This window comes from Lynx canadensis, chromosome C1, assembly GCF_007474595.2.
Source record: "Lynx canadensis isolate LIC74 chromosome C1, mLynCan4.pri.v2, whole genome shotgun sequence".
Taxonomy (NCBI): Eukaryota; Metazoa; Chordata; class Mammalia; order Carnivora; family Felidae; genus Lynx; species Lynx canadensis.
Genome location: NC_044310.1, coordinates 135,882,908 through 136,027,086, shown reverse-complemented (window position 1 = coordinate 136,027,086; position 144,179 = coordinate 135,882,908).

The following is a 144,179-nucleotide window of genomic DNA, read 5'->3' as shown; positions in this document are numbered from 1 at the left end:
TCTGTAACTGTTGGACTGACCTGGAAACAACCCCAGATAAAATGTTACTGCTGCTGCTCAGTAATGTTTGAGAGCTTGTGTTCCCAGTAAACGAGGGCCGAGAAGTTATTAGCCTGAGTGGGAAGCCAGCCCTGAAGTCGAGTAGGAGTAAAAGTTGTCTTTAGTATCATGAGGAAACACCAGAGAAGACAAAGTACAGAAGTGGAATGATCATTCAATGCAAGAGGAGTGGCAGAAAGGCCCTGCTCTAGTGGCATTTTTTCTAGGTATTTAAAATGGGCCTTCATTTTGAGAGAATAGGTTTGGCCCAAACAATCTCTCAGATTTCATCCACATTCACTATTTTGAATGGCTGTATCCTTACGTTAGAAGAGTAGTTCCTTCACCGAAGTATTTAAAAAGTCCATTCATTCATTCATTCATTCATTCAATCATCGATTCATTCACTAAATTCTTATTGAAAACCTGCTGTATGGGAAGTGCCAGTAAACAAAGGAGAATGAAATATAATCCTTGTAAAGCTTGTAACATTCTTAAGTATGGTAAGTAGTGGGTTATGGACAAATCTTGATAGTAGCACAGGGAAAGGATGTTTAAATTTGCTCTGTGAAAGTCAAAGAAAAATTTATGTAGGAAATGAAATGCAATGGTTTCTAGTAGTTGCACACCAGAAATGTGAGCTGTCCACTACTCCACCCTCTTCTTCTTCCTCTTGTCTATTTTGTCCTTAATTATGTGGTAATTCTGCCTATTTTTCTCTATTTCTACTACCCCTAGCAACTTCAACCTACTGTCCTCTCTCATTGGACTAGGGAAATGGCCTCATAACAAGTTTACCTGCTTCTATTCTGAGCCTTCTCCAGTTTTCTGTCTGCCAGCAATGTGATAAAATACAAACCCAATCACATCGCCTTTTGACCTTCCACAGATGATGGCTTTCCATAGGTATTCAGATAAGGCAAAAATGTCCTCGTCAGACTCCACAAGGCCACAGGTGGTCCAGTGGCTGGGTACTTGTACTCTTCATTTAAATCTTGCATTCTTTCCTACTAGTTATCTCTGCACAAAAAAAAAAAAAAAAAAAAAAAAAAAAAAAAAAAAAAAAAAAAAAAAAAAAAAAAAAAAAAAAAAGAAAGAAAAAAACTCTTTCTGTTTTTGTTTGTCTCAAATATGTCAATTTCTCCTCAACTCCAAACTTCTTGCACATGTATTTTCTCTGCTTTGTATGTTTTTCCTTCCCCTTCCCATTTTAACCAGGTACTCTCCTTATCTTCACATCTCAGCTTAAGCATCGCTTCCCTTACGCTTAAGTGACCCCCTCCTCACTGCTACCCCCAGTCAAAGGTGCTTGCCTTCTTCTGGAACTGTATTTGTTTCTTATAACAAAATTTATCTTTATTTGTCATTACACATGTGAGGTTGTTTGATAAACATCTATCTCGTCACTACACTAAGTCTCATGCTGGCAAAGCCTGTCTGTTTCTGCTCACCATTGAATCTCCACCTCCTAGCAGATTACCCGATTCCAAATCATTACATTGGATAAATAAACTGATAGGAAATTAGATGGATGAATAGATGGGTGGTTGGGTGGATGGATGGATGGATAGATGAAATTTGCCAAATGGAAAAGGAAGAGACATTCAGGCACCTTATGAACAAAGGCAGAGGAAAATAACAGCCCATGGTCTTTGGATGGGCATAGACTTCATGGGATGCAAAACTGGAAAAGATGAGGCTCAAGGAGTGGGTTGGAGCCAGACTGCAAATTTGTTATCTGACATGCTAAGAAGCTTATATTTTTTTCATCCAGTGGGCATTTGACAGTCAGAGGAGGCTATTAGGAGGACAAACAGTATAATTATATTTGTTTTTTTTAAATTACGATAACCCAAGCAGTAGTGGGGGAAACAGTACCAAATATGTAGAGACTATTCACAGGAAAACTATTTAAGGCAGCTCTGATCATGTGGAATTGGCATTCAAGCTGGAGAAATCGAGGGGAGCAAAAGCACAGAATGCACATCCTGTGAGCTCAATACTGGAGGTAGCCCAGGCTGCCTGACACATCAAGTGAGTGAAGATCTTAAGGGATGGGTGTGGATTCGAGGGCTGGGATGTGGTTGTGAACGGTTGTGCCTGGCAGGTTAACTCATTCTGTGATTGTTCTTCATCCCTGCCTAATTTGATTTTGTTAATCAGTAGCATTGGAGATGCCAGTGACGAAATTAAGGATATGGAAATATTTTTTTTTAATTTTTTTTTCAACGTTTATTTATTTTTGGGACAGAGAGAGACAGAGCATGAACGGGGGAGGGGCAGAGAGAGAGGGAGACACAGAATCGGAAACAGGCTCCAGGCTCTGAGCCATCAGCCCAGAGCCCGACGCGGGGCTCGAACTCACGGACCGCGAGATCGTGACCTGGCTGAAGTCGGACGCTTAACCGACTGCGCCACCCAGGCGCCCCAGGATATGGAAATATTTTAAAGGATGATCAATGAAAAGGAATTTGCAAGTTATTAGTTTGTCAAAAAGATAAAGAAATGACAAAAATTTTCCTTGCATGCTTTAAAATAGGTAAATTAAGTGTAAATAATGATTCTCGGGTTATAGTTCACAATTATTTTTGCTTTTTAAACATTTTAAATATATTTTTTTTAATCTAAGATTTTAGGAGCATTTCAAGTGAAACCCTAAAGAAAATATGTCATTATGCACTCTTCATTTACATGAAGGAGTAAAAAGTACCCTGTAAAACTGGGAAGAATGCATATAAAAATCATTTTGTTTTTTTATGTCGCTTGTCAGATGTTTTATGGACTTTGCCTTTTCTTTGCAAAGTGGCTTATTCCTAGAAACAGTACACGGCAGGCAAAGACAGAGCTGCCATCTGAATGTTGGAATATTCTGGCTGTCCAGATAGCCAACTGGTCATTGTGTGTGCATGTTTGTTGCCCTGCCATCTGCCCCATCCATTATTCTCTGCACCTCTGCCCTGCTTTGAGATCTAAAATGCTGACCCCTAAAGACTGTACCCCACCAGGCTCCCTGATTGGCTGGTTTCCAGTAAAGTGCAGCCAGTGGGGAATAAAGGCAAAAGATCAGGGTGTGCAAAAATAGACAGGTCTTGGTGCCATCCTTCAGTCTCTCGTGTAGATATTCTGGATGTCTCTGGTCCTAGCTCCAGCTTTTACTCTGTTGTAGTCTTTACTCCTCTTGCCCAGTTACCCCCAGGGATGTTAGCAGCTTGCATTCTTGCTAATCTCTGGGTACCTCTCCCATCTTTGTGGTTGCTTTAAACTTGGCCACATGTACGTAGGTTGCCCCTTTACTAAAATGTCTTTCTGAGATAAATTCTGTTTCCTTATGGGATCGAGCATGGTCCAAAGTTAGATGGACTTGATTCTAACAGTTGCTTTATTCTTCTGATTTGTGGAGCTGGAACAAGTTATGGATTTCAGTGTCTTGGCCTATAAAATGTACATCACAGCAAGATTTGTTTTATAGAGGTACTCTGGAGACCAGATGAACAAATGTATCTAAGAGTGCCTTGCACAGATCTTAGCACTTTTTAATCATTGAAGTAAATGTTAGGAAAAAATCAAAATCAAAATAATGTGTATTTTCATGAATTCCACCAAGGAAAATTCTTACATTCTTGGGGGTAGAGATCTATTCAGACCCTCATACTATTCTCTGCCTCTAAGTTAACATATTTCTTAATTGGAGAAAGGAATGTTAAGGAAGGTAGTTTGAGTCTCTAGAATTCTGGCCAGGGTGTAACCACCTCCTCCCATCACAGAGGGCATTCAGAACTAATTATTTCCACCAGAAATTTTATAAATCAGATTTTACTATTACATTATTTAATACTTATATTGGGTTATTCACAGATTTTTAAAGTACTATCTTAAATAATAGATTAATTTCCTTATTTTTACTTTCATACTTGCATTTTATATTTGAGAAAAATACTATACATTCTTTCTTCTAAAATCATGAGAAGCCTCGTTGGGAATATCACTGACCATCAGTGCCTAGCTTTTCCACAGCAAGTTGTAAAAGGGACCAAAATTAACTAACTCCTAAGTTAATAGACAATTCATCTGAAATGAAATGGAGCAATACAGCACAAGAAGAAAGCCTACAGTGAAAAAAAATGGTATAAAAATGGAGTTTATTCCAGAGGCCAGAATCAAAGTTTGTAGATGACAGCAAACTCCGAGAAAGACTACATTATGTAGTGGCCAGGAAAGGCAAGGGAAAGAGAAAGTGCTGTAAGGAATGTATCAGTTCCTCTTGAGCCGTCCATCTACTTCGGATCAATAGCTCTTCCAACCATGGGACATTCAAGCTTTCAGCCTGAGAAATTGAAGTTCTCAAAATAAGTCAGGGTTGCAACACAAGTCCATCATGGTGTGTCACAGAAATGAAATGAGTTGTCTCCTGCTCGATTGATGACTGACATCAAACCAGGAGGAAAAAAGAAGAAAATAAACGAGACACGGGTTTTGAAAAGTTGTTTCACAGACTTCTGTGGAAAAGTTTACACCAGGGGGCTTGTTCTGGGCTGCAAGCACGTGCAAAACCACAGCCGCCATCACAGCAGTGAGGGCTCCACAGCACGGCCTGAGGAGCAGTGAGGGGAGATGCCCCAGAGAATCGTTTACCGCTGTGATGTTTTTATACAAATCCGAAATAAGAAACTCAGAACTTCTCAGACTTGGGTGGGGAACAACCATGGAATGCCCAGGAATTGCCAGGAGATGAGAGAGGTGAGGATGGGAACAGGTGATTTTTAAATACAAAGTGACGATATGCATCTTACATAATGACCTGAGCAACTCGTGCTGGCAAGAGCCCATCCTGGAAAACAAACTTGTAAGAAAAAAATCAAAGGCCGTTCAGCATATGTCTGTGTTGCACAGCTAAAAAGACCCCTGTAGTGCCTACAAACAGGCCAGTGAAATCAATGCTTGGTGCAATTGCTAACTGAGCTTCCTGTTGATAAAAAGGAAAAGAAAAAACACCCCCACCACCACAACTTTGTTATCCATGCTACAATCCTCTTGCTCCTCTATTATCCAGGCTTTCAAAGTGATTGAACTGAAAACACTTTCTATCAGTGTACACAGATGCCCCAGATACGTTAGAGACCCGTGAACTACAATGGCTTACATGCATCGGCCTCTTCTTTCCTTAGCCTTTGCCTGGAGCAAAGAAAATGGAGTGGGAAGCAATGAGCATCCCAGCACCAAAGGTGAAGGATGTTATGCTCAGAGGTGAGATGGCTGTACTGTCTCATGCAATCTCAGTCAATGCCTTCCAGTTAGCAGCCAGGAGACTCTATACCTTTGACACCATCTGAGAGGCCTGAGTTGAAGCTGGTTAAATCAATAGGCCGTGATCTATCTTTTCTTCATCTTTATGCTCGTGATTTGTTGTGATCTCGATAAGTGATTTCTATTTATCATTATCTCAATCAATTCGTCTCTAAAATGGACCTCTCTCTTCCCACACATGATGAGATCGGATCCTGGAGCTTCTCCAATCCACATGTGAATTGATTGACAGGGAATTCAAGGATTTGACTGGAAAATATTAATGTATACAAATTCCCTTCCTTCGTGTGCCTGCTGGGCAGAAATCATGTGGCACCACTGTGAACACACTGCAGCTATGCAATGTTTACTGAATCAGCAGTTGCTCTGTTATCAAATATATAATTTCGTACAGAATTCCTGAAATATATACAGTATTTATTTCGGTGTAGCAGGAGCAAGCTTGAAGTACAGCTGTAAATTAGTGTTCAGAAAATTGCAGTTGGAATATAATGGAACACACTTGGAAACATATACCAGTAACTCTATCCGCCTAATGTGTTCACGGATGTGATTACATACATAGAAATATAATTTTATATTTTTTTAAAGCACATAGCAAACTCTTTTGGCGTTTTGCTTAGTAATGGAAAGTAGAACCAGGTATTTTGCGATTGACATAAAATGAATGAGTTGCGATCTCTTCATTACCCATGGTATTGTCCTCTCTCTCTCTCTCTGTTTCTCTCTCTCCCTTCCCCTCCCTCTCTTTTTTTCCCAAGACTAGCAAATTTTATAATCCTCACATTTATCCACGAAGCAGTACAATGTTAATGTTATAGAGAATTGGAAGTATAATTTCAGATACTATGTTTGAATAACTTAGAGATATAAGCTTACAAATTTGAAGATTCTACTTTTTAAAAAAGTGATCTCTGGGGCACCTGGGTCACTCGGTTGATTAAGCCTCCGACTTTCGCTCAGGTGATGATCTCATGGCTCATGAGTTCAAGCCCTTCGTTGGGCTCTGTGCTGACAGGTCGGAGCCTGGAGACTGCTTTGGATTCTGTGTCTCCCTCTCTCTCTCTCTGCCCCTCCCTTTTCTCTCTCCCTCTCTCTTAAAAAGAAATAAATATTTTTTTTTTTATTTAAAAAAAATTTTTTTTTCAACGTTTATTTATTTTTGGGACAGAGAGAGACAGAGCATGAACGGGGGAGGGGCAGAGAGAGAGGGAGACACAGAATCGGAAACAGGCTCCAGGCTCTGAGCCATCAGCCCAGAGCCTGACGCGGGGCTCGAACTCACGGACCGCGAGATCGTGACCTGGCTGAAGTCGGACGCTTAACCGACTGCGCCACCCAGGCGCCCCGAAATAAATATTTTTAAAAAAGTGTTCTGTGTTGATATTTCATCCCCTTATATCTACACATTTTATTGATGTATTTATTTTCACCTTTTATTTATTTGTGTATTTGCATACTTCTGTGCAATTGAAAATATGAACTTAGGATATATAAAAATTTTAAATTGATTAATTGCTAGATTGGTTAAATTATTAAGCATGCTCTTTTCCCCAAGGAAACAATTCCAAATTTGTCTTTAGGCTCTGGCTAATTGCAAAATGCATGTTCTGTCTTTCAGATCAGGAAGGAAATATAGGACTGTGTGCTAACCTCAGAGGTTCTCTTTGTTTTTTCCCCATTTCAGTGTTACTGAGCAGTGCCTAGGACAGAGTTCCACAAGAATACATTTGGCTGTATCTCAATTGCTAAGTTGTGGGGGTGGGGGGAGTGGCCATTTTCGGAACAGAGCTTACCCTCCACGAGTGGTTTATTGGACTTGTGCCCTGTTGGTCCAGAAACAAGGAAAATTAGCCTAAGCTGAGAGAGCAATCAGTTTAAGGTGAATGAGAAAATTCTTGCCATTTTGGTCTGTTTAACCAAAGTGGTTACTCTCTTCTAAGTGTGGGCTATAGAAGTTTAAAAGTTTGTCATCACAACCAGCAAGTAACACAGCGTTAGCTGAATCTGTACTCTTTAAAAAAGAAATTCTGGGGGCGCCTGGGTGGCTCAGTCGGTTAAGCAGCGGACTTCAGCTCAGGTCATGATCTCGCGGTCCGTGAGTTTGAGCCCCGCGTCGGGCTCTGTGCTGACAGCTCAGAGCCTGGAGCCTGTTTCAGATTCTGTGTCTCCCTCTCTCTGACCCTCCCCTGTTCATGCTCTGTCTCTCTCCGTCTCAAAAATAAATAAACGTTAAAAAAAAAAAAAAAAAGAAATTCTGCACCTTCCTGGATTCTCTTTGGATCTCTTCAGTATTTGGGTGTGCAAAACTTAGAGGGTTCTTTGATCTATTCTTCCAATTTGCTTGGCAGATCCGATTACACACAGGGACCCTCAGTACCCAGTGATAATAGGTACCTTAAAAATGTCACTTAGGATGTATTAACCTACAATGAGAACATTTCTTAGCAAAATCCATAATTATATTTTAGAACAGTCTGAAAAATTATTTCTCAATTCAGTCTATTTAAACTTCACTGATCTGACTTTTTTTTGTTCTTTGAAATGCAACAGAAGTTTTCTATTTCTAGTAGTTTCAGAAGAAACTACCTGAAAGTTGTCTAGCTCAAGCTGATTTCTTCTTTTAATCATCTCAATTACTACAATTCGATGCTACATCTTAATCTTACTTAGGACAGGGAATCATCTCATTAACTTGTTATTAATAATTTTATATAACTTCCAGCTTCCAATAAGGATTTCAGCTTGTTATACTATTCTTTTACATGCTCCCTCAAACCACCCCCAGTAACTGGTGTTTATGTTAGGGTGTGTGAAGCCATACCACATTTTTTCTAGGTCCCTGAATGAGCACTGTCCATCCATCATATGGGCTACAGCTTGCTCTGAATACTCCCCCCAGCTTACTCCATCCTCAGCCGTCTCTTTTTCTTCATAACTCTTCCAGGTCCTTTGCATTTTATAATCTCTTCCACAAAAAAAAAATGTCTCTGATCTTTTCCTGATTACCATTTGGGGTAACTCGGCAACTCACTTCCATTTTGACATCCTTTTTGTATCACCTACCATACTCTATTTGTGTTTTCTCATCATTTATCTTTCCCAAAGACACTGTGAGTTCCATGAGGAGAGGAACTATGTGTTTGAGGCTGATATGCCATCATCTGCCATTGAGCCTTGCTTGGAGTATTTGTTCAATAAATGTTTGCTAACTAAATACATGAAGGCATTACCCACCCACCCCTACTCCTTCCCCATTGAAATTTACTCAGTTTTAATAAAGTGAACTAATCAGCTTGAAAGAGATCTTTTGAAGACAGCAATTTTCTAAATAAACATATAAGAGCAGGCAGGCGCACAGCAGAGGCTCAAAAATATTTGCTGAATTAATTCAAAATGGTGCTTGTGCATTAGGCTGATTTTCTATCTATGTATATGTTTTCCAGATGTGATAATCCCAACAATTACTTAACAGTGCTTGCTATGCTCTTCATTCTAGAAATGATAATTAATGTGGTGATTGTATAGAATCATGAGTTAAATGAGGAGAAATTAATTTGTCTTTCAAAATTGCTCCTGCTGAAGTTGGAGTTGTAGTTTTGCATAGGTGTTTACTTGTTCGATAGATTCTTCTAGACTGAAGTGATGTGAAGTGGGAACTTACAGGGAGATAGGATGGTTATAGCATTAAGGGTTAAAAAAATTGGTCAGTGTGAATTACTTACTTTTTTTTTGCACTTGTCTCTTTTTTTGAAAGATCCTTGTCCAGAGGATCAATTTGTCATCAAGAAGGTAATCTATATTTACTTTGCGGCAGGTACTGTAGCTCTTAACTCTGCATTGAGCTGATTCAGCTCCTACCCAGACCACTTTGACCTCAGAAATATTCCCTGCTAACTGTCCTCCTGTTCACTCCAATTTGTACTGCCTAAATGCTTACTGCTGAGTGTCCCTCTGGCCATTTTGAAAGGTGTTTCATCACACTACAATAAATGTGAAATACTGATGCACTCAAAATTGCACATACATACACACACACACACACACAAAAGGCAGCTGGATATCGACATGGGACTGGACAGGGGCATTTATTACACTTTACTCTTATACCATTGTCTACCTTTGGCAAAAGAAGATTGTTAGTGTCCCTGGTGGTCTATGTTGATCAATACTACACGAGAGTTAAATTAGACCTCAAGTCAAGCACACATCTACATTGGCTGAGATACCTTCAACCTAAAATCCCTGGAAAATTTACATTTTTCCACTAAGTTAACCAGTAATAGAGTGAAATGAGTGAGAAAAAAGCAGCTGTCTAGTTTGTATCTTGCATTCCCTCAAACAAACCTGGTCCAATTTTTAGCCCTTGTAGGTGTATTACATTAATAAGCCTAGAAGTATTTCAACTTGTCAGCTTAGAAACATTGTTGATTTAATGACAAACCTTCAATAAGGAAGATAAAATATTACAACATAAAATCCTGAGAATTAGAGAAATTATTTGATGTATTAACAATCATCCTTATATGCCCTACTTCAAAAATATCTTGTAAATCTTGAAATTGAACTGGAAAACAGATGCACTTTAAGTTAAAAAAAATTTTTTTTTAATTTTTGAGGGAAAGAGCATGAGCAGGGAGGGGCAGTGAGAGAGGGAGACACAGAATCCGAAGCAGGCTCCAGGCTCTGAGCTGTCAGCACAGAGCCCCACGTGGGGCTCAAACCCATGAACTGCAAGGTCATGGCCTGAGCAGAAGTCAGACGCTTAACTGACTGAGCCACCCACGTGTCCCTAAGATGTACTTTTTCGACAACATAAAAGCTTTCATATGAATTAGTTAATTCTGAATTGTTGAATCAAAGGTGAAGTAGTCAATTCAGCTCCTCAAATTAGTTTTGTAATTATTTTGGTTATTCGTAGGTTTCACATGTAATCTGGAAAGTATTGAGTCCTATCTGTAAACTACAATATTTATCTTAAGGTTTGTCCCACTTTTATACTTCGTGGGCTTTGATACGAATATTTTTATCCTCCAATATATCACTTTTATCTCCATTTAGTATTACATTATTTTCCAAAGAGAACAGAAGAATTCCTAACTATAGATCAAGCATCCATTTAAAATGGATATCACAAAAAGTGTTTTGCTGTAACTTTAGAGAATCAGAGGCAGTTTCTGCTTCTGGTCGTGCTGACTAGGAATAAAACAGACCACTAAGTGGGGCAAATTACCTTGAATGGGAAAAAGTATTGTACCAGAACAACTCTGGCAACTGATCCAATAGAACTATTAATGAGGGATTCTTGAGAAAGCTGTCACAATTTTTAGGAAGAAAACAATAAATTGAACCCGTTGAAAATTGGCTCAGTAGGTTATTTTCGGTGGTGTGCTGTTAAATGTTGGGGAAGACAGATTGATAGTGTTTTTCAGTTTCTATAGTTTGTGTACACCCACTCATGGCTGATTTCAATCTACCAAAGTGATGTCCACTAATGGAGAATGGGGAAGAGGTGCCCGCAAATGGTTCTCATGAGCTGGTACACGTCGGTTGCAGCACACATTAGTTATCATGCTAACTTAACTTCTCAAGCCCAGTTTTGTGACTTAGAAGTAGGAAAACTATGCTATGAAATGCATGGGAAGTTATTAATTAAAGTGCTATGAAATTCTGGCTTGCTTTATCTTTTAACCCATGCTATTAGCTCAACAACAGCAACACCATCCTGTTTTATTGTAAACTTCCCACTGTTTTTACATTTATCTTTATTGTCCTTCTTTATATGAAGGATGGCAAACTTGGTTTTCTCACTGAATCATGATCTAAAAGTATTTGGAGAAACCACGTATAAGCATGTAATAATGCATACAAGTTGAGGAGGGCTACCATATTATGACGTACTGCATTACACTGTGGTATTCTCCAGAAATCCATATGGCTATCTCCTTCCCCTCATTGAAGTCTCTATTCAAATATCATTTTCTGAAATAGGCTGGGCCGAAATGCTCCATTTAAAATTGCCACTAACTCTTCTGGTACTTTAAGCCCTATCAGACTGCTTTTATTGTTTTCCACAGCATTTTTATCTACTAATATTACTGAGCATTTTACTTACTTATTTTGTTAATTGTATATTGTCTATCTTTATAAGTTCAGTATGTTCTTCTTTGTTCACTTATGCCTCTCCAGTTCATAGAACAGTGTTTGGTATATAGATATTCAACAACTATTTACAGAATGAATGAGATGACCCACAATACCTGATCAGAATAATTCTTAGGAAGAATTTTCTGGCAGTTTTGGTTACTTAATTGATTGACAAGAGATTATGGGATCTCACTCAGGAACAGGTTTCAAAAGAGCTTAGGTTCTCATTTTTCTGAAATCATTTAGATATGATCTCACATAAACACTGAACATTGCCTAGGCCAGTGGTTTTTAGGGTTTCTTAGTAGCTTCTCAAAGACCTCACACTGGGGTGAAAAGAAGGGGCCAAACAGATGTGACTCAGTCTACATCCTGGCTTCATGCAGAAGATCCTAACAGTCTGAGTGTGTAGAGAGGGGAGCAGGCAGGTGTAGGGGGTGAAGGCAGTGTCATAACACTTTGTTTTTAAGTTTATCTATTTATTTTGAGAGAAACAGAAGCAGCACTAGTGGGGAGGAGCACACAGAGAGGGAGCGAGAGAATCCCAAGCAGGCTGCACACTGATAGCGTGGAGGCAATGACGGGCTCAAACCCACGAACTGTGAGGTCATGACCTGAGCTGAAATCAAGAGTCGGATGCTTAACTGACTGAGCCACCCAGGGTCCCCATAAAAATTTTTTAATACAAGATTTTTACTGCTTAAGCTTGGAAAACACTATTATAGATTACTCTCAGCTTAAAATCTTGTGGGTTTTTTTCTGTATTTCTAATTGTTTAAGTTCTTATAATTAATTAATAAACAGAAAAATCCATCTTCTCTTGTAAGTAAGCAACAGAATTTCTTACTTTTATAAAATATCACCTAGCAGGCAAGGGCCATGATCTTTAAGTAAGCTCTTCTCCATTTTCCTAAAAATATATTTATGATATACTTGTCCATGGCACTTACTAAATGTTTTCGAAGAAAATAATATACCACATTTGAGAGCATATATTTTAAAAAGCAGCTTTAAAAACAGTCTATACAATCTACTACCAAACTAGCATTGAAGAAAATTATTTTGAAATATGAATCAGGTAAGCCAGATGCCTTTCCCTTGTAAGCAATTTGAATTCCATTTGTGGCAGAAAGTGCAGGCTCTCTTGGATCAATAGAATGCGTTCAGCACAGCTGACACACTACACCTGATCCAGAGCCAACCTGGCTGGGGACCTATTAGTCATACCTGAGGGACTTTCCCTAGCTTTTATCTCGAGCTACATCTCCTAGGATTACAGGTACTTGAGGCTCATTAGGTCTGCTCTATTACCTGCCATGCAAAGGCTCTGTTTCTACAACAGCCCATTTACCTTCCAATTTCAATGAGATAATCAGGGTGCTACAGTGCACTAAAGGTAAAATGATAGGCTTGCACACACCCCTGACTGCCTTTATCTGTTAATACCATGAGCCGGTGCACGTGTGCGCGCGCGCGCGCGCGCGCGCGCGCACACACACACACACACACACACACACAACGAGGGCAAAAGAGATAATAGCTGGACTGACCTGTTACAGTTTTACCTTGTTTGCTTTGTTGCTTTTCCTCAGAAGTCAGTCCCCCTTCCAATGTAATTATGTAATTAGAGCTAAAGACTATAAACAAATAGAGATTTGTCCCCTCCTCCAGAGCTCTGAAGTCAAGCATCAAGCCTTTTTAATGCCGAGACTTTGGAAGCCTACACCTGCCTGACGCAGGGAGGCAGACCTGAGACGTGGAAAGCCCGTCACATTTCCTGACTTACCTGCTCTTTTTCCTGGACTCAGTGAGCGAACGGAGAATAGCACATGTAGAGAGTAGGATCCAAGTTTTCATGTTGCATTTGTTCAACTTTTAGAAAACAATTCAAGTGTGTTTTTTTCCCCTTCAATTAGCATTTTATCTAATTGTACAGCATATTCATAATGTCATGACAAATTAAGACCACGGGTCAAAATGGACCCTTTGACAACATTTCGCACTCCTCTATAACCATCCTTCATTGTTTGGACAAACACTTTGCTTATTATATTTGCTAATTGTAGAGCATTATATTTTAGTAGGTGGGGGATGCCTAAGGAGTATGTTCTGTTATGATGTAGTTGTGTACAGCACAACCAGATTTTTCCTTGCAAGTGATTCCCCTAGCTCACATGCGAGACAAGAGACAACAGAAAATGTGAGGGCTCACTGTACTCTTTGGACAGAAAGGCACTGGCAAAGGAACAACAATAATTGGCAATATCATTGTGTGCTCTGGCTTTGCTAATCTTTTTGTCATTAGAGGACATCAAAGACATTTCTCTCTGGAAAAATTTCAAGGTCCTTCTTTTTAGTGCTCAATTTTGACCACTGTTTTGTGCCTTCTTTGATTCTATTCTGTTTCCAGCTTCAAACCCACAGCATTCCCTTTGAAGAAATCCATTCCAGGATGCAGGAGTAGCAGTTTAAGTCAGGAGCTACACCCTCAAAATCCTACATGGACCAGGCAAGTAACATCATTGTTAAAGGGGGAATATTATGGGCTAATTGTGTAACCCTCTATTACACAATTTAGGAATGTTTAGACTGTTTCTTTTTCCAACTTTTTCTAATTAAAATTTTTGTGATATATGCTGATTTGGGAGCATAAATATGACATAATCCAGAGAGATCTTAGGTATGCTTGACTCAGTTTTCCCCAACAACAACCAGCAAAGTTATAGTATAATATCACAACCAGAAAACTGACACTGAAGCACTATCATTCTTTTTTTTCACTTTGTTTTTTGTGTTTTTTTTTTTTTTGAGAGAGAGGGAAGGAGAGGAGCAGAGAGAGAGTAAGAGAGAGAGAGAATCCCAAGCAGGCTCCATGCCATCAGCACAGAGCCTGATGTGGGGCTTGATCTCATAGACCATGAGATCATGACCTGAATTGAAATCAAGAGTCAGACGCTTAACTGACTGAGCCATCCAGGTGCCCCAACAATCCATCATTCTTATGCACATTTTCACAATTTACATATATGTGTGTATCTTTAGTTCTATGCAATTTTATCACGTGTATGGATTTGTGTATTACCACCACATCAGAAACCAAAACTGTTCTGTCACCATTGGATCCTTCATGTTGCCTTTTAAATTGCTACATTCACATGCATCCTGCACTCCACCTTCCCTTTTTTGTCTCTAACTCTGACCAGCCATTAACCAACCTGTTTCCCATTTCTGTCATTTTGTGAACTCAAGAATGATACACAAATGGAATCATGCAGTATGTAATCTTATGGTCACATCCACTGACTTTTTTCATTTTGTATAAATCCTTTGAAATTCATACAAGTTGTCATGTGTATCAAAATCTCATTCCTGTTTATTGCTGAGTAATATTCCACGGTGTGGATGTACCACAGCTTGTTTCACCACTCATTCTTTTAGGGACATCTTGGCTATTTCTAGTTTGGGCTATTACAAATTAAGGTGCCATGAACATTTTTGTGCATAAGTTTCCATGTGTGAATTTATTTATTTGTTTTGTTTCCTCACTCCCGATACAGACATAGACTCAGGGAAAAATTTTCCTACTGTAATAAAAAATGATCACACAAATGCCACACAAATTGGCAAGTAGCACTCAGCCTCAGTGTGATGGTAGTCATATGCTAACTGAAAAGCATGTGTCTCTATTCATAATTACTAATTAGCTTCATACATTTTTATATATATCTGATTTATTTAAAAAATCTAGATTTCTGACTTTTGTTAAAAACTGGAAAGGCAGATATAAATGAGCTTACATTCCACCATGGGCAAGTCAGTTGGAGTTGAAGATCAGCTGCCTCATTAGGCAGGACAAGTACTTTCCTGTGAATCATAGTTCCCTTAGCCAGCCTCACTCATTTATATGATCTACCTGGCCTCTGTGAATATGAAGTGGTTATCTCTGTTCTAGTGAGAGACGATCATTAAGCAAACAATACATGTACTAAATCCTTCCTTCTCCTAAAAGCCACTTACTCCTTCTAGGACAATTACTATTGAATGTGAGTTACTGCAACCATCATGGAGGGATGCAAAGAGACCAAGGCTGTTAACTATATTTTGTTTTGATGGTTTGGATGATTGGATCATTGCATTTGCCAATTCTAATATTTAACTCCTAATTCCACAGTAAAACAGCAGTCTTAGCTTATGATTAACAATGAGCAAAATCTGAGCATACAGAAAACCAACAGAAATGTATATATTTTTTTTAATTTCTAAACCATTTATCTTATAAAATCAGTGAAGAGTCCCAGATTGTGCTGGATTAGAACTGAGAGGACTCTTAGGCAAAGGTCTTAAATCAAAGTTCTATATTCCAGACATCAAAATGATCAAGAGAACATTCAATATCTATCTCTTTAGATTTACCCATCGCTATAGGTTAGTATTTGGAGCAAGGGGACAAACTAATATGCCAAAGTGGCCATGACTATGGGAAAAAAACACATAACTTCTTCCAAAGGTAGGAAATATTGGCTCTGTAAAGTGATGCTTTTAGAAGAGATGTCATAATGCCAATATTAGCACACACTTTTATTTTTGAAATGGTGCACTGCCTTCTCAGACCATCATGAAAGAGTAGCTAATGATCAAGTCCCAGGACATCATCAATGAACTTTGCTCCAGATTCTATGCCTGAATTTCCCATGTTTCATAACATTCTGAAGTTTAAAAACCTCAAGAGAGTATATTAAGGGCCTTGATTTATTTTTTTTAATGTAAGATACCTAGAAACAAAAAAGGGTTTTTATTTTTTTCCAACAAAAAGGCTACTTGAAATACACTGCTTGATTCACACATGAACTAATCTTATAAGGAATATTTGTTCTTTTTGTTCATAACCTGGCCTTATGACAAGGGTGAGGAAGAAGAAAAAGTTGCCCAAGGCACTCACAAGCCCTACAAAGACTTTATTAAAAAGAAAAATACCCACAAATTTATTACCGATCCATCTAGATCTTTTACCATGTTATGTCATCTCTCATGAGGGAACTATAACTTCAGAGATTTAAAAGCAAAAAAAAGGCACAAAAGCAAATTTTACAATGTAAAAAGTAAACCATTTAAAGATACGATTTTTTCTCCTACATACTTGAGAGAAAAATCAGAAGCTGCAGAAGGATCAAATCTCCCTTCCTCAAGGTCAATGAATGCTCACTGCAGTCGGTACACTAAATATTTACTAAAATCACAACTTGTATAATATATATTTTATTATTATGAAGTGTATTTATGACATTAGTGAGGCTTCCAAACAAAGGAAATAAATGTGAAGAAATTTAAATTATAAAGGAAAAATCATGGCACAATTGCATGTTTCAGTAATAGTTTATGACTTTAAATATTTTAAGGGTTTTTATGTCCTTGTTATATCTAAATTGTTGTCTCAAAAGCAGAAGGTGAATGAGAACTGTCATTTACCACGTGCATTTTGTAATAAATCCTCTCAGCTCTCAATCCAGTTAAATGCAATAATAATCTCAATCATACCAAAAGAGTAGGGATTCTCCTGGTTAAATTTTAACTCAGGCTTGTAAATAACTATTTTATAGTGAAATTTGTTTAAAATGCTGAAAGTACTAAACGGCTGAAGTGAGTGGTAATAAGTAATAGTCTTACTGAAGGCGGTTGGAGAACTAGTAGGGCTCTGATTTTATAGAAAGGAGAAATTAAATCATGGCTGGGAAAATTCAAGCATGTCAGACAGGAAGAGAACAGATAGTTCAAGTCCTGGTATTATTCGTAAGTTACTCTGTCATATCAGATACAATTTTTGCCACTGTTTTCTAATCTCTGAAATGGAAATGATGTTTCCTACATACCTGAATGAATTCTTCTAAGAGGAAAACATGATAATAAAGATACCTTGGAAAATATCATGTAACCTAAGTAGTTTTATATAGGTAGTGAATCTCACACAGAGATACCATATATGAAAGTGCAACTGAAATTTGAAGAATCTAAACACAGGTGAAGTTTCTCCTTAGGATTATAACGACCTTGAAAGAGCAACCCATGCGACCTTACAACAACAAAATGAGCAAATTCATGTTTTTGTTTTTTTCCTAAACCTAGTGAAATGCTGAAGTTTAAGGATAACCAAGTAACCTGCAGTCTGAGAGATAAGAGATAGAAGACGTGAACACTGGTTTACCAGGGCAAGATCAAGGCAGACCCCAGCAGGAACTGTTCTGTGAGAGTGATTGGTGGGGACTGAGAATGCACGGGGAAGAGCTTGAAGTCCCTGGAGCCTCACATTAGTACCTTCTTGCAAGTATTTTCTCCATGAACCCCACGGGATGCTCAAAGAAAATACTGGGAGAGATCTGAAAATGTCCCCTCTCATGGTGCAGAATTGGGGGAAGAAGTAGCAGTCAGTCTGAAAGGGGCATCAAACTCTATTAGGACCCTCCTCCCCATGTCCCCAAATGGAACAAATGCCTTACTATACAGGAGAAAGGGCAATCACACTGTCACCTTTTGGGCCCTTTTGAAAATTCACTGAAACTACGCAATGGGAATGGGAACAAAAGCTATATCCTGGGCGAGGGGCAGGAATACAGTCTGGGCTCAGAACTACAGCTTTAGGGAAGAGAAGAAACACTGAAAAAACAACATCCATGAGACACAATGCAATGCCCACCATAGGCGCTTCATCAGAATAACAAAGAACACTCCCTCACACTCCACTGCCAAGCTGACATGTCATATCACAAGTAACTGACAAGAGTCAGACCTTCTTTGATATTCAGTGTAAAGAGATAACAAAAAGCTGATGGTAGACAGTGAAAGGAAAAAAGGAAAACACCTTGACACACCAGCCTTCACCATAAACACAACATATTGCTAGCTGGCTTGAAGACTTTGGTGTCCTGAGGGTAACCATACCAATTACAAAACTCAAATCCAGCTCCACTTCTAATTAGATTAACTCAACTCCCTCACCCAAGGCCTAGAAGAGAAAAGCTAGGTCCATTTTGAAGCATACAACCTACTACTTCAATTTCTACTGTCTTACATAAAATGTTTGGCTTCAAACAAAGTTTAAAATATATGAAAGTACCAGGAAAGAAAAACAAACAAAAAAGTCCCAAACTCTTCCATAACAAAAAACCAAAGAACCTAATGAAAAAATAGGCTAAGGACTTGAATAGATATTTCTCCAAAAAATACATACAAATAGCCAAAAGGTATATGAAAATATGGTCAACATCATGAATCATCAGAGAAATGGAAATCCAAACAACAATGAACTGTCACCTCACATCTGTTAGGATGGCCAGAAAGAAAGAAAGAAAGAAAGAAAGAAAGAAAGAAAGAAAGAAAGAAAGAAAGCAGAAGGAAGGAAAGAGAAAGGAAGGAAGAAAGAAAGGGAGAGAAAGATACAAGTATTGGGAAGGATGTAGAGAAACTGGAACCCCGTACATTATTAGTGAGAATGTAAAATGGTGTAGCCACTGTGGAAAATAGTAGAATGGTTCCTCAGGTAATTAACAGTAGGATTACCACGTGATCCAGCAATCGTATTTCTAGGTATATATCCAAAAAAAAAAGAAAAAATGAAATCAGGATCTTAAAGAGATATATGCACTCCCACATTCATTGCAGCATTATTCACAGTAGCCAAAAAATGACCTAAATTTCCATAAATGGATGAATGTATAAATAAAATATAGTGTACACACACACACACACACACACACACACAGGGATATTAGGATATTATGCAGCCTTAAAAAATAAGAAAATCCTACCATGGGAGACAATGTGGATGAACCTGGAGAACATGATGCTAAGTGAAATGAGCCAGTCATAAAAGCTAGTCATTGCATGTTGCCATTTATCTGAAATATCTAAAATAGGTAAACTCATAGAAATAGTAGATTGATGGTTGCCAAGGTCTGGAGGAGAGGGAAATGGGAGTTGTTCAACTGGTATAAAGCTTTAGTAATGCAAGGTGAATGAGTGCTAAAGATCTGCTGTACCAAAGTGTCTTAGTTAACAATACTGTATTATGTACTTAAAATTTTATTAAAAGAGTAGATCTCATAGTAAGTGTTTTATCACAATAATAATAATTTAAACAAACACTTCCAAGAGACCTTCTTGCAAGCATCAGAAGTAGACTTGGAAATGATGCAGAAATGATGCATCTATCAGAGAATTTAAAATAATTCTGATTTTAACATTGTAATGGGAAAATATGACAACATGCAATAAAAAAATTTATCATTTCAGCTAGGACATGGAAACCATAAGAAGAAATCAAACAAAAATGCAAGAAATGACAAAACAGTGATAGAGATGAAGAATGCGTTGATTAAAAAAAAAAAAAAAGGAAATAGAACACAGCCTCCAAGAACTGTGAAATCATATCACATTGAGTAACTACACATCCAAGAAGCACAGAAATACCAAAAAGGACACCCAATCCCCAAAACCTAGCCATATCAAACAAACAACTAAAGAGAGGGAGAGAGAACTTGAAGGTATCTAGAGAAAAAACACATTACATACAGAATATCAAACATAAGAATTTTGCAGATCACTTCTTAGAAATCATGACAGGTAGAGGACAATGAAATGAAATAGTTTAAAGTGCTGTAAGAAGAGTAAAAAAACCCAAAATATTCACAAAAGCAAAAGTTTGGCTTCTAGTTAAAAAACTCAGATTGGCTGCCCATGTTTAACACCTCTCCCTCCTGAGGATTAAGTAAAATGATGTAAAGGGATAATAAGAACATGAATCCACTACAAGAGAAAGTTTAAGAGGATGTTCATTTTATAAAAATCTTCAAGATGTAAGTGAAAACCAAAGATAAACATGCAAAAATTAAAAATAAAAAAAAAAACTTCTGAAGAAAGAGAAATCTAGGAAAGAGAAGAAAAGTTTAGCAAAAGGTTTATTATTGTACTCAGAGAAATTTTAGAAGATTCTGCATCATAAAACAAAAATAGGGTGTTATAAAAGGGAATAATCAGAGAATAAGAAAATGACATGTACAGTTTTTAATATAAATAATACCACAGAAATCTGGAAGATAAATTTGAGGAAATCTTCCAAAGGGCAAAATGACAAAAAAAGAAAAAAGAAATGGGAAAAAATATGTGAGAAGATCCATTCCATCAAAGATACACACAACTATGGGGCGCCTGGGTGGCTCAGTCGGTTAGGCGTCCGACTTCGGCTCAGGTCATGATCTCGCAGTCTGTGAGTTCGAGCCCTGTGTTGGGCTCTGTGCTGACAGCTCAGAGCCTGGAGCCTGTTTCAGATTCTGTGACTCCCTCTCTCTCTGACCCTCCCCCGTCCATACTCTGTCAATCCCGTCTCAAAAATAAATAAACGTTAAAAAAAAAAAAAGATACACACAACTAGGAGGTGGAGTTATGAAACGAGAAATAAGACAACAGGAAAATTAAAATGCTCAAAACGGTAAGAGAAAAGACTTTCCTAGAATAGGGAAAACATGCATATTCAGGTCAAGAATACCCAGTAAATGCCAATTAAAATAAATGAAAATATAAACACAATAAAACAATTAGTATAAAAATTTCGCATCAAAATAATATCAATTATTGTTTTAGACCACAGTTTTGTAAGCTGAGCTGAAACAAGGACTGAATGATATACTGAGCTTCAGAATGCTGCTTAGGTAATTGAAAATTAAGCAGGAAAGTGAGAATTCTTTAGGTCTCCTTCCCTGCCCCCCACACTCTTTCCAGGTGTCCTCTGGGTGCTTTTAGTTTGAGGTGGGACAGAGGATTCCCTAGAGTTTTAATATAAACTTTGATGTGATTTCTTTAACCCCATATTCTAAAATTTCCAACTCAGAGATTGCCTTTGTTTTTTGTGCCCAAGGGTTGGGCTCAGGAGACAGCAATTTTTCTGCAAAGAGCTAGACAGTAAATATTTTAGGCTTTAAGGGTCACACATTACACCTTCTTCCCTCTCCTCTTCCTTTTCCTCCTCTTCCACTTCCTTTGCTTCTTTCCCACACTTCTTTGTCTTCTCCTTTTGTTTCCCTTTCCTTTTTTATTTTTCACAACGCTTTACCAATGGAACAAACATTGTTATCCAGACACTTACACAAAGTAGACTTTGGGCCCCAATTTTCTAACCCTGCGCTAAGTCGCTATCAGTGACTTTAGAAAGTCACAGTTAGGGGTGCCTGGGTGGCTCAGTCGGTGAAGCATCTGACTTTGGCTTAGGTCATTATCTCATGGCTTTTGAGTTCAAGCCCTCCGTTGATCTCTGTGTTGACAGCTCAGAGCCTGGAGCCTGCTTTGAATTCTCTGCCTCCCTCTCTCTTAGCTCCTCCCCTGCTGATGCTCCCTGTCTCTAAAAAATAAATAAACATAGAAAAAAAAAGATTATTAAGCCGACTGGGTGGTGGATCTCCTTAGTCCCTTATGTAAACTGCTACCTTGAGTACATATAACTCATCAAAATGACTTAAGGACCTGATGCATCTATTGTCCCTGTTTTGTTTTGTTTTTTCTTTCTTTACTTTTCTTTCTTTCTTGTTTTCTTTCTTGCTTGCTTTCTTTCCTTTTTCTTCCTTCCTTTCCTTCCTCTCTTCCTTTCTCCTTCCTTTTCTTTCTTTCTTTCTTTCTTTCTTTCTTTCTTTCTTTCTTTCTTTCTTTCCCTTCAGTTCTAAAATTATTTCAACATTGACTTTTGCAATTAGATTGATTTAATAACTGTGTTCTAAACAAACCATGTAAAATCACCTCATGACACTGTGCTTCCATGACTGGGGTAGGTAGAAATTGTAAAACAGTTCCTTACATTTTTACCTCTGTGTACACAAGCTGTGGCATCTCATCCCATGGAATGGGGCAGGATTTGTGAATATGATTGGATTTCACTCTTGATACTAATCAGGCTGACTAATCTGCTGCATCTGAGTTCATTAATAGGGAGATTAACCTAGATGGGTCTGATTTAGTTCAGTGAACCTTTATAAGAGAGACCAGGCTGTCTCTGAAGAAGAAGGCTTCAAGCAGCAGACATTCTTCTTCTGGCCTTGAAGAAGGAAGACAGCATCTGTGAGACAGCCTATGGAGGGGCCACATGGCAAGGACTGAGAGGGGCTTGTAGGAGGGGAGAGTGTCCCCTAGATAACAAGGGCAAGAAAACGGGGACCTCAATGACATAGATGCAAGAAAACAAATTCTGCCAACAACCCCATGAGTTTGGAAGAGGACCCTGACCTACAAATATTAATGCCACCAGGATGACACTTTGTTTGCAACATGGGTGACATGGAATGGAGATCCCAGTCAAGCCATGTAGGACACCTGGCCAACATAACTGGGAGATAATAAGTAGATATTCTAAGTAGCCAGGTTTTTGATAATTTGTCATGTGATGGAAATAATAAAAGCATAGAAAACTAAAACAATTACCATGCTCAAATGCCCTTTAAAAAAAATAATGTTTATTTATTATTGAGGGACGGAGAGAGACAGAGCATGAGCATGGGAGGGGCAGAGAGAGGGGGAGACACAGAATCCGAAGCAGGCTCCAGACTCTGGGCTCTCAGCACAGATCTCAACATGGGGCTCAAACTCACAAACTACAAGATCATGACCTGAGCCAAAGCCGGAGTTGGACGCTTAACTCCCTGAGCCACCCAGGCACCCCTACTCTCCTTCTTTTTACTTCTACAATTCCTATCCATGTTTCCAGTCCTACCTTCTTCCTGAAGTTCTAACTGAATCAATATTTTTACATAGTAACCTCCCATGTCTTATTAGCTTTGGCACGTATTGTCTGTGCCAGGGATGGAATATGTGATATAAACATTTTTTTTTTTAAAAATCCTTGTATCATATCTTATTTCCCCTATTAAGAAGAAAGCTACTTCAGTACAGGGACCATCTCCTATACTTCTTTTTTTTATGTTTATTTAATTTGACAGAGATAGAGCACAAGTGGGGGGAGGGGCAGAGAGAGAGGGAGAGAGGGAGAGAGGGAATCCCAAGAAGGCTTTGTGCTATCAGTGCAGAGCCCAATGCAGGGCTTGATCTCATGAACCATGAGATCATGACCTGAGCTAAAACCAAGAGTCAGATGCTTAACTGACTGAGCCACTCAGGATCCCCTTTTATAATTCTTTCTATCGCTCACAGACTCTATCACTAGCTGTCAGATACCCAATAAGCATTTGACAAATTGCTTATAGCTTCACTTTCACAATATACCATTGCCATGATCCCTCTATTCAACCCATTCCTCCTGGATTCTAAATTAAATGGCCAGGAAAAACATGAAAAATCTAGAGCCACAGAGTCAATTGGCAGGGTGGCATTTTAGATTTCAAAATACTGTATTTGGGGCACCTGGGTGGCTCAGTCAATTAAGCTTCTGACTGTTTGTATTGGTTCAGGTCATGATCTCACAGTTCGTGAGTTTGAGCCCTGCGTCGGGCTCTGTGCTAACAGCGGGAAGCCTACTTGGGATTCTCTCTCTCCCTCTCTCTCTGCATGTCCCCTCTTTCTCCCTCTCAAAATAAATAAATTAATTTAAAAAATACTGTATTAGCAAACCCTGATCTATATCAATTCAACATAAGATTCAGCAGGAAAAACAGAGCAAAACTTTTGGACCATCTTTTCTGGCCATCGTATTTGCAAAATGGAGAGGAAGATTTGTAGATTATGACTTGGTGTGTGCACATTTAGAAGACGTTGCAGAGAGGCTCGGGCAGAGCACATACGTGCTGTTGATAGCCAGGCACATGCAACGCCATCCGCTGCCCAGGTGTCCTTGTCTCCTCTAACGCTGTGATGGTGTCAAGTAACCTGTTTAAAACTCCCACAGTCTCCTAACCACAGCCACCTGGCTTATAATTATAGACTTTATTATAAATAGATACAAGGTTTGAGTGATTAGTTATTGTGTACAAAGTATTCAACCGTGGACCACCTGATTTTCACATACTGCCTTACCTTCTCCTTCCTTTGATACATCCTGGCTATTAATAGAAAAACACCTGTTTCCTGATAGTCTTCCAAGCTATAGAGAACATACATTTATGTAGAAACAGCTGGGAGAAAGATCCTTGTGAAGGACGACCAAATACAATTCTTACCATCACGAAGCTTTCTCCTGCCACTGCTGATGGAAGCAGGTAAGCCTGCCTTGCATCACTTCGAGCTACAACAAAGTGAAGCTAGGGATAGTCTTTTTTTTTTTTTTCAACGTTTATTTATTTTTGGGACAGAGAGAGACAGAGCATGAACGGGGGAGGGGCAGAGAGAGAGGGAGACACAGAATCGGAAGCAGGCTCCGGGCTCCGAGCCATCAGCCCAGAGTCCGACGCGGGGCTCGAACTCACGGACCGCGAGATCGTGACCTGGCTGAAGTCGGACGCTTAACCGACTGCGCCACCCAGGCGCCCCTAGGGATAGTCTTTAACTACTTTGGGAGGATTAAGAAAATCCAGCAGCAATAAGGCTAGGATTTCCATCCCATCCTAGAAACAAACAAACAAACAAACAAACAAAAATGTTTCTAAAACCACAGGTGAATGACATAAACTGAAAGCCAGGAGCTAGATTGCAAGCATTCACCGCTTCCCCGTCATGTCTTTTGCCTGCACCTGCACACACCTACACACTTTCCTTCCTGATACACAGACACATGGGACATCCAGCTTCAATGATAAACTGGGAGCAGCTAAAGAAAATGAATGATGACAGGAAATGAAAGTGGCAGTGACAGTTTGTGGTTGTTTGATTACTGAAATGCAATGAATGGTGGCCGCGGAGTTTCCTGTCAACAAGTGTCTGTATAGAAAAATAAGAAAGCAATCAAAACAGTAACTGACATTTCAGGGCATTTCAGAGAAGCCCAGGGTTTCATGCTCAGCAAAACCATCTGTTTGGTATTCTTGATAGGCACTACCACTCACCCTGAAAGGAGTCAGGATAAAGCTGAGGTGGGCACATGCCATGCTAGCTCAGGATTTTAACCTCCAAGGGAAGGTGGGCCAGAAGATGGAAGACCAGCGTAAATGACCTCTTTATCACATCCAAAACAACAATTCCAGAAATGCTGCAAGATGTCAAATTGGGACATTGGTCCTAATGCAAATCTCATTAATAGTGTACTTATGTGATCTTAAATCACTTAATTTACTGTGTCTTAATTCCTCCTCATATAAAAAATGCTATGTTCCTTTCTTGCCATTAAGCCAGGACTCTGCTAGACCTCTGAGGTATAGCAAGAAATTCCACAGTATTAGAAGTATTGGGCATCAGTACACCATCATGCGCAAGTATGAATCTGGAAAGAAAGGAGAGACGGCATGCAAATCTCAGTGCTGTGCACAATATTGAGCACATTTTCTTGGCTGAGTGAACAGATTCTCATCCCACCATACTTTCAGCTTTCCTCTGCGCCTTCCCCACTCTCAAGCCAGAGTTCTTGCCATTTTCTCCTTTGACTCTGGGTCTAGTCCTGCCTCTTAACTTGTCCCAATTAGATTTCTACTTTCACCCACTCCAGCTAAACACCCCACTCCCTCCTGTCCAGGAGACAGCCCTACCAATTGCCTTCCTGCCAGTAAGCTCCTCCCACTCAGAAAAGTGTGAACCTATACAGCATGGCTGAGCCTTTCTCACTGAAATGCTTCTGTTCCTTTTTTTTTTTTTTCTCCTTAAAAAAAGAAAATGCTTTAGAGAAATATGACTGTAATTAACAACTGACAAAAATATCTGGGCTTGAGCTGAAGTGGGAAATCACAGAGGTTAGTTACTTATTTTCTCATGCATTTACCATTTGTTCTCTTTTCTCAGGGAAGTTGAAAGACCTGAGGTTCAAACTTAATAAGGCCTCATACTGTTTCTAAGAGTATTTACAACATACAAAGTATAATCCAGTGCATTGCTTATATTTAAATTTGTTTTCACTCATCTGAGTTATTACACAGTATGCCATCCCTAAACCTTTTATAATAAGGAACACACGTTTCTCAGCCACGAAAGGGAATGAAATGTTCAGTAATTTGAGCTCTCTGGTACTGAGAAGGTGACAAAACATTTATATGCATCCCATCTATTCTACTGGTTTGGTTCCAGCATTAGGAGGGATTGCCTGGGGCAGAGTCCTTTCACTGTGTACATGTTCCTGGGAATTAGCAGGTGAACCAAATGGTCCATAGTGATGATAGTAACATTTTTCAAAAGACTCAACTTTACTAAGTGGATTCCCCAAATGCATTTTCCCTTTCTGAAAAACAACAATTTTTTTAAAAAAATTTAATTGATAGTACAAATATTTTTTGCCCTTTTAAAAAGAAAATTCTAAGAACGCAAAGACTAAGCTATAAACAAATTGTTTTCACTTATGTAAGAATGTCTATGCAATCCACTTTCTACTAGGCATCTTTATATTTTTTTGCTGATTTTTTTAAAATCCACAGTCCATGGCAAATTACTCTAGAAGAATAATATCATGTTGTGATAATGATGACCTGGAACTTAACATTTACATCACTAGTCCTTAAAGATACAAAATAAGTAGAAACTTTTTCACTTTCTGGATCATTTTTACTCTTTGAATGGGGAGTAAAGAGATCTTTGCATTTGGGTCTCAATCTTGTAAATAAATATTTATGATATCTTGAGTAAGTCACTTAATTTTTCTGGGCTTAATTTTTCTTATTTCTATAATAGGAAATTTTAGATAATTCTTAAGCTGTCTTCACAAATTTTATGATTCCATTATTTGAGAATTTTAGTGCATTGAAGAATATATTTCCAAAGTTTAAAAGGTTTTACTTTTAAATTATGCTCGTAATACTACTTGTAGTTCTTGTATATTTGTAATACTATACTCACCATTACTCATATCTTATTTAATATTAATAAAAATAGAAATAATACTTCACACTCAAAATATTTTGATTTTTTTTAAATACTTTGAATGTTTATTTATTTTGAGAGAGAGAGAGAGAGAGAGCACCCCTGTGAATGGGGGAGATGCAGAGAGAGGGAGGGAGAGAATCCCCAGCAGGCCCTGCACTTACAGTGCATGTGAGATCCCACAAACCATGAGATCATGACCTGAGCTGAAATCAAGACTTAGATGCTTAGCCAACTGAGCTACCCAAGCACCTCAATTTTTAGAAAATATTTTGTATGTATTATTGCACAGAATAGCCTTATATGGTCAATGGGACAGAGATAATTATTACCATTTTAGGGTCATGTCTGTTCATGATCATACAAGATGTTAACAGCAAAACCTAGAACCAGGAATTTTAAACATTGAGAGCCACATTCTCATTATAATTTGTATGGCGCTGTGTCATTCAAATAGCAGCTCTAGAAAAGGAAATTTAAGAAACCATCCTCTTGAGCAGTCCATTTACTTTCTGCCATTATATAGAGCTGGCCAAGAGGTGTCTTTGTGGCATTTTCTGCCCACATTATTTCTCATGAGTCATGAGTATGTTTTTCCAAGTTTCCAAGGTGAAGATATGTGTATATAGCCATTAGAAATTCTCTAGGGGATAGTCAGATTTATCTTAACTCAGATATGTTTTTTACTTCATATACATTCAGAAAATGAAAAATAAGTGAATTTTTTTAAATTTTATTTTTATTATTTATTTTTTGAGAGACAGAGACAGAGCGTTGAGTGTGGCAGGGGCAGAGGGTGAGAGAGACACAGAATCCGAAGCAGGCTCCAGGCTCTGAGCTGTCAGTACAGAGCCCAACGTGGGGCTAGAACCCATGAACCACAAGATCATGACCTGAGCGGAAGTCAGACGCTTAACCAACTGAGCCACACAGGCACACCAGTTTTTAAAGTAATGAGACAATATTGATAAATGTCTTCCATATTACCAATAGCCACCACCCTCTCTTTCTCATTGCCACCCACAGTTCAGTGTTGTGATCTCCTGAACTAAGCAGCTGGATCAAGAACTACACCTCAATGGCTCAACTGATTGGCGCAGACCCACTCAGGTCATTATCTCCTGGTTCTTGAGTTTGAGCCTCATATCAGGCTCGCTGTTGTCAGCACAGAGCCTACTTCCAATCCTCTGTCCCCTTCTCTCTCTCTGCCCTTCCCCTGCTCATGTGCTCTCTCTCTTAAAAATGAAAATTAAAAAAAAAAACTATATTAGGATCAAGATGTTTTCCTTTTTGTTTATATTAGACTCCATAAGAAAGTAGTTGGCACTGTTCTGTGGTCCTTGGGTAGACATTCACATCCCTAGATGAGAGGTTTTATTATAGGTAATTCAGTAGATATGATATTATACTAGTATGTGTACAATATCTCCCTCTTTGAACATCTCTAGAAGCTTGCAGGCGGCATGACATTATTCATCTTTGGTTTGAGTGACCCAATAAAATTGAGACAGATATGGAATTGGCCAGAATGTTTGGTTTACTCTATGATGTGTTGAGAATCAGATTCACTCATTCTTTTAGTCCTTCTGTAAATGTCTGTTGAGTTCTTCGAATCATCAAGGTATGCTATTTTAGGTGCTGGTGATACACTGCAAACAAGACAGACATACACCTATTCCTGTGAAGTTGACATTATGTTTGAGTGCAATGAAAAATCCCCAAGAAAGCATGAATAAACAAGGCAATTTCAGAATGGAATGATGCTATACAATGTGATATGATAAAGACTTTGCTTGGTTGGGGAAAGTGCTACATTACTTTGGAGGGTAAGAAAGTCCACTGTATGGACACTTGCCCATTCTGAGAAAATGAAAAAAGTAAAAATCCAAGATGTATAGGTAACCCAGTCAGCAAATAGAGAAATAGTGCTAGAGCAGTCTCAGGAATCTTCCCTGCTTCCACATTCATCAATCCCCAGAGTCTAGCAAATACCTGAAAATCCACTATTGAAAGGTTCTTTTTTTTTTTTTCCTGCTTGTTAAACTATTAACATTCAAATACTCTTGAGAGGAGAACCTTATTAAGTCTATCCTCTTAATTTTAGTCTAAATTGGCTTAATAGATTTTTTCTACCAACAGCCTTTTTTTTTTATTTTTGGCAATCATTTCTTTTAATTCATCAAAGTATAATTTTCATGTATAAAATATTACACATCTTTGGTGTATAATTGTCTGAGTTCTCACAAATGCATACCCATGTTCCTATTACCCAAACCAAGATATAGAACATTTACATGACTTGAACATTCCTCCATGTTCCTTTCCAGTTACTCTTCCTGTATTTTCAGGGACAATCACTCTTTTGATTCAAATCATCTTGGGTTACTTTTGCCTGTTGTTGAACTATAAGTATAAATTGAATCATACATTAGTGCGTGTATTTTAATATCTGTCTTTTGCAGCCAGCATAATATTTTTTAGGTTTGCTAATATTGTTGCATGTATAGGTAATTTGTTTTTGTTCTCTTTTAAACAGTCAGACAGCATTTGATGTGGGAAGGCCAAACCCAGAGACTGTAAAGGAGAAATGTGAAAACTAGTAGGCACAATGGTCCTCAAAGTGTGCTCTATGGACCAGTGGAATGAACATCAGCAACAATGGGAATTTGTTAGAAATATATATTCTTTGGTCCCACCCCAAATCTATTGAATTAAAAATGCCGGGGATTGGGGCGCCTGGGTGGCGCAGTCGGTTAAGCGTCCGACTTCAACCAGGTCACGATCTCGCGGTCCGTGAGTTCGAGCCCCGCATCAGGCTCGGGGCTGATGGCTCGGAGTCTGGAGCCTGTTTCCGATTCTGTGTCTCCCTCTCTCTCTGCCCCTCCCCCGTTCATGCTCTGTCTCTCTCTGTCCCAAAAATAAAAACAAAAACATTGAAAAAAAAAATTTTTTTAAATGCCGGGGATTAGTTTCAACAATATGTTGTTGTTGTTGATGGTGTTTATTTATTTTTTAGAGAGAGAGAGAGAGATCACAAGCAGGGGAGGGGCAGAGAGAGAGGGGGACAGAGGATCCGAAGCGGGTTGACAGGAGAAAGCCTGATGCGGGGCTCAAACTCATGAACCTTGAGATCTAGGCCTGAGCTGAAGTTGGAGGCTTAACCAACTGAGCCACCAGGCACCCCCAACAGTGTTTATTAACAAGCCCTCCAGGTGATTCTGAAGCACACTGAAGCTTGAGAAGCAATGAGTAAAACAAAGCATAGATAGGGAATAAAATCTATTTAAAAGGATCTGAGAATCTTGAAAAATAAAATGTGTTTGTTTTGCTTTGCTGTTTTACCTAGAACCCCTGAGGTTCCAAGAAGAGAGGAGCAGGGTTCACAGAAATAACCTTTGCAAATCCTCTTCAGTATTAATCCATATCTATGCTTCACGCAGTTCAGTGGCCAGTCCTGATTTAACCTCTGAGTTACCCTTCCATAATTCAGAAAAGTCATCCAAGATAGGTGGGTGACTTGTGGTAATTAACAATAGCATCCAATATCGAGTGCTAATCTAGTTCTCACACACAAAAGGAAGACTCCAAACTGTGAAAATGAATAAACCAACTCATCTGGACTTCGAAAATATTTTATATTTCTTACAAATTAACACAAATAAAAAGGCACCCTGTAATGCAAGCCTTTTAAAAATTATTTAATAATACAGGAATGTCTTTGCAGGAAATTCATTTTACAAATCTGTGTCCAAAAAAAAAAAAAAAAGACAAAGAAAAAGAAAAAGAGGAAGAATTAACTATAGGGGAAAGCTTTATAAGAATACTAACCATTGTCTTGAAATTAGAGGAAAAGATCAGCAATCTTCATGAGGGTTTGAAAGAAAATCTCACTCAATTCAATTCAGAATCAAAACCAAGTGCAAGGAAGTTCCAGCAGGACTTAGGTTCCTGTGACAAAGCCTTCTCTATTCTAGGAAGACCTTGACTAAAGTTATCTGACATGTTAGTTGTTATTTAACTTAATTTAATTATACTAGGGTTAGTTTTATCTCCAGATAGTCCCATGAATAAAGACATTAGAGCAGCGACAGCATAGTGCTTTAATCAGAAAAGACAAAAAGAAAAAAATACATATAAACGTACACATACATACGTGGATAGGTACAAAACCCACTTCTATGTAAGGGGCACGGCTGTCTAAAACACAACTGTTACACCCTTGAGGCCACCCGAAGCAAAAGGACTAGACAATAAAGCAGAACTGAAAGGGGACATGGGTGATAAATGAACTTTCAAAACACACATTTGATTCTCATCATCAACCTTGAGCTACCAATTCTCCACTGGTCATAAAAGTCATTTTTCCTTTAAATGGAAACATACAATAAACTAATCTATTGACTAGTTTTACACTGTATGTCACTCAAGAACATGTCACATCAACCTTTTTCCAGAAGACGTTTTCTGAGTCCCTTAAAAATCCGTTCATCAAGCTGAACTGAGTACATGAAAAGCAGATGATCAATTTGATACTGCTTGAGGTCAACACTGGGAGTTCGAGTAGGAATGCTTTAGTTACAGACAGTCATAGACATCTCCAACATCTGGAAATAGTGATGGTCACCAAACCAAAGGATAGTTCCAAGTTCATGTGGACTAAAAGCAATCTCCTTTCTATAACTTTTGTAAATATCAATTGCAAGATAGGTAGATAGATAGATAGATAGATAGATAACAAAGAGAACCGAGACAATGGATTTGCTTTTATGTAAACCCCTACATCTTCAAAGGGCCCATATTCCCAAAAGACAAAGATACACATGTAAAATGTTCTCCCTACTAAGTGTTCTGAATGGATTATAATTTTACTACTCAGTGTTGCATGAATAATCAGTATCGTCTGGAGGCTTGCTTGAAATCCAGAATTTTAGGCCCTAGCCTACAACTAATGAATCAAAATATACATTTTAACAAGATATCCATCAATTTGTGTATACTTGAAAGTCTAAGATATACTATGCTGCAGGATTTTAGGTTGTTAGTTTCTCTCTGGGATATTGTTTTCTCATGTTTACCTGATTATGATATTTACCTGAGACTCATGTTAAAACTGAGAACATGTTAAAACTCTATCAAGCTACCCATAGTGACTGAATTATAATCTTCATATGCTTAAATAGTGTCCTAGTTTCTTATAACCCAAGTAAGTTTGGAAAATGATTGCTTTAGGCAATCATGGAAAGTCTTATTCCACATCTTTGTGTCTAAAACAGAGTCAGTTCACATACAATTTAGTCGTATTTTTGTTTTCATTTGTGTAAATTTTGAGTATGTTTGGTTGTGGCAAAATAAATAAATGGAAAATATAAGGGACTAGAAAGAAATAAGGAAATGACAAGCTTGTTAAGATGGACAGTGAGAAGCTTCAGAGAGATTATGCGTACATGTCCTTGGGTGCATGCTCTCCCTGTATAAAAAACACCTGGCCAAATCAGTGAATGGTGTTTTAGACAAAGAAGGTTAAGATGGATTTCCCATTCTCAATCAATTGTATTTCCCTTATAAACACACAGCCTTTTTTTTTTTTTTTTTTTTTTTTGTCTAAATATCTATCTTAGGTTCTCTAGGAAACAGATTCTGAGTCTAAGATTTGTATGCAAATGTTCATTGGGGATACTCTTAGGATCAGTTCTGTGGACAGATGGGTGTAAAAGACATAGGACGGGGTACAGGGAAGATATGAATTTGATGTAGTAACAACAAAAGATTCCAGAAGAGAGACTCAGCTAAGAGCTGTCAGCTACCAACACTTTGCAGCTGGGGGAATAAATGCCTAGTCCTGAAGGGAATCTGGACAGCACTTCACAGCATTCATTACAACACCATCCACTACAATGGTAAATAAATTTTCCATTTTTAAATCTCTTAAAAGCTGGAAGAAAGGCCTCATGTCTGTCTTCTATCTTGGAATCCTACTTAAAGAATAGTCAGTGCAATTTTGTTTGTATTCTCTAGTTTCTTCTGCTGGTTGACAGCTTTTAAATAAACCCTTCCACATTTTGATTGTTTGGGGAACTACAAAGTACAGAAACTCTTTTTTTTTCTTCTTTTTTTAAAATCTGCTTTAGTAACAGATGAAGATTTTGTTTTATGTAGTCTGAAAAAGAAATCCTCAAAGGTGTCAAAAATTAACTAGGCCATTAACTAAAGTCCACATCATTTTCCTTAACTTAATTTTTTGTAAGATTACATGATTCATGTCATAATTTTCTGAAGGTGCTCACATTCCTGATTGGATTATTAATTTGTGTTTATTATAGAGACTATGGTATAATGTTTTATCTTAATTAGTATTTTTATGTGTATGATTTTAAATATGTATATAGCCAGTTTTTATGTTGTTTTCCTTTCTAACATAACTAAGGTTAAGTGTTTTCTTTCAACAAAGGGAATTTATATTCAAATTAAAAGTAATTACAGATGCTTTATCAAAAATAAAGCAAATGGCAGTTCTGTGAATAGACATCTTCTCCACAGTAATAAAATGCAAACTGGGCAACCTCGGAGTTTATGGTTTTGATGATGTTTCTTCTAGAGAAAAAAAAAAGCAAATAATAAGTTTTATGTATAGAATATATTTGCCAACAGGGAACTGTCTTCAATTCTTAGTGGGAGAGAAAGGTGACTTTTTTTCGGGAGAGAAAGGTGACTGGCCTTCATATTCAAAGTATATCTAGAAAGTAGATTTAAATTATATAAAGACTGTAAAATAATGGATGTATTTTTTTTTACTCTTTTTACAACAGATTGAGCAATTTTCAAAATATGTACACACCTAACATGTACTAACTACCCTTCTTTTTGTTAGCTACTGTGACAAATGCCGGAGCTACAAAAATAAATAAAACAGAGTTCTGGTCCATCAGGGGTTCAAATTCTAGTGGACAAATTGTGTTGAGGTTCAATGATTAAGAAAATCAACAGAATTGAACAAATGTTCCATTTTCTATTTGTTTTCGTTGTCAAAAAGCAGCTACTGCAGTAAATATAACCTCAGAGATATTTGTTTCCAAGAACAGATGAACAGTTCATTTGGACATTTAAATATTCACCAAATATAAAATTTTAATCCACATTTTAATTTTTTGAATAACAAAGGAAACAACTTATTTAATGACGTTAAAAAATGTAAATGTGACCATTCTTTATCCTCTGGCCCTGACTCTGTATTCAAAGTTTTAGCAATCTGAGAAAAAGACTAAGGAACAGAGCCCTGATCTCACACTGACATCAAAATTTAATAATGCCTGTACTCCAAAGTTCTTAAGTGCAAAACTCTACGTTCATAGCAGCTCGAGTCAAATGAAGCTTCAAACCACTGGCAGAGGAAGGACATGTAAAAGTTGATGTAACGTGGTGTCCTTCAACATGCTCTCAGAACCTTAATTTTCTCATCAGAAAAAAAAATGAGAGGGCTATTTATTTATTTATTCAAAAATATTTCTTGTTAATGTGCCAGTGAGGAGATTACATATTGAAGATACAATTCTAAACAAAAGTAACGCATTGCCTGTTCTTACAAAGCTTGGAGACTTGTGGGATCTACCAAAAAGAAGATGGGAAATTGCAATGTGGTATATAATTACTACTCTGACTGATAATCAGTATGTTAGAAGGTCACATGTGATGGCTATGCAAACTAGATTTTACAGTTTAGGGAACATTTCCTGAAAGAAGTGAAGTTTAACTGGAGGTCAGAGAGGTGACCAAAAGTGCTATGGTTTACGGCTAGGTGGGTACGGGAACAGGATTGTTAATGTTATACATAGGAGGGAAATTACGTGTAAAGGTTCAGTGACCGTGGCTGGGACCAACAAAGCTGGTGGTGGGGTGTGGGTAATAGGGGTGCAGAGGATGAAGCTAGAGAGGTGAGCAGGACTTTGAAGGGGAAACTCTTTAGTGGAAGTTTTCCTAATTGAGGGAATTACATGATCACAGTTAAATTTTTGGAATATAATTTAGCAATGTAGGGAAATGGCTTGTAGTTCCTATGTAAGAAAAAGATCCTTCCTTTCTAAAATGGAGATGGAAAGAAGTTCATATATTTAAAAGAAGTTCAAATGTACAGCTAATAGGCCTAGTCAATGTTTAGATATGGAGAATGAGGGAAAGAATAGGGTCAAAATGATACCTGAGTTTCTGACTTTAGCAATTGGAAGAGTAGTCTTGCTATTTACTTAAGAAAATAGAACAAGGACATTTAGCATCCAAGATAATGCACATTCCCTTGGACAAATTTTTTTGAAAAATTTCAAAATCATAAGCTCACAAGGGGGTCACCCAGGAGAGTATGTAATGTGATATAGGTACTCCTCTATCTTTAGCAGAGGTTGGAATGAAAGCAAGTTGCAGGAGCAAGGAGAGGAAGAAGACAACAAAACTGAAGTTGGAAGAAGCAGTTGGAGATGTAGAAGAAAACTTGGAGGACAAGTCATAGTAGCCAAAGGAACAGAACATTTCAGAAAAAAAGTAGTGGTCAACAAAATCAAGGATTGCAGAGAAATCAAGTTAAATAAGAGATAAAGGATTCCCGAAGGATACAGTAAGAGGAGAATATCCAGCTGCCCCAGGACAGTCAATTTCACTGGGGGCGAGGCTGGTGGGAGGAAGCGAATGTGAGGAAAAGAGAGTGGAAGCAGTGCACCTTAGAACGTTCTCAGGAAGCCTGGATATTCAGGAAAGCTCAGAATCAAGGCTGCAGGATAACATGAAATCAAAATGTCTTCACTTGTCCAATGCGGAAAACGTTGAACGGTAGCAAAATACTACATGGAGGAACACAGTAAAGGATAGGCTGAAGATGAAATGCAGAAGGGAAGGAAACTTACAGAGTAACTGAAGGGAGTTTCCATCTGGGGGCTCCTATATTTGCTGTGGCCTTAGGAGGTGAGTTTATCTGCTGAGAGGGAAATTAGTTTTCTTGGTCAAAGGATTGAAGAAAAGGGAGTAGGCTGAAAACATTTGTGGACAAATAAGAGAGTGTAGGTATGGAAGTACTGGATTTCTGAGCAGGATTCAAACCAGCTGAGGTTGCAAATCATGGGATTATAGCTGTGATCAGAAATATAAGCAGACAAATGAGTTGGCCCATGGTAAACATTTTATCTGGAAAGTCAAAAAAAGTTCGACAAGTCTTGAAGATGGGCATAATAGCAAGGATGGAATTAATGGCAAATGCCCCTTTAAGCTAGGTGTATAAGTAGGTGTTCTGATTTTATTAACTGCCATGTAACAACGCCCCCCACCCCAATTAGTGGCATTAAAACAACAATCATTCATTTTGTTGGAAAATCAGCAGTTTGGATGATTTCATCACTTTTTCATGGGTCATTATCTGGTGGGCTTGACTGGAGACAAAGAATCCACTTGCAAGATGTTTTACCTACAAGGTATTGCTGGGGAGTTAATGCTGGCTGATATATGGGAGCTTAGCTGGGCTGACAGCTAGTGGCCTCATCTCCCTCTGAGTGGGTCTCTTCAAGGGACAAAATGTTAGCTGGGTTCTAAGAGGAACTATTCCAAGAGACAAGAAGTGGAAGCTGATGGTCTCTTGAGGAATAGGCCTAGAAACTGGCATAATGTCGAGTTTCCTTCATTTTCTTGGTCACTTTTCAAGAGTCTATCAGGGCTTGTAGGAAGTCAGTTGAGTCTCGCTGGACTGTCTAGATTTCTAGAGTGTGTCTGTTGATATTCAATGCTGATATTCAGTGACACCCATTTGTGCATCTGTGTGTATTGTGTGTGTGTGTGTACATACACATGCTTAGACTCCTGTGCAGGGGCTAAAGGGTGAGAAGCCCGGGGTGTGGTGGAGGCTTCTGCTCTCTGAGTGTTGGCAACACCCTGTCCAAGGTGGGTTCTGCTGAGTACAGTCATCACTAATCACAAGCCCCGCCTTGCCAGCTACTCTGGGCAGAGATATCTGGAAAATGTGTAGCACAGGGATGTACACTTTAAGAGCAAAGATACAAATCATAATTCTAGCAATTATTGCAGCTCAAAAGGACAATGAATGAGTTAATCTTTTATTGAAAACTGAACTTGGGTAATCTTAGATTCCCATTATTTTTTAAATTGAAGTATAGTTGAAATACAAGGTTATATTACTTTCTGATATATAACATAGTGATTCAACAATTCTGCCTCTCTCTCTCTCTCTCTCTCTCTCTATATATATATATATATATATATATATATATAATATACTATATAATATATATATAAATTATGTACATAGGATAATATATATATTATACTATGCTCACCACAATAAGTATAGTTACCATTTATCACCACACAGAGTTATTACAATATTATTGACTATATTCCCTATGCTAAACTTTTCATCTCCATGACTTATCTATAACAGGAAGGTTGTACCTCTTAATCCCCTTCTCCTATTTTACCCAACCCCCCACCTTCCTCCTCTCTAGCAACCACCAGTTTGTTCTCCCTATTTATGAGTATATTTGTTTGTGTGTGTGTGTGTGTTCATTTGTTTTGTTTTTGTGGTATACACACACATGCACACACATACACACAATGGAATATTACTCAGCTATAAAAAAGAATGGGATCTTGGGGTTCCTGGGTGGCTCAGTTGGTTAAGCGTCCAAATCTTGATATTGGCTCAGGTTGTGATCTCACTGTTTATGGGTTTGAGCCTTGGGATTCTCTCTCTCCCTCTCTCTCTCTCTGCCCCTCCCCCACTCACACACTCTCTGTCTCTCAAAAAATAAACTTAAAAAAAATGATATCTTGCCATTTGCAACAATATGGATGGACCTAAAAGGTATTATGCTAAGTGAAATAAGTCAGACAATGAAAGACAAAGACAAATATCATATGATTTCACTTATATGTGGAATCTAGACTCCTGTCTTTAACTCATAGAAAAACGCTTGTTAATTCTACACTCTAGGTAAGTTCTCTACCCTCTTCAGGGTTCTGAAGTATCCCAAACAAGAAGCTCATATTCCCTTTACTTCTTCTTTCTTTGTCCCCTGTTCTCTCACTTGCTCTCACCAACAGATGCCTTAGATTATTTCTATTATTAAAGATTGATAATTTCTAGGAAGATAGTTCTTCCTTAACCCAGCAGTTCAAGAAGAGGCAAGGGTACCCTACAGGTTATGAAAAGATTTTTGAGTGGTACACAGGCATGGATATTTTGGGGGAATCAATTTCTAGTAATCCAAATTCCATATAAAGTTTCTTCCAGAAAATTAATTTACCTAAGAATGACCCTACCTTCAAAATAGTCCTTTTAACCATTTTACAGAAGAAATACACATCTCCAACCCATGCTAAATTTTAAGATAATGCATTGTCCTGATGTATAAAAATCTAATGCTAGTCGAAGAGAAAATCAGGACATGGGGTTTGAGACAGCTTCTTTTACAGATTAATCAAAGCTTTCATTCCTTGTCTTACACATATTTCTATAAAAATGAAGAGTGGCATTAAAAACAGATTGTTTGGCCAGTATTGGAATGTCTCACATTCAAACTGCCCAAATAATATGTTATTGACACTGATTATTTTAAATGTAACTGGAATGTTTTCCAAAACAATTAAATTTTTCCAGATAACATTGAATAAAGCCAAAGATATAAAATTTTATGTGAGTTCTTTCAGATTTAGTGTACTTTATTTAATAAGGTATTTAAAACCTATCTTATCAATATATAGAATTTTCATTCCAATTATAGTCAAACCTCATCATATTTCATTTTCTCAAAGTGTACAATATTTTAATTTTCTATTATCAAAAGTCAATCTTATATAAACCTGTAACAAAAATCTTTCTATGTCATCTTATGAATATGCAAAGAGAAGCACATAAATTTCAAATTTATTTTATAAGCGACCTAAGTACAAAAGTTTGAAGTTAGCAGTTTTTATTTGGCATAAATATATTTCTTGGAGGCTTAGACCCAGGAGCTCCTGGGGAGTCCCAAAACTTCCTCATTTTTCATCTGAATGAGTGTGTTCTGTTGAATACAGGCACATGAAGATGGTGACTTCTGTTCTGGGCTCATTCTTGGTATGTTTCTCTTAGCAGGGGAAATTGATTCTACTATTTTTGGTGCAGAGTTGTCTAGAAGGTGTAGTCTTGCAAGGTCCTATGCTAAGTAATTTAAGTTTACTAGAGGGAGAACTTCTGCATGGAAGCATTACGGGTCACCCTCAGGCCCTTCTGTTTCTATTGTCAATGGGTGCAGGCTGGGTGCAGGCCGGCAGACTGCATGCTGGCTCAATCCGACCATTCAGAACTCCCCTACATGCTCAGAGGCTGAGGTAGAGAGGCAATTAACCATTGGAGGTGTACCCTTAATTCTGCCAATATTTCTACATCCAAGAAGACAGAGTTCATGATATCATACAGTCTTTCAGAGAAGAATTGACTCACTAATTCTTTGTCACAAATAGGAAACATTCATTTGCACTAGCTTCCGATTCAGATCATCTAGAAAGAATTTCTAAATACTACTTTTTTGTACCAAAACCCATTAAATTAGAGTATGCATTAATGCGAAATTGATTATAAATAGACATGGACTAGACGGAAGCTTAACTTTTTAGAAAACTGTGTAAGAGCAAATGCAGTATATAACATTGCATTAGAATCCTTTTGAGAACATTTTCCCATGTGGATTTTTATGCGCATACAGTGGTAATAAGAAATGCTTTGTTTCTATTTGTTTTTTAAAGACCCTGGAGAACCTCCTTTTGTAAGCATTTAGATTTTATCATATGTACTGAATGTAATTGTCTGAGATGCGGCCTTGTGGCCCTAATTCCTAATAAGAACAAAATTAAATGAATGAAATATTTTTAAATATTCCAAAATTAAGAATTTTTATAACTTCCTCCTACTTAAATATAAAATAAAATTGAAATATTAATGAGTGAGGACACATGCAACTAATAATATTTAATAGCTTGCCTATTGCTTTTATGAGAGGCAGAATCATGTAATGATTAAAAGCATGGGCTTTAGAAACATTACTTCTTAGGTGCAAATTCCAGTCCTACTGCTTATCAGCTGAAAAACACATTAAAATAGCAATGCATTTTAAAAAAAATATATTGACATGTATTACAAAATATACCTACTTTTTCTTTATACTCAGATGGCCTTTCTCTCATTTGAGCACACAAATGTCTCTCATGTGGCTGATTTTGTGCTGTTCTAGTAACAGCAACATCTTACCTGGAAACAGTGTTCTCCTTCCCTCAAGGCCCTGTTGCTTTCCCTCCTCTAATTTCAGGGTGGATTTTTCTCCTACTGATCCTATAATCCTTTCAGAAATTCATATTGGTTTCCACAATTTCATCAGAGATTCAGGTATACATCTGAGCCTCAAAAATTGAAAATGTCTTTATTATTTACCTAGGGGACTTTTCAACAAGCCCATGTCAACAGATTGAGGAAAAAAGAGCTGAAGGGTGGGAGAGTAGAAGGGATAGTTTCTAGGCTCACAGTAATAATCTTAGTTTATATATAGGGAACGAACTGAACAAATAGTCCAAAGAAAGAAGAGCATTTGTTTCCATATTATGAGATTAGTAGAGATCAGGCATTTTCTATTTTCCAAACTTTCTAAAATGGTCATACCTTACTGGTAATTTACTTTTTCTTGACAAGATATTAAACAGTTAATATTTCCATTGCATCCTCTAACTTTTGGCTGCTTCCTGGGTCCCTCTTCTTTTTATTCCACTTGGTCATTCATTCCTTTTTTATTTTTAACGTTTATTTTTGAGAGAGAGCGAGTGAGACAGAGTATGTAAGCGGGAGAGAGGCAGAGAGACAGGGAAACAGAGGATCCAAAGAGGGCCCTCCACCAATAGCAGAGAGCCAGATGAGGGGCTCGAACCCAAGAACCCAAGAACCGTGAGATCATGACCTGAGTGAAGTTGGACACTTGACCGACTGAGCCACCCAGGCGCCCCATCCCGTTGGTCATTTCTGACAAGAAGTGAACAGGTCAAAACTGCATCTGAGATGACTATACATATATATCTGTCTTAGTAGGACATCCCAAAGCTACACATTAAAAGTCTGATAAAACCTCATTTTGGTGAAAAGTTTTTTTTTTTCCCCAAATGACTGATAAAACTTCAGTCTTTTCTAAGACCACAATATTGGAATTTTAATAGAAAAAAAAAACCTTTATATTTGATTGGGCTTGAACTGAACTACATTATGAGAAGAAAGAGTTAAGAAGAACAAAACCCCAAAGATAATATTATAAAGGCTTTCCACAGTTATCAGACAAATGGAGAACAAGAGAAAAAGAGGACAAGCATGGAGAAAAATGTTCCCTTTCCCAAAAGCTCTTTTTGAAAATTACTTGGAGACTTAGAGACTCTGTTGACTTTAATTAAGTGCTTATTAGATTGACAAACTTTTTAAAAAAGTGATCCAGCTTGCCATGTGGGTTTTCATATGCTCTCCCGGCTTTTCCTCTAAATTACTTTAGAACCCTTTCAGAATAACTTGTTTATGCAAGGGAAATTACTCATAACCCTTTAAAGAATTCAGATAGATTTTTACGTCCTGTGGTTACTGCTTTATTATTTTTACACAGTTTTATAATTTTCACTGAAATCTCTTAACTCCTCCATGCAAAGTCAAAGTCTTCTTAAATAGGACTTAATTCCTCTGGTACCAGCAGGGAAATAACTTATAATCTTTGCAATCTCCAGAGTCAGATGTCAACTCAGACATAATTGAATAGGTAAAGTCCTGGAGGCTGGGGCCATCCCCAAATAAACAACTGAACAGTTCTTCCAACCATCCGTTTCAACAGGAACAAAATAAGTTAAATTGGTTGTTACTGTGTGGACACATTACTACTATCTTGTGATCTAATGTTTTACTTTTAATGTTTTTACTTTTTACTTTTAAAGTAATTTCTATAGATTGTCTTAGTTTACCAAGGTGCTAGAAAACCTTAAAATAAACCTTGGAATGGATCACCACTAGGACATCATTCCTGGTCAGTTGTAAAAATGGCTACTTGTAGACAATATTACTTTGAAAAATATTAACATTCATTAACTGTGATAGGGATTGTCTTTCATGGTTCTTCTTTTCTTGTTTTATACTTCTCTCCATTTGTTATAGTAGTAAAATTTGGTGTACTCTTTAATATTAAAGGAGTATTACTTTAAAAATAGGATTTAGAAACCAGAAAATGTATTGACAGCTACTTATTTTATACCTATTGTTTTTAGATCTTTTGGCTAATATCGACATCAGTGTATTACTGAAGGGTTTCGACAGACTGAAAATTATGCCCTAATTCATACTGCTTATTATAGCTATCGTTACTGGTATAATGGATTTGCCTGGTTACATGGTCACAATTGTTTTTGTTATTCACAATTTATTTTTAAATTCATAACTATGAGACTCCTAGTAAAGATAGAAAAAACTATATTGAAATTTAAAAACGAGGAGAATAAATATTGAATAATTCTTAAAACATGCTTAAAATGTTCTATACTATATCTGCTCCTTACATTAATGAATCTGATCCACATTCCTCTAGTACATGGAAAACTATGTCTAGCATTGCAACAAAACAATGCTAATGAAGCTAGAATGAGATACCATTTCTTTTTTTTTTTTTTTTTTAATTTTTTTTTTCAACGTTTTTTATTTATTTTTGGGACAGAGAGAGACAGGGCATGAACGGGGGAGGGGCAGAGAGAGAGGGAGACACAGAATCGGAAACAGGCTCCAGGCTCTGAGCCATCAGCCCAGAGCCCGACGCGGGGCTCGAACTCACGGACCGCGAGATCGTGACCTGGCTGAAGTCGGACGCGTAACCGACTGCGCCACCCAGGCGCCCCTGAATGAGATACCATTTCACATCAGCTAGAATGGCTAACATACAAAACACTGACAACAGCAAAGGTTGGCGAGGATGTGGAACGGATAAAGCTTTCATATGTTATTGATGGGAGTGGAAGACGGTACAACCACTTAGGAAAAGTGAATGTAGATTTTCACAGTTATACATGCATCTGCTCTATCAACCAGCAGTTCCACTCCTAGGTATTTTCTAAGAGAAATGAAAGCATATATCCTCAAATAGATTTTGTTCCAAGAATGGATTATAGCAGCTGTATTCATAATAGTTCCAAACTGGAAACCACAAAAATGTCTACTAAGGGAATAGATAAAGAAACCAGGCTCCATTCATATAATTAGACCCTACACAGCAAAAAAAAAAAAAAAAAGAAAAAAAAAAAGAAAAAAGAAAAAAAAAGAAAAAAAAATTATGGATGCCCTATATGAATAACATCGTTGGAGTTCAAAGATATTGTCATGGGAAAGGAGACAAAGACAAGATTACGTACGATATGATTCTATATAAATGAAGTTTAAGAATAAGCACAGCTAATTTATGGTGCTAGAAATCAAAATCATTTCTGCTTAGCAAGCTGAGAACTAAATGGAAGGGGCATGAGGAAACACTCTGTGGTGGTGGAAATGTTCTTGATTCTTGATTGGGTGGGGCCTATATGTTTATATGCATTTATTCACTATGCATTGAATTGTACTGTCAGGTGTAGTAACTGATGTTATTAGCTCATTGAATTGTATACATATGATCTGTAAAATTATTCAGATATACACTTTAACCTCAATTCTTAAAAATATTAAAACACATAAAGTAATTATTATATCCACTTTGGCTTTTTGCTTATTAGAAATAAAGACTCTCAATACCCATTGTGCTAAGAAATGCTTTTTAAAAAGTAATCTGGGGGGAGGGGAGGGAGGATCCAAGATGGCAGAATAGCATGGAAGTTTTTTGTGTGTCTCACATCCATGAAATAAAGCCAAACCAACACTAAAGCATCCTGCACACCTAGAAAACTGATCTGAGGATTAACACAACAATCTGCACCACCCGGACCACAGAATTCAGCAGGTATGTGACATGGAAAGATGAACTGGGGAGAGAGAAGCCGCAGAGGGCAGGGAGCCGCTTTTGTGTGTGGAGAGAGGACAGAGACAGGGGGCGGGGAGAATATGGGAAAAGCACCCCCCTCCAAAGCAGCTGGAGAGAAAGTGGAAAAGTGGAAACAGCCTTAGGGACTGAACTAAAAAGGGAGAAGGGAGAAAGGAGAAAGGAGAGGGTTTAAATTCCATTAAGAGTCTATAAACAGGAGAGTGCAGAGTCTGAAACTCCATAGCTGGTTACCTGGCGATGCTCTGGTGGGAAGAGCAAATCCCGGGAGCAGAGTGGGGTCCAGGAGGTTCTCGGGCCACATGGGATGAGGCGGTTCCCCTGCTCGGAGGACACCTGGTAGAAGCTGTGTGCATCCCCCAAGGCAAGGCCCCAGTGGACCCAGGAAAACAACCACATTCGCTGGTGCTGGAACAAGGTCCTTAAGGGTGAAGCCTTGTGCCGGATGTGTGTGGTGATTTTCCATAATCCCTGAAATGCTGCTGCTACACTGTCTCCCGAACTTTTTCCGGGGCGGGCTGGCACCCGGCCACAGTCTCAGGGCACCGGCAGCAGCAGGGCCCAACAAGCGTTCCTGGGTGCAGTCGGCATTCAGCCATTGCTTGATGAGACCCTCCCGCAGAGGGGCGGAACGGGTAAAAGCCGCAGTCCCTCAAAAGTAAGGGGCCGGGGAAAACAGTCGCATCTGAGACAAAACTCAGGAAAAGGTGCTGCCTGCGGCTTGGTCACGGACCGTGTGAAAGCGGGGAGTGGATGGAAGCCGAAGACAAAGGACAGGTGCGTGATTGTTGATCGGGCAGAACAGAGCTCTGACACTAGAGACTGGCTAACTGGGTGAGTCATTTTCACCCGCACATGCGCATAGGCACCTACAAGCCCCGCAACAGTCTACCACAGTAGGCTAGCAGCGTCATCTAATGGAGACGGAGCCATTACACTAAGCCCCGCCCAACGAGGCCAACTTCGCTCTTAAGGAACACAAGTCTTTCCACCTGCTTAGTTTACGGACTAAAGCGCTTCATAGTTTGACTTCTAGGGTAAAACAAAGTAATTTCAGTCATATTTCAGTCTGTTCGCCAGTCCATCTATTCCATTTTCTTTCTTTCTTTCTTTTTCTTTTTTCTTTCTTCTTTTATCTTTTTTCATTTCTTTTCTTTTTCTTGAATACAGAAAGAGAAAAAAATCATTTTTATTTTCAATTTTTATTAAATATATTTTTCTTTAATTTTTTTCTATACATCTTTTACTTTTGTGTAAATTTTTTCAAATGCTATTTTACTTCCATTATTTCACTTTAGTCGACTTCAGTGTATTCATTTTTTCAAATTTTCAAACGATTTCCTTTTTTATTTTCTTTCCCCTTTTTTCTCTAATCTATCAAGCCCCTTTCAACACCCAGACCAAAACACACCTAGGATCTAGCATCATTTATTTGATTTTGTGTGTATGTGTGTGTGTTTACTTTTTTAATTAAAAAATTTTTTAATTTTAATTATTTTTAATTTAAATTTTTTTACCTCATTAATTCTTTTTCTCCCTTCAAAATGATGAAACGAAGGAATTCACCCCAAAAGAAAGAGCAGGAAGAAATGACAGCCAGGGACTTAACCAACACAAATACAAGCAAGGTATCTGAACAAGAATTTAGAATCACGATAATAAGAATACTAGCTACAGCTGAAAATAGACTAGAACCCTTTCTGCGGAGATAAAAGAAGTAAAATCTAGTCAGGATGAAATAAAAAATGCTATAACTGAGCTGCAATCTCTAACGGATGCCACAGCTGCAAGAATGGCTGAGGCAGAACAGAGAATCAGTGATATAGAGGACAAACTTATGGAGAATAATGAAGCAGAAAAAAAAGAGGGATATTAAGTCAAAAGACTACAATTTAAAAATTAGAGAAATCAGTGACTCATTAAAAAGGAACAACATCAGGGGCGCCTGGGTGGCGCAGTCGGTTAAGCGTCCGACTTCATCCAGGTCACGATCTCGCGGTCCGTGAGTTCGAGCCCCGCGTCGGGCTCTGGGCTGATGGCTCAGAGCCTGGAGCCTGTTTCCGATTCTGTGTCTCCCTCTCTCTCTGCCCCTCCCCCGTTCATGCTCTGTCTCTCTCTGTCTCCAAAATAAATAAACGTTGAAAAAAAAAATTAAAAAAAAAAAAAAAAAAGGAACAACATCAGAATCATAGGGGTCCCAGAAGAGGAAGAGAGAGAAATAGGGGTAGAAGGGTCATGTGAACAAATCATAGCAGAAAGCTTTCCTAAACTGGGGAAAGACACAGACATCAAATTTCAGGAAGCACAGACCCCCATTAGATTCAACAAAAACCGACCATCAACAAGGTATATCATAGTCAAATTCACAAAATACTCAAGCAAGGAGAGAATCATGAAAGCAGCAAGGGGAAAAAAGTCCCTAACCTACAAGGGAAGACAAATCAGGTTTGCAGCAGACCTATCTGCAGAAACTTGGCAGGCCAGAAAGGAGTGGCAGGATATATTCAATGTGCTGAATCAGAAAAATAAGAAAGAATTCTTTATCCAGCAAGGCTGGTCATTCAAAATAGAAGGAGAGATAAGTTTCCCAGACAAACAAAAACTGAAGGAGTTTGTGACCACTAAACCAGCCCTGAAAGAAATTTTAAGAGGGATTCTATGGGGGCGGGGGGGAAGATGAAACAACAATAACAACAACAACAAATAAATAAATAAAGACCAAAAGCAACAAAGACTAGAAAGGACTAGAGAACACCACCAGAAACTCCAACTCTACAAGCAACATAATGGCAACAAATTTATATCTTTCACTACTCACTCTAAACGTCAATGGACTCAATGCTCCAATCAAAAGACATAGGGTAACAGAATGGATAAGAAAACAAGATCCATCTATCTGCTTTTTACAAGAGACCCACTTTAGACCTAAAGACACCTTCAGATTGAAAGTAAGGGGATGGAGAACCATCTATCGTGCTAATGGTCAACAAAAAAAGCCGGAGTAGCCATACTTATATCACACAATCTAGACTTTAAAATAAAGACTGTAACAATATATGAAGAAGGGCATTATATCATAATTAACAGTTGTAAACATTTATGTGCCAAATGTGAAAGCACCCAAATGTATAAATCAATCACAAACATAAAGAAACTCATTGATAGTAATACCATAATAGTAGGGAACTTCAACACCCCACTCACAGCAATGGACAGATCATCTAATCAAAAAATCAACAAGGAAACAATGGCTTTGAATGACGCCCTGGACCAGATGGACTTAACAGATATATTCAGAACATTTCATCCTAAAGCAGAAGATACATTCTTCTCCAGTGCACATGGAACATTCTCCAAAAGAGACCACATACTAGGACACAAATCAGCCCTCAAATAATACAAAAAGATCAAGATCATATCATTCATATTTTCAGACCACAATACTATGAAACTCAAAATCAACCACAAGAAAAAATTTGGAAAGGTAACAAATACATGGGACTAAAAAATATCCTACTGAAGAATGAATGGCCCAACCAAGAAGTTAAAGAGGAAATTAAAAAGTTCATGGATGCCAATGAAAATGATAACACCACAATCCAAAACCTCCGGGATGCAGCAAAGGCAGTCATAAGAAGGATGTATATAGCAATCCAGGCCTTCCTAAAGAAGGAAGAAAGATCTCAGATACACAACCTAACCTTATGGCTTAAAGAGCTGGAAAAAGAATAGCAAATAAAACCCAAAACCAGCAGAAGACAGGAAATAATAAAGATTAGTGCAGAAATTAATGCTATCGAAACAAAAAAAAAAAAAAAAAACAACAAAAAAAACAGTAGAACAGAGCAATGAAACCAGAAACTGATTCTTTGAAATAATTAACAAAATTGATATACCACTAGCCAGTTTGATCAAAAAGAAAAAGGAAAGACCCAAATAAATAAAATCAAGAATGAAAGAGGAGAGAACACAACCAACACAGCAGAAATAAAAACAATAATAGAATATTATGAGCAAATATATGCCAATAAAATGGGCAATCTGGAAGAAATGGACAAATTCCTAGAAACATATACACTACCAAAACTGAAACAGGAAGAAATAGAAAATTTGAACAGACCCATAAGCAGTAAAGAAATTGAAATAGTAATCAAAAATCTCCCAAAAAACCAGAGTCCAGGGCCAGGTGATTTCCAGGGGAATTCTACCAAACATTCAAGGAAGAGTTAACACCTATTCTCTTGAAGCTGTTCCAAAAAATAGAAATGGAAGGAAAACTTCCAAACTCTTTCTATGAGGCCAGCATTACCTTGATTCCAAAACCAGACAGAGATCACACTAAAAAGGAGAACTATAGACCAATTTCCCTGATGAACATGGATGCAAAAATCCTCAACAAGATATTAGCCAAGGGATCCAACAATACATTAAAAAAATTATTCACCACGACCAAGTGGGATTTATACCTGGGTAGCAGGGCTGGTTCAATATCCACAAAAACAATCAATGTGATTCATCACATCAATAGAAGAAAGGACAAAAACCATATGATCCTCTCAATAGATGCAGAGAAATTATTTGACAAAATATAGCATCCTTTCTTGATAAAAACCCTCAAGAAAGTAGGGATAGAAGGATCATACCTCAAGATCATAAAAGCCATATAGGAAATACCCAACACTAAAATCATCCTCAATGGGGAAAAACTGAGAGCCTTCCCCCTAAGGTCAGGAACAAGACAGGGATGTCCACTCTCGCCACTGTTACTCAACATAGTATTGGAAGTCTTAGCCTCTGCAACCAGACAACACAAAGGAATTAAAGGCATCCAAATCAGCCAGGAGGAGTTCAAACTCTCACTCTTCACAAATGACATGATACTCTATATGGAAAAGCCGAAAGATTCCACCAAAAACTGCTGGAACTGATTCATGAATTCAGCAAAGTTTCAGGATATAAAATAATGCACAGAAATCAGTTGCATTCCTATACACCAGCAATGAAACAACAGAAAGAGAAATCAAGGAATCGATCCCATTTACAATTGCACCAAAAAACATAAAATACCTAGGAATAAATCTAACTAAAGAGGTGAAAAATCTATACACTGAATACTATAGAAAGCTTATGAAAGAAATTGAAGACACAAAAAAAAATGGAAAAAGATTCCATGTTCCTGGATAGCAAGAACAAATATTGTTAAAATGTCAATACTACCCAAAGCAATCTACATATTCAATGCAATCCCTATCAAAATAACACCAGTATTCTTCACAGAGCTAGAACAAAGAATCCTAAAATTTGTATGGAACCAGAAAAGACCCCGAATAGCCAAAGCAACCTTTAAAAAGAAAATCAAAGCAGGAGGCATCACAATCCCGGACTTCAAGCTATACTAAAGCTGTAATTATCAAGACAGTATGGTACTGGCACAAAAACAGAAACTCAGATCAATGGAAAAGAATAGAGAACCCCGAAATGGATCCACAAACTTATGGCTAACTAATCTTTGACAAAGCAGGAAAGAATATCCAATGGAATAAAGACCTTCAGCAAGTGGTGCTGGGAAAACTGGATAGCGATATGCAGAAGAAGGAACCTTGACCACTTTCTTACACCATACACAAAAAAAACTCAAAATGGATGAAAGACCTAAATGTAAGACAGGAAACCATCAAAATCCTTGAGGAGAAAGCAAGCAAAAACCTCTTTGATCTTGGCCACAGCAACTTATTACTCAACATGTCTCTGGAGGCAAGGGAAACAAAAAGCAAAAATGAACTATTGGGACCTCACCAAAATAAAAAGCTTCTGCACAACAAAGAAAGCAATCAGCAAAACTAAAAGGCAACTGACAGAATGGGAGAAGATATTTGCAAATGACATATCAGATAAAGGGTTAGTATCCAAAATCTATAAAGAACTTCTCAGATTCAACAACCAAAAAAACAAATAATCCAGTGAAGAAATGGGCAAAAGACATGAATAGACACTTCTCCAAAGACGACATCCAGATGGCCAACCGACACATGAAAAAATGCTGAACATCACTTGTCATCCGGGAAATACAAATCAAAACAACAATGAGATATCACCTCACACCTGTCAGAATGGCTAACATTAACAACTCAGGCAACAACAGATGTTGGCGAGGATGCGGAGAAAGAGGATCTCTTTTGCATTGCTGGTGGGAATGCAAGCTGGTGCAGCCACTGTGGAAAACAGTATGGAGGCTTCTCAAAAAATTAAAAATAGAACTACCCTACGATCCAGCAATTGCACTGCTAGGCATTTATCCAAGGGATACAGGTGTGCTGTTTTGAAGGGACACATGCACCCCAATGTTTATAGCAGCACTACCAACAATAGCCAAAGTATGGAAAGAGCCCAAATGCCCATTGATGGATGAATGGATAAAGAAGAAGTGGTACATATATACAATGGAGTATTACTCAGCAATAAAAAATCTTGCCATTTGCAACTACGTGTATGGAACTAGAGGGTATTATGCTATGCAATATTAGTCAGAGAAAGACAAAAATCATATGACTTCAGTAATATGAGGACTTTAAGACACAGAACAGGTGAACAGAAGGGAAGGGAAGCAAAAATACTATAAAAACAGGGAGGGGACAAAACATGAGACTCTTAAATATGGAGAACAAACAGAGGGTTACTGGAGGGGTTGTGGGAGGGGGGATAGGCTAAATGGGTAAGGAGCGTTAAGGAATCTACTCCTGAAATCATTGTTGCACTATATGCTAACTAATTTAGAGGTAAATTAAAAAAATAAAATGAAACAAATAAACAAACATAAAGGTAATCTTGGGCGCCTGTATGGATCAGTCAACTAAGAGTTCGACTCTGGATTTTGACTCAGGTCATGATCTCACTGTTTGAGAGTTTGAGCCTGCATGGGGCTCTTCATTGACCATGTGGAGCCTGCTTGTGATTCTCTCTCTCCGCCTCTCTCTGCCCCACCTCTGCTCATGTTCTCTCTCAAAATAAAATTAACTTAAAAAATAAAAAGTAGTCTCAAATATGTATTCTTATTTTTATTAATACATTTAAAATATTAATAAATAGGGGTGCCTGGGTGGCTCCATCGTTTGAGCATCCTGACTCTTGATTTTGGCTCAGGTCATGATCTCACAGTTTGTGAGTTCAAGTCCCGCATCAGGCTCTGATACTGGCAGTAGAGAGTCTTCTTGGGATTCTCTGTCTCCCTGTCTCTCTTTCCCTCCCTCACTCTCTCTCCCTCTCTCTCAAAAAATAAATAAATAAATAAATAAATAAATAAACATTAAAAAATAAAATAAAATATTTGTAAATAGGTAATTTTTAAGAAGAAATATTTGAGAATTTAAACATAAGATCATGGAAGCTTTTTGTTGTTTTTTTTAATTAAAAAATTTTTAACATTATTCATTTTTGAGAGACAGAGAGTAACAAAGCATGAGTGGGGAAGGGACAGAGAAACAGAGGAAGACACAGAATCCAAAGCAGGCTCCAGGCTCTGTGCTGGTATGGGGCTTGAACCCATGGACCATGAGATCATGACCTGAGCCCAAGTAGGATGTTTAACAGACTGAGCCACCCAGGCGCCCCTTGTTCTTTTAAATGATGTTACAACACAGAGTTAAATTCCAGTCTTATTTTACTCTATTACTCAGTCCTAACACCAAATAAGACATAACATGTGATTTTAATACAGTTTTCAGCAATCATGCGTCTTGTTATATGATTGACTTAACGTTACTTTAATTGTATATGGCACGTATTAATTTGTTGAGTGACTGAAAATGGCTTTGTATATTATAAATACAATTAAAATTGGACTTCATGCTTAAAACACTTCTCAAACCACAATCTAAAAAATACATAAATTCAAAATTAGTTATTATGTTCTATTCCAAACTGAGCACATGATTTAAAAGCTTTTACTGTTTGGATATATGGTGCTTTCAGACTAAAAAGGTGGGTAACTGTGGTTTAGTATATGGGATTAATTTCCTTTTTGATTTTGTTCATTATCTCTGCTCAATCGCTGTGCCTTAAATTTCCATTTCCTAAAGGACCCTTGGTGATTTAGCGAGCTATATACGTAATATTCTACAGCTATGGCCAGAAAACTCAGCATCAGGTGCGTAACTTTTGAGACTCCCAATTCCTCATCAAAGATGTTGAAATTTCATTGTCCTGAACTCATGGCTGTGAGGCAGAACTGCCAACCACAGTTCAGATTAGATGTTCATGTGTGTTGCCCCTCCCCAATAATATTTTTTTCTTGACAGAGTCCATCATTGCTTTGGTCCCGGGCATGAACATTTTGGAAATGTTTTTAGAGGAATTTTCCTTGGTTGGAGATTCTCAAAAGATAACGCATAGATTGCAGTCTTCTATCTACTTCACAATGTAAGTAATACCACCTAAAGTCTACTTTAACAAAACATAGCAGCCATCGGATTGTTTCTGTGATTCTCTGATGTCCCTGGTAATTGGCACCACCAAGATAATCTCTCCAAAGACCAGCAATCAACCACCCATGTTCCTGCTTGCTTGGTTTATCTTTGCCAATTCAATTAAGGGCATCTCAGCTTTTAGTTGATTAGGTCCTTAATGCTTACGTCCTAAAGCTTCAGCTAAGCCTGCACTTGCATGCGATTTGGATATGTTCATGCAAAACTGTAAGTATATTAGAAACTAAAAACATAAAATATTGAAACAAAATGTCAACTTATCAACTATTGTGTTTTTCTACAATGAACTCAAATTAGTTGAAGGCAGTTCACTTTTAGTTAATATTTAATTTTTGCTCACATTTTGCTACCAAACAATTGATTCGACTTCATATTTACCTGAATTAGAAACTAATTATTACTGAGTTACCAGGCTTTACACTTCAATGCCCCAAGTCAGCTATCAGGTGGGCCCAAATAGCCAGATCAACTATTTTGTGGCCCATTATGTTCAACATGGAGCCATGATCTGAAGGAAATGCCAAATTTGTGTTTCCTTGCTTTAGATACAAACTGACAAAAAGTTTAGATGACATTTCCGTACCGACAGCAACCACTGTAGCGAACAGGGTAGAAGGTAGGTAATAGCTTATACTAACATGCCTAGTGGACAAAAAAGGGCCCGTTTTCCATAATTCACTCAAACTACAAACAGCAACTTAATTTTCTTTCAGTTTTCAGTTTGAGATGCACGGCAGGGATCTACTCCCCAAGCAAAAGGCAATATGAGGTGAGAAGAAGAACATGCTGCCAGCACAGGTATAGGCCTGCATAACGGAGCCACGGCACTCAGAAAGAGGCTTTTCATTTTAACAACTGTGATAGCAAGGAAGGAAGCATAATGAAGACGATGTAATTGAAGTGGGAGAAGGAAACATTAAACATGCATCACAAAGAAGACTTTGGGGCTTATCTAATTTGGACTTCCTCATTTGATCAAGCACTGAAACTGGTTGTGAGGTCAAGAGACTCCAAGAGGTTAGCACCTGAACCGTGGCAAACCACCGGCTGGATTTTGCAGTTTGTAGGCTTTTTTGTTTTGTTTTGTTTTTATAAATTATGTGGAGCCAAATTGTTCTGTTCTGTACTGCTCTGCGTTTTCTCATTTTCATAGGCATGTTGACTCTGGGATACAGACACCTGTGACAAGGATTTAAGTTATACATGGTCTGATGATGCCCAAACACCTCTCTTTTCTGATGCATGTGTCTTTTTGCCACCCCAAAATTCCATAGCCTGCGCAGAGAAAGAGAAGAATAAAAACATTTGAAAATATACAACAGAACACAAGGAAATTGAGGACATGAGAAAGGATGAAAGCAAGAAGAAAATATACCGAGGTCTGAAGAAAGCAAGAAACACAGATGGTTCCAAAGGAGATTCAATTCAAAAGAGCTTAGAGAATCTTATAGTCAGATTTACAAAGGTGATACATGAAGTTAAAATCATGGGAAGTTATGTTTAACTGGTGAGGTCAAATAATTTCTCATTCAGACAAAAATCGTGATCATGGATACATTTATGATCAAAACTTATAAAACAAAATCACATTTTAAAGGTATCTGTTAAATTCTTAGTAAGGAGAAATGTACATAAAAATGTCTGATAGTTTTCTATCAAAGAGTTTAGCTAATTATTTGGATTTCTAACCAATAGGTTTTCTGAACCTGCCAAACCTTCAATAAGTCTTTGGAAAAACAACCAACACAATCGAATGCACTGTGGACTTTACCCACGTTAGAGAACTCCTGAGGCATGTTTAATAGGAATAAACAAGAGATCTCTAAAGGAAAATTATATTTGTGTTCTTACCTACAGGAAGCTCCTGAAGAATCCATTGAGGATAAGAAAGTCACTGTTTATTTTAGTTAGATTCTTATGTCTTTGACTCTATTGATCAATATCACCCCTGAATAGGTTACTATGGGATTGAGGCTTTGCTTGATTCAATAAACCCCAAGTTTCTTAACCCCTCCCATTTTTTTAAAGAAAGGTGAGCAAAATACTTTTAAAAGAAGACTTTATCTTTTTTTAATGCCTTGAGAGATTCTTCAGCCATCACTTTAAAGGTATGTGGATGTTTTTGAAATGCATCTTATTTGGGTGTAGCCATAGGCTAGAAAGAACTTAAAATAATTTGTTTAGCCTTAAAAATCAATGTAGAAAAAAAAAATGACACTCACGTAGGTACCAAGTAAACAAATACTATTTTATGCTGCAACACATATCTAGAAACTAATATTTTAAATAAAAAACAGATCACATGTATAATCACTGAAACTCTGCCCACCTGCAAATTTGTTAATTTCTCTATCTGCATGCATTCATCTCTGTGTTAATTCTTCCAATCAACTTTTATGCATCTATTGTACCAGGTCCTGTGTTAAGTATCAGAAATATGTGTTCTTCCTATGAGATCAAGGCCTAACATTCTTGGAACTCTATATAGAATTCAATAGGTCTCATGAGATATAATACCTGAGGATTGAGGATGAGATGATTTTACTTAAAACTCAGAGTCATGAACACGCAATTCTTATTTTACATTATAGAATTAATTAATCAAACTGTTAATTATAATTTAAGCATATTTTTATTGCACTCTAGTCCTGGGAATTTGGCAAGCCATGTAGGTGATATAGAATAACAGGAATGTTTAGTCAGAACATCTTTTTCCAAATTATTGTGGACTAAAACTGACTAACATAATTTTTCCATTTGTTGAGTATTCCCTATGTATCAAGCAATATAATATATCCTATATATATTTGTGTAACACTTCCCCTTAGCATATTCAGGCAAGTAGAGAGATCATGCTCAGTATTTTGAATATTCATATTATCATTTGTTATAGTTTGTTGATTGCACATACATCATTAATTGACTATAAACAACACCTATCTATAAAGTAAGGCTGTTCTCAGTTATCCAGGTTGATGGAAATGACACTACAGCACAGCAGACATTGCCGTTGCACTTACAATGTAATCTTTCTTTGAGTTCATAAATAATATTCGGAATTGGTTCATACGTATGAAAGCCCCAATCAAAATCCTCCCCTCCAACACCCTCCGATGTTGTTGCACCGATCTGTGCAAACTGTCTCAATAGATGTCTAACAGGTGGGGGCTTAGTTTTCAAACTCTCAATACTTTTTTAAGAATTCATTTATTTTGAGAGAGAGAGATAGAGGATAAGTGAGGAGGGGAAGAGAAAGAGAGGAATAGAAAGAGAATCTCAAGCAGGCTCCATGCTGTCAGCACAGAGCTAGACATGGGGCTTGAACTCATAAACGATGATATCCTGATCTGAGCTGAAATCAAGAGTCAGACGCTTAACCAACTGAGCCACCCTGGTACCCAAATAATTTCTAGGTAATTGGGATGTTTCATTCATTTTTATTGCAAACAGACTTTGCACTGTATCTGACACCAAAGGCTGGTATAATTTAGGTAATTAGTTTACGTAAACAAATCACATGATGAAAATCACTTATGTCTTATACCATTACTGAGAATAATGTGAGATGATCTAATACATAAGTGACAGGACTTATTTCTGGACCAAATTTGAACCATTGCAAAGGTTTTTGTCCCCAAGTCTTGTAATACTTTCCTGGAAGCTAACTAGAGAATGCTCTTCAGTTTCCCTCTCAGGGCATTTCTTATCTCTCATCTCTCTCTCTTTTTTGCTTTGTTTGTTTCATTACTGAGATCATAATCCCTCCAAGTGATCTTTGATTTTTTTTTTTTTTTTTTTTTTTTACTTTTTCGGCCCTGCTTTTCTGTCCTCTCTCCATGTTGCCAAGTTTTTATCCATTAGATATTGACATCCTCATGCCCCACCCCTGCCCACCTCCAATCCCATGACATTAGCCGGTGTCAACATCACATCACCTCTACCTGCAATATGGCACTAACCTCTTGTTAGCCATTTCTAGCCTCTCTTTTCCTATATTCAATGCATTGCACACGCTACTATTTGGTCAGTGTTCCAGAAGCCTACTTGCATGCATTTAAATTCCCTGGAAGTTTAAGCCTCATTTAGGCAATCACGACCATTTATGCTTAATCTCCTTCTACCTTTGTAACCTAAAATTTTATACACACTATTCATTTATTCACTCAACAAATACTGGACATATGTCATGCAAGGAGCTGGTTAAAGCATGGGCGGCTGCAACATTAAAGACCTTCTTGAGCATCTTATTTCACTGGAGACCGTTGGTGCTGTGATGCTCTGCCAAGATATCCTGGTCAGAACAGACACGGTTCCCCCACCAGCTTAAGCCAACTGACTCTTCCTACTTATGCCTTGGCTGGCAATTGTGTTGTATGGCAGGAAACTCCCTTGAGCAAGGTCCCACTCCCTTTTAGGAAGATGCTTGAAACCAATGGCCATCAGATGTGGAAATAAAAAGGCCTGGCCCACTAGCCTCAATTTGAGACAACCCCAAAGGGCCTTCCAAGCTCCAGAACTCCTTGTGTGGTGGATTGAGGCTTCAGCTGCAACCATACTAGGTTGCAAAGGTCAGTATTTCCCTCTGCCCAACCCTGCTTTCCTCACTTCTACACAGGTATAATTCCAAAGAACACTCCCTTTCTGGACACAGTCTCTGTTTCAGAGTACATTTCCAGGAAACCTTATCTAAGATATGAAGTGAAACAGGTAATAACCAAGCAAATAGCATAGATATGGCACGTAATGCAGTAATTATATAAGTGGTGGCAAATATTAGAATGCCATGCCCCTTCCTGTGGTGCATGAGAATTATATTTCATCACCTCATTGATACCAGCTTCAATGATATTTCTTGCTCTGAACACTATGAAATGTATGTCACTTCCGGGAAAAAGCTTTAAGAGTCAGCTTATGGTTCACCACTTTTTTTTTCATATTCCTCTGCCAAAACAATGAGTAGTGTTCCATATAGATGTTATTTATTATCCTGGGTCCCAGGGAAAAGAGTGCATATAGTGGAGCCACAAGTGATTTGTATGGCTTACAGCATGTTGTTTTAAGATACTGAGCTTCGAGAGTCTCTAGTTGCCACAGCAGGGTCTAATCTAGCCTGTTGGAAAGGCCTAGTGGTAGGCACTCTTCAGTAAAGAAAAGCAGGCAAGAGGAATAAGGGAGTAGGATGGGGGCCAGAGACATGGATTTAATATATATTTTTTTAATGTTTATTTATTTTTGAGACAGAGAGACACAGAGCATGAATGGGAGAGGGTCAGAGAGAGAGGGAGACACAGAATCTGAAACAGGCTCCAGGCTCTGAGGTGTCAGCACAGAGCCCCACGCAGGGCTCGAAATCACGGGCCCCGAGATCATGACCTGAGTTCAGAGTCGGACGCTTAACCGACCGAGCCACCCAGGTGCCCCCAGAGGCATAAATTTAAATAGGGTTATCAGTGATGACCTTATGGATAGGGTGATATTTGGACAGAGTCCTATACCAGGTAAGAGAACAAGACATTGAAAATCTTGAGGGAGGAGTGTCCTAAGCAAAGAGAACTACAATGTAAAGGTCCTGGGGCCACTGCCTGCCTGACATAAATAAAACGAATAGTGTGGCTAGAATTCCAAGAGAAGGGGAGTTTCAACAAAGATGAACTGGATCAATAACAGAATCCAAAACACACAGAGCCTTGCTGGTCATTTAAAAATTTGTCATTTTTCTCTAGTAAGAAGGGAAGCCTTTGGGGCTGTAAGCTAGTAGAGACTGAGAAAGAGTTGGATTCTGGTTATATTTTTGAAGTTAGAATTTTACTGACAGGTTGGATGTGGGTTATATGAGAAAAAAAATCAAGGATAACTCTTTTTTTTTTTTTTGACCTTAACAAATGGCAGGAAAGACTTGCATTTCCTGAGACGCCAACATTGCTGAAGTGAATTTTACAAACCCAGTCTTGTCAAATTTCTTTGCTTGTTCTCCTTATATTTCCTACACACTCTTTGTGTTTTTATCTTATCATTCACCAATCTCCATTATGTCTACATTCTATCTACTCTTCCAAGTTCAGCTCAGATGCTACCTCTTCCATGAAACTGCCTATGAATATCTCCATTTGGAGTAAGGTACCTTTTTCTTTTTTTATCATTTTTTTAATGTTTATTCATTTTGAGAGACAGAGCATGAGCGGGGGAGGGGCAGAGAGAGAGGGAGACACAGAATCTGAAGCAGGCTCCAGGGGGATCCAACTCACAGACGACTAGATCATGACCTGAGTGGAAGTTGAACGCTTAACTGACTGAGCCACCCAGGTGCCACTAAGGTATCTTTTCCTTTTTTTTTTTTTTTAATTTATTAAACATTTATTTATTTTTGAGAGAGAGAGAGAGAGACAGCACATGACCATTGGAGGGGCAGAGAGAGAGGAAGACACAGAATCTGAAGCAGGCTCCAGGCTCTGAGCTGTCAGCATAGAGTCCAACCCGTGGCTTGAACTCATGGACCATGAGATCATGACCTGAGCCCAAGTAGGATGCTTAACTGACTGAGCCACCCAGGAGCCCCAGGAATCTTTTTATATTATCATAATCTTTTATTTATGATTCTTTGTATTAATAACTTTTTCTCTTGTTTTATATTGTTTTTATAATTTTTGAGGTTCAGTCAAATAGAGATGAAATTGTTATTTATATTACTAATTAAAAATAACTTTAGATAGCTGCTGTGGTGAGATTATTATTTCAGTTCTGTATTAGATTCACCCTAGCACATTCCCAAGAATGCTCTACTCACTCCCCCCGCCCCCACATACTCCTTCTCACAGTAGGTGCTTTCCATTGCAAAATTATTGAATCCCAAAGTATGGAGACAGTTGGATCTAAGGTAGGTTTGTAGCTTCTTTTTAATTTCCAGTTCACTATTTAGATAAATCAGCCTTCTTCACCTAAGGAGGTTTCCTAGTCCACTCATAATTTTATGAAAAATTCCATAGACTGGATGGCTTAGACAACAAACATTTATTTCTCACAGTTCTGGAGGCTGGAAAGGTCACGGTTAAGGCACTAGCAGATTCTATATCCCATGATAGCCCCACATGGCAGAAAGAGCAAGGGAACTTTTGGAACTTTATAAAGGCACTAACCTCATGTATGAGGTTATGCCCATGACCTAACCATCTCCCCAAAGTCCCACCTCCAAATGCCATCACTTTGGGAATTAGGTTTCCACATATGAATTTTGAAGGGACACAAACATTCAATCTATGGGAGGAGAAGTGAGCAAGGACATGAGCCAAGAGGTCAAGACTTTATTCTTTTGAAGGATAAATATCTGTCCACCATGCACACAATGCTTTCTGTCAGTCTTAGTCTGGTCTTGAATAAAATATACGTATGTTTTCATTGCATAACCTCATAGCTCCCAGTATAATATCTGTGCACATAAGACATCCTAAGTGTTTCTGAATGAATGTATCTCTTGACATCATCAAGAATACATGGAATAAAGTAATGGTGAAAATGGGACCATGAAATACCATGAAATAAGATTTTTAAAACTTTAACTACAGGGGCATCTGTGTGGCTCAGTCGGTTGAACATCTGACTTCAGTTCAGGACATGATCTCACAGTTCATAGGTTTGAGCCCCACATCAGGCTCTGTGCTGAAAGCTCAGAGCCTGGAACCTGCTTCAGTTTCTGTATCCCCCTCTCTCTCTGCTCCTTCCCCACTCATGATCGTTTGCTCTCTCCCTCGCTCTCAAAAATAAATAAACACTTAAAAAAATTTTAAACTTTAAACAAATTTGGTTCCTACTTTTATTTTTACATATCTCTATTGCAACATGAAACTTTAAATATCATTTTCCTACTTACTTCTGCACATGACCTTATGCTAATTACAAATTTCATACTAAAGAAAAATCACTATGCATATGTTACTAGTTTTTAAAGCCACAAGATGTTCAAATGTTATTTAAAAACCATGGTTGCATTTCCAACCATCTTTATCAACCATTAGCCTTTGAAATAAGAAATAAACTGTGCCTTTGACACTTGTAGAAATGAATGAAGAGACTTTATTGGCCATACAACCTCTCACTATAGATTGGTCACTAGACTATCATGGGAATTTAACCAGTTTGTTTCATGAACATATACATGGAGAAGAGGGGAAGGCAGTGGAGAAATTACTACTCTATTTATCTGAATATATATTGAATATATTTTGAATATATATTGAATATATTTATATGAATGGTAAAAAAAACAGTGGAATAGAGAAAGTCTTTCTGAATCAATTGAAATAGGGGAGAACTAGGTCATTCCCAAGTAAGAAGGCACTGGTAATGCTAGAAACCTGGTTTATAGTCTAAACACACAAACTCTATGCTCCATTTTAAAAGATCTCTCTTTTACCCCTATTTTTAAATCATGCCTACCATAAACTTCCAAGTTAATCAGTTTTAAGAAACTTTGAAATTATGTTAGTGCTTAAAAGTTAATAACAAAAGTTGACAAAAGAAAATGGTTCCTTATATAAAGAACACTTAGCAAAAGCCATCTATTATGCTGATGTGTCAAAATCAGTAGTTAAAAGTCAACACTGACTTTTAGGTTATTTGCATGCACTGAATAGAAAGAGCACTTAGCCAGGACTCTAGAGCCTTTCCTTACACTGCCAGAATTGTATGAGTTTGAAGTTCCTTGATCTCCCTGAGTCTCAGTGTTGCCAAAACAAGAAGAGAGTTGCATTAAGTAATCTACTTGGGTTCCTCAATGGTCATGACGTCAGATTTCCTGATTTCATGTCCATAGATATCTAGTATGTTACAAGCTTTATCTTTAGATGTGTAATGCTTATCAATATGTAATCACTGATATATTTGAATGCATTTTTATGAAATTATCTGAGATTAGAAGAAAGTGCCCTCTGCCAATTAAAGGCTATGTTTAACATACACCATATCCAGTGCTATCTTCCTAAATCTGCTTGATGCCATTAATAATAGTTCTATCCCCACCTAAGGACAAGGTAGACTTGTCCAGCTAAGGCTGTCTTCCTCTGCAAATCATCTGTTCTTGAACTTGAAGCCTCTTATTCTAACTTGCTTGACTCAAGAACAAGCGTAATTCTCATTTTTTTGTATCGAGTTACTTCTTTCAATTTGTTCCTTTCAGCCTAGAAGATTTAGACCCCCTTTCTTTTCTTAGATTACTTCAGATGTGTACCATTTAAAATGAACTGAAGTCACCTCTGGTGTGTTGTTTTCCTTTAAGCCCCTGTGTTTCATAGGGCACAGCTATTCCTATCCTCACTCCATATCACTGTCCTCAAGTGCTGTATTTCAAAGAATACTTGTTATCACCCAACCTATTTTATGCCAGGTTGTTTATTAGAAAGAAAAATAAAATTTGTCCAGATACAATAATTTTGTACAAATGCATATAGTATGAAATTTTATGCAATTCTTCCATTTCATAGAATAGAATACTCCATACAGTCATAAAATGAGCGATGAGGCTGTGGTTTAAGTTTTAAAGGGAAATAATTTTTAAATCAAAGAAACAAAGTCTTTATGATTGGTTAGATCTTGAAAAAGTCAACAGATTTATTGTAAAATGTGTCTAATCCTACATTTCAAATTGTAGCCAGATTGGAACCTGAGCATCTTTGGAATCCGTAATGACTCATGCAGGACACTTGTGTATCATTCAATCTTGACATGGTGCCAAAGCAACTGGTCACATCAATCAAACAAATTAGTTGAGCAATTCTTCCATGCCATGAAGACAATGTCCAGTTGGTTGTATTTTTCATCCTTTTACTAATGTCTGCATAATGGCAATTTGGCTGTGCTTCTGGTGAATGTGATGCTGTGTGTGTGATATATAGGACGTAAGGCTCAGTTCTTTGATGAAGCCTTTCCACAGAAGCTCTGAAGACTCCCAGGTATTCAAACTTCATGCCCCTTGGAACTCTAAGATTTTTGTATATTCCTCTAGAAAGCTCTGGTTCAACAAATCATGAGATCATATAGCACAAAGAGGCCCTTGAGAGAGCCTTTGGTCCAGCAGATGATTGTGTATATTTATTTCTTGGAGTCACTTGTGTTTATATCCATATATTTATGTTGGTGCTGTGTTCCCATTATATCAGAAGGTCTTTAAGGACTTGCCCTGTTTCTTTCTTTCTTTCTTTTCTTCTTTCTTTTTTTTCTTTTTTTTGAACTCCCCACAGTCCAATAGAGTACTCTAAAATAGTGTTGGACTACTTTCTGTGAGCTGTCTGTGAAAAATTCCTATCATGCCAGATAACTAGGCAGAATTTACAAGGGTAGCAAAAACACTGGTCCTCTCCTCTCCAATAAATGTATATCCAAAGTATGGGTCACTTCACAAGCCACAAGATAATTTTAATCACAAGATATTTTTAAATGTCTCAAAATGTTCTAATTTTGCTTTCGACACAGGTTTCACACTTATTATTGGCCAATTCATACAGCCATATGAATTTGCATAGTTAAATAATAATAGAAACATGAGTGGGAGCTCATTGTTTGACTACTTTAGGACAATAATTAAAGCTAGACCTTAAGTGGCATGGGACAGGAAACAGGTCTGTCTGGCTGAATAGAATGACACATGGCAGGTATTCAGGTAATATTGGCTGAATAATTACAAAAGTAAAACAAAAGAGTGAAAATAAATTTACTATTATTTCTTCTAGAATTACTCTTTTATTAAAAAATAGAAATATTGGCCTACTTTAAGAAAGAAAAGCTACTGATTTTTTCTTTTATTATATGTGTTTTATAGTTGACTTTCGAGGTTTCTTAATTATCACTGCTTCTAAGCAATGGTTTTATTTATTATACAGTCAGAGAGTGAGTAACTTACTATCCTTTCCCTTATTGAATTTTGTTTACTTTTTAAGGATTCAAAAAAATCTATAATAATAGAATTGCTCTAATTTCATGATGATATAAAAAGTATTGTATATGTGCTTTAAAAAAATATTCATTTTAATTTGAGATATTTGGAGTTTGTTAAAGTCAAGAATCTAACCAAAAAAAAAAAAAAAAAAAAGGAACAAGGAAAAAATGCTCTTCAAAGCTGTTCAAGATACCAACCCAATTAAATATCTGATATAAAACCAACATATTCTCTTTTAATATAGTATGTTCTTTCTGATTAAATCTAAATAATGTTCAAACCACCATTTCAGATAAAGAAGTACACTGATAAAGTATAAAGATAATATAGCTCTTAATATTTGCCAATAACATTTTTTTCCTCTGGTCATTGCGTCTTTAAGGGGAAAGAAAAATTTTAACTTGTAAAAAAGGATCTTTTATGATTGCCTAGAAATTACCAGCTTGTTGAACTCACCTTTACTGGACAGATGGCAGGTGACAAACTGATCTCAGCCAATATAATCTGTCAAAACAATCTGCCATGAGCAGGTGTCAGATAATTATCTAAATGAACAGATATGTAAAGTAATAAACAAACTAGAAATAGGTACTAAACAGGGAACTTAAGCACCTACATTTCCGACCTAACCTTCAGTCATACCTAAAATGCAAAAATTAACTGGTACTTGGAGGGTATTGTGTAACTCTGAACAGCAGCGTATGTTTTCTTCACCTAATTTTTGCTTTGTGAAAGTAAATTTCAAGACTTCTATTCACACAGAACTCTGGTTACATCACTGTGATATGTAAATAAAACAATTTTTTTTGTCCAAAATTTAAAAAAATTTTCTTTAATGTTTATTTATTTTTGAGAGACAGAGTGTGAGTGGGGGAGGGGGAGAGAGAGAGAGGGAGACACAGAATCCAAAGCAGGCTCCAGGCTCCAAGCTATCAGCACAGAGCCTGACGCAGGTCTCGAACTCACAAACCATGAGATCATGACCTGAGCTGAAGTTGGACATTTAACCAACTGAGCCACCCAGGCACCCCTGTTTGTCCATTATTTTTAATCCCATATCTGAAGTCAAAGCAATAACTTGTATTCAAAGTTATTGTTGTAAAACATTATAGATGTCTATATATGATGTAAAATATTAAATACATAAAACTTATACAAAGATTTAAAACATATACAACCAAATATATTAAGATCTTTAATTTCTTATTGACTAGTTCTACAAATTATGGGTGATATCCATATACACTAAACTATGGATATTTTTGTAAAAATGGCAATATCCTGGCTTACTTCAGTTGAAAGGTAACAATTGATCAATATGTATTTAGGAAAATATTATTTGCCTGCATAGTTAGACATTAAGTTTGCATTTTTTTTTTTTGTAATGTTTATTTATTTTGAGAATGGGGAGGGTCAGAGAGAGAGAGAAGGAGAGAGAGAATCCCAAGCAGGCTCTGTGCCAACAGTGCAGATCCTGACATGGGGCTCCATCTCACGAACTATGAGATCATGACCTGAGCTCAAATCAAGAGCCAGAGCCTAACCGACTAAGCCACCCAAGCACCCCAACTTCACCATTCTTAACAGCAAAATATTCTCTGCTGACCTGGTTAGTCATTTTGATTTGAGTTAAGTTTATCTTGGAATCTTATCTTGCCATTAGCAAATCTGATGAGTAGCAGGGGCAGGGGGGTGGGAGGCAGTTAGATGAAACTTCATGTAGAGAAGCTGCCATTTACAAGTTTTCTCTTGTAAGGATATTTCTTACCTCTGAAAAATCACTTGCTGTGGCATCTTGCTTATGCAAATCTAAGTAACATTAGCCAGCCACTCCCAGGCAGGAGAGATGTGTTACAAAAGAGCCTGTGACGGGCGCCTGGGTGGCTCAGTCGGTTGAGCTTCCAACTTCGGCACAGGTCTTGATCTCGCAGTTCTTGAGTTTGAGCCCCATGTCGGGCTCTGTGCTGATAGCTCAGAGCCTGGAGCCTGCTTCGGATTCTGTGTCTCCCTCTCTCTCTGCCCCTCCCCTGTTCTCACTCTGTCTCTCTTTCTCAAAAATAAATAAACGTTAAAAAAAAATTAAAAAAAAAAAAAAAAAAAGAGCCTGTGACTGCATCCTAATACCTCTCCCAGAGCTGTAATTCAGGAGTGGTCACAGTTGTGCAGAACAAGGATTTCCTGGAGAAAGTGTTCCTTGGAGCTGTGACTCCATCCTCCTAATTATCTGCAGTGGCTCTGAGTTGTGAATGAGAACTGCCAAGAGGCAGTGCTTCTCAATCATTTAGCCTCAGGATCCATTTACACTTTTAAGTTTATCAATGCCCCTTAAAAAGCTTTTGATTATATGAATTGTACCTCTCAACATTTATCATATTAGTTGTAAAAATAAAGACATTTTAAGGTGTTTTTTTACTAATCGCTTTAAAATAATAATGATGTTAAACCTGTTAATATAAAGTGCATATCTTATTAAAAATGGAGTTTTCAAAATAAAGAAAATTGAGATGGGTGACACCCTTTACATTTAGCAAATATTTTTAATATCTCACAAAAGACAGATAAAGTCTCATCTTGGCTCTGCATACGATCTCAGGTGTGCTATTCCAGTTGAATTATATGAAGAAAACTCAACCTCTCACAGCTAGGTAGTTTGAAAACCGAGATATAATTTCAAAGTTTATATACATATTTTGGATATATTTTGAGAAAACAAAACCCAACAAGTAGTAGTTTCTTAAAAATGAGTTGCAATGTGGACTCTAAAGCAATATCAATTGTACTCTCTTACGTTAATACCAATTGATCTATCATTCATTTTGAATGAAAATTTTACCCATGATTTTGTAACATCGAGTATCAATCATCTAGAAAATATTGGTTCACTGAGTCATGTAGGTCTCCACAACGCATGTAGAAAACTATACAATAGTTTTGTGAAAGAATGGAAGTTAAAAAGTCAAGTAATGTCTTAGTATCATTACAAAAATCATTTTTGCCTCACAGACAACCCAGAAAGGATCTCGGGGACACCGCACTTTTAGGATCATTGCCATGAAGGAAAGAACAAATGCGACTAAGAGAACAACTCTGCACATCAGAGACCAGATCACTGACAATCCTAAGCACATGGACAATAAAAACCAGTGAAGACAATGAGTGTGCAAAGCAACCAGTGAGAAGACGGCTGGTTCTCAGTTGCCTTGTAGGAGTGGGGATCAAATGTTGTCTCACCCAATTGTTAAAGATAAACTGGAAACCTGAGCTTCTATAAGAAATCTGTTTTGTAAAAGCTGTTTAATGATTGACTAACACTTAACGAGCCAAGGGGAAACCCCCTGCGTATTTACACCATAAGCGAGTCAGGGACATGCAGTGGGCGGCGCGGTCTTTACATTGTATGTGCCTAAAGCCTGAAGTCATCTATGGAAGCTGTAACAGAGCAGGAGAAAGCACCTAAGAGCTGTAAACATCCATGAACTTGGCACCCCTAATCTAGATATTTCTTAGTTGATGTGGGAATGTGCAGGAATCATGAGCTGGTGGAATCAAACTCCTAAGTCTGAAAAGGCATCATGACGGCAGTGGACAAAAGTACTGCAAATTACCTGGGACCGATTTCCAGTAGGGATGTGTATGCAGTAGTCAAAATAGGCATGGCAGAAAACTGGGCCCATGCATGGACGGGTCAATTTCTCCACTAGTCTTTCTGATTGGTATTTGAAAGACAGGGTTTTATAGACTGAGTAAGCTCTGGGGTTCATAGACTATTTGAAAGGAGAGGCACTAAAACATAATGGTGCCCTGCCAGTTTAGGTAGATGGGAATTTGTGATACAATTATTTCAATGTTACAAAGAGATGAATCCTTAACTGTTACTCAAACTTGGGAAGCAGGTTATGCTGGTATAATTCATATTTATATTATATTTATATTTATTTATGTATAACATAAATATCTAAATATATTACATTTAATGCAATAATAAACGTAATTATTTACCTAATAATTATGCGTTTCATAATTTGTTTATGTTCGTTATTTAAATGTATTTAATAATTATTTATACAGTGATTATTTTATAAACTATATTAGCTATAACTTATATGTTAATATAAATATATTTATACTTATATGACTTGCATTATATAGTATACGTGTTTATGTGTAATTTGTTTTGTATTTTATTTTATTAAAATAATAAAACACTTATTACATAGAGATATATTTATATATACTACAAATGCATTTATTATATATGTATATTCCCTGAAAACAGCAGAAAACAAAAGACAGGAATAACATATGTGACTCTATTGGTTCAGTCATTAGTCTCTCAAAATGATCCCAAATAATTCTACCTTGTCATCCTTGTATCCTACTCTTGTCATCAAGAGTCGTCCCCTCTCAGGGCGCCTGTGTGGCTCAGTCAGTTAAACACCCAGATCTTGGTTTCAGATCATGATCTCATGGTGCATGAGCTGGAGCCCTGCTGTCAGTGCAGAGCCTGCTTGGGATTCTCTCTCTCTTTCAATCTCTTTGCCTTTCTCTCTCTCTCTCTCAAAATAAATAAATAAACATTAAAAAAAAAAAAGAAAAAGAAAGAAAGAGGTGTCCCCTGTCACTGAACCACAGCTGAGCAAGGGAGTGAAACAGAAATGATGTTGCCAGACTGCTGAGACAAGGTCTTAAGCCTTCAACTTGTACCTTGGCCTCTAGGAATGTTCACTTGGAGTAAACCAGCTGCTCTATAAAGCCTGCATACCCTGAGATCACCACGCTATGAGGAAGCCAATCTAACCACATGGAGAGGCCACATAGAGAGAGAAGGATGCCTACCCCATTGAGAGCTCCTCTGGCCATCCAGGCCTAGACACCAGACGTGCGTGGGGCAAACAATGTGGGGTATTTCAGCCCCAGTCAGTGCCAGGTAGGGAATAACCAAAGAACTGAGCAAACAGCCAGAACTGGGGGTTCATTATCACAAGCCCCCAGTGATGTGGACAAGTTATCACAACCATCTCAGCTGTGTAAATTAGCCACACTGAAGCCGTGGGCATCATGGAGCAGAGACCTGTTCTGTCTGTGCCTACCTGAACTCCTGACCACAGAATCACCAGCATAATAAAACCAGTTGTTTTATGGACCTGAATTCTTGAGTGGTTTGGCACACATCAATAGATAACCAGAACAACTATGTTTCAGTTAGTACTTACCATATACTGTGCATAAGCCATGATGTTTGATTGACTCAGAACTATTATAATGTAAATATGATTATTTCTACTTTAGTTTGTGGAAGCAGAACCAGAAGTTTCCTCCTATTTTGGGATAAATTACCTGTAATTTGCTCAAAGTCACACAATGATAAAGTAGTGATTGGAACCTAGATTTTTGGGGATCAGTGGTCCTAGGCTTTACTAGGACTAGGTCCTAGGTCCTAGGTCTCTACTCAATTTCACAATCTCAGGTTTAGTACAAAACATGGATAATATTCCAGATGTGAAACAGTAGGAGGAAAGAATTGTATCATAGCTTTACATTTTTCTCCCATAAATCTTATACCCATCTTAAAATAAAAAAAAAATGTTTTTGATATTGTAAGAGTACAAGCCAGCCATAAGGTATGGGTGTAATTTAATTTGAATTATACATATATACACACATATGAAAGTATATAAATATATATAAATATGTGTATATAAATATTCTAAATATATAAATATTGTATAAAATATTATATATGTATATGTTCAAATGTATAGTCGAGTGTTTGGCAACAGCTATTTTTGGTATTGGCTGAACAGACATCACTTACAAATTATGTATAGGTAAATGGATGATTTGGAATAATTGCAATGTATATGTATATATATATATACACACACACACACATATACAAATGCATATACATATATATATATATATATATATATATATATATGTTCTAATAGTGAGCTTATTTGTTTTTTTCTACCCATAATATATCTGGAATACTCACAAGAGTCCTTGACTCCAGTAAAACAAGTAATTTCTTTCAAAAAAGGGATTTCTTTTTTTAAGAGAGAGAGCACATGCAAACTGGGGAGCGGGCAGAGGGAGAGACAAAGAGGATCTGAAGCAGGCTCCTTGCTCAGTGCAGAACCTAATATGGGGCTCGATCCCACGACCCTGTGATCATGACCTGAGCCAAAACCAGATCAGACACTCAACTGACTGAGCCACCCAGGAGCCCCCAAAAAGCATTTGTTTTTCATTTTTAAAATTCCTAACTCAAAATTTTCCAATGCTGATAACTATGCTTTTTGTTATACACCATAGAATGGCCTAGAAAATAGTCCTTTATCTATGTACCTTGTGGAGGAAAATTGCTGCTTTTATTTGGAACTGCTATTTAAATAATATCGATTTTACCCCTTTTGACTCAGAGAGCTATTTGCTCACCAAAATATTTTTTTCCTGTTCTTCATGGTAATAGAAACACAGATCTGTGATATGCATAACTTTGTGCAGAAGAAAAGATTAAACCTTAAAAAATCATGACAGCATACAATGCTTTATATTTCAAAAGCAAAGCTGACCAAAGAAAGTACATTTATCCTTCTGAGATGGGTTTGACAGGGCTGATGGCATGAGGGTCGGGATTTTTCCTTCCCTATCACGGTTAGCAGTCAGTTTTTCTCAGCCTATTAACTGGTTTCATTGCCAGCTCGTTCATCTAAGGGCACTTCAACCTGAGTGAGCACACTTAGACTGTAAACATTTAGGAGAAGATTGGAAGTAAGAGTGCTCATTTCTACATCCAACAGAAAGATCTGGTAGCATCATGGAAGACCATGTCATGTTTGGTAATATAACATTGTAAATTAAATAAATTTTCAAAATTGCTTTGCTCAACTACATGCTTGGGATTTTTTACCCTAACTCAAATGATATATTTTTTTAAAATAAATAAGTAAGAAGAAGGGTCACATCATGAATCAATGGTCAACCATATTCTAGGTGATTTATAGGCATGATCTCATTTGGTCACCATCATTTTATGATGTCACTATAATTCCATTACATGGGTAAGTAAAATGAACACTGGGTTATGTGACTTAAGAAAGTCATGTTGGTAAGATGGGAGGCCAGAATAATGCCCCAGAAATGTGTGGTAATTTCCACACTAACTCCAAAGTTGTTTATTAAAAAATAAAATCAACCCTACACATAAACATCTTTTTAAAGAATACATCAATTACTCTGGATGGTACTTTACCCTGTATCATATTGGATTCTCAGTTACTAAAATAATTTACAGTTTTTAAAAGGTTTATTTATTTATTTTGAGAGTGAGAGTGAGAGAGAGAGAGAGAGAAAGAGAGAGAGAGTATGGGGGAGGGGCAGAGAGGGAGAGAGAGAATCCCAAGCAGGTCCTATGCTGTCAGCACAAAGCCTGACTCAGGGCTTGATCCCATTAACTGTGAGATCACGACCTGAGCCCAAATCAGGAGCTGGACCCTTAACTGATAGAGCCACCAAGGCACCCCTAAAACAATTTACATTTAACAAATTTCCTGAGATGTTCTCAATCTAAGAATTTTGCATTTCTGATCCATTCAATGCATTCACATTTCCTGGTCCCTGCGGTACCACTTTACTGCAGATAAACTTCTGGACCTCTTGCATTGCTCTATGAACTCTATCATGCCATGGCCCCCTCCCTCACCCCCAAACACACCAGTTTCATTTCTCCAGTAATTTCTCTTCTATCAAATGGAGCCCTAAAGTTTCTTGTTCTGCAGTTTCATTGGTTGATCCTTCCTTTTATCCATGGACTTCTTAGCTAGACTCCATGGTGCCAAACTGGAAAAATCGTCTCACCATTTTAATGGCTATTGATTCTTTATTATTCTATATTTATTCCTTCATAGTGCCCATGGAATAAATCACGGACTTGAATTCGTTCTAAAGTCAGCGTTTCTTCTTCCTACACTTGGATGATGAGTTCTGCTATAGGAAACCCCAAAACTCCTAAACTGGTCCTAAACAAATTCACTGGTCTTGATCTTAGTTGAGCTCTCAGCACTTTCAAGACTCTTTACTTGTTCTTGGTCTATTTTCCTGACCAGATACTCTAAATCTTTATATCTTTCTTCAACCCTCTGGTCAACACTTTCTCCATAAGTCTCAGAGTGACATATTTGATAAATTTGAGTCAATGATATGTGAACTGCCTCAGCGTATGCACCCCTCCCACATTTACAAACATGTTTGTATTTCTGTTCTGTGAGCGGTTACTTCTGAAGTGGTTCCTAATGATACCTGCCTCATGGTATTCAGGCCATTGTGTGACCTCCTCTTGTCGTGTGTGGGATGGACCTAATAATACCTCTACAGAAGACAATATGAAAAAGTCATATAGTGATTATTATTTTTTATATTATAGAAACCTGAGAATTTTCATAAAATTCATAAAATATTAAAAATAATAAATTAATGCATAATATATGTTATATATAATAATGTGTCATATGATTACATATTAATATATCACATAAATACATTCTTATATATTAATATATAACATGTTAATGTCAATAAAATGCAATAAAATATATCAGCTTTAATGTAAAAAAGCTACAAAACTGAAACATTTTTTGAAAGAATTTTTTTTTTTCAATGTGCAAGACACCCAAATGTGTGTGGCAAATATTCTCTTGGTCTAGTTTGTGGAACTGACGTGGGAGGGTTTCAGAATCCAGACGAATTAGTGATAGGTCAAGGACAGCAGCAGGAAGATTTGCAGATTTAGATAGGGTTTTGATTTTGCTACCAAAAATAAAGCACAGAAGTGTTCTAAGAGCACCCTCGACCAACAGACTATGTCCTCGCTGAAGCAGGTGGTCTGAACCAGGATCAGCCACAGCACTCAAGGGTGGGAATGCGGGGAACACAAATGTTCAGGCTGCACCAGAAGGAAATGATGAGACTGCTCCATCTCAGGTCCCAGGCAGACCAGTATTTCATTCATTCCAGCTCTTCCCATGCCATTCTTCAAGGGTGATTTTTATCACCTTAAAATAAACTATAAATGCTGCTTCTTTTATTAGGTGGCATTAAAACAAAAACAATTCCCTACTGCTTGGAGAAAATCATTTGGAGGCAAGAGGAAGAATATGCCCAAGTTATTTCAGCTAGGGTTACACACCTCTGTCCTTATAATCTGAAGCAGAGAAACCGGCCTATTAAAGAAATATTTTCCATGAACTCCTTAACCTCTTTTTAAGTAATTAAGACACCATGTATGATTTGTCTCCTCATTTACAATTTGTTTCTGTTTGTTTACAAGTTCTCTGAAGTGTGTGAGCAGTTTAATAAATGACTGATGCTCACAAAACTCATTGGGCACCTTTCCCTGGAGACATCTACAGCCATAAAACAGTCTTGAAATAACTCAGTTAATGCCTGCTGCCTATGAATGGTCCAGACAGAGGACCTTTAGGCTCAGAGATCAGAGAGACTGTCCCTGGAAGCTGAATAACAGAGGCACCTGGTTGCAAATCCATAAAATGCAATCTCATAGGATGGTTTATCATTTCTCTCTTGCTTCTCCTTAGTTATTAAGCAAAAACCCTGAAGAAAGGTAATATAACTTAAAGGCAAGAATATTGGCAACAGCCCTGGACAAACTGAGTTCTTCCCTCTCTGGTTTTGAACACTTCAACTGTTGAATCTGTAAAATGGGGGCAATAACACCTATTTTGCAAAGGATTCATGAGTAATACATAAAATATATGCACAGTGGCCATTACATGCTGTGTACTCTTTAAATCAAAGCGATTTACTTCTTTGACACAATTGCATTTTTAGATAGAAAAAGTAGAAAAATTCCAAAGTGGAAACGTGTTCTTAACTGTAGACTAGAAAAGCTTTTGTTATCTAAGTGTTCATTGTCATACTAACCCATTAGGATGTTCTTACAAATAGATGCATTAACTGAGTGTGAGATGGATCATAGATACTTAATCATGGCTTACAACTGATGCATGAAAACGGGAGAATGTGTACTCTGCCTTTCCTCTTGGAGTCACTTCTGCATTATTTAGGGGTCAGAGGAGAGGCTACCAGGACACAGGATGCTCTGGGCCTTCTCTGATCTGGGTTTTGTCAGGACTAAAATTGTTATGGCATGAAAAACACATTCCTCCTGAACTCACAGTTCTTTTTTTATTTAAAAAAAAGGGGGGGGGGAAGAATTACTATAGTTCCTTTGATGATTGTGAAAAATAATGCATTTTGTTGCAGAAAGTTTGACTACAAGAAGCTATAAAGAATAAAATAAACATCACCAACCAGCGAAAAATCTTTGTTAAAATCTGTCTTTTTTTAAATGTTTTCTTCCTCCATGTGGATATATATATATGGCTATCTACTACCTATCTATCCATACATACATATGCATAATTACATGTATTATAAACATATATGTATTTATACATTTAATAGAATTTGATCATTTTACATTTAAAAATAAACCATGAGAATTCCCTACAATATTCAATACTTTTAAAAACTATCACCCACTATTTTTACAATATTTCATAGTCTAAATATTTTAGCTCATTCCTGATTATTTAACTTGTATAGTTTTGTTTCTTAACACTACTATAATTTATGCTGTGATTAATATCTACATGAAAACATCTCTGTGCATATCTCAATATTTCCTAAAATAAGTATCATTACTGGATCAGAAAATTAAAAAAAAATAAAAATAAATATTTACTAAGGATGTGATGCTTTGCAAATTTATCCATAGCTTATTATTTACATTTTAAGTATTTTAACATAAAAATTTTACATGCACGTTGTCAAATATACTAATTATTCCCCCTTTAGTATTCTCTCTGTTTTATACTTAAGTTGAATTTTCTTATTTGAATTTATACTTATTTTATAGTTTTATAAGTTGACTTATTTTATAGTGTTGACTTTTACACAAAATTTCTCAATGCACCTGGCTATGACTTTAGTATTGCTATGAGACAGTAATGCAATATTCTTTGCATCAAGGATCTAATGAATTTCCTCAACACTAATGATGGACTAGGTCCTTTTTTTTATTATTGATTTAAACATCCACCTTTATAATTTACTAAATTTTTTTCTATTAGGACTTCTTTTTTCTCACTGTGCTGTGTTCTGTTGACCTATGGCTCTATGGAGTTATCTTTCTAATTATTAATTTTTTGTTAACTTCTATAGACCTCACTCCCCAAAGAATGATCTGCTAACTGCATCGCCATTGTGGGAGCTTGTTAGAAATGCAGAATCACAGAACTACTCAATCAGAATCTCTACATTATTCATATATACCTTCAAGTTTGAGACGAACTGGTACACAACAGTTTCTTTTAGCCATTGAGCTGAGTCTTGTTTTGCTGGCTGAATGAGAGGAGAGTGTACTGAGGTCAGGAGAACTGCTAAGCTAACTTCCCATTGGTTTGCTGCATTTTGAAAAACATCACTCAAAAGAAGAGGGTGACTTTGCCCATCCCTGCTGTCATTCTGGCAAGTTCTCTTGTACTGTAAGACCACTTTTTACAATAAAACGTTGACCTCTAGGAGGCTTCTGTTCTGTTTGCTTTACTTACAGCCTACTCAAACAGGAAAGAATAAAAGAAAACCTTAATTTGATAAATCAAAAAGGTACCAACCCAGGTACTTAAATTTCTAAAACGTCAGCTCTTGATGAAATAAAATAATAAAATAAAAAGTAAAGGAAAATGGGAATTCCAGTCCAGTCTATGAAATCAAAGTTGCTCAGGACTCTGCAGAATTGAACGATGTCTCAGTGAACCATTTTGTCTGCTATTGTTGAGATGTAAGCATTAAAGCAATGTAAAACTAACTAAGCCCTTAGAAAAAAAAAGGAAAAAAAAACCCTCCCTTCTTGTCTTACCAACACTGCTATTATCACATAGTGTGTTTCACATGATAAGCCATTCATTAAAGCATCACCTACTGTTTTTTTCCTCTTCGGTACCAGCTAGAACATGATCTGTCTCTGCATGAAGACATTGGACCTCTGACCTTTTCTGTAGCTATTCCAGGCAAGTATAATAAACAGAGTTCACTAGGTTTCTGTAAATCTCTGATTATGTTTACTGTGAAATCCAAGTGTTCTTCTCAGGCAGAAAAATTAAGGTTGATTTTCAAATATTATGTACAAACTCTAGCTACTAAGCATTCCATAATGAGCACTTTGGCAATTTAGAGCAAATTAGGGTTCCCACTAGGCAAGGATGCCATGCACTGCAGTCCAAGAAAGATGGCAGGTTGTTAATGGAGAATATTCACCAAGAATTTAAGATAAACCCAGAGAGCTCTACTCATTGTAAATTTGGGGAAAACAGTAGTACCGTCCTTCATTCACTCCTGAAACATGTGAGAGTCTTAAACTCTCCTCCTCTTCAAACTTCACCTTATGGAAGAAGGCTAATGAATCAAATAGCCCAGTATCAATAGGTGGTTCTTTAAGGACATGCCGATTGTGGGAAACCAGTTACCTTTCACACGATCATCACTGACAGAACAGCTCAACATACACAACTATTGCCAGAGATTAATGCAAGGGTTGATTAAAATGAGGAATGAACTTTTATTTTCACCCAAGCACAAAATCAAATCAGAATTGCACTGATTACATATGTCAGAGAACCAAGATGTTAGTTACAAGCTCATGATAGGCAAATTATTTGCATTATATATTTAATTACATAGCAATACGCATATGATGGGAAAGTTTAAGTATATAGATAAACATAAAGAAAATATAAAAATCATCATTATTCCTACCACACTTACATAATCATGGTTAACTATAGTCTGTATCATCTGAGAATTTATACACACATATACATGGATAAGTTATTATATATGACGTGAATATATATGACAGAAGACTATATATATTCAGCTATAGTATATGTGTATGTAAATACACAGTATGCATTTATTTATATATATATTAATTTATTTGTCTATGTCAGGTTTAAACATGTCTTATATCTGGAAATATGTATGCATATATGCAGATGCACATATATGTATGTGCATTGATTTTCTCTCTGTGTCTATGTGTGTATATATAATTTTTGTAAGTTGTTTTTAAAGTAATAATACACACGCAAATTTCTGTGTCAAAAGACCAATCTCACTTTTAATCATAGTCCATTTTATAAATTTTACTATCATTTGTATTACTACTGTTGGATATTTAGGTTGTTTCTAAGTTTTTTTACTATCATAAACAACATTGTAACAAAAATCATATATATAACTGTCTGATTATTTCCTTAAAAATAATGGAATTACTGGGTCACTAAATATGTTCTTTTCTGCCTTATGAAATATATTACTACACTATCCTCCAGAAAGTTTGTATTAATTTACTTTGCTCCTGGCAATGTATTCAAGTAAACCTCATCCTAAAACCAAAATAGATGTTATCATTAAAAATTGTTAGTTTGATAAACCAAAACCAATGTATTCCTTACTAAGAAAGTTGAAATTATTTTTCATGTGTTCTCTTACTTTTCCATTATTGTATTCATTTAGTCATTATTTGATTATAGGACTTTTTATACATTAAAAAGATTACCCAACATATATTAAATGTATAGTGAATATTTTCTTTTCCATTTTGCCACTTGCCTTTCACTTTGTGGTGGGATTTTTGTTTTGTGTTTTGTTCTGGCAATCAGAATAAATTAAAATTTACATGGTCAAAGGTATCGATTTATTAATTTGCGATATCATACTAACAATCTTTTTACGTTGCAATTCTAAAATCATCAGCCTGTTCTTGTTGCTTCTTCTGGGCATTATTTTTTGACATTTAACCCTCATGTCCTTCTCAAAACAACGGTGATGCCAAGAGTAAAGTAGGGATCAAATTTTTTTTTTCAGATACTTAATCATTATCTGTCCAGTATCTATTAAATCTCTTTTTATACCACTGATTTGAAATGATATTGTCATCTATGATACAGATAAATATTACACACACACACACACACACACACACTTGAGTTTGTTTCCTAGATTTCTTCTTCATTACATGAGCATTCTTTTTTCATTCTGGAACCAGTCCCTCACTATGATAGCTATTGTTATCATTTAGTATATATCAATTGTTTGCAGTGGGATTCCCCCCACTCATCTTTTATTTTCAGAATTGCATTGATTTTAGTACATGATTATTTTTCAAGTAATATTTAGAATGTTTTCCCAGATGGACACAAATTATTTCTAACTTGAATGGCATTGCATTAAATTAGGAAGATTTGAATTTATGGCCTTTCTATATAAAAGCAAAGGCTTTTCTTCCATTTATTTAACTTCCAGTGTCTCAATAAAGTGCATGGTGCTCTTCATATGGGCCCTGCATCCTTGATTAGATTCATCTATAGGTACACTATGTATTTTTGCTAACTAAAATTAATAGGTTTCTGGGGTGTTCTTATTTAGTATATAGGAACTATATTTTGCAAGTAAATTTTATATGTCATGTATAAAACTCTCATCTTTAGACATAATGGTTCATACCTTATTTACTCAGGTTTTCCAGTGACACTAGGATGGATGTCATTTTTAAGGGATTTATAATTAGACATGTCAAGAATACAAGTTTTAAGATCCATGCAACCCGACGACAGAGTAACCAAATCAGAGTCTGGTAAATTCAATCATGTCTGTGTTTTCTCTTCCCTTAGTCTTAAACTCATCAGAGTCATGTTTTGCCCACTCCTCCTCTGTAGCATCTCGTTTTGAGAGAGTCCCATATGGCATCAAGTAGAGAGGTGGCCACTGGTCTGAGACCGTCTGTTCTCTGCTGCCTTTTTTTTTTTTTTTTTTTTTTTTGCAACTCCCACGTCCCATTCGCTGGCGCTTTAGTTTTCACTTTCGTGTTCCATGTTCCCTTTGTCCTGAATCATAGGATGCATCTTGCAAAGCTGTGCGTGTATTCCATCATGATAAATTTGTGATGTCTTTCGGCTCTAGCTATATTTCTCTTCCCCTCTTTCAACCTCTTCTTTCTCTCCATCTCTCTCTCTCTTTCTCTCTCTCTTTTCTATCTTTTCACCCTTCCTTTGATTTCTGTACTTGTACAGAGACATGAAGAATATTGTCCTGTTTTCTGGGGCTCTCTGTCATCAATTCTGCCCCCAATATCCTGCCCAGTTTTTCATGCTGTGCTTTTGTAGCATGGGACAAATCTGTAAGACCAGTGCCATCATATGCAATCCGGCAGGTATTATGTCATAATTAATGTGTATTAATTTGTATTTAGGGAAAATTAATTTGATTGCATTAAGCGTTTTATGATTGTGAAAATGACTGTAAAATAATTATTCAAATGAAATGTGAATTTTTAAAAAATTTTTTTTCAACGTTTATTTATTTTTGGGACAGAGAGAGACAGAGCATGAACGGGGGAGGAGCAGAGAGAGAGGGAGACACAGAATCGGAAACAGGCTCCAGGCTCTGGGCCATCAGCCCAGAGCCTGACGCGGGGCTCGAACTCCCGGACCGCGAGATCGTGACCTGGCTGAAGTAGGACGCTTAACCGACTGCGCCACCCAGGCGCCCCAAGAAATGTGAATTTTTAAAAAGTGTTATTTATTTATTTTAGGGGGGTGTGGAGAAAGAAGGAGAGAGAATCCCAATCAGGTTCCACCTCAGGGGGAAGCCTGGTGTGGGGCTGGACCCCACAACCGTGAGATCATGACTGGAGTCGAAATGAAGAGTCCCATGCTTAACCAACTGAACCACACAGGTGCCCCTAAAATGTGAGTTTTTTTTTTAAAGTAATGTCATACAACAGTTTTTCAGAGGACTATGTCTGAACTTAGAGGATTAGTAGCCATATTTTGTTCAACTACAAAAACTGCATTGGCCAGTATTTTATGTAGACTCTCTAACATTACATCCACTTTTTTTTTTTTTTTTTTTTTTTTTTTTTTTTTTTTTTTTTTTTTTTTGCTTTTGGCGGTAAAAACAAAATCTTATAGGTAAGAAGGGTGGTAACATCTGCGCATGCTTTTTGTAAAAGTGAACAATCTTTTCATTTGTAAATCATTACACTAGGTCCCAACCAATTACTATGGTTATTAATGTGAACGTTTAATAAACTATAATAGTAACAAAAGTTGCCCCCCCTATTCTGGAGTAGCTAGGTCTATAACCACTGCTACATGCCTTCTATATGTTAATATTTTTTGAAAACTTACGCTGTAAAGAACACTCTGACATACAAAAGTTAAAAAGTTTGTGAAAGGCACACACTTTGAGAGAGGCAGAACATGGATTTATCATCATAATAAGTCATTGTCTCCTGCCCTGAGATTTTCCATCTAATGGAGCACAGGCTATTGAGCCAGATTGGGTAGGTTCAAATCCCAACTCTGCCACTCTGTGATCTCACAAAAGTCACTTAACCTCTCTTTGCCTCAGTTTCCCCTTCTTTAAAATGCAAATAATCGTTTCAAATTCCTAGGCTTTATTGAGGATTAAATTAGTTAATACATGTGAAGTACTTACCAGTGCATAGCTAGCACTCAAGAAATGTTAGCTATTAGAAATACAATTCTATAACTGACAGTATAACTGTGTAATAATTATGCAAATTGCTATTATGAGCATATAGTTATATTTATTACTATTGTTGCTAATTCAAGAACTTTGTCATACTATGGGTTCAATTATTTCTCCCATGCGATGAAATATTTACTGATCTTTCTGTTGCAATCCACTTTAATCTTTAAGATAGATGTTAATCATGACACACAGAAGTCACAACAGGGCCCAGCTGTATCCAGGAACGTGAAGAATTCTTAAATAGAGCTTTACAGTTTCCAACGCACTTTCACATCCTTGCAGCCATTTACCTATATATTCCCACAAGAAAATGTTGCAATAAAATGCTTCATGAGTGTGTTCATTTAAAGTGAAAATGTACTTGAGACTTTGGGGCTTGAGAATTGCCTTTTATTTATTGGTCCAATAAAAAAATATCATATTATCTACTTCATCTACTTTTTCCGCAAGGTGCAATATTGTTATGAATATATTCCGCATGCATTCATGGATTTTATCTTTATCAAATTCAACTTAAATAGCAATTTAATCCAAGAAATCTGGTTCAAATGGGGAAAAAGTAACATGTGATCATTTTATATTTCTAAAAATCTGCTTTATTTTATTTAGAGATGGCATTGGAGCAGTTTTTAAATCTGTGCTATGTGTTTGAGACTATTCTGCCTAGTTGTTGATATAGGTGCTTCTAAACATTTATTTTACTAAGATGTTTTCTTTGTTTACATCTCACTATTTCTAATAGCTCCTCATTTCTTATGTCAAAACGATCCTTTTCCTTACTTGCCAAGTGCTGATCTTGAATTTCAACTTTGATTGCATTTTAGTCCTTTTAGTCAATACAAATAGTCTTACATTAAAGAATCTGGATTAACGTCCTGCTTTCTGCTTCAGGAATAACTCTATTGATATGACTGAAATACCAAGTCAATCTTTTGGTGGGGGTGCCAATTACAATTGATACTTTAAAATGTTCCTCTTCTCTCCACAGCTGCACCAAGCCCTCGAATTGTACGAAAGTTTTCACGTGGCCACGAGATGCAAGTTTTGTCAAAGGTGATCGGGACCCCTTTGGAGGTGGAGTTTCAAATTTATGATAATAGGTGCCAGTCAGGGAACTTGAATGAGTGAAGTCAGCACGTTCCGGAACCAACAGGGAGTGGGGAAGACGTCAGAGAACAAGAGAATAGACACCTTGTTGAAAGCAAGGCTGCTGTGGAACCCACTTACTTGCTGCCAAGTCACCATGTGTGTTCACTGTTGGCAGCTCTGAAAACTTTTTTTTTCTGGAAATTTAGATTTTTTTCAGTGTGAAATCTCCCAGTTTTCAAATGTTTGGAATCATTGCAATATTTTTTTTTGCAACGCTAGGGTTAACAAATGTGCCATTGCTGTGGTCATATCTGGTACACAGGCATCAGGTCAGTATTTTGTTTGGAGGCAATCTCATCTGTAACATGGAGTCACAGCATAGGGTCTAGAGAAAGTTCCACGTGTTTGTAATTGAAGATCTCTCTGCTTACAGGTTCTCTGCCCCTTACACCAAATCACGTCAAATTCTCTGAAGACTTCACACAGGAAAATATATTTTAAAAACTGCATGTGTCTATGATTGCAAACTTGAATATTTTCTTCTATTGACTCCCTCTAAACATAATTTCCTAACGAGAACGAGCCCCTTTAAAGATTTCACTTGTTATATTTGTCTCTTCTCATTCGTATTAAATGCTTTATTTAGTTCCAAAAAGAAAGCAGTATTCCTTCTCTGAGGCTTTACCTTACTATTTTCAGACGTATGCCACATTGAAGACGAATTAAAAGACTTTAGGTTGAAAATGCACCATGCCAGACACATAATCAAGAAATTCACTCAAATATATGTCAGCCAGAGTGAGAAGTCCCCAAACAATTAGACCGTAGGTTCAAAACTATAGTTGGCCACAGCTCTTTCAACTAGCACACAAAAGTTTAGCCTACAATCACCACACATAACATCCTAATGATGAGTCGGCTGACAGAAGCCACACAGGCCGACTGGACGCTTTTCAGATTCCTACATATTTTTTTTCAACTTTGCAGGCCCAGAGTCCTGAATGAATTTGCTTGGGCAATTTAGTTCATTTGTCTCTTCTTTTTTCTTATCAATTCTCCAGCTTTTGAAAAACATCCTTTTACTTTCCCTGCACCTCCTTTCCCTGGCTTTCTTCCTGGTTTAGATTTTACTTGGGTTATTTCATTCTATGTTATAACCTAATTTCTTTCAAAGCCTAAACTCTCTTTTACTTGAGCAAAGTTTTCAGTATATTGTTAGCTCACTGTTCCATATACCATTAAAAAAAAAGGAGAGGAAAAAAGACTGTGATCGTGGGAACATTCCAATCATTAGTGCTTTTACCAGATTTTCCATAGTTATTCAATATCTTAACCTTAAAATTATTCATTTCCCCTCTGAGCACATTCTTTGGACTAAAGTGAAAGATTTGATATAAATATTTACTTTTCCCATTAAATTTGTGATCATTTATAAACAAAGCAAAGCCAATGCATACCTAAGTTTCCATTTCTCACAACAGAGCTAACGTTTCAGATACTTTTTCTCATTTCAGACAATTAATAATGCTTTATATTTGTCTAGCATTTTCAAAGACATCCATACCCATGACCTTACTTACACTCCCTACTGTAGGAACGACAAGAAACCCTCACCTCCGCTTTTCTGAAGGGAAGCTGTCGAGCAGCGGATGGGAGAAACTGTAGTAACAGAAACTGAATGTTGCCGGGGGAACACACGTGCTCTATGACAAGGTATCTGGATGCTAAAACCACCTGGGAAAATTTCACATATCCCACTGAATGGGGGCATTATGGCAACTTCCAGTGGTAGCAGCTGCAAGAAGGCCGGGTGCCTAAGCCAGTGACACAGTTCTCCACTAACTGCTCGGGTATGTTTTAGACTTGACATGATTCCCCTTTTGCCTCTGAGATACCATGGCACAATCTTCCCAAAACAGAACAGCCATATTTCTACCTTATATTTCACTTTTTTTTTGGATGAAGACCTGTATCTACCATATTAAATTCAAATCCCTCCATATTCTACCAGAAATAGAAGGACATTTGGAACCACCGTATGTTCTCATTTCTGTTTGTTCATGTGTTCATTCATAAAAATTCCTACTGATCCCTAGAATCCAGGAATTATTTGAGTAACAGGAATGGAGAGTATAAATAATATCCATTCCATAACTTTAAAAGTTACCACTTCTAGGGATTTAGACATGTCCATAATCGGTTACAGTATAAAGTTGTGTCCTAAACAATGTTAGCCATTTGCAATGGAAATAAAAGAAGGAGAATTACTTGTGCCCTGAAATAAAATGAGAAAAGTTTTACAAAGCAGTGAATTTTCTTTGGGTTTTCCTGGATTATGGGGCTAAAAGCATGTGGAAAAAAGGCATTTCCAGTACAGAGACCAATGGGGCAAAAGACTATGTCTGAAAGAACACGCCAGAACTGGGTAATGATGAAAATGGACTAGTGTAGTGGGACGTGAAGTGCAAGCTGAAGCAAGCTGAGTTTAATGCCATGTGGAGACATCTCTACTTTCTCCTAAGGACAGCCTTTGAAGGCTACTAAGAAAAAGAGAGGGGTGAACCATTCGGTACTAAGCAGTACAGATAACTTGTGGCAGCAAAGAGGGCAGAGAGGAAGGGGAAAAAGCATCCAAGCACACTACCTAGGAATATGTTACAAGAAATCACACCAGTCCTTACTAGGTCAGTTTCCAAAGTCAATCAGTACTACCGTTCCCTTCCTTACAAGCCCGACTCCCTTGCCTCTCTTGCTGCTTTGCTGTACTCTGTGGCAAACCACAACAGTGGGTCAATTCAATTCTCTTCCTGCTCTGTGCCTGCCCATGGCTGGACAAAAAGCACAACATGCTGCTTACATTCATAAGCAGGGACCTTAACGTGTCAGACAAACATGCTGTGCTTTTCTCATCTCACTTTCCTAGATTACTGCATCCTTTTCTCTACCCTGAACTCCACCCCTTACAATCCACCCATATACCGGGTTTCCCACTCCATTGAGAAATATGAAGTGGTAAAAAGAGAATTTTCACAAACTCCAAATACTACATCTACCCACCCACCAGCAACTGAACCATATAATTCCATTACCAAGAATTTATGTGTGTGATAGATGTGGTATGCAGACACATAGAGCGACACAGGTGTAGACAGGCATAGATATAGCTATAACTGGTGTTTCTATCTGAAGTGAACCCTTCCATTTGTATACTAGACCCAATCCTCTCTCACTCCAATCATACCATCAATTCTCTCCTGCAGCCATCAGTTTTTCCCTCCCTACATATTTCCACCATTACTCTATTTATCCCATCTTAATCCCTTTCTAAACCCTTTCCAGTTACTTCCCTTTCCAGTTACTACTCCAGTTACTATGTTGCCTCCCTTTACAGGAAATTTACTCTCTTAAAGTGTTGTTGAAACTTGCTGTCACCAATTGCTCTACTCCCATTCTTTCTGAAGCCCACTTGAATAAGGTGTTTTATTAGAAACACCATGCACACTGCTTTGTCAAGTCCATCTATTATCTCCACATTGCTCTCTCTAATGATTGGTTCCCAATTTCTATCTGTCTTGATCTAGAAGAATTTTCCTCAATCTGTGGCTTCCAAGATGCCGCACGTCTTCGATTTTCCACCTCCCTCACTGTTTCCTTCTTCCTAGGCCCAGACTTTCTCTTCTTCTCCCCAACCTCAGGATGCTGGATGCCATAGGACTTGATCATAGTATCTATTCTCCTTTTGACCTATACTCACTCCCTTGAAGGCCACATTCAGGCTCATGGCTTTAAATATCACCTATATGTCTATAACTCTCAAATGTTGCTCCTAAAATTGAAATTCTATGTTTCAGAGATTTAGTTTCAGCCTTCTACACCTACAGATATTTATATAAATAAAAGCTGGAGGTAACTTGAGATGAATATAAACACAAATGCCTATTAGATATTCTTTCTTTTTTTTTAATTTTAATGTTGTATTTATTTTTGAGAGAGAGAGAGACAGAGTGCAAGTGGGGGAAGGGCAGAGACAGAGGGAGACACAGAATCTGAAGCAGGTTCCAGGCTCTGAGCTGACAGCACAGAGCCCAACGCAGGGATCGAACTCACGAACTGTGAGATCATGACTGAGCCAAAGTCAACGCTTAATTGACTGAGCCACCCAGGTGCCCCCCTATTAGATATTCTTAATACATACAAAATAATTTCTAGTAAACTAAATTTTCACACCAGAGCTGTTAGCCTATATTTTTCTCTCCTCCAGATTCAGCTATAAAGGAGACAGGAGGTAGGAAAAAGAAAGGGTTAAACTTCTGAGGGGAAAAAAACAACTCCTTTCATATGATGCACTATTTTCCCCATTCCTGAAGGGCTTCTATAGGAAATAGAGTTAGACCGCTATACAAACCAACTTAGGAAAAAAAAAAAAAAAAGAAAGAAAGAAAGAAAAAGAAAAAAGCATTCTCACTAGAGACTTATCTGCTGACAATCAAAATACAAATCAAAACAAAAAAAGAATTAACTGATTGGTTGAGAATTCTTTGGTGCAAGATTTATAAAGCATGAGAAATTTGCATGGTTTCTATTCAAGAAGGCTAGATAATAACATTTTCCAAGAAAATAAATGAGGAAGAAAAAGCCTTTTTAACCCTACGGCTGCATACACTTACATAATCTTCAATCTGCAAATCAACTATGAATTACTCATTATTTCAGTATCTATATATTCCTACAGATATTTTCTATTGCCCAAATGTCTTTTTCATACAGTTGAAGATCAACCGTTATTTGTATTTCATACAGTTTTGCGGTCCACATATATAACCAATGAAAAGTGATGACTATTTAGGAATTTTAAAGAATTTTTTTTCTGATTTGGCTGACCAAGTTAACAGATGTCTCATGTAAGACTTTTTATACCAATTCTTCCTGATGTTAGCAACATTTCAAGTTAAAGACCAAATTATACTCTGCCACCTCTCACCCTCCAAAGCTGCTAATCCCTTTTTACTCAGTTTCTGCATTTGAGATTATTTAGATCTTCATAACCTTCTCAGCTTCCTGATTAAGAAATGTCTGATCTGTTGTCAATTTTAACTAACTAATTCATATATGGTGGACTTGATCCACCCTTTAATAGATAACACTCAAACAGTTCAGGACTTTAGCTGTTGATCTTGGTATTAAGTGTAATTTCTAATAAATTAACTGTGGGTATGTGTATGAGGAGAGGTGGAGGCTTCTCAATTATTTAGGTATTGTTTTTTTTTTGAGTTTGTAGATCATAAAACTTAATAAGGTCTTTTTGTCTCTCGTTTTATCCTCGTTTTCTGTCACCTTGTGTTAATATCACTAATATAACTAATCAAAGAAAAAATACATATATAACAAAGTTACTCTTTCCATGGGGATATTTACTACCAGCTGATTCAAAAGCTTCACAATAGGAAAGAGGTGAAAATTGCTAAATGAAATGTTAGGACTATAAAACATTTTAAACACACTTAAAAAGTTCTATTCAAAATGATCTGAGGTCTTCTGCCTCTCTTGAATCTAGGTCGGCTCTGTGCTTTCATAGAATTCCCTCATTCCCTTAAGGTCACATTTCAACAATAACAATCCACAGGATAAGGTGTTAAATACTTGATCAACCAAGTGTTTTAATTTGGGCACAGTGCCAGGTCACCAATTTCTTACCTTATCCCCCACTTAATTGACAGATGGAGCCCAAATGGACTAGTTGATCCCATCTCAATTAAATATTATTTGGGGTAGGAAAGGCACCACAATGTCCATGTTTTCAATAAAGCAAGCCAATAACATGAGAAATTATTCTGGCCTCATCCTACCAAAAAATCACCGCATCCTTCAGCTATGGAACTCAAGGAGCACCCATTTCTCTGTACTAGAGAAATCGTTAATTAGCCTTTGGAAGTCTCACCTATGATGTTCAGAAATTCTGAACAACAACAACAACAGCAAAACAAGACAAAACAAAGACCAGAACAAACACTAGATGATTAGTAAATGACAGCAAACCATAAAGCAATGCCCTCAGTGTCAGGAAGGAAAAATGCAAGCAAACCCTAGGAGATGCTGTTGCAGATCTGTCCACAGCAAGCCTCTGTGTTGAGATGTTCTTAGTATAGACTTCTATAGGGTTCCATGCTAGCCAGCATGAGGCTCAACCCGAAAACAAACTTAGACCTCAAGATTTTTGATAGGGTCCTCTTCTTGGAAGGAGAAGTTAAATTTACTAAGATTATGAAAGATTAAGGAGCTGACCAAGATGATAGGGAGTGAGGTATAGTAACCAGGAGGGGCTCTAGAGTAGGGCAGCTGGGTTAACATGGAGGGTCCTCATTAACTAGCTCTGTAACTTTGGGCAGTTACCATGTACATAATTGGAATGATAATAATAAAATATACATCCTATTTTTCTGAAGATCAAATAAGATCTAGGTTATAAAGCGTGTATCACAGCACCTGGCATATACTACACCATCAATAAGTATTGTTAGTGTAATTATTATTGAGCCAAGACTAAACAAATATCTGAGCTTCAACTCTATGCCAATCACCTCTCCCCTTCAATCGTGGATATAGAATGTTAAATAAGACTCAGTTCTGACCTCAAAAAAAGACAAGTAAGAAGACAATTATAATGCAACGAGTTAATTGCTGTGCTAGAGGTTACTGCAGACTCTTCTGGGAACAGAAGGGTATAAGGGGATTCTTTCTGAATGAAATGAAAACTGTGCCCCAAGATTCTGTGAATACACATCACAAATACAGCTCTGCCTCTTATGGACACGGTGTAGCTTAGGTCAACTCAAACCTCAATTCAGGCCTTCTGGTTCCCAGGTCACGAGGGTTTGCAGAAAAAAAAAAGGCCTAAATCACATACATTTCCTTCAGTTCTTTCATCCATTTCCTCATGTCTCTCTGAATCCTAATCGCCATAAAACAGCTATGGAGAAAAAAAAAATCGAAACAATAAGTAATTAAAGTAAAAGTAGGTATTTGAACTCTTCATTTTTCAATAGGGTCTCCTTTATGGAGGCATACATAGTAGTTAAAATGTGGACCCAGTAACATCTGGAAGGAAATCCCAGGCATATAATTTACTCTCTGGCTCTAAAATTATTCTCTCTATATTTCTGATATCATTAATATATTAACCATAATTAAATTCTTATGAGTGTGAAGTAGGTTTTTACACCTTGGTGCCTCTCAAAACTGCATTTGATGAGTAATGTGAAAAATATATCCCCCCAACACCTGCTGAGTTCCAACTATAAAATAAGACCAGTAGTAGCAATTTTAGATTAGCATTCAACAATTACCTTACATTTATTAGTTCTTTTAAATGTTTTATTGGAATTGAAACAACCAATATTTGCTCATGTTTCATTAAATCCCATTTTCAATGTTCGGCTCAAACCTAGTGATAAAGGAGGGTCCTTTGAGCTTAGTGGTAATATCATCTAAGCCTGAAAATAACAGAAAAGACTTCAGAGTCAACATCTCTTTGGTCTAAGGTAACAAGAATACCTGAATAATTACTCAAAATTATAATACTAATAAAACATGAATAAAGAACCACTTACAGTTCATCCGGTATGAATTATTTTAAGCATGTCTAATAAAAGAAAGCTTTAAAAGAGCATTAGCAGAATTTATTTAATTGCAATGTGTGCAGGGCAGTGTTATATTATGTACCTGTGGCTTTTCAGAATCACACACAGCCTTGTACTTAATGTGTATAATCAAACAAGAAAATAATAAAACTGGAAACTATTCTTCAATGGTAAATTTTTGCCCACTGAGCTGTCAATTGTGGATGGATTCATGATTGATCAGAATAATACACAATGGCACGGTGTAATTCTTTAGTGTGATGTTGTAAAATGGAGTATTGCTTCTGTTATTTTATCCAGTTTGCTTTTATATGACAGGGTTTATTGTGCGTTATGTTGTAGCTCATTCCTCTGTTCACAATGCCTACTGATGTGTAATTATGACTTGTCTGAACTGTAAGAAGGAGCAGTAAGTGAAAGGAAATCTGCAAGCACGCTTGATTTATGAGTCCTGATACCATATTACAGTCCTAATCTGCCTGCTTAACTTCGCTTCAGGCTAACTTACTGTATAACATGCTTACGATTAGCACTGTAGCGAGTTGTGGAAGATTTACTCTCAAGGAGCTACTAGACTTTTTTTTGTTTTTAATGATTTAGTCATTATTTCAGTTACAGGTAAGGCAATAAATTATTTCTCTTATAAAGACTTCATGTCAAGGAATGACCATTTTTATGTGGCAACAAAGAGCAGTGTGTGGAATGTTTTCTCCGTGTTAAATATCATAATGTTATTGGTAATGTTTTATGAGGAAACCAGCCATGTTCCTCTTCCTCTTCTTCTTTTTCCTTCCCCACATACTATAGCTTTTGCCTGGTGTTACAAATGCACTGTGAGAATATCTATTTTGATCCAGGGCATCTGATTTTTTGCAAGATAGCCAAAAATAGAAATTACTATGGATGAGCAAATGAAAGCAAACCCATAAAGCAATGACCTCAGTGTCAGCAAGGAAAGATGTAAGCAAATTTGCCTTTTTTAATCACCATTCACAAAGACAGATACAGCTGGAGTTAAGCATCACAGTAGTGTTATTGAATCCTAACATATTCAATTCACATGCTTTTAGAAAATTAAAGTTATAAATTACCCTTTGTTTCCTCAGATCCAATCTAAATCACCAATAAGAAAAATAGTCTTCTCCAAAGCTTATTTGTGACCAGGTTTTGCTAAATGTCTAGGAGGAAAAAAAAAACTTGAAAAATTATCCGTAGCTCATAATTTGGTATGAAATAAAAAGCTTTGTGCATAAGGACATGCAGGCCATCTCTGAGTCGTCACAGAAATATCCTTAAACAATATCAACGAGATGGATATTCCAGAATTTTTTAAAATCCTATAATTTACATCATCTTATTTTTTAATTGTCTTTTGTTCAGATTGAATTCTATTTCCCTATGTGCAATTTCTCCTGAATATTGCTTCCGTAATCAGCAACACATCAGTTTGGGGACCCCATGAACTGAAATATAAATTATTAACTGATTACCTCATGATAAAAAACAAAGTTCCAGAAGAATAACATAGAATTACACTCATGGTGGACAATAGAAGGCTGTGACTATGAACACAAGTATCCTCAAGCTTATACAACTTTGGAAAAGTTAGTCAGAACAATGATCTTTTATAATGAACAATACACTCTATGACATTCTGGAATTGCAAGAAATGCTTTTGCAATATTTTTGGTCATTCCATGCTGAATAATTAGTCCCTTTTCTATTTCTCGGCACAAAAAGTCAGCCTAATTTTGGGTTTCTTGATGTGAATTCATGCTAAGGACCCTTCGACTGCCATAATATCATTCAGTAAATGTACGACTGACTAGGATGATTTTTCTCATTTGGGCATCGTTGTGGATAGTGTCTGCCAGAACGTGCAGATGATATTTACTGAACCAAAGGTCTAACTTGTGGGAGATAGCCCCAAATATGTACTTCCTTTACCAATTATCAAATGAAACCTGATTCTTTGCCATTTGAACGGATTGTGGTTGGAAATCAGGATGGTTTATATGCACTGTGGATTCAAGTCGACTTCTTTTAATTTGGTACTTGTGAACTGCTTCTTTAATGGTTGAACTATCAATGGAAAATGAGGGATGGAACTGCATACCATTAGAGTGAGCCCATAAACCATGTACTGTTCTCGCTACACCAAATATTTCAAGGCTGGCATAGCTCACACTCAGAATAGACAACAACAAATCTCCTCTATGCAACCATCCTAATCAGTGAGAACATCATTCTCTTGAATGGATGGGTCTAAAAGCAGAGTTATCAGTTATTCTGATGATAAAATCATGAACTAAAAATAGAAGTAAAAGTGTTCTGGGTAGGAACTGTTGGTTAGCATATTTTTAACAACAATTTCTCCTCTCTTACACCCAGTGAAGCCACATTTAGATAGTCTCAAGTGACCATATATTTGACTACAACTCAAGGCATATCTTATTAATTTTCTTGAAATGGTGATATATTTAGGACTCTGAAACTATCGATATTTTCCTGTCTTTCGAGAGCTGAAATGTCCAATTATAGTCTCTGTACTCAAGAACTTGAGTCTGATTCTCTAGTCTTCACTGAGGCAAACCTCCCACTGGAATCAGTGCTTAACACAATTAGGTTGTCATTATACTGTTTGGGAGACTTTCCATGGTGAAAATTCATACAGTGTGCACATTTGCAATCGTCCTTACACTAATAGGCAAAAACAACAACAACTTCATGAGGTAAAAACTTTGATATTTGCCCTGATTTTTTCTTCCAGAGGATAATTAAGATATTCCTTGGTTTTCTTCTGACCCAATTTCTAAATAGACACATTTGAAATATCAAGAAGTCTAAAGGAAGCAAGCAAGGCACTCTCTGGTTGATAATTATTTTATTCAGGAATAAATGAATCGCCAACCTTAGAAAAGTCATCTTACCCAGCTGCTTGATTAGCAAGCATTGCTATTTTCTCTCCAAAAGAGCCTTGAATCAGATGTTAGAAAATCTGGGTTCAGTTCCCTTCTCATTACATATTTCTCTGAATATTTGACATAAGCTGTTCCATATGTATCTATCTTTTAAAAGGTCTTAATAATTGCCTCAGATACTGGATTTTGTGGAAATTAAAGGCAAAAAAATAAGTAGAAGAATTTTATAAACTGAGATCCATGTAATGTGTATGTGTGTGGTATCATTACCAACATGATCGTTACCACAGCACTTATTCATTTTAGCATCATCTCATCGGGTTTTCCATCACAACTTCCTCCCCTTAAATATTGCCATCATAGCAGCCACCCAGTTTCCAAAACCCTAACCGAATCCATCATTGGTCGTAGCTCATACATAGTAATCTTGCTTTTAGGCTCCAGGGTCTCCCGCTAAACTCCCGAAGTGCATTTCCTCTCCAAACTACCTCATTTTTTTTTTCTTGCTCCTTTATGGGAACAAGCTAACACCTAGACAAATCTCTTCTCCAACATTCTTATTCAATTCCTTCAGAGAGGAATTTAAAAATCTACATCCTTTGAGAAATCTTTCCCAATTAATAGAGATTTGTTAGGCCATTTGCATCATCCCGTGCCACCTAATCAAGTCTAAGCCCTGTGTATAAACAACGATAGCAGTGCAGCTTATGAATCCAATGCTATTTATGTTCCTTCCTACTCAATTTGTCATTTGATATGTATTATAGTCATGCCTGCATTTTTCGTTAAGTCTCAGAGACTAAATAAAGAACTAGGACTAACCATGCTCAGGAGCACGTCATGTTACAGTGAAGCTGTGCATTTCCAGTAGATGCTGGTTTCCCTTTTTTCTGATAATTACTTGATGGGAAGACACAGTTATTTGAAAATAATGATACAACAAACATGTATTGACCATCTACTTGAATGACTTCTGCAAATTAAAAAAAAAAAAAAACGTTCTTGACAACGGACACCTATAATTTAAGCAATAAGTTATACAGGTGAAAATCTCTACAAAACCATCTGCAGTGGATTTTTAAAATTTACTTTTCAATGAACAATTGAAAGTAACATATTATAAACTAAAGACTTAAGTTTTAGCCACACAAAGTAAAAATCAAGCTGTTCCAGGATGTCGAATAAAATAAATCTAGTCACATTCAAAGTAAACACTCTACCATAATGGTATATATGTATCACGGTTCTATACAGAGGTAAAAGAACCCTGGCTTGTGGCGCCTGGGTAGCTCAGTCGGTTAAGCGTCCGACTTCGGCTCAGGTCATGATCTCACGGTCTGTGAGTTCGAGCCCCTCATCGGGCTCTGTGCTCTGTGCTGACAGCTCAGAGCCTGGAGCCTGCTTCGGATTCTGTGTCTCCCTCTCTCTCTGACCCTCCCCCGTTCATTCTCTGTCTCTCTCTGTCTCAAAAATAAATAAACGTTAAAAAAAATTAAATGTCCGACTTCTGCTCCCCTCTTGATTTCGAGGTTCATAAGTTTGAGCCCTGTGTTGGGCTCTGTGCTGACAGCTCGGAAGTGGAGCCTGCTTTGGATTCTGTCTCCCTGTCTCTCCCCCTCCCCTGCTTGTCCTCTTTCTCTCTCTCCCTCTCAAAAATAAACATTAAAAAAAAGAATCATGGCTTTACATTAAGGAAACATATACTATTTATGGTGAAACATGTAATTGTCATATTGTATTTATAAAGGATGGTGATATTTAGCATCAGTATCTATTTGAGAGTAATATTGTTCTAAGTACTTACCTTAGTGGCTTGCAACAAAATATCTGTCATTCAGATTTTCAGTACCTGCCCCTGAGATAGGCTCTCTGCACCTATTTCTATGCACCTGAGCACCTCACTTGTGTCCTAGACTCCCCTGCTGTTGAGAAAAAGGGATATGCAATTATAGTTACCCCCTCTTATCAGCAGAGGATATGTTCCAAGACCTCCAGTAGGTGCTTGAAGCGGCATATTGTGACATACTATGTATATACTATGTTTTTTCTAGGCATACATAGCTATGATAAACTTTAATTGATGAATTAGGCACAGTAAAAGTTTAATGAGCATAACTCATAATAAAACATAACAATTATGATAATATACTGCAATAAAACTTGTGTGAACGTGGTCTCAGTCTCTCAAACTATCTTATTATACTGCATGCTTTTTCCCGTGATGATGTGAGATAATAAAATACCCACATGATGAGGTGAAGTGAGCTGAGTGACCTAGGCTTTGCGACACAGTGTTAGGTTACTATTGACCTGTGACAACACTCAGAAGGAGGATCGTCTGCTTCCAGACCACAATTGACTGCAAAACAGTGAAAAAAGGGACCACTGTGCAGTCCTGAAAGGTGGGGGGGGGGGAGGACATTTCTCAGTGCCTTTGTGGTCATCACTTTATGACCAAAAGGGAAGAAAATCTTTGCTAAATGGTGTGTATGTCTGCACACACATGTGTGTACGTGTGTATGTGTGTAACAAAAATTCTTCGACGATAAGAATGGAGTCTTACTCAACTATATGTTGACAAAGCCCAATACAAACATATTGCATGGAGCAAGCACAGAGAACATTTTATTGAATAGATGAAGTAATTTAATCTTAAAATGTCCTTCTATTCATTATTATGCTTATTCTGTTCCACATTAACAGTGTAAGAAATGAATAACTGACAGGGGTGCCTGGATGGCTCATTCAGTTAAGTGAGCCTAGATGGCTCATTCAGGTCAAGATCTCACAGTTTGTGAATTCGAGCCCTGCATCGGGCTCCACATTGACAGCATGGAGCCTGCTTTGGATTATCTCTCTCTGTCCCTCTTCTGCTCTCTCTCTCTCTTTCAAAATAAATAAACCTAAAAAAAAAAAAAAGAAATCAATGATTGAAAGAACTGTTACTGGTTTCATACCAGTGGTGCTAAATACTTCATGACTTCTCTATACCCAAAAAAATGCTTCACAGATGAAAATTCCAACACAGTATGTTCCATTTGCTTATTTTAATTTCTTTATGGAAAATTAGGAATCAAAAACTCTTCCAAAAATATTTAGAGTGAACTAAAAATCCATACATTTAAAAAAATAATATGCCAATCCACTTATATTTATGGATATATGGCTATGGATTTACATGTGACGGCAATGTGAAAGGTCTAATTTAATTACACATCTTCCATCATATGTCTCAGTATTATCTTTAACCAAGAAGGACATGCTTTTCAATAGCATCTCTTTGGTCTATTGGTTTCAATAATAAGCATGCTGGAAGAATCTTTTTATGTTGTGCCTTCCAAAATCTTCCCAAAGTCTCCCTTGATCAAAATATAATGCTGCTTAAATATGTTAGGCAACATGTATTCTACCTATTTGCATTTTGTCAAATGAACTGGATCATTCCAATATGGTACCACATGTGCATGGAAGCCTGTAGCATTTTATAACAGGTGTTGAGGAAATGTACTTGACAGAGATATTGACAGTAAGGTCAGCTGTAAGCATAAACATTGAAAATATCAAGAAAAGTATATATTCATTAGTGCTACAAGAGGGGGAAGAAAGCCGTATATACTAAGAATCAGCTGTGATTTCCCCCAAAACAAAACAACAATGAAACACACGTACACAAATATATATATTTCTTGTTAAAAACATTTATTTTGCCTCACAATGTCCTCTCTCTATGTCTCTCTCTCTCTCTCTCTCTTTCTGTCTCTCTCTTCTTCATTCTCAAATATGGAGAAAGACAGAGAAGTCTGAGACAGAGGGAGGTCATCACATGGCAAAAAGTAAAGCCTACATGACAAAGGAAATACATGAAGCAATAGAAAATAATTATTTTCTTAATTTTGTCTTCCTGCATTTACCTCCAAGAGAACATTTAGAACATTCTTCTTAACATTTTGGTTGTTGATAAACCTCTTCCTCACTAGATAATATACTTCCTCTAATTTATTTCTGAATTCTTCATAAAATCTAAAATAATGCCTTTGAACATGGTATGTGTTCAATAAATATACTTTACAGCTGAATCCTAAATTGTAATTCTGTTTAGTTAGTTTACCAAAAACATACTGATTGCCTAATGGTTTATTGATGACTAACCAAAGATACGTTCAGGGGAAAGATTTAATTGTGACATAATCGTGTGACAACCTATAATAGCAACGTGTCAGTGACATCATATTGATAAAGAATTAATGGAAATAGAACTAGTAATAAATCCCAGCATTTATGACCTACAACTTTTGCCCTTACACAAGATTTTAAATATATAGTCATAAAACGCAAATGGAAAATTTGAAATTTAAAAATATATATAGCTTAGCTCTATTGAGAAGAAACAAATTTTAAAATATAGTTGCAAAGTATAACAGTACAATGTCATAAAATAATGATATGTGTGTACATAGAAAAGTCTTTTCCGTGTTTCAAAATAAACTTCGGAAATGTTTCCGATTCTCAGTGAGGCAAGCATTCCAATTTTCTGCATATTAGCAGGGCTAACTAATGATGGCTAATTTTTGCCTGTAGTATTTCCTTCAATCTGCTTGTGCACTTCCACTCTCTCTGGCAGCAGCAGCATTTGTAAATTTTCTGGTCACTAAGCACTCAAGTACAATTGTAAGTGATCAGTTTGCAAGTGGCCAACAAGGAAAAAATATAGGGAAAAAAAGAATGTTTGCACATATTTACAAATAAATGTCCGTAAAAATCTTGAAAGCTCTATGTGCACAAATTTTTTTTTTCTGCCTACCACATGATTTTATTGTAAAAGCTAAATGAGAGAGAATATCTGTCTTTGGGTCAGAAGGAGAAAACCACATATTTTGAATGAGCTTTATTATATTCCGTGGTTGAGAAATATTGTGCGCTCAGCGATTACCCCATTTCCATTTGTATTTATTTATTTGTAAATAAAAACTGCTACTTATGTTACAGTAATATACAAAATGGCATTTTCTCATTACCTACTTTACAACTCAAGTATTTCAAATAATACATGTCAGAGATTGAAATAATCTTTCTAAAACCTGATATTTTTATAATACATTTATCAAGACAGCAGAGATGCTAAGAAAGTGCAATTTTAATGAGAATATGTCCCACATTTAGAAATTCAAGAAATTAAATGTTTACACAGAGAATATTTAGCGAAAAGTCAAACTGCCATATTTTAAACTCAAGGAAAGCTGATAGGGAACAATTTTAATCATCATATAGTCATTCCTAATTAAATTATTATTCAGAAACTCTCACAGTACGTTTTGGGTAGGCCACATGGGACAAGCTCAGCTCCTATGAAAGAACCATATCACAAGGCTGATGAAGGCACACGTTTCATGGACACAAACCCCTGCTTCCCCGAGAATGGCTGTCTTCATTCCATGCACTGCACACCCAGGGATGAAGGAACTAGATTCCCCTTTATAGAAAGCCTGGGGACTCAAGTACCTGAAAATACAGTATACCCTAGGACAGCCAAGGAGGCCATGCTGTGAATAAATAAGTGACTGAGATGTTCAGTTTCCAGATACATCACAGATCAGCTTCTATTCAAATTCCTTCACACTTTCCGAACATGACATTCCATGTGTATGTTTAAACTGTGTGTATTTGTCACTTGCTTTTGAATTTCGTTCAACTGATAAATCGCAAGCGTCCATTATTCGGCTGAGAGGAACTCCAAACACATAGGGCTTTAGTGAAACTGAGATGCCAAATTAGCTTTAAAAATATCTTACGTTATGGCTTAATTTCATGTTTTCATTGAAGCCCAATCATGTTGGCGGCCATTCAATAGGCTACAGAAATCTGATAGATGATGAATACAGGGATATTACAAATGAAGGAAAACTTGCCAATCAAAGGGAAACACAGTGTTTTTTGTTTTTTGTTTTTTGATTTTTTTTCTTTTTACCTAAGCAGAGTACAAATGTCCCCTTTACTTCCTATTACTAAAAATCACATACCCTGATTCTCATTTGTTTGAAGGGATTCTGTCCTAGTACATAGCTTGGAGATATTATAAATTATAATCCTAATGTAATAGAGCCAGAAATAGAGCCATAGAGAGCATAGAATGCCCTTGGTGCTATTTCAAAAGAGGATCCCCTCTGGGCAGCAGAGGGAGTCATCTGGGAGCACAACCTGGTGTTTTTAGAAGACAATGCATGTGCCACTTTCTGGACTCAAGGGTTGCCCTGGTCCAACATCTAGCAGGTGGAGCACAGTCTAGTCTAGATTTTGACCCTCATTTGCTCCATCTGGAGATCTTTCTGCCACACAAAAACCGGACAACTTTAAAAGGTGACCTTGAGTCAAAATAAAAATAGCTTTGCAATTGCTTGGTAGTTCCTGACTTCTAAGTAATAATACTTGTGGTGCCCAATTCTGAGACCTGAATGAAAACTGGGGAAACTCAGGGGCACCTGGGTGGCTCAGTCAGTTAAGCGATCAACTCCTGATTTTGGCTGAGGTCATGACTTCACAGTTGTTGGTTGTGAGATCGAGCACCTCGTCGGTGTTCCATGCTGGGTGTAGAGTCTGCTTAAGGTTCTCTGTCTCACTCTCTGTGCCCCTCTCTCCTGCCTGTTCTCTCTCTCTCTCTCCTTCCATCCCCCTCTGCCCCACAAATATACAAACAAAAAAAAAAAAGAAAGAAAGAAAATTGGGGAAACTAAATTGATTAACATTAGAACACCAGGATAATTCCAGGAAAAATTAAGGGGAAAGCAGGTTTTTTGGGTACATGGAAAGGGCCCAAAAGTAGATAAAGGGGAAGAAGAGAAAAGGGAGTAAGATGGAAATACCAATGAGTGTCATCAAGTACCAGGTGGCATTTTCAAGGTGGGATATGCTGCAAGTGACTTTACAGCGCATGTTTGGTGTTGAGAGGAACGACAGGGGAAAGCATAAGAACTCAGTGCTAATAGCACCAAAGATATTATTCACCCCCGGACCTGAGGCAAGCAGAACAGGGAAAGTCCAGAGTTCAGGCCCGCAGGCTGCTTTATTATTTTTTTTTTAATTTTTTTTTAAACGTTTATTTATTTTTGGGACAGAGAGAGACAGAGCATGAACGGGGAGGGGCAGAGAGAGAGGGAGACACAGAATCGGAAACAGGCTCCAGGCTCTGAGCCATCAGCCCAGAGCCCGACACGGGGCTCGAACTCACGGACCGCGAGATCGTGACCTGGCTGAAGTCGGACGCTTAACCGACTGCGCCACCCAGGCGCCCCCCGCAGGCTGCTTTAAAAAGGGGAGAATGTTCTGTCAATGGATACATCCATATACCGTGTTCAAGGTGACCTTTCAAGAGGGAACCCAAAAAAATATCAATGTAACTTTAGTTCCCGCCTTCCCTCCAATCTCCTGAGACCGTTTCCCATTGAACCAACCCCCAAAACCAAGAAACAGGGGGGAATCACACCTGTCAGCCTTGCAGGCTAAAAGCAGGGTGCAGTAGGGTTGGAGCGGAATGACTGCACTCCCATGGGGCTATAGCTTGCTTATTTCTTTTACATGTGGGGTTGAAGAGAAGAGGGAGAATGGGGACATTGCCATCCTCTCAGACACTGTGAAAACCTAACGAAGACAACTTTTAGGATCTATCATTGTCAGTTGTATGATTCTCCCTTAGTTATCCTCCACTGCCTGACAGATTACCCCAAAACTCAGCAGCTTAAAACAATTGTTCATTATCTCACAGTTGCTGTGGCCATGAATCCTGACTTGACTTATCTGCATGCCACTGCTCAGGGTCACTCATGAGGCTGCTTTCAAGGTATGGGCATGGGCTGCAGTCATCCCAAGACTTGACTGATGGAACATCTTCTGTAAAGCTCACTCACACAGCTGTCGGTGGTCTTCTCAAGATCCGTTTTTAAGATGACTCACGTAGCTCTTCATGGAACTCTGGCTCTTGCTGTCTGTTGGCTGGGAACACAGGTTTTTGACTAGCTGCTTTCACATAGAGAGTTACTGACAACACAGGAGTTGGGGTCCCCCAGAACAAGGGCTAAGAGAGGGAGACAGAGATAGCAAGAAACAGAGAGAGGGGTCAGTCTTTTTGTAAATTAATCTCAGGTGATATCCCATCAGGTTTTTATTAAAATTTTTATTGTAGACCCACATGCAGATTTAAGAAACTACACAGAGAGACCTCATGTATCCTTCATCCAGTTTCCCCAATGGTAACGTCTTGCAAAACTATAGTGAAATGTCACATCCAGATTACCGACATTGATATAATCCATTCATTAATCTCATTCGGATTTCTTCAGTTTCACTTGTACTTTGTTCCACGTGTATTTGATTCATCACAACTTTATCATATGTCTAAGTTTTTGTATTCAAAATGTTGTCCTTTTATAATGGCACCCACTGTTTTCAGCCCATTCTACTCTATCCCTAATCCTTGGCACCCATTGATCCGTTCTCCACTTCTGTAATTTTGTCATTTCAAAATTGTTATATAAATTGAATCCTACTGTATGTAGCCTTTGGGGGGGTTGATGTTTTTACTCAGCATAATTATCTGGGGATTCCAATGTGTGTATATCAATAGTTTGTTCCTGTTTATTACTGACTTGTATTCCACAGTAGGTATATGACACTGTTGGTGTGACCATCCACCTGTTGGAGGACATCTAGACAGATGCCAAGTTTTTTTTTGTTTTGTTTTGTTTACTATTATGATTAAAGTTGTTCTGCACATTTGTGTACAGGTTTTTGTCTGATCATAAGTTTTTTATTTCTCTGGGATCAATGCCCAGCGGTGCGATTGCTAGCTAAGTGTGTGTTTGGTCTCATAAAAAACATCCCAACATTTTTGCAATACTCTTTGTGTTACAAATGAGTCACTAGGTCCACCCACACTCAGAAGGAGTTTATTACAAAAGGGAATGCACAACAGGAGACAAGGATCAGTGGGGTTTGTTTTAGAGACTCTTCTTTTTTTTTTAATCTAACTCCTCTTTTGCTATACCTTCAAGGTGTTTGGAGTGCTGGCTGTATTTCTCTCAGATAGGAAAGCTTATATCAAAAAGCCTTTCAGTGAAACCAAGGAGGCCCAGATTGACTCACATTTGTGGAAATGTTTTGATGAATTCTCCACTATTCCTGAGTTTGGTATTTGAACTCACTCATCAGGCTTTTGATTAGAAAAAGACTGAAGTTGAGTCTATTCAAATATGGAACAGGTCTGTGCAGGCTAAAAAGATCACACATATCAAATACCCATGAAGTCTTCAAGATGAGAGCTGGGCTTTGGGCAGTGACAAACTTATTCTCCCTCCTTAATATGACTCCTATTCCAGCCTACACCAACTCTTTCTGTCCATGTTAATGATTTGAATCACACTGTTGCTCTGCAATTGCCATCTGCCCCAGGCAGCACCCTCTGTCTCACCCTGGAAAATTCTGGAGAAGACTTGAAACAACATCTCCACACTTGCCTCCCACACCTAGTTGTTTGGTGATTTGGAGAACTTAAGTGCATAGGTACAGACTGACAGTGTGCGCTTATTTGTTCCTGATTCAGAAAAAGAAAAGTTAGTGAAATTAAGTCACATTGCTGTCACCTGTGTCTACAACATAAATATTCACCTAAATATCACAATCAAAAACATCCAAACAATATTACATGAGGAGCTCAACATCTTAATGACATCCTTAACTTGTTTTAAAGTGAAAAAATGATACATTATGAATAAATTTAGGGGCACCTGGGTGACTCAGTCAGTTGAGTGTCCGACTCTTGATCTCAGCTCAGGTCACGACCCCAGGGTCGTGGGATTGAGCCCCTTGTCGGGCTCTGTGCTGCGTGTAGAGCCTGCTTAAGATTCTCTCTTCTCTCTTCCTTTGCCCCTCTCCCCAACTAGTGCGCTCTCTCTCTCTAAAACACACACACACACACACAAATAAATTTAGAAACACATATTAAACTTAAATATGAACATTCTGTTCCAGACAAAGATGTGACTGGAAATAGTGATTTTTGTCTATTTATTTCTATGATTGCTTCAGGTAGTCAAGGTTTAACCTCCCTATTAGTAAGTTCTCTTAAACTCTCAGCATTGCCCAGTCTGTCCCTCACAGTGAGGGTCCCCTGCTATTTTATTACAGAACATATCCCTCAGCAAACCTGGTCTGCTGATCTACTCCTAACTCTGAGCATCTAACTTAGTTTCTCACCCCCCTCTGCTTTTGACTCCTTTCTGTGCTGATTACCCTCAAAGATACCTTATATTCATACCATGGCCTCAGTTAACAATGTAATAGGAACAATGGAACAGACATAACTGAAATAAGGCAGGGCAGGTAGTAATGGCAAGTTCCTGAGAAATAAGGAAAAAAATCACACAGGTACAACCCCATTTATAGTCCAGCCATCATGGTTTTTATCCTCTCTTCTCCACAATATTTTTGTGCTCCTAATCTTTATATATTTTCTTCTGCTTAAATGTTCTGCATATGTTCACTTCGCTAATTCCTATTTCTGGTCTCTGCTTAAACGTTTTTTCATCAGAAGCCATTCCTGGATCTTCCAGATTAGTCTAGATATCTGAACACACACATTAGTAGCCCTTTGTCATGGCCGTTTGATCACATGCCTAATGTTAGCCTTGCCCACCAGCTTGTAAACCCTAGGGAGGTGGATAAGACAAGATGTTTTCTTCACTGCTATATCCTTACATTTAGCATAGATCCTAGAGCCTATTGAGTATTAAAATAATGAATTTTAGGTGGTTAATCATGTCTGAGTAACTCAATGATAAAAGCCAGTGAATTTCTCATGAAATAGATAAAATTCCAAGCAGGGACCTTGTCATGATTGATACACACAAGAATGAGTAGCAGGAATCCAGTCACAAGGACTAAGATTCAAAAACATATCTCTAAACACTAAGAAAATTGCACCAAGGGGAGAAAAATTTCTATCACAGAAGGAATAGCACTGGGTACATTTGTGTGACAAATACTGAGCCCCTAAAAAGTGGAAGATAATCCATGGACTTAATTTGAAGGCAATCTTAAACATAAATTCAAATAAAAATATTTGATGCTGAGGCACCATAATTTATCCACATAGCCAAATTTGTTCCAGAGACCAAGACGGTTTTGTGACTAAAGTTGAGAGCTTGGTGAGCCAACCCTGGGGATTGAAAGATTGAGTGCCAAGACGTCTAAGCTCACCAGGATCTTTTCCATTCTTCAAGTCCCTCACTGCACAAAGGGATACCGAAGGATAGCCTCTCAGGGAAATCTCAAAACGCACTATCCCTTGACATTCAATTTCCATAGTTCCTTTTTTACTATACATTCAAAAGTTTTCATGGGCGCCTGGGTGGCTCAGTCGGTTGAGCGTCCGACTTCAGCTCAGGTCATGACCTCACAGTTCGTGAGTTTGAGCCCCATGTCAGGCTCTGTGCTGACAGCTCAGAGCCTGGAGCCTGCTTCAGATTCTGTGTCTCCCTCTCTCTCTGCCCTATCCCCACTCATGCTCTCTCTCTCTGTCTTAAAAAAATAAATAAAATATTAGAAAAAGGTTTTCAACTATATATGCTTCACATACAACCTTTAATTGATATATACATATATATACACACATATATACACACATGTGTATATATACACACACATATATACATACATGTGTATATATATACACATATATACATACACACATACATACATATGTGTATATACACACACACACACATATATATATACACACACACATATATATACACACATATATATATATATATTTTTTTTTTCATTTTAAATGTTCATCCAAGTTACTTATTTTTAGCTGGTCAATTTCCCACATAGGTGTGTACAACTACTCTTGTGTGAGGCAGGGGTACTATATGAATTCTGCTATTGTGTGTGGAGGGATAACTTTCTGGAGATGTCCAAGATAATACGAAACAAATACTATTCCCCTACCTTCGGGAGAAGAGTGCCCCCATTAGAACTGGCATGAAGCATTTAAGCACTCCATGGAGGCCTCACTGACATTCTCCAACTAATCCACTTTAACTTCAAAGTTTTCTTGTTGTTCCAATCAACTACAACATTATTTTGATAACTTAAAGTTTAATTTCCTTTTCCAAAACATCTTAAGTTAAAAGAACAGAAAGGGGAAGTAATTTTCCATCTACAGGACTAGACCAATAGAGACTGGATAGGAGTTCAATAAAACCATTATAGTTTTTGTAATAAGATTAAATCAGCTCTTGATTGAAGTACACAGGCACTTTTTGCCAAATTATATTAGGCCCTTGGCAATTGCCACCATTGTAAGGGAAGGGTTATTTTTGAAGGCTATTTTCCCATCTTACAAATGCTACAGTGTGATGAATCATAAGTGCCTGCAAAGTATCTCAATGGATATCTTTCAGAGATGAATCCCTTTTCTTGTGGCAAGATAGTTAGTTGTCAATTTTATTGTAAGTTTTATACAGGGTTGTTAAGTTTTTTTAACTGAAACACTAATATAAGCTAACCCTGTGCTAGTTCTAATAATTTCCTAAATATTAGGCAGTGCCTTTTCCCTCAGAATCCTCTATTACTCAAACATTACTCTTTTTTTCAAGCACTATAATCTATATTGTATGGAATGTGGATTTCTTTTCCCTAAACCAAGAAAAATGTACTATGTCACTAATATTTATTAAATAACATAATATCAATCTCCTTACATATGGAACCTGTACATTTTATCTATTAGTGTCTATTCTTTTTTTTTTTAATTTTTTAATGTTTATTTATTTTTGAGAGAGAGAGAGAGAGCATGAGTCAGGGAGGCACAGAGAGAGAAGGAGGCAAAACTCTGAAGCAGGCTCCAGGCTCTGAGCTGTCAGCACAGAGCCTGATGTGGGGCTCGAACTCATAAGGTGTGAGATCATGGCCTGAGCCGAAGTCTGACATTTAACAGACTGAGCCACCCAGGCACCCTTATCAGTGCCTTTTCTTATTTCTATAAATGGAATCAATGTCTTTTTTTTTAAATTGCTAACCTTTCCATTCAGGTCATCTGTTATATGATAAATAAAAAATAAAATCCAGGTTTATTGAAAACTCCATATATGTCAGTAGTATTAGGACTTTAACTAGGTAGTATTGTGTTTTCAAAAATCCCTTTTAATTCCTGGAAAAAATAACACTAATCAGCTGCTGGTATTGAACAGTGACCTTACCAAAAATACTCCTTCCTTACCTGGTAGTCACAATTTGCATTTGGAACCAAATGTGTCAATGACAAAAAAAAAAAAAAAAAAAAAAATGCTATCTAGTTTTAAAAGAAAGAGTTTGAAAAAATAGTTATCATAATAATTTTATTTTTGGTTAAATGTAAACTTTATCTCTGTACCAAAAAATCTTAAGATAAAAGAATTGGGACTGAAAACAAATGGTAGTATAAATGTCTTTTAAAGCAATACTATATTTTTAATATTTTAGTTATTTTAAGTCTTTGTTAGAAATATAGAGGACCAATTTCTGAAGATAATCTCTAGTTGTGAGAGAGAGCTTGGAATACAAGTTGCCATAGAGCTGAGGGACAGTTTTGATTTTGGCATAACTTGAGAGTCTAGAGATTTCTGATAGACTGTGCACTACTCTGTAACCTGGTATTTCTCTTTCTCTATGTTAAAAATCTCATCTTATTGGTGGTTGGGCTTATGTAGCTTTATTCGTAGCAAGCATTAATGAGATCTTTGGGGATTTTCACATCAATTTTGGTGGAGGTGACAATGACAAATTTCTTTTGGATTCAACACAAAGAAACTCAATTGAGAACCAGGCATCCATTCATAAGTAGCAAGCTGATTCACCTACTTCAGGAAACCACCTTTTTGCCTCTGTGGTGACAGGTGGGGATGAACAAAATGGTCCTGGAAGCAACACTGTCTTTTATTTTTCTCACCCGCTAATGAAAGAGGTTTGTTTGTTTGTTTGTTTTGGGAGGGGGGTTGTTTTGTTTTTGTTTTTGTTTTGCAGTGGTTCAACACCTTTTGAGACACATCTTCCGTAGTATAAAAATTAGGCATATTGCTAAGTTTAAACACTTGGTACGACCATTCTTGTCACTACCAATGGGCTTGTGACTGTAACAAGAACCATCTCCTTTCTCATTTCAGTCCAAGACTTAACTGCTGAACATTTCCTCATGTACATGATTTTCCTCAGATTGGGAATTCCTGCCGGTTCCTCCTACAAAGCGAGGGTTCCATTTGTGATTGGGCTTCCCTTTCTTGGGCATTTTGGTCCTGATTTTTCCTATTAACCTTTCTTCAAGTGTCAGCCTTTCTTGTTTTCTGATTTCTCCTACTTAATGTCTGGTTTGGGGGCTATTTAACCACCATCTTTCAAGACAAGAAAGTGTAATACACTTTTTGACAGTCTTCTCTTTCTTCTTAAAATGTTTACTAATCAGAATTTTAAACAGCATAATATTAATAAAACAATTTCCATTTAGTTTTCTTCTTCCTAGTAATAAACATGCCAAGCATATTTTATTTAGTTAAATCTGGACTCTTAGGTCCATTCACTTATCTTATGTTGCTGCTATCCAATCAATCTCATTTTTTCCTATAGGACTATACCTATCCATATATAGGGACAGGAAATGGTAAAAAATCAATCAATCAATCAATCAATAATTTAAAAAGGGGGGGTTGCAAATCAGAACTAGAGATTTTTTTCACCACTTTTAGTTAATGCTAATGCACTTCTTATAATTCAGATCATTAAAATTCTTCACAATGTTTTTGGAACCAACAGTTGTGAGCATACTGTCAGCATTGCAAGCAAACTTCCAATGTGAGTTTCTATTTTAATAAAAACCTTAATATGCTCTTCATCATATACATGCTACATAAAACAAATAGGCTTTACTAGGGCTATTTTTTTCTTTGTGTTTATAAGGAGGAGGATTACCAATAAGTGATGCAGTTCAATATAGTGCTATTTATTACACGTGGGAGTTTGCAGAAAACATAGAAGAACATCAAAAATAACTAATGTTTATAGTACTTGGAAAGTTTGTGATGAAATTACAGATTGTAAAATTAGTTAATTGACAAAGTTGTTATAACACTGAGTTTGCATTTTATTTTTTAAGTACATACACAAAAGAAACTACATCTATGAGGTAGTCATGAGATCGATAATTGCACCTGCTATTTAATATACCTGAATGTGAGACTGTTTCATCCACATGTATTATTTTAATGCCCTATACATCTATGAATCCAAAAGGTATACAGAACCATACAATTAATATTTTAGTTAACTGCGAAATATTACCCAGGTACTTTATTAATCATTATAATCAAATTGAGGAGAGGGCATGTGGCATTGTTGTATGTATACTATTCCTTCACACACATTTGTTGAATGAATAACTTGTTTTCAAATAATTAAACATTAGTAAAAATACTCTTCACACTACAAATACAAAAAAAAAATAAAAGTTGGAATTATCTTATGATTCAGAAGATTATACTAAATTTCAACTTTAGGCAATTTCATGAAATCTGAATATATTCCTTGATACCATGGTAAAGGCACTTCAAAAAATTTCTGTTGTCAGAACTTGTTTATATAGTATTTGCTTCTTTCCTGAGAACTGAGAAGTCAAAAACGATTCCAGTTTTAATTTTGTTTCGGAATCAAGAGGGAAGTGGCAACCATTTTTATTTTGAATTTCGATTTCTATAAACTCTGCCTCCAACACAAGCGAAAAAATCCTCATCTGGGTGTCACCTGGGTTATTTATTAGTAAGGCTTTTTGAAGCACAGAGGCCCATCACACACAGCCTGGAGAAAGACAGTGTGGCACAATAGAAAGACCTGGGGCCTTTAAACATAAGTGCAAATCATTGCCCTGGCACTTAACAGGCATGTGAATTTGTGCATTCGTCAACCACGGGATTACAAAATCAGCCTCATCCCTGACCCATTTGGTTCCAGATGGTTCTACGTAATGATAGAAGGTGTGCAAATCATGTTTCCATTTAGTGCTAATCCATTGTTGTCAAGCCCAAATCTTATTTATGTTTTCATAAGCCATATTTCTTTCTCAAGGGATGTGTTAATAGCACAAAAAAACAACAACATGATATGGAATTCACCAATTGTAAAAGGAGATCAATGTAGGAAAATGACAATAAAGAAAGGAGCGTAGATAATATCTAGACAACTTCATGAAAAGCAAACAACCCAGAAAATGGGCTAGTGGGGCCAGCGTTATAGTCCCCGTGGGACAAGTGAATCATACCCTCATGAGATAGATTTCTCTCTGGAAACATTTTCTGTGACACACTGTGCTCCATGTTAAATTTATCCTGCTAAAAAAAATTCCAATTCTAACACACCTAGTTTAATGTTGAAGCTGTGTGGTGAATATTTTAAACAGAAAGAGACAAAGTCCTTACACAATTTTTATTATTAAAAAAGACATCTGGAAAATTATAATAATGGTAGCTGTAGCCTTTGCCAGGTAAATACCCATAATATCTATAAACAGTCTCCTGAAGATAATTCTAATCCATGATGATTTACATGGCAAATATTTCTTTGAATAAAATTGCAGTTTGGGGTATAGAGACAGAACTAAGAAAAGAAAAACACTCTAATATAAATTTATATAGACCTGACATCTCAGAAAGAGTGGCTGACCATGGCATAAGTTTGACTCAAGGGTATCACTGTGTGCATTCTTTTTTCTACATAATTCAAACAAGGCAAACAGTTTTTTATCAGTAAAATATAACAGAAACCAAAAGTTTATACTAAGTTTTTCATTTCATTAGTTGGAAAGCGGAAGGAATAGTCAAATACGATGATTTACCAAAAACGTTCTAGGGATCTTTTTTACATGTGAGCTTCACACAGAAGTTGGGTCTAATCACACTTAAATTGGTGTAGACTCTCTGTCTCGAAAATAACCTGGCGAGTTGAAACCAGCAAAAATGTACATTGGGTTTGCAGTTGGATTCTGCCTATGATGGAGTTATAAGTTATATACTTAAGATATTCATAACATGGACTATCAACGAAGACATCACTATATTGAAAGCATTGTTGTATTTGGCAGAAATTTTTTCTTAAATCTTGAATGCATTATTTTTCAGGTCATTTGGTCCCTTTTGGAAACCTACAATTTATCACCAGCATATTTAACAATCAAATGAATTGTCACGTTTCTAAATAATGTACATATTTTAGGCATATTTAAGAAAGTCATTTCACTTGGGAAGAGAGTTACTATTTTTTATTCACCACAGTTTGCTTCTGAGGGTCATTTCAATTTCTTTTAATTGTACTTAAGTGTTTCTCCCCCACCCCCACCCCCCTTGGTATTTGTTACTAGCTTTTAATGTGATTTCAAAATTATAAATGGCTCAGCATATTGGTAAGTGAGTTTTTGAGTTTTGAGATTTTTCCATATAGAGAAGTGAAGTAAACAGGGAGAAGTGGAGAGTGGCATTTCTTCCTAACAGGTTTCATTAAAGGGGGTACTGAGCTAATGAAAAATTTTCCTGAGAGCCTGGTTTACAGAATGTGCCTTTCATCAATACTATTAACTTATTTGTGCTTTAACTAATATTTTCTTAAGATCCACAAAGCTTTATCAGCATGATGCTTTTACTATTATTATTTACACTGCTATTAGGAGCAGGAATGCTGGCTGAAGATTTTCATAACCATTTTATGGGAGGCAAACTCAAATGTTAACAGGGGCTAGGCAGATAATGTAAGGGGCAAAATGGCTCATTGTAAAAGAATAAGAAATAATGGGGACTGAGAGAGGAATTCTCTTCCAGAGGGATCAGCTGTCACTCAGTCTTGACCCATAATAGTCACCCATCAGGTTGAACAAAATATGTCTCCGGGCCTACTTTAGCCTGCAGGCTATCAGCCTGCAATCTTTGTTTTAGAGATCAATTTGTCGAGGGTTGATTAAGTAACATAAACCAAACTAGACTAGTGTTGGTGGTGGGGTTGAAGCATAGGAAGATAAACTATCCCATCAAGGGCTGGCTTCATGGATGTACAAGCTGAGAAGCTGCAAGAGTCCCCACGCTTAGAAGGGCCCCACACTTGGTTTAATTGTCTGCTCTTGTGGTCTTGAAATTCTCAATTATTTTTGAACAAGGGGCACCACAGATTCGTTTGACACAGTGTGCAGTAAATTACAGAGCTGGTCTGGATCCCATTCAAAGTAACATTTGACGTATTTTTCTCCTGAGTGAGTTAATATACCTCTCTGCAAACTTAATTAACTACCGGGAAGTGTTAAAAATGGAGGGATTCCTATGTTATCTATTCGTTTAATTTGTTTCTTTTGCAGATTTGAATGTACCCTTTTCCTCTCCCTTCCTCTCTCTGTATTACCTGTCCCTGAAAGAGAAGGCGAATGGCCTGATGCACCAAACAAAGAGGCTAAGGTAAAAAGTCAGCAGTTCTGGCTTCAAAATTACCTGCTTGATTTGCTAAAAGATTGACGAGTTTCCCAAAGATAGAGCAAAGACTTCCACTCTTTCTCTGAATTAAATATAAAAATAAAAAAAAGACTTACAAAAATAGTTCAGTGATCAATGATATTGACGAACAGGCATGTTCCCCCTCTTGATGTCACCTATTTGTAGGAAAAAATAAATTATCATTTAAATTTGTCATTAGAATTGGCCTTAACAAGTGATTTACACTCAATATCTGGTTTCAGGGCATCTCTCTGCAATGTTGGAATAAAGTACAGCACAGACTTCTCTGGTGTTCACTAAAAAGCCATCTAACCTTTTTGTAGATCCCTAGACACCTGTAATCCACCAATTTCCAGCTCATAGGAAAAAGTATGAGCATTTAACTTCGAATCTTGGGAGCAGAACTCTTAGCTGGATTAATTTATTTTTGTTACCTATCAGTGTTTTAGATTTATATCCACTTTCTTGTTATACTTGATGCCAGCCTGCATTCCTTTGCTGTTGTGCAGGTATGACTAAGTACTGTCTCATTCCATTGAATGGGACATCATTTGTCTTGAGTTCTACAGGCTGGCTTGCATACACGACAGCACACAGTGACAGTAATTTGCACTGATCTGCCCCCACTGCTAGTCCTGCTGCTACAAATAGCAATTGATTATTATGCTGTAGTGTTATTGACTGTCACTATGAACACAAGCTTTATTTCATTTTTAAAGTAACATGCTGCAGATTTGTTTAGTGTAAGAGTAAAACAGGGAAATATTCATTTCTAAGAATTATTTGCAGTCACAAATGCAACTTTAAATCCTGGTCATAAAACATTTACTTTACTTTAAATCAGAGTAAACAAAAACTTTATTGTGGTATTTATTTTAGTGTAATGTAAATAAATAATTTCCAAAAGCCATAAGAAAATCAGTATAAAACTGAAATATTTTTCCTACTCCCAATTTCAGGAGAGATATGCATGGAAAATGACTAGATACCTTTTCATCTTTTTTTTCTCCCAATCGTAAATGCTTTCTCTGTTTGAAACAAAGTTGGAATTCTATGTCACACATATGTGTTTATTGACTTGTCTAGTATTCTAAAACTCTCAGTTCTTCTGGGATCCTATAGTATCTCATACCTTTTTACTTTTTTACCCCTACCAACTGACCAGAAAGTATTCCTGTGTTTGAAACTACAGTTATGCAGGTTTGTAGTGTTAATATTTATTAACATTATGTCAGTGGCAGATAGATCTTAGTTTATAAATTTGTGCATCTATAAACTACAAATTTAAATTTCTAAGTCCTTTAAGGCACAACATTACTAGGTAGCAAAACTGATTTATTTTATTATGCTATGCCATTGTGAATTTTAATATGCTTGACAACTCCAGTAAGTATACCATTTCTGACTCAAACTAAACATTTTTGTTTAGAGAAGAAAAATAAAAATAAAACTACACAAAACCTCAAAGACCTTAACTACATGGTACTTTTTTCAAAATTTTTTTAAAGTTTATTTTATTTTATTTTTCTGAGAGAGACAGAGAGGTCGAGAGGGTGAGGGGCAAAGAGAGAGGGAGAGAGAGAATCCAAAACAAGCTCCACGCTGGCAGCCCAGAGCTTGACTCGGTGCTCCAACCCACAAACTGTGAGATTGGGGCTTGAACCCACAAACTGTGAGATCATGACCTGAGCCAAAACCAAGAGTCAGACGCTTAACTGACTAAGCCACCCAGGCATCCCACTATCTACCTGGTACTTTTGAACAACTCTCTGCCTTCTGAAGGCAATGCTGAGGCCAGCCGAATCCATGATGGAATGGTGGAAAGGGCCACTGGACTCTTCAACATCACTCCTGAACGATCCAACCAATGGGTGGGTTCCCATAGTTTGGGAAAATAGAAGAGTCTTAAAGATCCCACCTTGCCATTTATTTTGTGTGTCTTTGGTACATTTTTTTTATCAAGTATTTTAGTTTATTAAAAAATAAATAGGAATCTGTTATGTAAATAGAGGTAACTGAAACAAAATAATAAACTCAATATATGTTTGGAAGGAAATCTATTCCATTGTCTGAAGTATACTGTTGAAAGGATGACTCAGGTATCTGTGGTTAGAAAGTGAATTTCATCTTCTCTCCCTTCCACCTTGAGACCTCCTAACATTTAAACATCCACCAAATGCAATTTGTAAAGCATACTTGTGTTAAAATTGTTATGTACAGATGATTTAACTTTTTTCAGTACTAACAAAGGAGGAAAAGCACGTAGAGGAATTACTGAACAGAAGTAAGGAGTGTGTAGTAGGATAGTCTTACACTTTGTTTTAGATTTGAGCATATGTCCCTGTTAGGTAATATACAAAACCTGTTAAGAAGTAGGCAGGCGTTAACTATAAAAGCATAATACAAATAGTCATGTATTCTTGGTAAACTGAGGTTGTTAGATATTAGTAAAAGGGATTCTCACCAATATTTTAAGAATTGGATCTATCAAGGGTCTAAAGAAAGTGGGTAATGTTTCTAAGACAGTAACTGATACAGTACAAAGTCCAGAAATATCTTTCAAAAGGTGTGTGTGTGTGTGTGTGTGTGTATTTACACGTGAAAAGACAATAACAGGTATTTTTCATTTCACAGCCATGACATCATTCAAATTAATGCTAAACAGCCATGTATTTATCAATTAGCATTACGTTTCCATCTCTCTCTGACTCCTTGTATTGTTGTAATTCCATCAAATAGTCATTTGCTTTTTTTATGCTAATAATCCCTTCACATTCCTTCCTTTCATCTGTATCCTTGTGTGCTATTTGTTGTTCTGCTAAATCCCTATTATAGAGGCCCATGAGTTCCAAGAGCTTGATGAATAATTGGAAATGTTTTATCCCTGAGCTTCAAAAAAGTGCTAGAAATAATTATAAGCAAACATCTTCTGTAGTGTCCCATATCAATCCAATCCCTGCTTTATGCTGTTTGTACTTTAGATAGAGAAGGAGACAGTGAGATCTTGGCTACCAGCTCTTGCAGTGTAAAGGGGACAGATGTTTCGGTTTCTATCGCTTTTTCTTCTGTCTTCTCTGTTCTTTCTGGCAGCTTGGGCTGCTCACTACAATACGTTCCACAGTTAGTCAAGTCTGTAATTTCACAAGGTACAGTTAATTATTGATCAATCAAAATGAACTTCATAATCCTTTTGACAACTTGTGCTGTACTTGAACTTCTCTCTTGCCCATAAAATAGCTTAATGGTCTATAGTATAATGAACATGAAGGATATGAACTAATGTTCAAAGCAGCAGGCAAATCCTACCTTTCTTGCTCATGCCAACTCAGGATTATTCTTCACATCCTACTACACACTCCTTATTTTTCTTCAGCAAATCAGCTAAAGATTCGAGCCTTTCCCCTATCCCATCCTGACCTCAGATGAGCTTTCATATCTTCTCCAAGAATTTGATTCAATTTAAGACATTTATTTAATAATTGACTATAAAAAGTTTTATTCTTTAGTTTCTTCTCCATAAATCAATTTAGTCAAACCTTAAAGTAGCTCTCATGGGTCAGCGAGTTATGTTTTTAGTTAGTACAGCTATGTACTGTCTTTTCTTTCTTTCTTTTTTTTTTGAACAGGCAATTATATAAAAAAAAAGAAGAGTGTCATGGGTCAAAGAATACTGACTCCCCTCCTTCTCTTAGTGAAAAACAAACCAAAGTGGAAATAAATCCCCAAACTCACTTCCTTACAACGTGTATGCTTAAGGATCTTAGAGCTAGTTTCTACACTCACTCAACACTTGTCGAGAGCCTACTATGTGCCAAAAGTCTTGCTCAGAGGGAAACACGAATGGAGACTGAGATATAAAAACCTGGACAGCTAAGCCTTGTCATAGGACATAACGATGAAGCTTTTGATGGAAAGGGTGCAGCTCTGGAGAGTAAAAGAGCTGAGGGGAAAAGTATAATTATAATATGTGGATAACCAAGTTCATTCAGTCTGCTATCAGAATGGTATCTTCCTCTAAGAAACACACTGACTCTACAATCCTGGAGACCTTTAATCCTTCTGTGTACCATGTGGTGAATGCTCCCTGCCCACTGTGGTTGCAGTCCTAGCTTGCTACTATACAAAGATGAATGAGTCCTGCTTCTTCTCGGTAGGGTTTATATGATATTAGGCTCGACCAGTTAATGGAAACGACTGCCATCCTCACAGCTGCATAGGTTCTTACAGCTTCTCAACTTGGCTTCCATCTGGAAAGCTCAGTTCTAGGGCCGTCCCTGCTTCCCATGAGACTTCTGCGTGCACTTTTGCTTTTTACAAATGCTAATAAGCAAACAGAAACCCACTAGATCTGGCAAAACCTGAGCGACTTCTTAATCCTTTAAAGACTAAAGAGGCTAGTCTAGATGCCTCGCACAAAGTGACCACCCTGCTAAGTGACAGTATAAAGGGCCATAAAGAGACATAAAGACAAAATGCTCCAGAAAAGAAAGACCATTTGTGACTAGGGGAATCAACGAAGGTTTTCAGATTTTATGGCCAGTAGAGCTGGATCTCACAGAACAGATCATTTTCATCAAATGCAGACAGATTAGGGAACAACAGATGGTAAGCAAAAAGAAAGGAACTCAGAGCAAAGGTTCAGCGACAGGAAATGCCGTGATGTGTATTTAGTGTTTATTTAGTTTGACTGTATGTATACCAGGTACCAACAAGCTGTTCCTAAAATTTTGATGCATTTGATAAGCACACAAATTAGAGTGAGTGAGAGACCCAATATGTCTCAACAGAAATTCATTTCCCCCTCAAATATTCCACTGTTATCTTCTGCAAGATGCTTCTCCTCTCTACTCAGGATTGGGTTCCTCATGTACTTTGACTCTGGCCAAAGTGTCTTATTCCTACTCCTATTGCCCATGGGCTTCTGAGGGCACTGCTGCCCCAGAGACTGCCCCTCAAACCCAGGGATGCTGAGCGATGGCTCTCTACCACACATCTTAAGTGCGAAGCAGGCTCTCCCTTGGATTCTTCACAGAAGAGCGGAAGTTAATCTGCCACTCATCCCAACATTCCTCAAGTTTGAAGATAATGACAGAGAAGATCAGCACGGAGCCACCACTGTATCCTTTGAGACAGCTCAAGCTACACCCTTGGGGTCTATAGGCAGCACCAGTCTATTTAGATCCCAGTCTTTATCCAGGTGACAAAACTCAGCCCAGATCCATGACCAGGAGAGTACTAGTGTGTCTGAATCTTGGCCTCTGGCCCAGCCTCCAGAGATCTGAGAGAGAAGGCAGATTTCCTCTCTCAAACAGTCTAGGATACAACTTCAGTTTTACCTCTTTCCAGGATGTGTGATATTCAAGCTCCTGGGGATACTGTGCACTTACTTGCTGGGGCATTTGGTCTCAACAGGAAAATTAGGTTCCGATGTAAATGTTCAGCCAGGAGCAGGTTTAATATGAAACTGAAGAAACCCAAGATTGAAGGCTTCCTCCAAGACTCTGTACCTAGTTTTGTGTTTTTCGTTTTGTGTGTGTTTTTTTTTTCTTACAGGGAGCCCAAAGTATGAGAGTTTCAGGCACCACTAAACGTGGATCTGACTCTCCTTCCAATACTAGCACATTTTAGAGTGTTTCATCTGAAATCAGACCACCCCAGTCCCAGGCTAGAGCAAATTCCCAACTCTAGCCAGTCAACTTTCTATGTCTCACCTCCATCCTATGGTGAAGATCTTTTTTCATAACAGTTCTGCTGTACTCTGTCTTCAGGTTCTCATTACCCATAGGGTCTGATAGACAAAAACTGATACACAGACACAGACACAGACACACACACACACACACATGCACATCACATATGCATAATCTCTTTGATATATAGCAAAGGCTGTTTAAATGCACAGAGAAAATATTCTCCAGAAAAAAAAAATGAAACCTGCAGAGAAGTAATTCTGTCTACCCATCTCCATCATTAGTCATACAGGTATTCGTGAAGAGTGAGATGATTTTGATTCATCATGAAAAAATGGCCCTTTTAGAAAGATTTAAAACCAACCAAACAAATAGAAAACAAAGACCACAACCCACAACCATTGCTAGTCTTTAGGTGACAACTTCTGGCATCAAACTTCAAAACTCTTGACTTTCAGGCAACATCTCTCCCCCTCCCCCTCGCCTTTAGAAGGAAGACAAGTTGTGAAAGAGATAGCCAAGGAGATGCTTAACCTCAGAACACTAGGCATCTTAACTTTCTTCCTTGTTTTTGGACAATTGGTAAGGAGGGAAGTGACCTGGTCAGAACTAAGTTTTAGCAAAGTTAAGCACAAGCATAACTTGTGTCAGGAGGACAGATCAAGAATGGATGCCCTGTTTTTTCCAGCCCAGATCCCTCTGGGCCCTATAAGAACAAGCTTCAATGACTTTGAGTCACTGAAACTCTACATGATAACAGCAGTAGTATCTTCACTGATGACTTTGGCCCTGGGCTCTAGCAAGGTGGGCACTCTAAATCTGTGCTCACATTCTGGAAAATAAAAGCTTTACTTGGGGTCCTTCTTGTCTCTCATGAATTGCAGTGGACCTGTAGGCCCCAAGGTTCCAAACCCTGATGACCCAGGGCAAAGCAAAATGAAGATCTTCTCTCCCCGCCACCCCCCAACTTGTACTAATTAGATTTTCAATGGAATAACCAAAACTTCCAGGGCTCTTCTAAAAGAGTATCGGTCTCTCTGTCCTCACATCCCTAGTGAAATTGGTCTCCAAGAGGCCTTTAAAATCTGCATGTCACAGAGCTCTCCCCTCAGTTAGGATACGTGCTTGTGTGGAAGCACTTGGAGCTACAGATTCAACAGATCTGCCGACGATATTCTAGTAAACTAATTGCTGAAACTCTGCCTCCTCACAAAGTTGAAAGGGAAAGTAATGAAAATGTTGTACCTAAAACGCTTGACACTTAATAAGTACTCAATAAACAGTGGTTACTTCTATTAAATTCTAAAACAGTTTGGGGAAGGTCAGGCCTGAGAATCGTTGCTTTAGTTAAACTGAAGTTATCATTTTCTTGCCTTTGGTTCATTGATTCTAAATGTAGAAAGTTTAAATAAATATTTATGTAACTTTTTTTTTCTCCCCTTCCCCTCCCCCATGGTCTTCTGTTAAGTTTCTCAAGATCCACATATAAATGAAAACATATGGTATTTGTCTTTTTCTGCCTGACTTATTTCACTTAACATAATACCCTCCAGTTCCATCCACGTTGCTGCAAATGGCCAGATTTCATTCTTTCTCCTTGCCAAGTAGTATTCCATTGTATATATAAACCGCATCTTCTTTATCCATTCATCAGTTGATGGACATTTAGGCTCTTTCCATAATTTGGCTATTGTTGAGAGTGCTGCTATAAACATTGGGGTACAAGTGCCCCTATGCATCAGCATTCCTGCATCCCTTGGGTAAATTCCTAGCAGTGCTATTGCTGGGTTGTAGGATAGATCTATTTTTAATTTTTTGAGGAACCTCCACATTGTTTTCCAGAGCAGCTGCACCAGTTTGCCTTCCCACCAACAGTGCAAGAGGGTTCCCATTTCTCTACATCCTCGCCGCATCTATAGTTTCCTGATTTGTTCATTTTAGATACTCTGACCGGCATGAGGTGATATCTCAGTGTGGTTTTGATTTGTATTTCCCTGATGATGAGTGATGTTGAGCATCTTTTCATGTGTCTATTGGCCATCTGGATGTCTTCTTTGGAAAAGTGTCTATTCATGTCTTCTGCCCGGGGCAGGACAGGGCGCGGGGGCAAAATCATAAGAGACTCTTGGATACTGAGAACAAAATGAGGGTTTATGGGGGTGCAGGAGAGGGGAAAGTGGGTGATGGGCATTGAGGAGGGCACTTGTTGGGATGAGCACTGGGTGTTGTATGGAAACCAATTTTACAATAAATTATATTTAAAAAATAAAATAAAAATAAATAAATAAATAAATAAATAAATAAAATATTTATGTGAAAATCACTGTGTTACAAACTGATTTTTACATGATATCATATTTTGCTAAATGTAGAAAAGTCTACACCTAGGTATAATATGCTTACCAGGATTTGGAATAAACTCTTTGGAAAAGATTAATTATAAAGTGTGTATGAAACAAATATATTTGTGCACATGGTTATAAAAAACAAAATTCAGAACATTAAAAATAAAGGTATATAAAAATATATACTTTCTCTCTTCAGAGGCAACCTCATACTTTAACATTTTTTAGGGGGCGGAAGAATCAGGCGGCAATATTTTAAAGATTAATTTATGATGTTATCAGGGAACATGCAATAGCAAAATGTACAGCAATATACATTTTGCTGTATATTTTCAGCAATTTGATATTTCCTGACACTGAGAACATTATATGAAAATGTAAGTAGAAATGACAGTCCAATACTTAGAACTCTAGAAATGGGATACAGAAAATATAATTCTTACCAGAGAAGAGGATGGTATTTTGGGGTAGAACTGAATTTCCCTCCAACTTGTCCCACATCAACTTGTCCTTCCACAATGGAAAGTCATTGATCTAACACAGGAGTTTACAAACTTTTTCTGCAAGGGGCCAGAAAGCAAATGTTTTAGATTTTTCTGGCCAGACAGTCTCTCTGTAACTATTCCTCTCTGCCATCGCCATGCAAAGGCAGTCATGAACAAGAATGAACGAAATGGGTGTAGCTGTGTTTCCATAAAACTTTATTTACACAACAAGCAGCCGGATTTAGCTTATGGTGCTTAGTTTACCAAGCACAGTTCTAAAGTAATATAAGACACAAGGAAGAACATGCGACAAGGATAAATGAACCTGCAGGAGGAGATGATAAAGTCACAGCAAGTAAGAGGGACTGCATGGAAAAGGAAAGCGGTAATAAAGAATGGGGTTCTGTACCAACTCCTCTCTGCCACTCTATGGCAGAACAATTCCATCTCAAGATGTAATGCTGGGTGTGCTGATGATGCCAGGTAACTTGTTTTATTGGGGATTTACATTGTACATGACAGACTGTATTATTTCCAAACCCCAGGGTTTGGATACTTAAAATAGTATGAAATCATTGAAATTGCCTCATCTAGTTCCAGGAGTTTCATTTCAGCCCTGACCACTGCAATCCCGGCAACTGACCTCTGAGAAAATTTCATGTTTCAAAGAAGAGATAAATAAGCATTTTATCCCAGCCCCTTCCGCAGCCAGCATTAAGGCACCACCACAAACTCCATGAACCTAGTGTGAGGAGACACATTTGCTGCTTAATGCTACTTAGTTTGTGTTCTTTAAATCTGGAGCCTAAGCTCTGTGAATTCGTGGTGGAACAACTTTGGCAAATAGAAAAATAAACTTTGCCTCAGTGGAAGATTAGTCCGGGAGGCCCAGTGGACATTTCGCAGCAGTAAAATCCATGCAAAATGAATTTGGACAAGAATAGTCTGTCTAAGATATCAATTTGCCCAAATAATATATTTATAGACTATTATTACATCGAGGGAAAAAAAGCACCAGATTGAAACTGTAAAATTTCTCTGATAAAAATGATCCATTCTCAAACGTCAACCAACATTAAAAGGGAGAATTTGACACTTTTAAATAAAAAATGATGCACAAATTACACGAGAAATCTATGGAGACTCCTTCAGTCCTTTCTTCTCCTCTATCCCGCTCTGAAACATGCAATAAACCTTTTTCAATTGGAGAGGTTTAATCTATGTGTATAAGGAGAGTTAAAGGCAATGCCTTCTCTTCCTGGAGGCCTGTGTGAGGGCTTTTTTCAGATATTGATTGTGAAAGTGATATCACACCAGAAGGTGCATTGATACGGTGTCGGGTAAAAGAAAACAGCAAAGAATCCTTATAGTCTAATCAAAGCTCTGCCCAAGCCCCACACTCTGATGAAATCCAATCAATAGAGACGATTAAATGACACATACAGAGTCATCAATATTAAATACACTCCATTTCCTGTACAAGAGCTGGAGAACACAAAGTGGACAAGATAAAACTTGACTCTGCAGGTTTATTTACAGGATCTGTGCTATATTTAAACATGACTACGAAAGTTTGACTTAGTTGCCACTTGGCCAAAAAGTCAGGTGCCACATGGGCATTTGCAAACCGCCTTACGTTGAGCAGACTAGGAAGATGAGCATATGGCAGAGGGTATGACTTGACAATAAGCACTTGGAGGAGGCCAGCATTAACTTGAACATCTGGCATTTGGTTTTATGACGGAAGACACACAGGAGACAAGGAAATAATAAGAGTAACAATAAAAATAGGTACGATTTATCGAGAGTTTGCTACAAGCCAGCCAATGTGCTAATTGCTCTACAGTTATCAATCTCATCTACAAACCTTATCTCATCGCCTTTTTTTATGGTCCAGGAAACTGAGATTAAAATGTCTTCAGTGGTGTGGAAGTGAGCTTGTTGGAAACTGAACTCAGCACTTGCCTAATTCCAAAAGTCACGCTCTCCACAAGGAGGGCCCGAATCCATTGCTAATTGACTATGATCTTGGAAAGCCTACCAATGTCTGTTTCATTGAAGTCTCTTTCTTCTTCTGTAAAGTGAGAGGCTTGAACTAAGTAACCTAACGTGCCTCTCTTGATCTAAATTTCTAAGAATTGGTAGTAGCACATGCCTGACTGCCAGGTATTTATAAAGTGTGAATAATATCACTTCATCAAAATTGCTCATTTATTGCTAAGAAAGGCTATGCTTTCAAAGGTTGGGATTTTTTTGCTCCTTATTTTAATAGGGATGACAGACCAAGAAAATAAGCAAAGGTATTCGGAGGCAAGGCATAGTTCTCGAGATTCGGTAAGGATCTCTGGACTTTCAGCTAGGACTTTTAGCTGCTTTTGTGGCTCACTCTAGTACAGATTACAAAAGAAACTGGCTGGTTTCAGCTACCAACTGCTTCTCCTTAGATTCGGGCAGTGGGGTTCAAAATGTTTCCTCATCACTTTTTAAAAACAAAATCATTGTGCAATCAATTTAATCATACTCTAAAAAGGATATTAAATATACACACTTCATCTTTTTTCTTCAAAGTCTATTTATTTTGACAGAGAGAGAGAGAGAGAATGAGCAGGGGAGGGGCAGAAAGAGAGAGAGAGGGAGAGAGAGACAATCCCAGAGCAGGCTCTGCACCAGGAGTGCAGAGCCTGATGCAGGGCTCAAACTCATGAGGAACTGTGCAGTCATGACCTGAGCCTAAACCAAAGATCAGTCGCTTAACCAAAGAGGCCACCTAGGCACTCCCACACTTCATCTTTTTTTTTTTTTTAATTTTTTTTTTTTTTAACATTTATTTATTTTTGAGGCAGAGAGAGACAGAGCATGAACAGGGGAGGGTCAGAGAGAGGGAGACACAGAATCTGAGACAGGCTCCAGACTCTGAGCTGTCAGCACAGAGCCCGACGCAGGGCTTGAACTCACTGACCGTGAGATCATGACCTGAGCCGAAGTTGGCCACTTAACCTACTGAGCCACCCAGGCGCCCCACACACTTCATCTTTTAAAATATTTCACAAAGCACACATAAAGCTTACTATGTGTCAGGTACAATTTGAAATACATTGTAACGATTAATGTATTTAATACTCAGAGCAACCCATTGAGGTAGCTACCTTTATGTTATCCCATTTCAAGGATGCAGAAACTAAGACAGAGAGAAGCAAGTAACTTGCCCAAAGTCATCCAGCTGAAGGCATGGATGGAGTCAGTATTTGAACTGAAGCTCTAGAAAACTTGCCCATAACCATTAGTTTCTGCTGCCTGTCTCTGTATAATCTACCATTTTTTAGGAAGTTTTATAAATAAGATAGACATTTTTAAAGACATTTAGGTGGGGTACCTGGGTGGCTCAGTTGGTTCAGCATCCGACTTCAGCTCAGGTCATGATTTCGCGATTTGTGGATACGAGCCCCATGTTGGGCTCTGTGCTGACAGCTCAGAGCCTGGAGCCTGCTTTGGATTCTGTGTCTCCCTCTCTCTCTGCCCGTCCCTGGCTGGTGTGTGCATTCTCTCTCTTTCTCTCTCTCTCAAAAATAATTAAAAAAAAAAATGAAAGATGTTTACAAAAAGTAAAATAAAAAGCCTTTTATGCTATCAAAAGGTGTGATTGGAAGTGAATAGACCTACAGAAAATGTTTCCCTTGAAGAAAGTCAGGCTAAATTCACTGCTAAAGAAAGGACAGGAACAGGTATGTCCGCGAATTCAATTCACACAAGTCCCCAAACAGCTGGCAGGCAATCATGAGTTTTGACTACTGTTCGTCACTGCTGACATGTCAGACACGCAAACAAGCATCAGGAAAGTCTGACAGAATTCAAAGTATCAGACAGTACTTCTGGACAGTGGCTTCCTTGAAGAAAAATCTTGTTTGCTAATCATTCTCAAGAGGAATGCATGTTTTAAATGCTTTTTAGAGCTAGAATAAGGATAAAGAGTATCTGCTTGTGTAAGTTAGTAGCCTAATTCTATCAATAGTCAATTTCAGTATTTTCCTGCCCTTTGCTTTCAAGAAAGGCTTCATAGCCACCAGCCTTACCTATGTCATGGTTATTTTTTTGGTCTATCTTTTCTTTTTCTTTTTCTGTCTCTTTTCCTCCTGGTAGGTAATCTCACTGATTTCCTTTGTCTAGTTATGCAAAATAACAAATGTCAAAGCTTGGAAACTAGTAATTTGGCAATTTTAGACAATCGCCTCATAACCACATTTTAGTACACCTTTGAAGCAGCAGAAGTTCAAAGGCTTTGAAAAGACGACTATTGCCCTGCCTGTTACTATGAGTCATTGGAAGTAATTGGTCTTGTCTGATGTATGTTTTGAACTGAGGAAGTAGAGCTTTATTACCACAATCAGATACAGGTTTCTAGCCGAGGAAGTGGGGTTTTCCTCGCAGATGTAGATGCATGCTTGATAAGGCAGAAAACAGACAGATGTGCCTCTATGCACCAGGGGAGAGGTGTGGAGAAGGAACAAATAAAACAGTTGAGAAAATTCCATGAAGCTACAGTGAAGTGCTTTTGGAAGCAGTCCCAGTTAGGAAATTTCTCACAAGCAAGCGGCTCATAATTTCGATGCAGACTTTGGCTTTAATTTTGATACCAACCCAAACCTCCCTATTATCCTCATCATGTTCAAAGTGGGCCAGTGATTTGCTCACAAGTAGACTGGATAAAAGAAAATCATCTTCTTAAGAGAATATTAACCGGTCTCTCAACGTTACTTTTACAAATATGGTTCCTGAGGTAAAGCTACTTTTGACTTCAATGAAGATAGTTGTTTCACGGTCTCTCTCATGAAAAATAAAAAGCAAAAATTTCAACTACAGAGAAGTACCCATATACTTTACTTCTTTTGGCATTTTCCCTCAAAAACAGTTGTTAATGGTTTTCAATGTGTGTATATGTTTGTAAATAAAGGAATAAGACCAAAAATAAAACAAAAGGAAGCAAACACATACACAAACACGCAAGTGTGCACGCGCACACACACACACATTTCAGACAAGGTGTGACTACTTTGTAAGTATTTCTCATGTAACATTCAGTCAACAAATATCTATTGAATGCTTACAATGGGTCACGTGCTGGGCTAGCAATTAGAGTACAGAGATCACTGTAATCCCTATCTTAAAGGAGTTTACAATCTAGAAGATAAAAGGACAAAATGACATGTGTAATAATAAGGAAAACTCATTGAAGGGAAACATGCACAGAACAGAATAAACTAAGTCTTCCTAAAAGATGTTAGTTAACTATTTGGATTTTGATGGACTCGGTGCCTATGAGGGGACTTTCCAGAAAAGGGAAATAGTCTATGCTAAGGTGCAGAAACATGAAAGGATATAAACCACCTATAGTTAATGTAGCTAGAGCTTGCAAGACCATCAATGAAAGGCTAATTTTATTGTGTTTTATGTTATTACTATAAATCATATTTTACTTTGCAAATACTCACTACAATTGTTTCATTTATATTTATTGTAAAAATACAATTGACTTATTTCAGTGACCTCATATTCTTGGCTTTGCTAAAATCACTATTATTTTAAGTAGTATTCTGTACACTATTTAGGATTTTCTACAACACAATAATATATTATGAAAGGAATTTTACTCTTTCCTTGCATTCATTAAACTTTCTATTATTTTCTTGTCACACTACAGTTGTTAGTATCTCTAATGAAACACTAAATAGAAACAAAGTAAATTATTCCCTCATTTCTAATCTTAGCAGTAAAGCATTCAATATTTTACCAATAAAAAAGATGTTGAGTTTTATGTAGATGATTTTTATTAGATCACAGTGAGTTTTTTTTTTTCTTTCTGTTACTAATTTCCTGTACTTTCTTTTCTCCCTTTATGAATGAATATTCAGTTTGGTCAAATGCTTTGTCTGCATCTACTGAGAGGGTCATGCTTTTTGCTTTTTGCTTTTTTTTTTTTTTTTTTTTTTTTGCTGTCTGTTAATATGGTGGAATGATTTGATTGATTCTTAGCTATTAAACCAACCTTGCATTTTTGAGATGAAGTCCACTTGGTCTTGATGGATATATTTGTTTGTATATATATATATATATATATATATATATATATATATATATTTGAGAATACAAAATGGTGAAAGCCCTGTGGGAAACATTATGGCAGATCCTCAAAAACCTAAACATAGAACTACCATATGGTCCAGCAATCCCATTTCTAGGTATAGATCCAAAATAATTAAATGCAGGACCTAGAACATATATCTGTATACGAAAATTCATAGCAACATTATTTATAATAGCCAAAAGGTGGAAACAAACTATATGTCTATGGACAGGTGTGATAAACAAACAAACAAACAAAAAACATGTAAGACATACATACCATGAAAAATTGTTCAGCATCCAAAAAGAATGAAATTCTGATATGTGGTAAAACATGGATGAATATTTAATACATTATGCTAAATTAAATAATACAGATACAAAAGGTAAAAAAAAAAAGTCTGAATCCTCTTCTATGAGGTACCTAGAAGAATCAAATTAATAAAGACAGGAAGGAGAATAGTGGGTACAGGGGTAATAAGCAGGTAACGGTATGGAAAGTTCTGCAAATGGATACTGGTAACTTTTTGTGCAATAATGTAAATGCACTTAATGCCACTAAGTTGTTCACTTAGAAATGGGTAAATTTCTATATTGTGTATATTTTCTGCAAGAAAAAAAGAAATTAAATAAATAAATAAATAAATAATAAAAATAAAATATTTTAAAATAATACAATAATAAAAAATTTAAAAGATGATGGCATACCCGATAGAATGTCTTACTGAATGACTGTGGAAACAGATCCTTTAAACCATCACTACCTCTCTTTCTGACCTGCACAGTCTTTGTAAAGTGGTTACTACAGCATCCAGCAGCTGCTAAACCTGCTTGAGAAAATCTCACAAACTGGGCATTGATTCCTTGAAAAGTGTTTTCATATTACCTTCAACCGGGCCCTCAGGCCTTCTTAATCATCTTTTTATTTCCTCTTTCTTTGTCATTTTTCAGAACCAATGCTCAATTTTACCACTTCCTCCAAATTTCAGACCCTGTGCGTGCCCACCTAATTGTTAGAAGAGAGTTTTTCCTCTAATTTGTTCAGTAAGTGGGTTTCAGTAAAGATTTGTCTCAAATTCTCTCCACTCTCTTTCACAATTGCTTATTCCTTTGTCTGACTTCCCCTCAGTCTCTAAGAAAATGGTGTCTCTCTTTGTTTATAACAATAGCTATTACTTCTATCACATTCACGATATGCTTGGGACACATACAGTAATAATACATCACCACAGCCACCTGAGTTAGGTCTTATTATGTTCCCAATTTTACACATGTGGACCTGAAGCATGGACAGCCTTAATAACATGCCGGGGGTTACAGCTAGGAAATGGTGGAGATGAGGTACAAACCCAGGTAGGATGCTCTTAACTGCCTTCCTAATACTCTTATATATATATTCTTTATTTTCTTATTCTTAATCTTATTCTTAATTTTTAAGATATATATATCATATATACACATATATATGATATATATATGATATATATATTTCCATTACATTATATTCCCACATGACAACTGTGTTCTCGTTCTCACAACTCCAGCCTTCTTCCAAAGCTATCACTTCCCCTCTCTCCTTCCTTTTTCCCATCAGAAGAATTGTTCATAATTCTCACCTTAAATTTAGGTTTTAAACACTGACTACAAACAAATTTCTTGTTGCAAGTTTATCCAAGGCCAGTTGAGCAAAGGTCAATATTGTCCTAATGGTACAATCAGTGCAGATCTATTTTCAACCTTCATCATGCTGATCTCTTTATCAATGTTGGCTTGTGATCCCTTGTTTCTCTATCACTACTTTCGCCTATCCTTTTACCTGTTTAGAACATTCTTTCCGGTGGTCTATTTTTATTGCCCCTTCCTTCCTTTTCTTAAATGTTGATGTTTCTCAAAGTCTTGTTTTATTTTTCTTCCCTTTCTTCCAAGTAGCTGTCCCAATATCCTCAAACTCACTGACCTATAAATACTTCATTGATAAACACATATTGGAAGAGGATGATTTAACTTCTTGCTCACTTGCAAAGGGATAAATAATACAAGTCTTGGTAAGCTATCTCTAAGAGCAAACCTTATCCCTGCTCTATTTTGACAATATTAGACCCAGTTAGCCCTTATTAATTCATCACTAAGTTCCAGGCATTGTTCCAAGTGCTATGCTCTTCATAATAATCACATGAGACAGATATTATTATTTTTAAAATCTATTATTGAAGCATAACAGACATATAATATTATGAGTGTCAGGTGAATTGCACAGTGAGTCCAAAATTCTATACATTATGCTATGCTCACCAGTCACCATCTGTCACCATACAGTGTTATTATATTATTGATTATACCCTCTATGTTGTACTTTTTATCTTCATGACTTATTTATTTTATAACTGCAAGTTTGTACCTCTTAATCCCCTTCACCTTTTTCTCACTCCTACCCTACCTCTTCTCCAGCAACCATCAGTTTGTTCTCTGTATTTAACAGTGTGTTTGTTCATTTCTTTTTTTTAAATTCCATATATAATCAAATATATCCAAATATCAGACTTATTGTACTTAGCATGATACCCTCTAGGTCCACTTATGTTATTGCAAATGAAGTTCCTATTCTTTTTTAAGGCTGAGTAATATTCCTTTGTATGAATACATGGTGTGTGTGTATATATGTGTATACATATGTGTGTGCATATATATATATATGTAGTGTGTACATATATATGATATATATATATATATATATATATATACACACACATAGTCTTCTTTATCCATTCATCTATTGATGGACACATGTTGCTTCCATATCTTGGATATGTAAATAATGCTGCAATAACCATAGTGCATATAGCTTTTTTAATTAGTGTTTTTTTTTTTTTTCAGGTAAATACCCAGGTATGGAATTACTGAGTCATGGTATTTCTATTTTTTTATGTTTTGATGTTTTGATGAATCTCCATACCGTTTTCCATGGTGGTTGCACCAATTTACATTCCTACCAACAGTCCACAAAGTTTCCCTTCCCTCCACATCCTTGCCAATACTTATTCTTGCCTTTTTGATACTAGCTGTTCTAACTGAGGTGATATCTCATTGTGGTTTTGATTTGCATCATTCTCATGATTTGTGATGTTGAGCATATTTTCCTGTGTCTATTGGCCATCTGTATATCTTCTTTGGAAAAAAAAAGATGTGTATTTAAGTTCTCTGTTCACTTTTTTTTTTTGCTCTCTGCTGTAATTTTTTTTTTCTTTTTGGTGTTGAGTTGTATAAGTTCTTTATAAGTTTTGGTCATTAACCCCTTATCAGGTATCATTTGCAAATATCTTCTCCCATTCATTAGGTTGTTCTCTTCATTTTGTTGATGGTTTCCTTTCTGTGCAAAAGATTATAATTTTGGTAGAGTCCCAACAGTTTATTTTTGCTTTTGTTTCCATTGCCAGAGGAGGCTTGTCCATAAATATATTGCCAAGGCCAATGTCCAATAAATTAATACCCACATTTTCTTCTAGAAGTTTTACGGTTTCAAGTCTTACATTTATGTCTGTAATTCATTTTGAATTTATTTTTGTGTAAGAAAGTGGCCCAGTTTCATTCTTTCACTCTTTCATTCTCACATGTAGGTGTCCAGTTTTCCCTCACCATTTATTGAAAAGACTGTATTCTCCCCACTGTATATGCTTGCCTCCTTTGTTGTAGACTATTTGACCACATGGGTGTGGGCTTATCTCTGGGCTCTCTATTCTATTCCGTTAATCTGTATGTTTATCTTTGTCCCAATACCATACTGTTTTGATTATTATAGCTTTGCAGTACCTCTTGAAATCTGGGATTGTGATACCTCCAGCTTTGTTCTTCTTTCTCAAGATTGCTTTGGCTGTTCCAGGTCTTTTATGGTTCCACAGCAATTTTACGGGTATTTGTTCTAGAACTGTGAAAAAATACTTCTGGTGTTTTGATAGAAATTGCATTGAATCTGTAGATTTATTTGGGTAGGATAGACAATTTAACACCATTAATCCTTCTAATTTGTGAGCATGATGTATTTTTCCATTTGTTTCGGTCATCGTTAGTTCCTTTTGCCATTTTTTTTTTGTAGTTTTCAGAGTACAGGTCTTTCACTTCCTTGGTTATATTTGTTCCTGAGTATTTTATTCTTTTTTGGTACAACTGTAAATGGAATTCTTTTCTTAATTTTTCTTTCTGTTTTCATTATTAGTATATAAAAATGTAACAGATTTCGGTATGCTAATTTTTCTGTATACAACTTTATGGAACTTATCCATTCTAGTAATTTTTTGGTGGAATCTTTAGTGTTTTCTATATATAGTATCATGTCATCTGCAAATGGAGACAGTTTTACTTCTTCCTTACCAATTTGGATGTTTTTATTTCTTTTTCTTATCTGATTACTGGAGTTAGGGCTTCCAGTACTATGCTGAATAAAAATGACAAGAGTCAGTATCCTTGTATTCTTCTTTCTTTTTTTTCTTTTTATTCGGGAGAGAGAGAGAGAGAGGGAGGGAGGGAGAGAGAGAGAGAGAGAGAGAGAGAGAGAGAGAGAGAATCTTAAGCAGTCTTCACATTCAGCACAAAGCCTGACATGGGGCTTGATCCCATGACACTGGGATCATGATGTGAGCTGAAATCAAGAGTCAGACAACCAACTGAGCCAAACAGGAGCCCTTATCTTGTCTTATTTCTGATATTAGAAGAAAGCTTTCAATTTTTCACCATTGAGTATGATGTTATCTGTAGGTTTTTCATATATGGCCTTTATTATGTTGAGGTATGTTTTCTGTAAACCCATTTTGTTGAGAGTTTTTATCATGAGTGGATGTTGTATTTTGTCAAATGCTTTCTCTGCATCTATTGATATGATCATTTTTGTTATTGTTGCTGCTGTTGTTATTGAAGTAGGCTCCACACCCAATGAGGGGCTTGAATTCCTGACCCAGAGATCAAGAGTCCCATGCTCTACTGACTAAGCCAGACAGGTGCCCACGCAGAGTTTTTATTAGATAATATTTGTATTTCCATGTGAGAGGTGGAGAAACCTGAGACATAGAAAAGTTGACTAACTCATCCAAGGATCCCCAGCAAGTAATTGGTAGAGCCAGAATTCAAACTAAAGCAATGTAGTTCCAGGACCATTCTCTTACCAACTATGCTACATCATGTTTTAATCAATAAATAATGTTATCGGCAGGACTGTGGCACTAAACAACTGTAGTGGCTCTTTCCCATAAATTATGCAGAGGCCCTGACCAACAGAAAGGTGATCACTGTTGTTTATCTACTCCCACACAGACAAGAGAGAGACAATGGCATTTTGAAATAAATCTTGTAATCTCATATATCACAAACCTGTCGCATTTCCACTGTTACATGTATAAGAGAAAGCAATGGCATTCAAATTAAGTAATGGATCTGAAACAAGGAAAAAGAGTAAAACTCATACTCTGGCTCCATCCTCTTGGATGTCTTATAACATGGAACTTCTAGATATATTTTACTTCCTAGAGGGCTAGAGAGATGCATTCAACAGCCAGATAGATGTATTTTTAATGCAAATCATATCATATCACTACTCTGTATTGAATTCTTCAATTCCTTCCACTACATCTGGAATAAACACTAAATGTATTAAGGTGCACATACATGTCAGCATCTTCAGACTCCTGCCATTTTCCCCAGTCTCATAATGTCCACCTCTCCCCCTTGTTTGCTTCGTTCCTTCCACCCTGGTCTTCTCTTCTCTCCACTCGGGACACTCATCTTCTAACTCTTGGCAAGGCTGGCTCCTTTTTATCCTTCAGGGTCTCAGCATAAATGTTATCTCCTTAGAGAGATGTTCTGTGTCCACTTGATATAAATAGGTGGACCCCCACCTCCCAATTACTATCTAGCATCTCACCTTGTTTGCTTCCTGGCATGATCCAGAAGTAATTAATAATGAAATTATTAATTATTGAATTATTCATTCTTTGTCTACCCTACTAGAAGTAAGCTTTTTTGTTCAGCATCACATCCATGATATTAACACAAAGCCTAGCACATAGCAGAAGTTAACATATTTATGATACTAAGAAATAAGAAGTGTATATTACATGGAGTTTCCCAATATTCCTTTGCCTGCACACTCATACAAACCTCACATTCTGGTGTGTATTTACTTGAAAGAGCATACAATTTGGAATTGAACAGACTTAGATTCCTATCCACCTCTGCTACTTACGAACTCCAAGATCTTGGGTGTGTTTGTAATTTAAAATTTTTCCTTTCACTCACTTCATAAAGAAAAAAGTGATATTTACCTCATGGATTCAGTGTGACCACTTAGTACAATAGTATCTGTAGAAATGATTCACTCTATTCCTGGCACTCAGCCACCAGTTAATAAATGTTTGTCTTCTTTATGTCTTTGGCACTTGTAAGCGCCACTATCTTACAAGTTCATGGATCACAGCAACATATTAGAAAATGAAAGTTAAGAAATAGAAATGTTTTTTAAGTTTCAAATCTCTAAGCAGGAAGCCTTGCTTTTTTACATCACAAAATTTAAACAAGAGGGGAAAAATTACACAAAGGAAATAGAAGAGAGGCAGGAAGCACAGGAGGGAAGGTGAGAAAGACAGAAAGAAAGAAAGAAGAAAGCAAAAAGAAGCCAAGAACGATAAAACCGCGAACAGAAGAAAACACATCAAGAACGCAAACAAGTAAATAAAGAATAGCATCAACGAAACCTCCACCACCTCCCCCTCCCGCCGCTCCGCCTCCCGCACGCTCCCGCCCTCCCTCCCCATCCCGCCATACTCCCTCAACGCAACGACCCACTAAAGCCAGCCAGCCAAGTGTTTGCATCTTGCAAGGATACTGACAGACCATTCCAGTTCTGGCCTGGTGTTCACCGAACACACACACAGAACATACAGGCAGTTCTTTCTTGTTGGTTGATTGCTTCGAGTACCTGCCGCCAGGCCCTACATGCTAGTGCAACTTGTCATTTTTCAGACGTGAGCATCATTTTCTCAAGTGTTTTGGCCAATGTGAACATTTCACGGATGTTTTATGTTGAAGGAACACCTAGTTTCTTACATGTTTTTAAGGGACGGGAAATGTGGACATTTAAAGGCAAAACAACCCAATATTTAGCATCTTAGAACTTGGTTATATTCTAGCATATTTAATGACGTAGTGGGAGAAAGAATTTTCTTAAAGCAAAAGCCTCTGAGGTATTTCTGGAGGCATATTTCAGATTCTCAAGGAGGGCTTAGTAGGAAATATTTTTTGCTAAGATGTTTGACATGAGTCCAGACGATTCCTGGAAATCTCTTTATGTAGAAGCAACACATATAGATAAGTTAGAGGTTACCAGCAGGTTTGAAATGCTCCAAAATGCTCTCATGTCAAAGGGCCACCGTTTCTAGTATTAGGTGAGTGCACCAGCCATTTTATTTCTTCTCAGTATCCCTATTCTGTCCCTATTGGTATATTGGTAACAGGAGGAATAGCCTCGCGTCTCCTAATAGACAAGTCTCTTGGGTAACATTTGCCAGGCCAATGGCGTGGAACCAGGATAGATGGCATTGCAGATAAAAATAAGGTTTCAGGATACAAAATGACATCACATAACAATGTCAAAACTTTAAATGAGCTTTAGCTGGTCTGTTTATGTAACAGTCTGGAAAATAAGTAACTACTGTTACCAAGTTGATTAGTGAGGTTATCTTAAAATCTCTCCAAAGGGGATCATTTTGAACTGGAAGAGTTTTTAAGAATCATCCTGCGAGTTCAAGTCAGATTTGGCGAAAAGCAATAAAGGAAAGTCCTGGGTCTTCAGAAATGTACATCTGTTCTTCAGTTTAGGAACTGTGTGAATCTGGAGTGCGAGTGCATGGGATAGATGGAGCAGCCATTAGAGGGATTTCAGTTTGTCCCTTCAAAAGGATTTACACCAATAGGGATTCACCTTATCCAGCAAGGCTTTAGGACAGATTCTTCCCATAGGCCTTCTAGCAGGCACCTTCTGTGACCTACCAAGACCCTCTTGCTTCTGTCTGCTTCACTTCTTTTGGGATCTGATTGCTATCTGTGAGGCTTCCTCTGACGCCATCTTGCCTCTTCTCAAACTTGCTTTGACTTTATGGAGACCGGCCATGGTTACATTTTTAGAACTTGACATGAACACCCAAATCATGGAAAGATGGGATTATTTTCTCCATCTTATTAAAAACGCAGACAATCCATCATTTTTCTTTCCTTCTGTGGAAAAGTTTGTAATAAAAATGTTCACACATTAGTGCTTAATAAGAAGCCCAATGGATGTCCTTTACTTTTTAGTGTTCATAGACTTGTGATAATTCTTTTAGCTGAGGACTCTAGAATCCTGTGACTTGGCTATCCAGATGTGGAGAAACAAGGAAAACCCTAGTAAGAAAGCCAAAATCCTGTTCACACAGGAATTTGGTGGAGAATTCATGGCCTATTTCATTTCTACCCACCCATGGCTTTCATGAATCCTGCTGTTGCCTGACCAAATCGGGTCTGTTTATAACGCCCTCCCTTTTAACTTGAACCCCTACTGGTTTTCCTACTTTATTTATTTATTTTTGTGGAGGGTATCCTCATTTCTTTTTTTTTTCCCACACACTTAGCTGAACTCAAGCTTGAGTCCAAACAAGACTGCCTTGAGTGGATTCCATAGCAGCGTTCCTCAGCTGGCTAGGTCCCCTTGTGATGGCATTCCCAAGGACCCATTGGCTGGGATCCATAGCATTCCACTATCAGGACTGCTGACAAAGGTTTATTTTTTTTAATACACTTTAATCTAATGCTTAAGGAAGGAAGGGATGTTTACTTGTATGAACCTTAGTTTGTGGTGGGTTTTTGTAAGATTCCCAGGGCATTCTGAAAGCATGGGATTTAATGCTCTGCATTCTCTGAAGGTAAAACAAAACAAAACAATAAACTTATTTCCCTTTAGTATCTTTCCTTCCAACTTTTTTTTTTTCATCCCTTTGGGAAAACATCACTCTTTCCAAATTGAAGACTCTCTTCAGAAAAGGAGAAATCAAGTGACTAACATTCTTCCTTTTGCAAGAAAAATAAAAATAACACACACACAAAGAGAGAACATTAAGTGATTTCCTTTCCAGTGATCTTTGACATGTTTTTATGAACATATCTCCAGACTTCCCTTCTCCCAAGATACAGCTCCTCACATCAGAGTTGGATTAAAAAACAATAAAATTAATTAATAAATTAATAAAAATAAGTGAGAAAATGTACATTGTTAAGCTTTCTTTAAAAAGTAGAACCATTTACATCTTCCCAAAAAAGAATGGCTTTCAGTTTTATCCAACACAAGATAGTATTTACAATAGGACAGAGAAAGAGATGACCCAGGAGAAAATGAGACTTGACCAATCAGTGGGCCTGTTAAGAATATTAATATCATTTCCTGATGAATATTACTAAAAACACTAACAAGTGACATTTACTGAGCACTTTCCATACACCCGGTATCCCCCCAAGCTCTTTACATGCGTTATCTCACTTAATCTTTAAGCTAACCCTGAGATATAATTTAGGGGTTGGAAAACATATCTATAGAGGGCCAAACAGCAAATATTTTAGCCTTTGTGGTCACATAGGGTTTCTGTTACATGGTCTTGATTCCTTTTGTTGTTGTTTTCTTTGTTTGTTTTTATAAACCATCACAAATATACACACCATTCTTAGCACCTGGGCTGCCCCCAGATAGGTGGCACATTGAATTTGGCCTGGGGGCTATGGTTTGCTCACCCACTTTGATCAAAGTAGAACTTATATTATTTCCATTTACAGAAGAGGAAGTTGAGACTTAGAGGAATTAGGTTAATCTGCCAAAGTTATATACCTAATAAGTGACACAGGACTTCAGTTAACCATGTAGACCTTAGCAAGAGAAAATGAATTGCAGTTAAATCTTAGAAGTCATGAAACGAGGAAATAAATATTGAGCATTTCTAATAAACCCTATATAGTTAACTATGATTCGAGATGTCACTGGAGTATCAGCTAGTTTATAAATGCCTTATTGGATATACTAGTAGATATATGCTATTTGCACTTAAACTACTGGTGCATCCAATATCAAATGATGACTATTTCATGGGCACAAATAGAAGGGTTTTACTTTTAGAACACTGTAATATTTTCCAGCCTTAACTAGCATAGCCCTGATTTTAATTTTTCCTGTTCTTTACCATTTCTTTTCCTTAAGTTACAGACAACTAACGTAAATACACATTCAACATTTCAAAAGCACAACTTAGCTGAAACTGAAAAAGAAACACACACACACACACACACACACACACACACAATGGGCCTAAGATTATTTCTTACTATATTCCTCAATCCAGAATTTGAATGCAAATCATTCTAAATTTTTACTGGTTATCTGAAGTGCCATAAAAGGAAAAACATAGTGAAGCATTCAAGAAATACAAGATTTTTTTCAAAAAAAAATTGATGGATCAATTCTGTGTTTTGAGTATAGAGTAAATTTGAGTCCATTGAAATCAATGTTTTTGAGGTTAAAAATCACTAATTAGGAACATGTATATGTGGTGCTTATATGCACTATGCTGCTTTTCCCCTCAGAAGTAAATTATGTTGAGTATGAAAGACTTGACCCAAGGTATCTACTGCAACTTTTAAGTGCTCATTGTTTATTATTAAGTATTTTATTGCAGATTTTTTCATCTAGATAATAATGCTAACTCCAAACCAAACAGCAGGAATCGAATCAAATCAAATTTGGGGAATTTGTAAATGATAGGCATGTCTAAAATTAGGAAGAGAAAGCATATCCAATAGGTAAAAATCCTTCTCACCTATATTCTTTTTAACATGTGTCTTTAAAGCATCTAAATCCAGACTCCATTGACTCTCACTCCATTGAGAGTGATGGAATAACATATTTTGAAAGTTTCCCCAAACTTATAATTTTTCCCACTAGATTGAAACAACTCCTTTTATTGTCTTGGCAGTTTTTAAAAACTGCCTGCCTTTATTTTTATCTAATATCCAGAGTCCTATCAATAAATAATACACATTAAATAACCATCTTGGTTGATTTTTAAGAAGTCTTTTTTTTTTCTTTTGGAATAAAACTAAGCAAAAGGAAACTTAGAAGTGTACCTATATATACAAACTGGCCACAACCAACAAAACACAGGAAATTGGACACACTATGGATGGAGAAAGAATTTCCGATTTCTATCACAGCTCATTCTGCGAGTAACACTGCAGTTCATTGTCAAACACAGGAGGGCCTGGGGTGCTTAGGAGAACAGATGGCAGCTGGGTGAGGCCAGACAGGAGAGAGGGGAAGGTGTGGCCACCCAGGAAGTGATTGTAAATTATGCAGCTTGCTCTTCTCGCCTTCAGATGAAAGGGAGAAAAAAAAAAAGTATTTAGAAACGTGTGTGCCAATGGTCAGCGCTGCGGCAGCCCCGAGGCATGTCCAACTCAAGATACAAAGCAAGGTATAGACCGAAAGGCAATCAGGGGTTTTCAGGGAATGTTAGGAGATAGATGGTGATGCAGCAGCGCAGCGACCGCGCTGGGTCAAGCAGCGTGCTTGAAATAAAAACAAAACCCAGTGAAGTTTGCAGACTCAGTTTTTCCTTCGCGAACCTAATGCTATTTGAAAGGTAGGTGCGATACAGGACTCTAGTGAAATGAACAGACGCAGCCTAGGAGCGCAGCTGTTCTTGCTTCTCACCGTGAAGTGATCAAGAAAAAACAAATAGACTTCCAGAGAAGCAGAAGGAAATAAAGCTGAGATTCAAAACTGTGGGACCCGGGAAATTTAGGGAAATGGTAACAAGGGAGATTATGGAATCACCTAAAGGATTATCTTTAAAAGACTCAAATCATTCTATCAGCATTATTAAAAAAACCTGGCTGTTTTCTTGGGGGGGGGGGGCAGGTAATGGCATATCAAAGTATAATAAGATGTCAAACAAATTTTAACTTAACTCTTGGCCAAACAGCAAAATAGTTTGTTTCCTGTACATCTTCCCTGTGTCACTTCTATTTTGTATATGAGCATGCTGTGCCTATATCAGATTTTCCTAAGTGCATCATCAAACTTCGGGGGTGTTTTAACAGTAGTCTCACAGTGCCTAAGTCAGTGTTGTGCACACAGTAAGTGCGTATCCACCAAAACTACAAAACTGGGAAGTTCATGAAGTTTGAGTTCATAATTCCTGCACGCGCGGACTTCCCAAGTGTTACAGAGCTCCGCCCATCCCCTTGTGATTTTGCTCAGAAAAGTAATGTGGGGGGCCGGCAGGGAAGGGGTAGAAGGAGACAGTGTTGCAGATTCAAGGAGTAACATGTAAGAAAAAGCTCAAAGGTGGGGAGGAGGAGGAAGAGAGAAAAACACGGGAAGGGTTTTCGCAAGTGAAAATAATTCAACAATGGCTCGAGGTAGTAGTGGTGGGTGGGGAAAGGCAGAGAGAAGTGGATAAAGGCGAGGGTGCCGGCGCCTCGCAAAGACTATTCCAGAATCTTCTAAACCAGGTGGGAGTTTGGGTTTGGGCTTTCTCATGAGGGCAATGGCGAGCCATTGGACCGTTTTAAGCAGGGAAATTCATTCCCAGAGATAAAGTTCTGTAATGTTCTTTCTGGGCGCAGTGAGAGCAGAGGTTGGAGAGAAGGTAATCTTGAGGCTTAGAGGTCAATTTGGAAGCTTCGGCCGAATCCAGAAAAGAAATGATGGCAAATTGCATGGAATGAAATGAACTAGGACTGGGAGATCAGAGTGGATTTGGGGAAAAGAGAAAAAAAGAGAGAGAGAAAGAGAGAAAGGGTGAAAGCCACATTTGTGGTTTCACATAGAGACCACAGCAATGAGGGTAGGTTTGGGGGAGAGAAAGTGTATCTTCCGAACTGTAATTTTTGCTTTGGCTCTGTCTGAAGATACGGCTTCCGAAATCCCTCCACCTCCTCTCAACCCTTCCATTAATTATTAGAGGATTCTGCATAGAGATTGGTTATTTGTATTAAAATTGAAGTGTGCGAAATACAAAATGCCCTAAATTATCACAATCAGTAACTCTAATTGGTATCAATTAAGACCCTGAATTCTTCCCTACCTAAAATTAATCTTTTTCTGTCAGAAAATATTTCTGAAGCAATGTGCAAACCATTGCCATCTTATGAGCTTGTAAAATACTGAAGTGTTTGCTAAAGTATTTTCTTTTCTACATTCTGTCTTCTACTAAGTGAATTCTTTATCTGATATTTTGTGCTAATCTGATAACATATACATTTACATGTACAACATGCATACACAGATATAGGTAAAATTCGTAGCTTTCCTAAATTGCAAATTCAATATTTTTGTACCAGTTCCAAAATTCCTATTCACTATTTAGAAGCTTTCCTACAAGACACAAAATCCATTGTGCAATATATATATATATATATATATATATATATATAACCAGACTGCAGGAGTGCAAAAGTATACACTGTTTCCTTCAAAAATGGAATCATCACTCACAGATGTAGATGTGTACTTTTTATGCCAAGATGAGACAGATGTGGTTCTATTCACTCAGGGACAGGTGCTACGGAAAAAGAGATAAAACATTTGTAGAAAGTGTAAGCAACTACATCACTGTTGCTAAATAAATAAACTCTCTGCCAAAAAACTTTATTTGCTTATTTCTCCTGCATGTTTATTTTAAGATCTGGTAGAGCTAAGCTCTATTCCATTTTATTTTCCTGCATTGGTCACAAACGGACAGGGCGTACATATGTGTTTGAATATGTTCTGTAAGAATGAATGGCACAGAGAGTCCCCACGCCATGCTATACTATTATTAATTAATATAAATCAAGCTTACCCCCTGACGTACCACACCCACAATTTGACACACTTCACTTCTGGCAAGATCATGTTCACCACCCTTATAAAAGAAAACAGGTTAAAATGAGGGCCATGAAAGCTAGGCTTTCTGGCAGGAAAAGCCAACTTCATATTATTTTTCTGAGAAGCATTTCGGGGAGCCACAGACTGAGAACAGTACCGGGGGCAGAAATGTGCAGCTGCTAGGCTAGGGCAAGGAAACAGAGGATGATTTTGATTTTAAATATTCGTATTAATTCTGACTCCAAAAGAAGGATCGGGTGGGAATCAGCAGCTGGGAGAGGGAAGGCGAGTGGAAAGGATGATTTTGATTTTAAATGTATTTAATCATAATGCAAAGTGGAGAACGAAGGAGATCTGCAGCTGGGCCAAGGAAGGCAGAGGGCTGAGCTGGAAGATTGTCTTTCTTTCAAATACGAAGCTTTGGCTTTCCTGGAGCCCAGGGGGACCAGGGAACTTGCAAATACAAGGAAAGGTTTTATAGCTTGAGGGGGCTGCAAATAGAAAACTCTGCCTGCCCATGTTGACATTAAGAAACAAAAAAAAAGATAATAAGAATAGTTAGTAAATTTAAATGAGATTAATCCCAAGATTGAAAAGGCAGCAGAAAACTCAAGAAAGTGTTGGCTGTGGAGTGCTCTAATAAAAACAAACATGCTGATTATTTGATAGTTATCTCTCATATAAAAGAGTTTTATTATCATTCTTTAAGAATTAGGAAACTAAAAATACAGTGATCATTGAAATCAACTCTTTTAGTTGATGATTTTAAAGGAAGCTTAGGGGCTCTTAGAACATTATGTCAGTGCAGTTGGGGCTTGGTAAATGTTTGTGGAATGAAAGTAAAAATTAATAATCATTAACCTATATTTTAGATATGGTAGGACAAAACATACACTGAGCCTACAATATTCTCCAAAAGCTCTTTTGTATATTGGCTTGTTATTTTGTTATTTGTCTCACAAAATACAATGTCAAGAAAAACTCAATTGAACTTTCTTTTCTTTTTTTGGTATTCTGAGTAATGTGAGTTGTTTAAAGTGTGAAATTTCCACGGCACATTGATGATATTTAAGATACTATTTAAGAAGCCCAAAAGATATATATAAGTGTGTTGAGAATGCCCATAAAGGGGAGAGATGTTCAAGGGAATAATCTCAACTAAGGAATCATTTGCTTTTAATATGAAAATGTAAGTATAACATACGTTTCATACTGCCAGGTTGAGAGAATCTTTGTTTTACTTGGGATTATTCACTATTTTGAGAGTCTTTATTTCATTTGAGTGAGACGTGATTTATTTTTAAGCCCAGCTTCTGTGTTTCCGTAATGATAATCCCTTGGATACAATAGATAGCTTGTCAATAGCAGGTCATGTCGTATTTCTTGACAAACAAAAAATTCCATTTAGGACCACGTTAAAAGACTGTGTAAACCTCCATCCACAAAATTATCAACATTCTGAAATAGGTGGTGGCCGTGGTGGTGGTTGGGATACAGAGTGGGAGGAGCCTTGCCCAAGAATCTGTCTTTAATTTTTTTTAAGTCAATTTTGCTCACCAGGTGGGGGCTTTATCCATGCTTTTCAAAGCTTGACCAATGAATCCAGCTTAAGACAAATATTTCCCTTTGTAGGCAGAATAGTCAAAGCCTTAACTGGTTTAAATCCAAGTAAGAGATTTTACTTTGTCTGAATGCCAGAAAGCATACAAAAAACAATTATCAAGGGCATAAAATTCATCTTTATATCCATCACGAACCAGTGGAGTCGCAGTGGATCTCCGTTGTTCAGTGTCATTCTATGTATTCTTAGCAGCTTTCTAATTCTAAATATGCTATTTGATTTTATTTTTTGACAATTTCTGTCAGTGTACGTCCTGAAAGTAGGTTGTATTTTTCCCTTTCAGTGAAGCTGGAAGAAGCAAGTATATAAAAAAATACCGTTACTTCTTTACATTTATATTTTGTACAACCCAGCATTGATTTGCTCCTTATTTAAGCAACATTTTCTTGATAAATTAAAAAAGCAGCAATAGCCATTACTGCAGGCTATATACAGCCTCTAATATCACTTAAGCATATTACAGAATATAATATCTGGTACTTAACGACTAACTTGCATATGAAAGCTCACATAATGTCTCATAAAACCCTTAAAATGGCTTCAGTTTAAGAGTCTCTTTAAAAAAAAACACCTTCAGGGAATATTGTAAATGAAGTAGCACTCCAGCCTTGGAAAAAAAATTCACACACTTGCAGAAATTTTTAATATAAATTGAACACATTAAAAATTAATTTTGCATGACCATTTCGCATTGCGGTGCCAATGCATAGTTAAGATAAGGCCTTAACTCTTCTTTGTTTAAAGTAACATGGAAGCTCTTTGCTTTCTCTCTTTGCTTTCATCTGTACATAATTATTATTTTCATTAATCAGAAAATGGACCCCCATTTTCCTATTCTGACAGCCTCAGCTGGAGTTGACGGAAACCCTACCTGAGTCACCAGGGTAACCTAACCATAAACTTCTAGGAAACTCATTAAAGAAAGGTGTGAGCTGACAATTAACCAGGGCAGTTTCCATCATCCTTCCTTTTTTGAAACCGAGGGGCTTGGGAGAAAAGCTTACTCATCAGAAAAGTAGCTTTGCCCTGAGAAGTAAACCTGCTCTGGCTTGGCCATCACTCTCCTTTCCCAGACCCCTGATTTGTCTCTTCTTACTTGCTTTCAACTGGATCGGGTCTCTTCTTGAAGATTTGTGTGGCTTTTAACGGGAGTATTAAAGAAGTAACCCAACGCACATTTTCTGTTAAGATACTCATTTTTCGATGGAAATAAACAGGGGCAAAAATAATAACCAATTGCACCTTTTTGTAGTTGTGTAGATTTTTTTTTTTATTAGTCTCCTGGCCGTCATTTTACAACAAAAATTCCCAAAGAGGGCATCGGTTGCAATAAGACATTGACGGATGTCTTTCTCCACGGAGAGCTGGCGTTGCATAGATCTGACATGCTGTGGTTTTCTGTGGTTCTGACACGAGCAGCCAGTGAGCGCGTGATGCCAATGGGAGCTCAGAGGGAGTCGCTGGGGTGATTCACAGATTACATCACAAGTGATCAATTTTAAAAAGGTGGGGATGGAGCTGACCTAAGAAAGTGTCCTAGACCTTAGGTCAAAGGTGCTATATAAATTTAGCAAACAAAGAAAGAAAAACAGAGCACGTGTTCCTTAAAGAAGCTTGCGTTCTATCCTTGCATTGTTCGTATCAAAGATTTAACTATGCAAATCTTAAAAGCTGAAAGTAAAATGAGAAACCTCAGGCTTAGTTCAGAATCTGTGGTTTAACCTAGTGGGATGGGGATCGGAAGTTTTGGGTCAGGGGACAAGTTTTACAAGAGTATTTTCTTAGCTTTCTTAAGCTTCCAGAAGACCTTGTGAAATATTACAAAATGTATTCCCTAGTTCTCTCTTCGTTCTTATACTCCATGTTAATACCATTTGTAAGATACAACAATAAGACAGACTCCAAAACTATTGAGAAGACATTCATTGCTCACTGCCAGAAAAGGTATTAGACTGGTGGTATCTTATCTTGAAAAAAAAAATCATTCAAACTGTAAAAATGTAGTGAAGCCAATCTGTCTGGAAGAATTGGAAAAGAACTATCCAACTGCTTGCAGACACGCACACACATTTTCTAAGATCTTCACCTAACACAATCATTGTTACCCGCCAAGCATTGTGTATGGTGGAATTGTTTTCAGAAACTTGCAGCCTCATTTTCCATTGAAATGTTTCCAGTCAGACAGATTTCAACCATCGGTTTATTGCAATGCAAGAAACAATCCCTTATACTGTAACTCCATTCATGTGAGTCCAGTGTGCCCCCCTTTTTAATGCAAATGTTATGAACAGGATAAACACTGTAAGCGCTAGATATTTTTTTACTCCTGGGTGGACACAGAGTCATGCAAATCGCCAAATGTACTGAATTTAGATATGTACAAAAGAAAACAAAAAAAAATCCATAGAGAAGCATCCTTCTTTGTGGCTTCAGTAATTCTCAGTAAATGGCATGTAAACTTAATTTCTCTCTCATCTTCTCTCTCTCTCTCTCACATGTGCACACACACACAAACACACACACACATACACGCACACACAAGCAATCAATGACAATACACGAAGTTCAAACTAGAAAACAGTTATGTAAAATTATTTTAACATTTTTGAAGAATATCTTTTCATAATCACCTGGTACTAACATGATCAGCTGTTACTGGAGGCAGTGGAGATACAAGTATCTATAAAATTGAAATAAAGGTAAATTTTTATTGAATTGTTACTTACAGTGTTGAATCCACAAGGAAGTAAATAAAGACAAATACCCAAAACCTAATGGGATGCCAAAACCCAGAATAATCCAGTTTTCACGTAAAGTTGAACACAACAAGTAGTAATTCTTTGGAGTCATTTTGGGTGTCTCAATAAGTAACTCCAAAGAGCTATGAACCTACTAAGGCGGAGAAGCAACCCTACATTCCTAAGTCCCCTCCTCACCATACGGCTTCTAGGATCATACAAATCAGGGAAAAATAATAACATAATAAGCATGGCATGTGCATAATACTACCACATTTATGCAAGCTTATATATGTAACCATGAATGTATACTTTTATGATATAAACAATAAAAATTCTATCCATCAGAATTTTTTTCATTAAAGCACATAAGATCAAAAGTAACACATCTGTAGAGATGTTAGCATGTGTCCCAAGCTGCGTTCGTTCTCCTTGAACAAAACACAATCTCCAGTCACCTTCCTTCCTAATGGAGTATGTATTCTTTTGCTTCTCTTCAAAATTGTGAGAAAATGTAGGCCTTGACCAGACACAGTAGGGTTTACAAGAAGACT